Source organism: Macaca thibetana, chromosome 6 (assembly GCF_024542745.1).
Source record: "Macaca thibetana thibetana isolate TM-01 chromosome 6, ASM2454274v1, whole genome shotgun sequence".
In the NCBI taxonomy this organism is placed as follows: domain Eukaryota; kingdom Metazoa; phylum Chordata; class Mammalia; order Primates; family Cercopithecidae; genus Macaca; species Macaca thibetana.
In genome coordinates this window covers 23,929,197-24,073,375 of record NC_065583.1, presented here as the reverse complement: position 1 = coordinate 24,073,375, position 144,179 = coordinate 23,929,197, and the positions used below count along the sequence as shown (strand labels likewise).

The 144,179-nt window shown below is 42.6% G+C and overlaps 2 protein-coding genes, 1 long non-coding RNA gene and 1 pseudogene across 8 annotated transcripts; 2 read left to right on the top strand and 2 right to left on the bottom strand.

Moving 5' to 3' along the window:
• Positions 1 to 27,922: 27,922 nt before the first annotated feature.
• On the bottom strand, positions 27,923 to 54,110 carry LOC126956723 (transcription factor SOX-30). Of its 5 annotated transcripts, none has more exons than XM_050793917.1 (5): positions 52,779 to 54,110; positions 50,355 to 50,594; positions 48,339 to 48,518; positions 39,845 to 40,337; positions 27,923 to 28,964 (listed from the first exon to the last, which is right to left on the bottom strand). In XM_050793917.1, exons 1-5 carry the CDS (start codon positions 53,743 to 53,745, stop codon positions 28,583 to 28,585), a joined length of 2,262 nt encoding a protein of 753 aa, XP_050649874.1. In that variant the 5' UTR covers positions 53,746 to 54,110; the 3' UTR covers positions 27,923 to 28,582. The 5 variants fall into 5 exon arrangements, with proteins under 5 accessions (XP_050649874.1, XP_050649878.1, XP_050649875.1 ...); XM_050793921.1 differs by having other exon boundaries at positions 53,992 to 54,059; XM_050793918.1 differs by lacking the exon at positions 48,339 to 48,518 and having other exon boundaries at positions 52,779 to 53,885.
• Positions 54,111 to 55,278: 1,168 nt separating this feature from the next.
• LOC126956760 (uncharacterized) lies at positions 55,279 to 70,300 on the top strand. 2 transcript variants are annotated; one of them, XR_007726461.1, is made up of 3 exons: positions 55,279 to 57,347; positions 59,240 to 59,400; positions 70,184 to 70,300. It is a non-coding gene; the product is annotated as an uncharacterized LOC126956760 (long non-coding RNA). The 2 variants fall into 2 exon arrangements; XR_007726462.1 differs by lacking the exon at positions 55,279 to 57,347 and adding an exon at positions 57,673 to 59,081.
• A 21,317-nt stretch (positions 70,301 to 91,617) lies between these two features.
• C6H5orf52 (chromosome 6 C5orf52 homolog) lies at positions 91,618 to 102,812 on the top strand. Its single transcript, XM_050793968.1, has 3 exons — positions 91,618 to 92,024; positions 95,307 to 95,415; positions 102,502 to 102,812. The coding sequence occupies exons 1-3, from the start codon at positions 91,624 to 91,626 to the stop codon at positions 102,598 to 102,600; spliced, it is 609 nt and encodes a 202-aa protein (XP_050649925.1). The 5' UTR covers positions 91,618 to 91,623; the 3' UTR covers positions 102,601 to 102,812.
• Positions 102,813 to 112,191: 9,379 nt separating this feature from the next.
• Positions 112,192 to 113,609, bottom strand: LOC126956736 (transcription factor SOX-30-like; annotated as a pseudogene).
• Positions 113,610 to 144,179: the final 30,570 nt, after the last annotated feature.

Below are 144,179 nucleotides of genomic sequence, written 5' to 3'. Positions count from 1 at the left end.
GCATTTTGAGAGGCCCAGACGGGAGGATCATCTGAGGTCAGGAGTTCGAGATCAGCCTGGCCAACATGGCGAAACCCCATCTCTACTAAAAATACAAAAATGAGGCGAGTGTGGTGGTGCATACCTGTAATCTCAGTTACTCGGGAGGTTGAGACAGGAAAATTGCTTGAACCCAGGAGGTGGAGGTTGCAGTGAGCCGAGATCGCGCCACTGCCCTCCAGCCTGGGTGACAGAGCAAGATTCCGTCTCAAAAAAAAAAAAAAAAAAAGAGTGTACATATTACAGTAAACAGTTCAACTATTTTCACAGTCTGAACACACCCACATTATCAAAAAAGAGAAGAGAACATGCCCTGCACTCCAGAAGTCCCCTTTCGCCACCTTCTAGTCGCAGATCCCCCTTCAATCAAGGGTAACTACTAGCCTGACTTCTAATAATATAGATTAATTTTGCCTCTTTTTACTTTATATAAATAGAATCATCCAGTATGTAACTTGGGGGAAAGGGATATGGGAAGGTCTTGGCTTCTTTTGCTTAAGTTTTGTGTTTGTGAGATTTCACGATATTGTTAATGTAGTTATAGATTGTTTATTCTGCATAGTATTCCATCATCAGAATGTACCACAGTTTATTCATCTGTTCTACCATTTATAGACGTTTGGGTTGTCTCTAGACTGAGACTATTACAAACAGTGCTGTTGTGAGCATTCTTTTGGTTAACATATATCTGCATTTCTTTTGGGTATATACTTAGGACTGACGTTGCTGAGTCATAGTAATGATCAGCTTTAGAAGATATTGTTAAACAGTCTAAGAAAATGATTGCATCCATTTACACCTCAATCAACTTTGTGAGAGACTTCTGGTTTCTTCACATGGTTGATAACACTCGACATTTTCCATTTTTTAAAAAAAATTTAGCCATCTGGTGGGTATGTGTTGGTATTGACTTTTGGTTTCAACTTTCATTTCCCTGATGGTGAATAAGATGATTAGTGAAAACCTTGTCATCTGTTTATTGGCCATTAGATATTCCCTTTCCCGAGGAGCCTGTTCAAGTGTGTTTTCCATTTTTTAAGTGAGTGAGCTGTTTTTTTCTGTTGGTTTGCAGGAGTTCCTTAAATATCCTGGCTACAAGCCTTTGGTCCATCATATATATGAAACTATATTCTTCCACTTCACAGGGTATCTCTTTACTCTCCTTTGATACAAAGCAATTCTTAATATTAATATCTTAGAATTCATCATTTTTATGAGTACTACTTTTTGTATCCTATTTAAGAAATTGTTGGCCAGGCGCTGTGGCTCACACCTGTAATACCAGCACTTCAGAGGCCAAAGCAAACAGATGTCTTGAGCCCAGGAGCTCCAGACCAGCCTGGGCAACGTGGCAAAACCCTGTCTCTACAAAAAAATACAAAAATTAGTTGGCTGTGGTGGCCCAGGAGGATCACTTGAGCCCAAGAGGCAGAGGTTGTAGTGAGCCAAGATCACACCACTGCACTCCAGCCTAGATGACAGAGCGAGAACTTGTCTCAAAAAAAAAAAAGAAAAAAGAAAAAGAAAAAGAAATTGTTTCCCACCCCAGGAGCAGAAAAACATTCTCCTATGTTTTTCTCAAAAAACTTTACTACATTCATTTTACGTTTAGATCTATAACCTATCTGAAATTTATCTTTATGATGTGAGGTAGAGATCAAGATAATTTTTTCCATAGGCCCGTGTTTCCCAAACTGCGCACCAAGTCACCCTTGGGCACTGCAGTCAACTTAGAGAGGGGGCATGGGACATTTTACCTTTTTGAGGGAAGCACAGTGAGAACTGTTGGATACCATATAAAACTGTTAGCTGGAAATAGTTCACAATTTCAATGTTAAATCATACTCCATTCCTTTCAATGACATGATATTTTTGCAAAGCGGGGTTTTTTGAGGTTGCTATGATAAAAAGTAAATACCATGTGAAATCAGGAAATGAAAATGATGATGTTGTCTGATTCCAAGACCTGAGAAGCTGTGCAGTGCTCAACAGGAGCATGATCTACAGTCTGTTGGTCAATATTGTGGTTACTTAAAAACAAAATATTTCCTTCTTTCAATTTACAAGTATTTTTTTTTCCCAAACGATTACTACATTGTTAAGATACAATTATTCATTGAGTTGTTTGGATCTAACTACTTAATAAATAGAACTGTTAGGTATTTCTTTCTCTTTCTTTTTTTTTTTTTTTTTTTTTTTTTTTTTTTTTTTTTTTTTTTTGAGACAGTCTTGTTCTGTCACCCAGGCTGAAATGCAGGGGCACGATCTCAGCTCACTGCAACCTCCACCTCCTGGGTTCAAGTGATCCTCCTGCCTCAGCCACCCAAGTAGCTGGGATTACAGGCACATGCGATTATACCCAGCTAATTTTTGTATTTTTAGTAGAGACGGGGTTTCACCATGTTGGCCAGGCTGGTCTCGAACTCCTGACCTCAGATGGCCCACCTGCCTTGGTCTCCCAAAGTGCTGGGATTAAGAACTTTTAGGTATTTCTTTTGACTGAGGGTTGCCATGAAAAAAATTACTGAGACATTAAAGGTACCATATATGGAGAAAGTGTGGGAACCTCACTGAGACAGACAGACTCCAGGGCAGTCCCCACAGTTCCCACCCTCATGTTTGTGTTCTTCTGTGATCCCTGCTCTTGAGTGTGGATGGGATCCCTAACTTACTTCTAAGTCATAGAATACAGCAAAGGTGACTGATGTATGTGATTGTATGTACAGTACATGATTGTGTTATATTAGATTGTAACACCCAACTTGGAAGGAGACTGCCTCCCTTGTTGGCTTTTAAGAAGCAGGTTGCCTTGTTTCAAGCTACTCTGTGGAGAGGGCCATGTGTCAAGGAGGTGAGGGCAGCCTTAAGCCAATGGCCAGCAATGAACTGAGGCCCTCAATTTCCATCCTGTAAGGAACTGAATTCTGCCAATAACCAGGCAAGTTTGAAGCAGATCCTTCCCTGGTCCAGCCTCAGAAAAGACTGCAATGCTGGCCACCACTTTCTTATTTTTTGAGATGAGGTCTTCCCCTTTGCCCAGGCTGGAGTACAGGGGCACAATCATAGCTCACTGCAGCCTCCAATTCCTGGATGCAAGTAATCCTCCTGCCTCAGCCTCCTGAGTAACTGGGACTACAGGTGCACACTACCACTCCAAGTTTTTTTTTTTTTTTAATCCAGAGACAGGAGCTTGCTATCTTGTCCACTCTGGTCTTGAACTCCTAGCCTCAAGTGATCCTCCCACCTTGGCCTCCCAAAGTGCTGGGATTATAAGCATGAACCACTGCACCCGGCTGCTGGCCAACACTTTGACTGCAGCTTTGTGAGATCCTGAGGCAGAGGGCCTGGGTAAGCCATGCCCAAACTCTTGTCTACAGAAACTGTAAGGTAATAAGTGTGTGTTGTGTTAAGGAGCAAGTTTGTGGTAATATTGTTACACAGCAATAGATAACAAATGCACTCACCATATAGATATCTTACTGATCCAGCATCATTTAGTAAAGAGACCATTCTTTGTAGTATCAAGTCTTTTTCATAATAGAAGTAGAAACTACCAAAATTTCTTTTTTAAATAATGTGTTTTATTAGGCCGGGCACAGTGGCTCATGTCTGTAATCCCAGCACTTTGGGAGGCCAAGGCAGGTGGATCACCTGAGGCCGGGAGTTCAAGACCAGCCTGGCCAACATGGAGAAACCCCATCTCTACTAAAAATACAAAATTAGCCGGGCATGGGGTGCATGCCTGTAATCCCAGCTAGTCAGGAGGCTGAGGCAGGAGAATCACTTGAACCTGAGAGGCGGAGGTTGTGGTGAGCTGAGATCGCGTCACTGCACTCCAGCCTGGGCAACAAGAGTAAAACTCCATCTCAAAAAAAAAAAAGTGTTTTATTTCCTTCTTTTTTTGTTCTCCTAGGCTCTTAAAAACCACCAAAATTTCTGATAAAAGTTGATTAATAGACCATGATACATTTTGTCCACATGACAGAATAATAGACAACCCATAAAAATTATATGGAAAATATCTAGTAACATGAAAACGTTTTCATAGTAGATTACTAAGAGAAAAATATGAATTTAAAATCACATGTTCAATTATATGCTAATTGTGTAAAATGTGAGTACTATGTGTATCTGCATTGTAAAAAGACTGTTTTAAAATACGTTTGGGAGAGAGAGGATTACAGGTGTTCAACAACTTTTTTGTGTGTTTTCAAAATTTTCTACAGAGAAATTGCCAACAAATATCCTGTAAAGAGAACATATTAGTTTATACACTTACAGATTCATACACTTTTTTTTTTTTTAAAATAGAGATGAAGGTTTGCTCTGTTGCCCAGGCAGGCCTCAAACTCCTGGCCTCAAGTGATCCTTCTGCCTCAGCCTCCCAAAGTTCTAGGATTACACATATAAGCCTCCATACCTGGTAAACATACTTTTTAAATAAAAAAGAACAGTCCCTGTGTTGAAGGAATTTATAGTGTGGAAGAAGGAGACAGGGTGGAGACAAATAAGAGTGCTGTAACATTAGAGACTATACATTGAGGACACTTTTGAGACCCAGTGGAAACCATCTCAACACAGAAGGGAAGATATTGGCTCATGGACTTTGATTGGCCTTGCTTGGGTTATATGTCATCCTTGGATCAATTACAATAAGCAGAATATGGCATTCTAGGCCAAAATCAAGAGCCTGTGCTACGAGCCCTGCCTGTTGTTAGCACCATGTGGCAAAGGGTGGGAGGTGGCAAGATCTTTCCCCTTTCCCCAAGAAAGGGTGCCAGAAGAAGGGGGGTGAGAAAGGTAATTGTGGGAGATCAAGCATGAAGCAGTTAGTTTTGCTTGGAGGAGAGGGACAAAGGCACAGAGGAAGTGATACTCACGCTGAGTGTTCAAAGACGGAGAGGTGTTTCCAGGCAGCTAGTGTCAGGAGGGCATCTGTAGAGGAAGAGGGGGAGTGTTATGAGAATGGGGAAGGGAGCCGGAGAGATAGTCAGAAGTGAGAACTAGATGTGGCTTCTGGGTCAGGTGAGGGTGTTGAGCCTTCATTCTGAGGGTCATGGGGGAGCCCTCAAAAATAAAGATGAGGACATGTGTGTTTGATCGCCTTTGCTTCTGCAGCAAAATACAGTGCCTGGCAAAAACCTTTACAAGCAATGATAGTAATAATATGGCTGCCTCCTGCACTAGACTCTACAGCTCTCCGATGGCCATGAGGAGGTTGGATTTGGGGGCTTTTGACAATAGCCTCCACTGAATTTGAATCAGTGTGTTTCCAATGTTTTTTACTGTGATCCTCAGTAGGAAACACATTTTACATTACAATTCACCTAAATTTCACTGAATTATGTTAAAAAAAAAAAAAAAAAAAGCCCCGCCCTAGACTACCAACTCCATCTTGGCAGTGACCATGACTTATAACTCTTGATAATTACCATAGGTTTGATGTCTGGCGAACTGTCCCTTGGTGGGCCCATAATATTACTGTTACTACTAAGTGCAGATTTACTGAATGAATAGGTGCAGATGTCGATAAATTATTCAAATTATTTGCAAACTACAAAGAGTTATACAGGTGCAAACAATTGATGTTAGCAACCAACTCAGACCGATATTGATGAGCCTGTATGTTAGACCAATTGCCAGAGCAGACAGTGGGAGGTGATGCTGAGGGCAGAGGAAGCGGGTAGAGGGAATTTACTGTCCGTGGTGGGTGGTTCTCCATGCACCACATTTCAATGATTCATGCTACTGCCCGGGCCACGGTTCTCCTCCATAACCACACATCCTTTTTCACACACTGTGAGTGATTTCAATAGTATATGAAAACCATGACTCAGAGGCTGGAAATCAGAGGGTTTTCTTTGAAAGTCCTAAAAATTTCATCTGAAAGAGAGTGCAACAAATGCACAAGGTAGTCTTTTCCTCTGAATAGAGACATGGGTTTAAAACTAGGAACAGTAAATGACACAGGCACAGAGAGGGGAAAAAGCCACTTCGTAGATATCTTGAAAGTGCATTTGGCTCACAGAGGGTCTCCAAGGACCACTTAAGCCCATCATTTCCATCCCACCTCTTGAAGCTTATTGATCAGTACAGTTGCAAAACCCTTCCCATGTGTTCTCTGTAACCAAAGTTCTCTGAGTAAAAAGCCAAACCAAGGAAACAGCTTTAAAAGGAGAAGTTTATACTAACCGGGGCTGAGCAGTGGCTTCCTCCCAACATCAATATTCCTCCAAGGCTTAAGGATTGGGATCCCATTTGAAGAAGCACTTGTCGGAAGAAATAATGATTTTCTGTCTTTTTTCAAAGAGTTGGAAACCTTTGTGATGAACGAAGTCATCATTAAAGATTTTTAGTTCAGGATTGCACTCACAGTTTGATAGTTACAGATGACTGAGGAGAAATTTCCAATACCAATTACATGGACCCTTTTTCTTTCTTTCTTTCCTTTTTTTTTTTTTTTTTTTTTTTTTTTTTTTGAGACGGAGTTTCACTTTTGTTGTCCAGGCTGGAGTGCGGTGGGGCGATCTCGGCTCACTGCAACCTCTGCCTCCTGGGTTCAAGCGATTCTTCTGCCTCAGCCTCCCGGGTAGCTGGAATTACAGGCATCTGTCACCAGGCCTGGCTAATTTTTTGTATTTTCAGTAGAGACGGGGTTTCACCATGTTGGCCAGGCTGATCAAGAGCTCCTGACCTGAGTTGATCCACCTGCCTTGGCCTCCCAAAAGTGCTGAGATTACAGGCGTGGGGCCTACGTGGAACCTTTTTCATTCAACAAACAAGCAGAGAGTTAAGATAATATTCTAAAAAGGCCTTAGAGTTCCAGATTAAGGGACCCTGGGACCAGGCTGACTTAGGCTAAATTCCACTCTCTCCCCCATGTCACAGGTAAGATCCATGCCTTGGAAGTTAGTCAGGTAGTTTTTGCCCTGAACATCTTCAGTAATCAGCTTGAATTTTCTAAATGCAACTTCATCATTCTGCAAATCAGCAAGACTCACTTCAAACACACGACCCTTAAGACTACCAGGTGCAATTTTGGTTCCCTGGGTCCTGGTGACTAGTGTCTTTCCAATATTTCTTGCACTGAACATAGCATGTGCTTTCACATCATACCAGTCTTTCTTAGAAAATGGATCAACCAGCCAAGGGTGGTGGCTCACGCCTGTAATCCTAGCACTTTGGGAGGCGGAGGCAGGTGGATCACCTGAGGTCAGCAGTTCAAGAGCAGCCTGGCCAAGATGGTGAAACCCCATCTCTACTAAAAATACAAAAATTAGACTGGGCGCAGTGACTCACGCCTGTAATCCCAGCATTTTGGGAGGCCATGGAGGGTGAATCACCTGAGGTCAGGAATTTGAGACCAGGCTGGCCAACATGGTGAAACCCCATCTCTACTAAAAATACAAAAACTTAGCCATGCGTGGTGGCACATGCCTGTAATCTCAGCTACGTGGAAGGCAGAGGCAGGAGAATTGCTTGAACCTGGGGGGCAGAGGTTGCAGTGAGCCAAGATCGTGCCGTTGCACTCTAACCTGGGCAACAGAGCGAGAGTCTATCTCAAAAAAAAAAAAAAAAAAAAAAAAAAAAAAAAAAAATTAGCCAGGCGTGGTAGCAGGCACCTGCAAGCCCAGCTACTGGGGAGGCTGAGGCATGAGAATCGCTTGAACCCAGGAGGCAGAGGTTGCAGTGAGCTGAGATTACGCCATTGCATTCCAGCCTGGGGATAGGGCCAGACTGTCTCAAAAAAAAAAAAAAAAAAGAAAAAAAAATGGATCAGCCACTTCTTGGCTCCCTTTTTGCTCTCTTTCATAAGGTGCTTGTTCTTGCCAACCACCATGTTGCTGCTCAGAGTGATCTTTTCAATAAATGTTACTGAAACAACTGGACATCCATATGAAAAAAATGAACTTTGACCTTTAGCTCACATCATACAGAAAACTTAAATTGAAATAAATAATAGAGATAAAAGTTGTGAAAATAAATACATTCAAAAGCTGCTGGAATCCCCAAAGCACTTTTTTTCTGAGGCAGAGTCCCACCTTAGCCTCGAGTAGCCGGGACTACAGGTGCGCACCACCACGCCTGGCTAATTTTTGTATTTTTTTTTTGTAGAGACAGGGTTTCGCCATGTTGCCCAGGCTTGTCTTGAACTCCTGAGCACAAGCAATCAGCCCACTTTGGCTTTTCAACTTGCTGGGATTATAGGCATGTGCCACTGCACCTGGCTTCCAAAAAGACTTTAAACCTTGAGAGAGAACTGACTGTGATTGGAGTCACTTAGCATGTAGTTGCAACTTCTGCTTCTTAGATTATAGATCAACTCTCTTTTCTCATTGTTCTTGTGCTATAAATGACTGGGAGAGACCAGAGACCAGATGTCCTCCCCTTCTAATCACTGACCTTTGTTATAGATTGTCTCCTTCATTATTCTGTACCTAACTCAAACCAGATGACACAAAAGACCTCATGACTGTTTCATCTTCAGTGTGGAATGTTAAGTGTATCTTTCCTGAAAGAAAAAGATGACCTTCACCAATCAGACCATTGCAATTATGTATTAAGCCTTACATAAGGCCGGACATGGTGGCTCACAGCTGGAATCCTAGCATTTTGGGAAACCAAGGTGAGAGAATCACTGGAGCCCGGGAGTTCAAGGTCAGCCTGGGTAACATAGTGAAACCCTGTATCTATAAAACATTGACTGGGCATGATGGCACACACCTGTAGTCCCAGCTACTCAGGAGACTGAGGTGGGAGGATCACCTGAGCTCAGGAGGTAGAGCATGCAGTGAACCCTGATAGTGCCACTGCATTCCAGCCTAGGTGGCAGAGTGAAACTCTGTCTCAGGAAAAAAAAAAAAAAAAAGTCTCATATTTTTAAAAAAGTTAAAATTCTGGTTTTTTCCCCCTAAACTTTGTCTATATAAACAGCCCCAAACTTGTGCACTTCAGAACACATCAGTACAATTCCATCTTTGGAATTTGTGCTCCCTGGGTGGCTGTCCTCAAGCTTTGTGCTCAAAAAAACTCTACGTTTAATCATATTTTCTAACTTGTATTATTTTAGGTTGACAAAGTAAAAGCTAAAACTATAAAACTTCTAGAAAAAAATAGAGGAGAAAATATTCACAAGCTACGGTCTTGAGGTAGACAAAGATTTCCTGGACAGGACACAAAAGTATAAACCGTAAGAGAGAGAGAGAGAGAAAAAAAAAAAAGATAAACTAGACTTCATTAAAATTTAAAAATTGCCTGTACTTTGAAAGATACTATTAAGAAACTGAAAAGGCAGGCCACAGTCTGGAAGAAAAGATTTGCAATGCAAATATTAAATAAAGGACTTGTACCCAACACACATAAAAGAACTCTTAAAATTCAATGAAAGAAGGCAACTCACACACACACAAAAAGATTTGAACAAACCCTTCAAAAAAAATGATACATGAATGGCCAGCAAATACATGAAAAGATGTTTAACATTATTAGTTATCAGGGAATTGCAAAGTAAGGCCACTGTGAGATAACACTTAGAAGAATACTCAGCTTTAGAAAACAGTTTGGCAGTTTATGTATCCCTTACCCTATGACCCAGCAACTCAACTCCTAAGTATATTTATTGGCTTGAGAGAAATGAATCACCTAGGCCCTTTATTTAGCTTCCCACAAATTCACTGATTCACTTTGTGACACTGGCCAGGTTCTTCCCGTCTCTGGCCCTGTTTTCCATCTGTGGAAAGCAGATGCATGGGTTGGGCTAGGTCAGGGATGGCAAACGACTTTTATCTTGAGTACGAACCCCTTATCACTGCCAGGGACTGCCCAGACCACCTCTGTGATGAGAAGGAATGTCTGATAGAAGGTGAGAGCTCTGTGAGCCACTAACAATGTCTGCTAGAAACAAGAGAATGACCCAGAAAGGCCACGTACTTCCTATGTGCTGTATGCCCACAAAAAGATTTGTGCATGAATGTGCATAGCAACTGTATTCATAGCAATTGAAAACTGGCAATAACTCAAATTCCAGATACATTGTGGTACATCCACACAACAGTTTATTACTCAGCAATATGAAAGCTATTAATATATGCAATAACATTGATGATTCCTTTCTTCATATTGAGTGAAGGAAGCCAGAAACGACTCTATAAGTCAATGCATATGAAACTTCTAGAAAAGGCAAAACTAAGCTATACTGACAGGAAGATCAGTGGTTGCCTGGGATTGGGGTGAGAGAGGGGACTGGATGGAGGTGGCAGGAGACTTCTGAGGGAATGGAAATGTTCTAAATTTTGATTGGGGCAGGTGCACACATTTGTTAAGATTTATCAAGTTGTGGCGGGGGGCAGTGGCTCATGCCTGTAATCCCAGCACTTTGGGAGGCTGAGATGGGCAAATGACTTCAGATCAGGAGTTTGAGACCAGCCTGGCCAGTATGGTGAGACCCCATCTCTACTAAAAATACAAAAATTAGCTGAGTCGGTGGTGGGCACTTGTAGTCCCAGCTACTTGGGAGGCTGGGGCAGGAGAATCTCTTGAACCCTGGAAGCAGAGGTTGCAGTGAGCCGAGATTGAGCCACTGCACTCCAGCCTGGGTGACAGAGTGAGACTCCGTCTCAAAAAAAAAGGATTTATCAAGCTGTATGTGCACTTAAAATGAATGTATATTAATATATGTCAATTATACCTCAAAAAATGATTTTTACAAAAGTAGCCTTGAAATGTAATGAACTATTCCTTGAGCATGTGGCAGGAAGAGGGAGACATACTGCCAGACATACTGTGGGAGAAACATGGAAGTGAGAAAGGACAGGGCACCCTCAGAAACACATTAGTTGGTAAAATCGCTCTCAGCTTTGCCAAGACCTTTCAGGTGCGCTCAGAGAGGCTGGCCAGTTGCTTCTCAGATACCCTGTTAGAAATTTGACCATGGGCCTAACAGGACCAGGGCTGCCACGGAGCATGGAGAGAGGGCCTGGAGCCCAGGATAGATCATCTGACTTGGTTCTGAGTTCTCCATAAAAATCCTCATGGCCTCTCTCCTCCTCCAGCCTCACGTGCCCCACCTCACCTCCTTAAGAATCTAGGCACACAGCACTCAGGCAGGCAGCTGTCAACTCCGAGCCCCTTCCCCTTCTCCTTCGGGTAGAGTCCCAGTGTTCAGACATTGTCATAAGTACTGTTCTTTTAAAAAGCTGGAAAGTTGGGTTGAGGAGTTTGGGGCTATTATTAGTGCCAAACACTATAAAAAGGAAATGCCACTGATAATCTTAGATGGCTGTATTTTCATACAGGAATAATTCAAGCTTCCTTCTTAGAGTTCTTAGTCATAAGAAACCCTTCATAAAAATACTCCCTCGGGTCATAGCCTCAAACCTAGCATTGCTCAAATCCTTTGGGACTATTCAAGTTAGGACTGACTGGGAGAGCTGGCATTTTTTAGCCCATTTTTATGGCTGCCTCCTTCTGAGTTGCTCGTGTTGTTCTACTGGAGGAAAATAACGAATGATTCAACCTATGCACAAATATTTATTTGCACTGCTTATATGGAGGTGGCATAGCAAAGGGCCTTAGGGGGCAGGCGCCTGTCAGATTTAGCTGAGCTCTGTCCCTGTGTGGTGTCAGGTAAGTTGTTCATCCTTTCTGAGCTTCTCCTAAAAAATGAGCTGTCAACCCTAGGAGCTAATGCCTGGTGGCTGCCACTTAGTAAACTCTACGTGAATATTAATTTGTTATTATTATCACTGTTATGCATTCAGTTATACCATCCACCATGGGTACAGCAAAAATTCTGTTTCACCTTTGAGAATCCTACATTCTACCTTGCTACACAAAGCGTACAGACAGGAGAATAAGAGAACAACAGAAGTGATGACACCCTACCCTGTGATGGAGAAGCTGCTAAAAAAAAATCTCCTTTCATCTTTCATACACTGCTAGTCCCCTGCTCTGAGTGTTATTGAGAAACAATGTGTCACTATGTGTCAGAAGTTTTAAAATGTGTTTGCCCTTTCACCCAGATTCCCTCTAGAAATTTTCATAAGAAAACAATTAAATCCGTGAGCAGAGATTTCTCCTGGATATTACTGAGAGTAGCAAAAATTTGCTAACAGTCTATCTGAATGATTAACAACAGAAGTTAAATGCATATTTAGAAATTGTGATTGATCAACATTTATGCAAAGCAGGTCACAAAACAATACGTGCAGTGTGGGTCCATTTCGAGGATATGACCTGAAGTAGGATTTTTAAAAATCGATACATAATAATTGTGCATATTTGTGGGGTACATATGATTTGATACAGGCTTATAATGTGTGATGATCAAATCTGGGTAATTAGAATATCCATCACCTCAAACGTTTATCATTTCTTTGTGTTGGGAACATTTCAAATTTTCTTTTAGCTATTTTGAATTATGCAATAAATTATTGTTAACTGCCATCACCTTACTGTACTATTGAACACTAGAACTTATTACCTTCTATCTAACTGTATGTTCGGACCCATTAGACAACCTCTGTTCATCCTCCCCTTCCCCAGAAATAGTGGCTTGTTTTTTCGTTTTGTTTTTTGAGAAGGAATCTTGCTCTGTCATCCAGGCTGAAGTGCAGTGGCGCAATCTCGGCTCACTGCAACCTCCGCCTTCTGGATTTAAACAATTCTCCTGCTTCAGCCTCCCAAGTAGCTGGGATTACAGGCATACCACGCCTGGCTAATTTTTGGGTTTTTTTGTTGTTTGTTTGTTTTGTTTTGTTTTTGTTTTTGTTTTTGTATTTTCAGTGGAGATGGGGTTTTGCCATGTTGGCCAGGCTGGTCTCGAACTCCTGACCTCAAGTGATTTGCCTGCCTCAGCCTCCCAAAGTGCTGGGATTACAGTCATAGGCCACTGTGTCTGGCCTGAAATCATGTTTTTATTAACCAGAAACTCTAAGAAGGAAGCTTGAATTGTTTCCATATTACAGATAATATCTATATACATATAAGAGAGAGAAAAGCTATATAGACCTTACTCACCAATGGTTTTATTATGTGTGAGTATATGAGTGGATTTTTTTCATTTCATTTATTTGTACTTCTATAGAGTATTGCTTTTACATAAGAAAAAAAAAACAGAAAATTAGGAAAAACCAATTCAAATAATCTAGAAAACCGAAAGAGAGGACAAATACAGCACAATAGGCAAAGTAAGCAGTAATGTGATTTTTCCTTGACATTTGTAAGAATTCTAGGCCTTTTATTTAGCTTCCCACAAATTCACTGATTCACTCGGTGACATTGGCCAGGTTCTTTCCATCTCTGGCCCCGTTTTCCATCTGTGCAAAGCAGATGCATGGGCTGGGCTAGGTCAGGGATGGCAAACGACTTTTATCTTGAGTACGAACCCCTTATCACTGCCTGGGACTGCCCAGACCACCTCTGTGATGAGAAGGAATGTCTGATAGAAGGTGAGAGCTCTGTGAGCCACTAACAATGTCTGCGAGAGACCTGAGAATGACGAATGACCTAGAAAGGCTATCCACTTCCTGTATACTCCATAATGTAAAGGGCTTGTACAACTTGATGAGTCTGGCATATCTTTAAGCAAAAATATGAACCTGAATTTGAAAAGTCATAGGGTTGGGGGTACCTAACTACATGTTTTCGTTTTTGATTAGGTTACACTGAATCACTAGTTTTCCATCTTCACAGACCCTGAGACATAACTTAGGATTTACTAAAGCAGAAAATGGCCATGGTGGTGGCGTCTCAATTGTATTTGCACCCATTATGTCCCATCCCAAGGACAAGGAATAGATCTGCAGCTGTTGTTTCAGCCTCTTCAACCTGAAACAATCTGAAAGTCCCAGCTGTTGCAGGCATAAACCTGATCCTGGCTTTGTCCTTGGTTTATGTCTCATGTTTTGGGGAACTCCGAAAGCCACTCTTCTGGGGTTGATTCAGAGAAGGCCACCTTTAATCATTACCCTCCTGGAAAGTGGAAGTGCTAAACGCACATTTGTTAGTGAACTTTCCAGCATGGAGTGGGACCCATTCCTCTCTTGACTCAAGGCCTGCAGAGGAGAGATGACATTCCTAAAATCACGCATGAAGTTCAATCTACACCCAGCTCTGCCTGCAGGCAAGCAAACATGGATTCTTTGGTAAAAACCCACATCAGGCTGTCAGCGGCTTGCTATTTGGAGGAAGGGGCAGTCTGGAGGGCTTGACTGCATCTCAGCTGAACCACACTAATCTACCATAGCTTCCACAGAGAACAGCAGGCTGTATTCAGGGATCTCAGCAACAGCTGTGCCTTCCAAACCAAGACACTTCAGAAAAATGATCCGAAAGTGGGCCGGGTGTTTCAGCAGGATTTGGTGGGACTTTCCTACTCAAATGGCCCTTTGTGTGCTTTTAAAAGACAGGGCATTAACCTCGCACGTGGCTAAAGCATGATGGATGACTTGGAGTTCTCTATTTACATTTGGCTGGTGGCCACAGCGGAACCGTCAAAATGCCTGGGTATCCGATGGACAGTACCCGGCTTGTTCAGACTTGTTTCTGATGGAGTGAGTGGATCCCAGGGCTTTTGCTCTGCCTAGGTTTGATAAACTAAACATGGCCAGGCTGTTAAAAAGCTGACTCCAGTGTTCCTCTCACGGCAGCAAAATTCAGTGTCCTGAATCCATAGCCTCTTTAATCATCTTTGTTTATATTCAGCATCTTTATCTACTTCGGGGTTGCTCTGATCTCTGCCCATTTGTTGCAAGATGTGTGTGGTCCTGCCCAAGACTTGGGCATCAGGAGCACAGGGCCTGTGCTCATGTCGCTTCTACCCAGCTCCATGAAGTCACCTGCTTGATCCTTTTACCGTCTCAGTAATACGCTTGGCAAGTGAGAGTGAATTTGGATTCGTCAGTTCTCCAGACAATCTTGTCAGGCCAGAGGGAGCCAGAAGTTGACCCACTGCACCATGTTGGCACCACTACGTGAGAGTATGCAGCACTCGCAGGCAGGAGCTAGCTAGGGTAAATTATTAGGCTCTTTTCTGGCAGACTTGGGTCCTGCTCTTCCATTAAAGAGGAGCTGTTTAAGTCAATTGCTCCTCACTGGGCCTCAGTTTGTTCACCTTTCCCTTGTGTTTTTCATGAAGCTCAAAGGAGAAAGCAAAGTGTTCTGAATGACTTTATATAAACATGAGAAGGTGGTAGTGGCCGGTACCCTCCTAACAATAGTCCCATCACATCTTGAGGAGAGAGAGAAGCTAAACACTAGCGCAAGTGGACACTTAAGTAAGATAAACTTATTTCCCTTCTAATCATTTTCGCAAGCTTGGCCTTGTTGTAGCAGCTTGGAGGATTTCAACTGGGTGTCCCAGAGACATATAAAATAGAGCAGAGAGGGGATGCACTGATCTATTGCTAACAACACGAGAGGGAAATACTGGGACGTAACTACTGCTAATCATAATGACAAACACGTTAGTATTTATTATCACCCAACACTGTGTATAATCATTAACCTTCCACAGCAATCCTGTGAGGTATGTATAATCATTATTCTTATTGTATGGAAAACTGAAGTTCAGAGAGGCGAAGTTACTTACACAGTATCACACAGCCCTAAAAGTGATGGAGCCAGGAGTCTTCTCAGATATGCCTGATCCCAAAGCTGATAGGTGAAAAATGTGCAGTATGAAAAGCATTCTCTGGGCTTCAAGATGTTGACTGGCTTCTTTTTCTTCTTTTTTTTTTTTTTTTTGGTTTTTTGTTTTTAATCATTATTGGGCAGTCTCTCACCCGGAGTAGGCTCAGAGACTTCCTTGACTGACTTCTTGCATCACATGAGGGGCCTGTTTATATGTCCCGGTGTTTGTCCAGACAAATTCGCAATAAATCAAAACCCACTATCACCACAACCAAAAAAACAACCTCGAACTAGCTAACTGTTCAAGAACCAGTGAGGATGAGCCCTGCAGGAAATGGAACCAAAGACTCCAACAGTGTCGGGCTCTATGTCTTCCTGTCTCTGCTTTTGTGTTGCGACGATTTGCTCCTCCCAAAGATGGGCTTTACCCAAACCCCAGAGAACACGGCCACAAGTAGATCCAAACTCACATTCTTAGAGAATCATTTTCCATGAGGAAAGCAAAGTTGCCTGCCCCGGAATGTTCACTTAGAAAAATCCTTGTGAAGGCTCTGACTGGCCTGCTGGGTAGGACACCCAGCCCTGGGCCAGTCGCTGTGACCGGGTGTACTATTGTGATCAGCCGCACCAAAACTGAGGATCTCTCAAAGTAACAGGCAGGAATGGGGGTGGTTATCACAAGCAGGCAGGCAAGGTAGCAGGGATCCGTTGTGCTCTGGCAGGTGGCAATGGAATAAGGGATGTGTTGGTGGCCCCTTTATTCTTGCAGCTACCTTTCATGTTTTCTTCCAACCTAAGCTAGCTCAGGATCTGGACAGGGTGTTCCTATCTATGGAAGGAAGGACTTAGCCTGAGAGTTCTGCTTGACGTGGATCTTACCCCGGGATTGTTTGTCGGCAAGGTTAACGTGGCAGAGCAGAAAGACTGCTGAGTTTGGAGGCAGACAGACTGGAGTTCAGGTCTTAACTCTTCCATTACTTGCGGGGTGGTGTTGGATAATTCGCTTCACCTCTATGAGTCTTCAATTTTTTTCATTGGCTAAATAAAGATGATAACACCTATTTACAAGCTTGTTATAAGAACTAAGTGAGATAATCACATAAACCATCAGATACAGTGGCATATACTAGGTGCTCAATAAAGTGTACCTTCTACTAATTAATTCAACAAATATTTAATGAGCATGTAATACATTGCAGGCACAGTGGTAGGTGTTAGGGATAATACATCAAGCAAGAGATATAATGTTCCCATTCTTTTGGAGCTTCTAGTAGTGGGGGTTGGTGGGGAAAAAATAAGTGAGAAAGTAAGACAATTACAGGTAATAATGAGTGCTTTGAAAAAAAGAATTTTTTTTTTTTTTTTTTTTGAGACAAGGTCTCACTCTTCTGCCCAGGTTGGAGTGCAGTGGCACAGTCTCAGCTCACTGAAGCCAAGGCCTCCTACACTCAAGCAATCCTCCCACCTCAGCCCGCTGAGTAGCTGGAACTACAGGCGTGCGCCACCATGCCTGCTAATTTTTGTAGTTTTTGTGTAGAGGTGGGGTTTCACCACATTGCCCAGGCTGGTCTCAAACTCCTGGACTCAAGTGATCCACCTGCCTCAGCCTCCCAAAGTACTAGGATTACAGGCATGAGCCACCACTCCTGGTCAGAAAAAATGAAATTATTTTTGTGCTTATATTTATTATTAGTGCGAAAACCCTCCTGCGACGATGTTTGAACCTCCCTGTTTAGTCTCTCACCACCCATTTATCTATGTGTTGGAAATCATTCTCAGAGTGCAACAATTGCTTGGAGCTTGACTTTGGAAAGGGACTGAACTATTAGCTCTTAAAGTGACATGGAAGAAAGGAAAGAAAAATGGGATGTTGATAGGAGGAAAATCCCGATGTTATCCCTTAGCTCCCAAATTCCTTTTTTTTTTTTTTTAGATGGAGTCTTGCTCTGTCACCCAGGCTGGAGTGCAGTGGCATGATCTCCGCTCACTGCAACCTCCACCTCCCAGGTTCAAGCAATTCTCCTGCCTCAGCCTCCTGAGTGGCTGGGATTACAGGTGTGTGCCATCATATCTGGCTAATTTTTATATTTTTAGTAGAGATGGAGTTTCACCATGTTGGCCAGGCTGGTCTCAAACTCCTGACCTTTCAATCTGCCCACCTCAGCCTCCCAAAGTGCTGGGATTACAGGCGTGAGCCACTGTTCCTGGCCCCAAATTCCATTTTGTAAATCATTACCTGGTGGGTTTCAAGATCACCTCGGAAGCCTTTAAAAGATACAGATTCTTAGGTTGCATCCTCAAATATTCAAATGCCAGCGGTTCAGGGAATTTCTTTTTTTCCTCTTTCTTTTATTTTTAAGCTTCATGGTAATTTATATGGGCAATCAGACATAAGAAGCACTGCTTGCCAGCCAGCCTATGAATTCCATTAGTCAGGTTTAGAATACAGGGATGCATTTGTTATTCTGCTAGTCAATGTATACTTCTTTTTTCTAGTTTCTAGGAGAAGACATGGGTCATGGTTGGCCCCCAAGGAGCTTAGAATCTAGGGGGAGATATAAACAAAGTTGCTATGGGAACACAAAGCAGGAACAATTAGTCTTTGAAAATGAGAGAATGCTTTCCGGAGGGAAGAATTCTGAATGAGTTAGAATTTGGTTCAGCTGCATGTGACACAGAACACAAAATTATAGTGGATTAAACTAGGTAGAAATACATTTTTCTCTCATATAAAAGTCCTGAGGAAAGTAATCCATTGCTGGTATGATGCTCCCATCTTGTTTTTTTACCTTCCTCAGCATGAGTCCTATGTGGTCCAAAAGGGTTGTTCACATTCCAACCATCCCTCCCATATTCCTCACAGTAGGAAGGACAAAAGGGCAGAGAAGGGTATAATCTCTTCCTTTAAAAATATTTTCTGGAAGGTGCACATGAAACTTCCATTGTAATGTTATAGTCCAGAACTTGGGTACTTGGTCACACCTTGCTTGAGGAGATGAAACAAAGTCTTTATTCAGAATGGCCATGTACATAACTAAAAACTCAGGTTCTGTTACTAAAAAAGAAAAGGAAAGCAGCCATTGGGAAACAACTGGTGGACCTCTACACTGAGATATGAAGAATGAGTAGCAATTAGGCAGGGGAAGTCACATAGCAAAGACTGTCCAACAAGGAGAACTAATGCATATCATGTCCCCCTTGGCAGGAGGGACACCAGGAAGCACCCTTCTTTCCACATCTTCGTTGTCATCCTTCATGTTGTGATCTAAAGCCCTCCTGGATAGTGAAACTCCGTCTCTACTAAAAATAGAAAAATTAGCTAAGCATAGTGGTGGGAGCCTGTAATCCCGGCTACTTGGGAGGTTGAGGCAGAAGATTACTTGAACCTGGGAGGGAGAGGCTGCAGAGAACTGAGATCGCTCAACTGCACTCCAGCCTGGGCAACAGAGGGAGACTCTGTCTCAAAAATAAATAAATAAATAAAAAACAAAGTCCTCCTGAGATGAGTCTGCTGGCCCTAGCTATTCAGTGCTTGGATTTACAATGACCTCAGCACAATTCTGACCTTAAAGCCCTTCATGTCACTGGAATGATGGCTGCTTCAAGAAAATCCCTCCTTTTCATTTGTCAGTAAGAGAACTCACTCTAAGATCTCATCATTGACATTTACCAGGACAAATTTCTGAAATCTCTTTAGAAGAAACTACAATCCCAAGTCTTTGATATGATTAGTTATGGCACATCTGCCTGAAGCAATATTATACAAACATGGAAGGTGATCATTTATGAAAGCATAGAGTATGAGAAACAGCTCATGACAAAATATTGAGAAAATGCGAGACTGTGTATGTGCTGTGATTATAATCGTGTGAAAGATGTGTGTGTATATAAACAAATATTAGAAAGAGCATCATAAAAAAATGATTATTGGATGGTTAAAGGCTTGTTTCTCCTTGGAAAATTCCCTTTAGTGTGGTTATGTTGTTTTCATACATAAAATTTGAAAATAAGTCTTGCAAACATTACATGTTGTCAAAAAAATGTTATGGTGTCAATGGTAAATATACATAAGAATCACCTGAAAAGCTTACTAAAAATGCATATTCACAGGCTGTAGCCCAATATATTCTGATTCTATAGGTCTGAGGAATGGCTGCATTTTTAACAAGCATTCAGAGTCATTTTGTTGGAAGTGGTGCATCGACAACATTTGAAAACCACTGCCATAGATGGTGTCTCAGAGACACCTAAAAATAGAGTTGGGACATTATCTGTGCCAAAACAGCCTAGCTTTGTGTTGCACCAAAGACTCTAGGCCAGGCCAGGAGCAGTGGCTCATGCCTGTAAGCCTAGCACTTCAGGAGGCCGAGGTGGGTCGATCTCCTGAGGTCAGGAGCTCGATACCAGCCTGGACAACATGGCGAAACCCCATCTCTACTAAAAACACAAAAATTAGCCAGGCATGGTGGTGGGCGCCTATAATCCCAGCTACTTGGGAGACTGAGGCAGGAGAATCACTTGAACCCAGGTGTCAGGGGACAGAGGTTGCAGTGAGCCGAGATTGTGCCACTTTACTCTAACCTGGGCAAAAGAATGAAACTGTGTCTCAAAAGAAAGAAAAGAAAAGAAAAAGACTCTAGGCCAATATTCCTCTATCATTGTTGGGGAAACAGTACAAAAGTTTAAAACAAAAACTCTGTGTTAAGAAAAATGCACTCTGTCCCTGGTTTGTAAAGTGAAATATCACTAAAAGGTACAGCTTTGATGATTTTTCTGTGAGTCTTCCAAGTAAACTTAAAGGTGTCTGATAAAAGCAACCCAATTTTGAACAGTTACATTTCTCCAGTTCCCTTAGAGTCCCACACTTCCTATATCTTATTCCATGCCTTCCTAACAGGCCCCACACAAATTCAGCTGTAATCTGCCTTCAAGTGTAAGGCATGGTAATTTCAAGTCCTACAGCTGAATAACGTACTCTGCATAAGCCAGCTTTCTGAATACTTCAATATTCATTTTCTTTATTAGTGATGTAGGATTTTTCTTCTCGGTCACTTTGCAAGCTGGGGACCCCTGGCTGATGACGCCCCGCCCAGATGTCGCTCAGCCACGCTGGCATGCCCCAGCTCATCTGTGTGATAGTTTGTACCTGCATTGGGCCTTCTTGAGCTCTTGTACCACGCCCAAGAAGAATGAAGATAGGCAAGACATTGAAGAGTGAGGAGGGCAGAGAAGAATTTTATTGAGTGATGACACAGCTTTTAGCAGAGAGGGGACATGGGGCTGGTCCCCCTACCTCAAGACGGGAAAGTTCTTCGTGTGGCTGGGTCTGCCTTTTAGGGACTCAGAATAGGGCTTATGTGCTGATTGGTTTGTTAGTACGCAAAAATGTTTAAAGCAAAGATACCACTCAAAGGTGGGCATGATAGTGTAGAAAGCCAATTAGGAAAGGGTAGGTATATATAAAATAGGTGAAGGGTAAGGACCAATCAGAGGAAAGCAGGCCAAACGGGAAGACAATTTCTCAATCCAGTCCGATGATTTAACTTGTAGCTTGGCTTTCAGGCTTTAAACTGTCTCCGGCTTGGAGTGGGGTTTCACCACAGGCCCACCCCTATCTGCCTAGGCATTTGGCAGCCGCCTGCCGCTCTCATTAGGGTGACCAACTCATCACAGTTTGCCCAGGAGTTTCCTGATGTTAGCACTGAAAGTCTTATGTTCAGGAACCCCCTGCTCCTCAGTCCTGTGCAAACCAAGACCGGGACAGTTGGTCACCCTATACCTTCCATACGGCTTAAAAGAAGACATTCTCCAGGAGGATTACTCAGCCTCCACAGTGTGCCCAGAGAGCACAGGCAAAAACTTAGCTTTCTAAATAAAAAAAAAAAAAAATACAGGTAAGGTGCTGAGATATACATACGTGTGTGTGTGTGTGTGTGTGTGTGTGTGTGTATATAATTTTTTTTTTTTTTTATTTTTTTGAGATGGAGTCTCACTCTGTTGCCAGGCTGGAGTGCAGTGGTGTGATCTTGGCTCACTGCAACCTCCAACTCCCTTGTTCAAGCGATTCTTCTGCCTCAGCCTCCTGAGTAGCTGGGATTACAGGTATGCATCACCATGCCTGGCTAATTTTTGTACTTTTAGTAGAGATGGGGTTTCACCATGTTGGCCAGAATGGACTCGATCTCCTGACCTCGTGGTCTGCCTGCCTTGGCCTCCCAAAGTGCTGGGATTATAGGCGTGAGCTACAGGGCCGGACATGCTAATCATTATTTTAAGAAATAGGACATTTCGGACCAGGTGTGGTGGCTCACGCCTGTAATCCCAGCATTTTGGGAGGCAGAGACAGATGGATCACTTGAGGTCAGGAGTTCGAGACCAGCCTGGCCAACATGGTGAAACCCCATCTCTACTAAAAAAATACAAAAATTGGCTGGGAGTGGTGCCACGTGCCTGTAATCCCAGCTACTTGGGAGGCTGAGGCAGGAGAATCACTTGAACCGGGGAGGTGGAGGTTGCAGTGAGCCGAGATCATGCCACTGCACTCCAGGCTAGGCGACAGAGTAAGACTCCATCAAAAAAAAAAAAAGAGAGAAGAAGGGGAGGGGAGGGGAGGGGAGGAGAGGAGAGGGAAGGGAAGGGAAGGGAAGGGAAGGGAAGGGAAGGGGACATTTCGGACGGGTGTAGTGGCTCACACCTGTAATCCCGCCTGTAATCCCAGCACTTTGTGTAGCCAAGGTGGGCAGATCACCTGAGGTCAGGTATTTGAGACCAGCCTGGTCAACATGGTGAAACCCTGTCTCTACTAAAAATACAAACATTTAGCCGGGCATGGTGGCGCGCACCTGTAATCCCTCCCAGCTACTCGGGAGGCTGAGGCAGGAGAATCGCTTGAACCCAGAAGCAAAGGTTGCAATGAGCTGAGATCATACCGTTGCACTCCAGCCTGGGCAACAAGAGCAAAACTCTGCCTCAAAAAATAAAAAATAAAAATAAAAATAAAAATAAAAGAACATTACCCTTAAGTGGTTTCAGAGAAAGAGCCAGAGATGTAAAGGTGTTGCAAGCAGCCCTTTCCCATTCCCCACCTTTTCTTACAAATATTCATTACTTTGAGAAAATTTTACTAAGATTTGTGCATGTTAAACTCATCATCACAAAGGAGAGATTTGTAAAGTTGAGTCGGGTGGTCTGAAAGCAGAATTCAGAGATAAAGGGTAAATTTGTCAAGAGGATGTGAAATTTTTCATTAAGTAGAATGTGATAAAAAGCAACTCCTACACTTGTTTTTAGATAAGTAGTTTTATTGTGATGCCTTTGAAAATTCTCTTAAATCCTAAAAAGTTAAGAAGACCCAGAAAGCTAAAAAAATGTGTCCCAGCAAAATCGGTTCCAAAATGTAAGACAAAAAATTTTCAGAACTACTCCGCCCTCATCAAAATCATACTACTTTAAAATATTGCAAGCAGTTCATAGAATCTCCAGAAGTTCATTTCAAAATCAGTTCCAAACTACAATTTTCAAAAGCAGTTCATATTTTTTGCCTCAGGAGTAATCCTACCAACAGCTGGTTGACACAGTGAAAAACATACTTGTGTATCTATTTAGCACATTTGCCTGCTTGAATTCTTGGGTGCAATATCAACTTTCCTTAAAAAACCAGTTTAAATAGAAACAGAGGGACTCCTCCCTAACTCATTTTATGAGGCCAGAATCATCGTGATAACAAAACCTGGCAGAGACACAACAAGAAAAAGAAAATTTCAGGCCAATATCCCTGATGAACATCAATGCAAAAATCCTCAATAAAATACTGGCAAAATGCATCCAGCAGCACATCAAAAGGGCTATCCACCACAATCAAGTGGGCTTCATCCATGGGATGCAAGGCAGGTTCAACATATGCAAATCGATAAACATAATCCATCACATAAACAGAAACAATAACGAAAACCACATGATTATCTCAATAGATGCAGAAAAGGTCTTCAAAAAAATTCAACACCCCTTCATGCTAAAAACTCTCAATAAACTAGGTATTGATGGAATGATTCTCAAAATAATAAGAGCTATTTATGACAAATCCACAGTCAATATATTGCATACTGAATGGGCGAAAGCTAGAAGCAGTCCATTTGAAAACCGGCGCAAGACAAGGATGTCGTTTCTCCCCACTCCTATTCAACACAGTATTGGAAGTTCTGGCCAGGGCAATCAGGCAAGAGGAAGAAATTAAGGGTATTCAAATGGGAAGAGAGGAAGTCAAATTGTCTCTGTTTGCAGATGACATGATTGTATGTTTAGAAAACCCCATCGTCTCAGCCCAAAATCTCCTTAAGCTGATAAGCAACTTCAGCAAAGTCTCAGGATACAAAATCAATGTGCAAAAATCACAAGCATTCCTATACACCAATAATAGAGAAACAGAGAGCCAAATCTTGAGTGAGCTCCCATTCACAATTGCTATGAAGAGAATAAAATACCTAGGAATACAACTTATAAGGGATGTTAACGACCTCTTCAAGAACTACAAACCACTGCTCAAGGAAATAAGAAAGGACACACACAAATGGAAAAACGTTCCATGCTCATGGATAGGAAGAATCAATATTGTGAAAATGGCCATACTGCTCAAAGTAATTTACAGATTCAGTGCTATCCCCATCAAGCTACCATTGACTTTCTTCACAGAATTAGGAACAACCACTTTAAAGTTCATATGGAACCAAAGAAGAGTCCATATAGCCAAGACAATCCTAAGCAAAAAGAACGAAGCTGGAGGCATCATGCTACCTGACTTCAAACTATACTACAAGGCTACAGTAACCAAAACAGCATGGTACTGGTACCAAAACAGATATATAGACCAATGGAACAGAACAGAGGCCTCAGAAATAATGCCACACATCTACAACCATCTGATCTTTGACAAAGCTGACAAAAACAAGCAATGGGAAAAGATTCCTTATTTAATAAATGGTGTTAGGAAAACTGGCTAGCCATAGGCAGAAAACTGAAACTGGACTCCCTCCTTACACCTTATACAAAAATTAACTCAAGATGGATTAAACACTTAAACGTAAGACCTAAAACCATAAAAACCCTACGAGAAAACCTAGGCAATACCATTCAGGACATAGGCATGGGCAAAGACTTCATGACTAAAACACCAAAAGCAATGGCAACAAAAGCCAAAATTGACAAATGGAATCTAATTAAACTAAAGAGCTTCTGCACAGCAAAAGAAACTATCATCCCAGTGAATAGGCAACCTACAGAATGGGAGAAAATTTTTGCAATTTATCCATCTAACAAAGAGTTAATATCCAGAATCTATAAGGAACTTAAACAAATTTACAAGAAAAAGAAACAACCCCATCCAAAAGTGGGCAAAGGATATGAACTTCTCAAAAGAAGACATGTATGCAGCCAACAAACATATCAAAAAAATTTCATCATCACTGGTCATTAGAGAAATGCAAATCAAAACCACAGTGAGAAACCATCTCATGCCAGTTAGAATGGCAATCATTAAAAAGTCAGAAAACAGATGCTGGAGAGGATGTGGAGAAACAGGAACGCTTTTACACTGTTGGTGGGAGTGTAAATTAGTCAACCATTGTAGAAGACAGTGTGGCGATTCCTCAAGGATCTAGAGACAGGAATACCATTTGACCCAGCAATCCCATTACTGGGTATATACCCAAAGGATTATAAATCATTCTACTATAAAGATACATGCACACATATGTTTATTGCAGCACTATTCACAATAGCAAAGACTTGGAACCAACCCAAATGCCCATCAGCGATAGACTGGATAAAGAAAATGTGGCACATATACACTATGGAATAGTATGCAGCCATAAAAAAGTATGAGTTTACGTTCTTTGCAAGGACATGGATGAAGCTGAAAACCATCATTCTCAGCAAACTAACACAAGAACAGAAAACCAAACATGGCATCTTCTCACTTATAAGTGGGAGCTGAACAATGAGGACACGTGGACACAGGGAAGGAAACATTACACATCGGGGCTTGTCAGGGGGTGGGGGGCTAGGGGAGGGATAGCGTTACAAGAAATACCTAATGTAGATGATGGGTTGATGGGTGCAGCGAACCACCATGGCACACGTATACCTATGTAACAAAACTGCACGTTCTACACATAAATCCCAGAACTTAAAGTATCATTTAAAAAGCCGGTTTAGTAGCCGGTAAATTAACAATTATAAGTTTCAGTTTTTCAATCTTTTAAGACCATTAAGATACAATGAAGAAAACTTTATTCAGCCAGTGCTTTCACTAAGGAGTTTGAACTACCCAATGCAGAAAACCATATGCGAAGTCAACAATTTTTAAACCAAAGCCATCAGCTATTATTGTTTTCTGAAGTGTGCTCTGTGAGATGTTAGTAGGTGATATGTTAACACAAAAAGTTGGGGGAGTTCACCCTAAATAAGATTGGGAAATGCCGAAATAGAGTTTAACATGTTTCTTTACTGTAAGAGTTTTGAGACATAACGATAATAATGGACATTGACACTCTTTAAGGTGGGGTGTGACATGTTTTTTCCAAACTTATGTGACCAAATTTTGTCAGAATATCTAAAAGGCTTGGATCTCACCGACAAATGTAAAGAAATACTGTTCTTGTCCTCCTAAATTTGGTAACTCAGCTCCTTGAAAGTTCAGACTAACTCTATTTTCAGTCAATTTGCAGTGAAACTAGTTTTCATTTGCAAATAGCCAGAGCAGTTTTGCCCAAAGCATAGAACAGCTGAGTGACATTCTAAACATATTGAGATTTCAACATATTTTGAGACTATTCTTGTAACAAATGTCATTACCTAACAAACAAGGCAGTGAGACCTATTAGAAAGTACTTGTGGCTTTGAACTTGGAGAATTTCACTTGATGACTTAGAAAGGCAGATGAATTACTGCCAGTGGGGCAGGGCTTTGTTTGGTCTGTAGATCTCTAGTCGGTGGTTTGAAAAGCTGTAAATGATCAGATATGGGCATTTGTAGTTGGGAATGCTTATCTGCAATTAGGTACTTTCTAAATGAAATACTCATATTTCCCAGCCCAAATCGTACTGTGGATCTAAACAATCTAAACTCCTGGCTTCTGATCCCAGCACTGAGGAAGAGGAAGAGTAAAAGAATTGCCCAGCGTTAGCCATTAAAAGAAAAGTTTAAGGAAAGAATTGGAGAGGGGCAGGGCTACCCTACAGACAGGCAGTTAGGATATACTGACCTATGCTTTATCTCATTCACTGCTTTATACAGTGATTCCACCAACCAATTTGTCTATAATAAGGTCTATGGTAAAAATCCAGTTAGTCACAAAGGTGCTATTAAATGAGATGAGGTAAAATAGATCAAATTGTTGCATCCATTTCTCCTTAATGGTATAGATATCAAATGTGTAGACAATCAAATGTTACTTTAGTTCAGATGTGAGGTGACATAATGTTTGCTTTCTATCACCAAGAAATTCTAGTTTTGCTCTTTAACGACATCAAAATGGCATTGAGCATAGTAATAAAGAAAACCATGAAAACAAAATTTGTATTGGGAAATGTCGTACAATAAACGTTGTCTGATGAAATGTATTACATTAAGAAATTTTGTTTAAGAAACAAATACAGGTTTAGTAAAGAAAGAACGTGGAAGCTTAGAAGAGATTTCCACACACAATTTCCACACTGTTTTAAGTAGCAGGATCTCAATTTGCATAAATTATATGGTAATTGAAGAAAAAGTGTATTGGTTGGTGACTATTTCCCATCATCAATTCACTTTGTACCTTAGAGATCTTTTACCATGATCTCAACCCTGGCCGTCCTGATACTGTTCTAAAAAGGCCTTCTCAATCCCTAACTGGGTACTTACCAGGAGGTTATGTCACAGTTAGAGTTTTTTTTTTGTTGATCGTGAATTAAATAAATTCCACATGCTCTTAAACTTCACAGTTTTCAAGACAGCTGCTTGAGCCAAATCTGGAAGAGCTCTTCCATTCTGGGACATGCTTAAGTCACGTGTACATATGTGTAGAGTTTGGAAATGGCATCAGAATGTGTGCACATCTTTGTTGATACATGTTTAAGTCTCATATGAGCTAATAGAATCTATGCAATTCTGGAGACTATTAGGTAAAAATGAGTATCTGTATATGGTATAGAAAATAATCTTCTATGAATAATATTCTGTTTGCTTATTTCTATCCCCCAAACAGAAAACATTCAACAAGAACAATTTTATCTATGTTTATTTAATTACAACAAAGAACAATGTATGCCAAATGGAAAAAAATACTTTAAAATGATAAAATATTTAGAAACAGAAATGACTAAATTTAGCTGAAGGAATCACCCAGGTGCCATTAAAACACATTTGGAACTTATAATTTGTTATTAGTGTAAGTTAAATTTAGCAACCGAGTCCAAGTTCACTAAGAGTTGTCAAAATACTTTCAAAATGTTACATCAAAAATTGACAACATCCATAAGTATTACATAAACAGCAAACAAAAAATCATTAAAAAAATGTATCCTGAGATAAAATAAAAATCACACTATGCTAGATTTATACCCCTTTTCCCCTCACATACAATTGTGAGGCTTCAGTATTTTGCATGTTCCAGGATAAAGTAATAATAATATAGGTTGATGCAAATTTCAGCCATTAAAAATAAACTACTTAATAACTTAAATATTCCTACAATGAAACATCCAGACTCTAGTTTCACTAATGAAAATTTTATGAAGACATAAATTGCATTTGGTTTTAACTCCTCAAATCATGACTGAAAAACTTTCAACAAAGAATTCTAGGCTTTTTTTTTCTCATACCAACTGACCCAGAATATATTTTAAGAAATGTTTATTTTCTGTGCATATTTGTTTTAAAATTATAAATCCCTGAGCACTTTTTCTTCTTCCTCCTCATCACTGTCAGTGACATTGACTTGCTGGATGCTAGAAGGAGTTGATGTCGGGGCTGTGAAGACATTCTCCAAGGCTCCAATGTCCAGTTGAGGCACAGGGTTTAAGTATTCTTCCCCACTGTGGCTATGACTGTTATAGAAAGAAGTTCCATTCATGTTCTCACAACTCCGAGAATTTTCGCTGTGTGTGCGTTCACTTGAGTAGTCTCTAAAAGAATAGTCTCTATTTAAAGCTGAAAATATAGCCTCATGTTTTTGGTACCTGTCTTCATAATAACCAAGGCATTCTGGCATTGAACTCGGAAAATTTCCATAGCCAAAGGGAGGCCGACTGTAAGGGCATGTACTGCAGCAGAAAAACACAAACAAGGAATTAGATCTTGCCCACATACTGCCTTGCATACAGACTAACACAGCAAGTTAACGCATCCTCTTCGGGGCTTGGAAAGTTCCTTTCTGCAACCACTTCATGTATTCCTCTGCTCTTTTCCCACTGCCCAGTCCCCATCCACAAGAAACCAGCACTGTTATCCATCATTAGCCTCAGGCTTCTTACCTTTTGACAACCATGATAACAAAATTGCTTATTCTGGTCTTTCTCTCATGATGCCTCATACCACATAAGGTTTTGGAAATGCAGATGTGTGTGGACCTATGCTAAGAATTGACACTTAGTGGCTTGGCGTGGAGGCTCACGCCTGTAATCCCAACACTTTGGGAGGCCGAGGTGTGCAGAACATGAGGTCAAGAGATTGAGACCATCCTGGCCAACATAGTGAAACCCCATCTCTACTAAAAACACAAAAAATTAGCTGGGCATGGTGGTGTGTGCCTATAGTCCCAGCTACTCAGGAGGCTGAGGCAGGAGGATCGCTTGAACCCAGGAGGTAGAGGTTGCAGTGAGCTGAGATTGCGCCACTGCACTCCAGTCTGGTGACAGAGTAAGACTCCGTCTCAAAAACAAAACAAAAACAAACAGAATTGACACTTAGTAAACAACGCAATGGTGCAATAGTTGTTTTTCCTGTTTTTTTTTTTTTTTTTGAAAAGGAAGCTCATGGTGGGGCGGGGGGAAATGTATAACTACATTGAAATCTAGAGATCCGGAATATTGAGGCACTGAAACAGAAGACAACTTAAATTTTTTCATTGACATTCAATAGTAAAGTAAATTTAAAACACTGTTACTACTAGAAAGATTTAAAACTGGTAGTAAACTATGATCTTAAAGGTCTTTTCCAAAACATTTTTTGGAGGGCAAGAATGTGAAGAATCAAAAAGACATTTTGCAGTTTTACAAATTATGGTTTTTTGGCTGGGTGCAGTGGCTCATGCCTGTAATCCCAGCACTCTGGGAGGCCAAGGCGGGCGGATCACAGGGTTAGGAGATCGAGACCATCCTGGCTAACATGGTGAAACCCCATCTCTACTAAAAATATAAAAAATTAGCTGGGCATGGTGGCGGGCGCCTGTAGTCCCAGCTACTCGGGAGGCTGAGACAGGAGAATGGCGTGAATCCAGGAGGCGGAGGTTGCAGTGAGTGGAGATTGTGCCACTGCACTCCAGCCTGGGCAACAGAGCAAGACTTCATCTAAAAAAAAAAAAATGGCAAATCCAAAATTTCTGCCACTTGCTGGGCACAGTAGTGCATGCCTGTAGTCCCAGCTACTCAGGAGGCTGAGGCTGACGATCACTTGAGCCCAGGAGTTTGAAGCCAGCCTGGGTAATATAATGAGACTTCGTCTAAAAAATAATAATTTTTAAAAAACATTACACCTCAAAAATTCTGCTACTCAGACCCATTTGTCAATTTTTTTAAAGTATTATTCTCTTTCAAAGGCATAGAACAGGAATTATAGGAAGAGGTAGAGTCCATCCATCTAGTGACAGATAATCATAAACATAATGACCATACTCATCAGCAAAACCCATGGCAAGTTAAGTGTTTCATTTCTTGCCTTCACACACACACACACCCCAATTTTGTTTCCATACTTTTAAAAACCGAAGTATGACAGACTAGACTTTATCTCAAATTCTGAAACTATGCCCTACCCCTAAATCTTCAAGTACTAGGTACCTTGCTGGTGTTAATTATAACAAATGAGGTAAAGTTTCTAAAATTTTTCAGGTTTCCATGCCTACTGCCACTCTTAGTTCAGGCATTTTAAATTTAATACACATGTCCTGAATATACTGTGCTTCTTTTTTTTTTTTTTTTTCAGACAGAGTCTTGCTCTGTCACCCAGGCTGGAGTGCAGTGGCATGAAATTGGCTCACTGCAATCTCTGCCTCCCAGGTTCAAGCAGTTCTCCTGTCCCAGTCTCCCAAGTAGCTGGGATTACAGGTGCCCACCACCATGCCCAGCTACTTTTTATATTTTAGTAGAGATAGGGTTTCACGATGTTGGCCAGTCTGGTCTCGAACTCCTGACCTCAGGTGATCCATCTGCTTCGGCCTCCCAAAGTGTTGGGATTATGGGTGTGAGCCACCGCGCACGGCCAAATACACTGTGCTTCTGGCTAGCACAACTTCGCTCATATAGCAGGTCTCTCCATCCATTGAATTCCACAGATAATTCAAGGATGATAAGAGGCTGACTAATGGGTACAAACATACAATTAGAAGATATAAGTTCTAATGCTCAGTAGCACTGTAGGGTGACTGTAGTTAGCAATAATGTCTTGTGTATTTCAAAGTAGCTATAAGAGAGGACTAAAAATGTTCCCAATATAAAGAAATGATAAATAATGAAGGTGACAGATAACCCAAATACCCTGACTTGATCATTACACATTTTATACATATTTATGACATGTACCCCGTAAATATGTAAAATGTTATGTATCAATAAAACAAAAATCTCTCCCTTCCACAAAGCCTTCACTTCAGCTAGAAATAATTCACCTAATAACTATCTTTTTCAGGACTCAGTGTAGGCAAGATGCTATGTTAAGGTTTGGTAGATAATTTTTTAAAAAACATAAAATCTAGGTATATATTAGACATGTGCTAAAGTCTATAATGCCAGCATTATAGTGACTATTTTGGTTTGGTAAAGACGAGTTAGTGTTATGTTCAGAGAACAAAAAGATCAATTAAGACAAAGGCAATCCTAGAAGGTTACATGAGTGAAAGTAAAAAACTATAAAAGCATCATGGTGTAGGGAGAAAAACATTACTTAGAATAGTCCAAATAATAATATTATCCAATAGGTAAGCACTTACTATTTTTCAGGCATTGGCCAAGGAGTGTATATGTTATTTCAATATAACACTGAACGACACTCAGAATGACCCTAACGGATAGATACTATAAATATCACCACTGTACAGATGAGGAAATGGAGCTTTAAAAAGGTTAAATAACTTGCTCAAAATGATAGAATTAGTAAGTGGTAGACAGAATCAGCCAATTTGATTTCAGAACTTGTTCTCCTAACTACCATGCCACCCTACCCAGGCTCTAGTTCTAGCTATGCCACATAAGAACCTGGTAAACTTAAGTAAATCTTACTTTATCTGATCCTTGTATCCTTCTTATATAAAATAGGGATAGCAATGCCTGTTCTGTCAACCTAAAAGGTCTGTCATAAGGAACAGGAAAATATCAGTAATGGAAACTAGAAACACTATTTCAATGTATGACTGGTAAGTCTTATAAGAAATTATTGCAATCTTTAGCTTGAGGATTTGACTTTGGTTCTTTTTTTTATTTCTATCTCCTTATTGATATGATCTATTTGGTAAGACATTGTTCTCCCGGTTTCCTTTAGTTCCTTGAGCATATTTAAAACAGCTGATTTAAACTGTCTAGTAAATCCAATGTCTCACCTTCCTTGGGGATAGTTACTACTACTATCTTTTCCTTGTGAATGCCCTACTTTCTTGTTTCTTTGCATATCTTGTAACTTTTTGTTGAAAACTGGATGTTTTGAATATTATAGTGTGATGCCACTAGAAATCAAATTATTTCCCTTATCCAAGGTCTGTTGTTGTTGCTTGTTTGGGATTGTAGTTGTTTATTTGGTTTTCTAGAGTATTTTTGTAAAGACTGTATTCTTTGTTATGCATGGTCATTGAAATCTCTGTTCAATTAGCTTAGCGGTCACAAATTTGAAAGAGATTTCCTTAAAAACCTAGAAACAAAAACAAAACAAAAAATATTATCCTGGTCTTTGCAGATTGGCTTTGAGTTGGGGCACTCCTTACATACTTAGCCAGGCTGTTTTCAATTCAGCCTTAGTCTTTACTTCCTGCTTACACAGAGCCTACAGATCAGTCAGAGTTAAAAGCTTGGGGTCTTTTCGTGTGTTTTCTGAACATGGGTCTAGTTCTGGATATGTGTGTGGCCTTCTGGATTTCATATATATATATATATATATATAAATATTATCATTACTTATATATATATTTTATCTATATAATTTAAGAGATGGGATTTTGCTCTGTCACATACGCCAGAATGCAGTGGCATGATCATAGCTCACTGCAGTCTCAAATTGCTGGGCTCAAGCAATCTTCCTGCCTCAGCCTCCCAAGTAGCTGAGACTACAGGTACACCACCACACCCAGTAACTTCCAGAGACTTGAATGGTTGGTTTTAAAAAATAGTTTTCACCAGTTACACTTGTTTGCTAGAGACTAGGTCCATGGAGCTCCCTGTGCTGCCATCTCAAAAATGAACTGTATTCTCACTTACCTTTTTAATCATTTGATTCTATTTCTGTTCTTAAACTTTGCTCTTGGATGCAGTTAAATAACTTAGAAAGAAGTTGGTCCTTTCAGGTCTTGCTTTTAAGAGTTTTGAGCTGAGCATGGTGGCTCACGCCTGTAATCCCAGCACCTTGGAAGGCCAAGGCGGGTGGATTACCTGAGGTTAGGAGTTTGAGACCAGCCTGGTCAACATGGTGAAACCCCATCTCTACTAAAAATACAAAAATTAGCTGAGCGTGGTGGTGTGGCCTGTAGTCCCAGGTATTCCGGAGGCTGAGGCAGGAGAATTGCTTGCTCGAACCTGGGAGGCTGAGGTTGCAGTGAGCCAAGATTGTGCCACCACACTCCAGCCTGGGCGACAGAGTGAGAATCCGTCTCAAAAAAAAAAAAAAAAATTAGAGCGCAATGGCTCATGCCTGTAATTCCAGCACTTTGGGAGGCCAGGAGCTTGAAACCAGCCTGGGCAACAAAGTGAGGCCCTGTCTCTACAAAAAAATAAAAATATTAGCTGGACATGGTGGTGCACACTTGTAGTCCCAGTTATTCAGGAGGCTTAGGAAGAAGGATTGCTTAGGCCCAGGAGTTCAGGGCTGCAGTGAGCTATGATCATGCCACTGCACTGCAGCCTGGGTGACATAGTAAGACCCACCCCGTAAAAAAAAAAAAAAAATTTTTAGTTGTGACCATAGCTACATTTAGGCTAAGGTTATCTGAAGCAAGACCCTTCTGAGTACCAAATGTTCTGTGCCCCACAGAAGTTTTCCAATCTAGTTGGTGGGACTATTCCCAGCACTGTGTTAGTGCATGATTGTCAGATACTGTTTTCTCTAATCCTTTCAGGTGGTTCTTTCACCGCCTTGGGTTGTTTCTTCACAAGCATTCACTAATTAGTACTTCACTGAATATTCAAGAGGGGCCCTACACAGTCATTTGGAGTTCCCTCTGTGTGTAGCTCTTTTCTCTGGTACTCTATCCTGAAAAGTCTAGCTAACTAGGTCTCACTGGACTTGCAGTAGAGACGGGTGAAACCCCGTCTCTACTAAAAATATAAAATTAGCTGGACATGGTAGTGGGCACCTATAATCCCAGATACTCAGGAGGCTGAGGCAGGAGAATCACTTGAACCCAGGAGGCAATGCAGTGAGCCGAGATCGTGGCATTACACTCCAGCCTGGGCAAAAAGAGCGAAACTCCACCTCAAAAGAAAAAGAAATGTCTGCATCCAGTGGATAGGATGATTTTAGACTCTGAACCAATGTGTGAAACACCTTGGGAATTTTATTTCTAATGAAAGTCACATAGAGCCCTGGGTAAAAACAAGATTCTTCTGTGCTTTACCTGGATCAATGACAAAAACTTTCTATTCCTTTTATCAAGGTTAAAAAGTCCTTCCAGCCCGGTGTGGTGGCTCATGCCTGTAATCCCAACACTCTAGGAGGCCAAGGTGGGCAGATCACTTATGGCCAGGAGTTCAAGACCAGCCTGACTAACATGACAAAACTCAGTCTCTAATAAAAATACAAAAATTAACCAGGCACGGTAGCTTGTACTTGTAATCCTAGCTACTCGGGAGGCTGAGGAACAAGAATTGCTTGAACCCTGGAGGCAGAGGCTGCAGTGAGTTGAGATCACACCACTGCACTCCAGTCTGGCAGGCAGAGCAAGACTGTCAAAAAAAAAAGAGAAAGAAAGAAAAAAATTCCTTCCAGGGTCTTGGCTTTATAGAGAGGTTTTAGTTTCAGTACCTATCACCACCTTGAACAGGGGAGCAGAGCAGGGTCAAGACCTCATCTCTATTCGCTTCGCAGACATTAAAACTCAAGTTTATGTTTTTTTCTGTTTTTGTTTTTGTTTTAGAGACAGGATCACAATTTGTTGCCAAGGCTGGCCTTGAACTCCACCTCAGCCTCCCAAGTGGCTGGGACTACAGGCGCGTGACAGCATATCCAGCTTAAAACCCAAGTTTATAACCAATGTAACTATTTCTGAATCTGAAAATCATCTCCAGGAACATTATAACTAGTTTTCAACTTGTTGATCATTTTGGCACATGGTGAGTTCCTTGCTGGTGAGTTCAAGTAGGTATTAAATTATTCATATTTAAATTCAACATTTCTAGCTAGTTACAGCAGAAGGTATTCTATGTTAACGAAGTCTATCATGTTTTAGGACTGTAAGTTTCCCTCCTCCATAAAAGTTTAGGCAAAAGTTTGTATATGTATGTAGATATGCATTTTTATGGAAGGAGTCTATAACTTCCATCAAATTCTCAAATGGGTCTCTGACCCAAACAAAGGTTAAAGAGAATTGGGTTTAACCTTTTATTCATTTGCCTAAAATTTTACAATTTCGATGCTATTTTACAAATCCAGGAATTCTTTGAACTTCCCCACCATATATCTGAGTGTATTTTCCATATATTTCAAGCTAGTAAATCCCCATTTGTCTTCATATCTTTTCTTTATCCCTAATCACAATAGATTTTAAACACATATTTTTTACTCAATGGCCAACAGAATGAAGATCCTATGTATCGCCCTTGAATATGAAAGCCCAATATACTGCAAGAAGAAGAAAGAGGAAGGGGTAGGGAGAAAAGAACTAGTCTGAAGAACTAATGCAGTACACAGAAAGAGAGCATTTTGATAAACACAGTATGATGATGGTTAAGATCTGAAGGCAGGAATAAGATGTTAGCCCCAGAGATGGGGAGCAGCACTTCTGAGTGTCCATCTGTTTTGTAAAGTGACTCCTTGATTAAACCACCTAGCCTACTTGATTTTTACTCTACATACACAGGGCAAAATGAACTGTTTGGTGAAAAAAAATTTTTTTTGGTTTTTTGAGACATGGTCTCACTCTGGTGCCCAGGCTGGAGTACAGTGGTGTGATCTTGATTCACTGCAACCTCTGCCTCCCGGGTTCAAGCGGTTCTCTGCCTCAACCTCCCAAGTAGCTGGGATTACAGGTGCCCCCCACCACACCTGGCTAATTTTTGTATTTTTAGGAGAGACGGGGTTTCATCATGTTCACCAGGCTGATCTAAAACACCCGAACTCAGGTCATCTGGCCGCCTCGGCCTCCCAAAGTGCTGAGATTACAGGCATGAGCCACTGCACCCACTCAGAAATATTCTTTACAGGAGATTCCATTATCAATTGGGAGAAGAGAAAAACTGAAAGAGAATCAATTAATTTTGGCATTTAGAGTTTACTGAAATATACTATCTAGACAGTCATAAATAATCTATTTCCTTGGAAAAATTATCATCAGACACATACAGGTATAAGTCAGAAAAACAACTGAAAAATACTATAATTCATAAGGCTAGTGTTCTTTTCTAAAAAACTATGCATAGCTTAATGTTTATAATTGACATACTGCTCTGACATTCTTAAATGAAATAAAATTCAGTATAATAACTACTTAGTCACTTCATTTGGTTCTTCCAATAGCATTATTATTAATTAGCAATAATAGTATTAATGAAAAAGGTAGTTTTTGTCTTCTAAGAACTTACTTTTGGGCAGGCATGGTGGCTCACGCCCATAATCCCAGCACTTTGGGAGACTGAGGCGGGTGGATCACCTGAGGTCAGGAGTTCGAGACCAGCCTGACCAATATGGTAAAACCCCATCTCTACTAAAAATACAAAAATTAGCTGTGCATGATGACAGGCACCTGTAGTCCCAGCTACTCGGGAGGCTCAAATAGGAGAACTGCTTGAACCCGGAAGGCAGAGGTTGCAGTGAGCCAAGATCACGCCACTGCACTCCAGCCTGGGTGACAGAGCAAGACTCTATCTCAAAAACAAATAAACAAACAAGCAAACAAAAACAAAGAACTTACTTTCAAGAGCTTCCTTTTAAAATGTTCCTTAAAGTGTCAGATAATTTGTACATTAACAGCCAAATCTTACAAGCCTTGTCGTGAATGAGTAAGATAGACTTCTAGGATTTAATCTATGTAATATGTAAGGAAACATTACCTGCCCCAACGTCCACTTGACTATGTGAGTTTTTTATTCAAAAGTATATTTTTTTCCATATGATTCTCTGCTAGCAACTAACAGCTGTCAATCAAGAGGAACCATCATAAAAGAAGTCTTACCGATATAGTAAAAAAGACAAATATGAAATTCAAAATCAATCAAACCTGAATTTGACTATTGGCTCTGCCACTGTATAATCTTGATGAGGTTATTTATTAATCCATTTACTAATCCCATTAACTGAAAAAGTAGAGGAATATTATACCCAAGTCACAGGATTGTTATAAAAACGACATGTAAAAATTCTTAGCTCTCAAAACACTAAAACGAAGAAAAATACAACAAAGAAAAAACTAGTAACAGCTAGAGTGAGATTGTGGTACACAGCCCATTGTAATTGACTCTTATTCGCCTATCCTGTGAGTAAATAGGGTCCAAGCATTTCCCATATTACAAAATTAATTATGTAACAAATATAATTTCCACAATTTTTGTTATAGGCCTCAAGGCTCTAACTAAGGCCAAGTGTTCCCAAATTTATTCATTTATTAAATTCAATCTACATCCTTCATATTATTCTTATATCTAGGAAAAATTTTGTAAAATTCTCCAAAATTCCTGTAAAATCCTAGATCCTAGAAGATAGCAATGAAAACAGATTATCAACCCCCCAGCCTTAAATTAAAAGTCTCTTGAGGTTTGATCCCTTGAACTAAAATACTTAAGGCCGCAAAAGATAAAAAGATTCTACATAAAACAAAACAACCCTAGATAACAAAATTCTCCCTTTCTCCCTATCTAATCCTCTGGTTCCACTTTCTTCCAGTCCTGAGCTAAGGACCCAAAAGCAGGCAATCCCATTATAAACTGAAACAACATAATATATACCTCAAAAGTTGTTTCTATTGAGGTGTAGGTATACCCTAGTGGGAAGCAGATTTACTTGTTAAGTAAGAAACAAAAAAAGATTGGTGTTAGACACTTTAATACTCCCGTCTCAACAGAAACCATCTCTGTCTACACATTTAACAGTAATTGAAAAGTAAAGGCTAGGCCAGGCATGGTGGTTCATGCCTGTAATCCCAGCACTTTGGGAGGCTGAGGTGGGCGGATTATCTGAGGTTGGGAGTTCGAGATCAGCCTGACCAACATTGAGAAACCCCGTCTTTATTAAAAATACAAAAAAAAAAAAAAAAAATTAGCCAGGCGTGGTGACGCATGCCTGTAATCCCAACTACTTAGGAGGCTGAGGCAGGCGAATTGCTTGAACTCGGGAGGCGGAGGTTGTGGTGAGCCGAGATCGTGCCATTGCACTCCAGCCTGGGCAACAAGAGCAAACCCCCATCTCAAAAAAAAAAAAAAAAAAAAAAAAGGAAAGTACAGGCTAATACCATTCTATCAGAATACTTTGAAGGGAGTTAAATTTCTATCATTCCAAAATGAAGTTACACATTTGTTTTCCCTAGATATTTCCCTATGAAAATGAATTCCTTTATTGGTAATTTACATGGGAAATTTTCTAGTTTGGTAAAAAGGGCACAAAGAGGTAGTATAACTTTGGTCTTGTCATTTAACCTAGGTAAATAAACAATTTTTCACTTAGACCAAGCGCCCTCCTCTATACCCTTGCTCTTCAAAGTGTGGTCCATAAACCAGCAGAATTGGCAATTACTTGGGAGCTTGCTAGAAATGCAAAATATCAGGCATACTATACCCCCATATAGGATACTACTATACCCCAGACCCAATGAATCAGAATCTGCATTTTAACAAAATACCATGATTTATATACACATTAAAGTTTGAGAAGCATACCCTCTATACAATAAGCACACCTCTATACATTTGACTAAACAATCTTAAGGTCTCATAGTTATTTTGCATGAAAAATTCTATCTGACAACGTTAAAGCCTATATTCTTTTTCTTATAGTTATTTTGCATGAAAAATTCTATCTGACAACATTAAAGCCTATATTCTTTTTCTTTTCTTTTTTTTTTTTTTTTTTGAGATGGTCACCCAGGCTGGAGTGCAGTGGTGTGATCTCAGCTCACCGCAACCTCTGCCTCCCGGGTTCAAGTGATTCTCCTGCTTCAGCCTCCTGAGTAGCTGGGATCACAGGCACATGCCACCATGCCTGGCTAATTTTTGTATTTTTAGTAGAGACAAGGTTTCACCATGTTGGCCAGGCTGGTCTCAAACTCCTGACCTCAAGTTACCCACCCACCTTGGCCTCCCAAAGTGCTGGAATTACAGGCACGAGCCACTGCACCCAGCCTGAAGCCTATATTCTTACATAACAAGAGTCAGCTGGAGCTGAGTTAGAGCATGCACTCTCTCTAGCTCCCCCAGTCCTCACCTGGCCCTCTCCATCTATTTATGTTAACTGCTTGTCTCCTATTCAGCAGAACTGAAGAAGTCCCCTTTTAAGTATTTAAAAACAAACAAAAAATGTTGTCACAGGTAAAAACTCATCAGTTGAATGTTTAGGTAAAAGGAAAAAAAAAATGTTAATTTACCTTGATGGGAAGTAGTGAGGTCCGGGTAGGAAGTAAGGGTGATGAAAAGAGAATCTTGGTGGTGTCCCGAAGAGTGTGGCTGGATGGCCAAGGGGAGGGGGCTGGTAGACATGTGGGTGTGGAATGGGAGAAGCCTGGGGGATTGGAGCACTTCTGGGACAAGGGGAAACGCTGGAATACTCCTTAGGAGGCTGGATGGTCGAAGTTGCAAATCTGGCATGGGCAGTACTTGCACTATTTGAAATCCTGTTGGTGCTCTCTAGAGAGACAGGGGTGGGTTGCTTCACAGTGTGAGTGCCTTCAGAATGCAGCTGATGAGTGTCTGTCTGGGAAGGCCCAGCAAAGCGTTGGGGCGGGAGTGCTGGATAGAGCGGCAGACTTGGATCCTGGACAGCCACCTGAGCAGCACTGGAGACGCTGGGCTGGAAAAGTGTGACAGGGCTTGGGCGCTGGACTGCAGGTGTGGGCAGCTGGATGGCAGGTGAGGTTTCACCTTTAGAAATAAAAATAGCATAAATCAAGAATCAACTGAGTCATTCCACGTTTTTCTTCTTTCAGTGAAGTTTAATAAATTGTATAAGCAGAGGCCTTCATCAACCACCTTACCTAACTGCATCATCACATCAAACCACTCTGTTTCATTTGCAGTATTTTGAACAAACTGAAGTTATCTTATTTTCTTGTTTATTTACATTTTTTGTCTCTCTCTCCCAACTAGACTCTAAGTGCCATGAGAAGAGCAACCTTTTCTGTTTTGTTTGCTGCTGTATCCCCAGGGTGAAACATTCTGTCTGGCACAGAAGAGGCCCTTAACAAATATTTTTTAGATGAATAAACAAATGAGCAAAATTATTGATAGATATACCCAAAGACTGAAAACACATAAATGTTGGTATGCATATACACATTTAAAAATAATATGAAGCTACTGACACTAGGTACCTTTAAGGAGCCATGATCTAAGACAGGGGACAGGGCAGTGGGGCAGGAGGAAAGCTAGACTTTCATTTTATACCTACTGGTACTATTTGAATGTTCTGTTTACCTAAATATATTAATCTTATTTTTAATATTACTAGGGGTTTCAGAGTAGCAGTATGGGTCATTTTTCTTTTCTTTTATAAACTTCTCTATATTAAACTAAATTACAAATGACACTTAATTTTTTTAGCCAAAAAAACTTAAACAACAAAATTATTTCCCTCTATTGTATTCAATATGAATACAAAAGGAAATTTCCAAGTGAGAACAGGACTTGCCACATGTCAACCACTGGTGACAGATATAAAAGGAATACTATTGCAGCAGAGCATGAAAGATATGGCAGAATTTTTAAAGGTAGGTGAAACAATTATGTTTTAGCTTTCTGTTCCTGAAGAAGACAGGACTACTGATTGAGCTGCTAAGTGACCCAAATGACACACCTAGCCTAAATTTAATTCAACTTTCCTGATGAAAGACAGATGGATGCCACAGCAAGAGAGTCATGATCTAGTGTATTGCAATACAGTTCCGAATCCATTAATAAAGAAGATGCAGTTCAAGAAATTCTGTGGTTGGACATGTCTCTGTCAGAGACTGAAAGAAATGTGGATCTTTTTCCAGCCTCATCCAGGTGACTTCCCTCTCCTTCCTTTTCTCCAGATAAAGCAGATAATACCCCTCTTAAAGCAGGAAGTAGGGAATTAAAGGACATAGCCACCTGTTTGAAGATGGCCTCTGACCCAGTGAAGTAGAGAAACAGGATGTAATGATGCTGCCCTGATTCTCACCTGATGAGGTTATATGGACTAGCCCTCCTATCTATGAGGCACAGGCCCTACTCAGGCCCTTCCTGATTTATCGAGCACAGCTTAATTTCCCTTGTCCACGTTCCCTCCAAACCTCGTAAATCTATCACTTATCAGGAAATAGTGTAAATCTTTGTGATTATTTGCATGTCTGCCACCTCAACCATGATTACTGAACTGGGAGATTGAGAGCAGGAACTCTCAATTCCTATTTGTATCCCAGTATCTAGCCAGAACCTGGTTAATAAAAAATAGTTAAGAAAAGTATGAATGGATACAGCTTTGATAAAAGTTCCAAAGCCTTTAAATGAATAGGAATACTCATATAAAAGGAGAATGCTAGCATAACTGGCATCAAAGACATGTAATCAAAGATCTGAAGAGAATTCCAGACTACCATGCTATAAGCGAGACACGGTAGTGGGATGGGGTGGGGGGACTCATCTCACCTTCACTTACGTATTTTTCTATACATGCCCACTGACCACCAGACCTTGCAGCACCACCCCCACTGACACCATACCCATTGACCAGAGAGCTTGCAAGCTGTCTGAAAAAACTAAGATAAGCAGCATTCCGCCATAAATCTTACTCAAGGTAGTTAACTCTATCGCCTGCATGTGAGAATGGCCTCCTGGCGAATTCTAGAATGACAATCTAGAATTAGAATGACAATCCTAACCCCTAGGATTGTAATAGTAAAATTTCTAGGATTGAAATACTAAAATCTCCGCCCAGGGAGATTTTCTGATCATGATCAACATATGAGTTAGCATGATTCCTTACTTGTCTGCGCACCCTGCACTCCACCCTGCATATGTAATGACACTCACCTGCCTCATGAATTACGCATATCACCCTCCTTAAGACACCACAGTGCACTCCCTTGGAGAGCCAGCCAGAGAACCCTTTCTCCTGCGCTGTCTCTCTTAATGCCCAATCTTTCCAGGCATAAGCCCTAACAACCCCTGTCTAGGAAAAATTTGCCTGGTCTCTTGTTAATTTCTGTTACACTGAGAGCCAAGAACCTTGTGCCAGTAACATAAGCACTTTCAGAAACTAGAAACAGGTTGGGTGCCATGGCTCACATTTGTAATCTCAACACTTTGGAAGGCCAAGATGGGAGAATCACTTGAGTCCGGAGTTTGAGACTAGACTGGGCAACCTAGCAAGACCCCATCTCTACAGAAAAAAAAAGAACTAGAAAGAGAAGAGGAGCTTGGGAGATGGTACTAAATGTGAGTGACAGAGTAAACAATGTACCAGACACAAAAATAATACCAGACAAGGGCTGGGCGTGGTGGCTCACGCCTGTAATCCCAACAGATAGATGGAGGGAGGCCGAGACAGGTAGATTGCCTAAGGTCAGAGGTTCAAGACCAGCCCGGCCAACATGGTAAAACCCCATCTCTACTAAAAATACAAAAATCAGCCGGGCATGGTGGCATGCACCTGTAATCCCAGCTACTCGGGAGACTGAGGCAGGAAAATTGCTTAAACCTGGTAGGTGGAGGCTGCAGTGAGCTGAGATCACACCACTGCACTCCCACCTGGGTAACAGAGCACAACTCTATCTCAAAAAATAATCATAATAATACCAGACAAGACAGATTCTATCAAAGAAATAGTAAAAGTAGTTATATTTATATCTATAATTGCTACGACTACCTTATTAACTCTTTGACAGCAGAGACTATAAAAAAACTTTATATATTTTCCTAGCAGAGTTTGCCCCATAATAGGATTTAATAAACCTTAGTAGTGAAGGTGGCAGGCAAGCAGGCATACAAACGTGCCACTGGAATTCACTCAGAAGATATCTGAGATAAAACTCACTGTCACAGGGGAGATTAAACTGCCACAATTCACATATATTTACTGAATATCTTAATGGGATAAAAGTGTACTGGGAAGATCTAGTACAGGACAAGTGATTGATTAGAACAAAAAGGTTTGGTAGAATACCCAGTAAAATGTAATCAGCTTGAGGGCCGGGTGCAGTGGCTCATGACTGTAATCCCTGCACTTTGGGAGGCTGAGATGGGCAAATTACTTGAGTCCAGGAGTTCGAGACCAGCCTGGCCAATGTGGCGAAACCCCATCTCTACTAAAAATACAAAAATTAGCCAGGCGTGGTGGCGCTTGCCTGTAGTCCCACCTATTTAGGAGGCTGAGGCAGGAGAATCACTTGAACCTGAGAGGCAGAGGTTGCAAGGAACAGAGATCACGCCACTGCACTCCAGCCTGGGAGACAGAGTAAGACTCCCTCTCAAAAAAAAAAAAAGCAGCAGCAGCTTGATTGAGAGCCAAATAATGGAGAAATATTACTAGAAAATCCATTAATTCAGTGTGTGAAATATTATGCAGTAGTAATCACAACATATATAAATTTATGATCCTGGCTAAAGAGAAAGTCAAAAAAATCTACCCTGGGGTTATTCAATTTTTGGAATATTGATACTGGCTAGGGAAAAGGCTGATAGAGATTAAAATAAAAAGTTCATAGAAAAATGGAGATTATTTTACACAACAATGCTAAAAATACAGAAGAAAGAAATGTGCCTCAAAGTCACAGTTACTATGGCTAACTGGCAAAAAATAAAAAATGATAACAAAAATAACAACAAAAACAACAAAAAACCTTCAAAAGCTTGTCCAAATGTACAAATAAGCCCAACTGCGGTGAGGCAAATGCAAAAACGTTAGGCAGTCCAAAGGAAAACAGAAGGAGCCACATCTGAGAGACCTCAAAGTCAATACTAATTGACTCTAAATATTTTTACAAAAAGGAAAGAATCAGTGGAATTATTTAGTCATTACGGTATAAACAGCAACTGAAAGAGAATAGACAGACTCAATAAATTCTTTCTACTAAAGAAGACCTTAAGAAGATTTCTGAACCCTAACTAATTTTCAAAGCAAATAGGTTAAAAATATTAGATCAACTACCATATAATGACAAGTTCAAAGAATGTTCTAATTCAATTGACAAAAAGAATATAAATAGATCTTAGATGGCATTCACCTAAGACTTTTTTTTTTTTTTTTTTTAAAGGAAGAAAAAGAAAAAGAAAAAAAAAAAGACAAACCTCTGTCCAGGCATGGGGGCTCACAGCCTGTAATCTCAGCACTTTGGGAGGCAGAGGTGGACAGATCACCTGAGGTCAGGAGTTTGAAAAACCAGCCTGGCTATCATGGTGAAACCCTACTAAAAATACAAAAATTAGCCGGGCATGGTGGTACATGCCTGTAATCCCAGCTACTAGGGAGGCTGAGGCAGGAAAATCACTTGAACCCAGGAGGCAGAGGTTGCAGTGAGCTGAGATTGCGCCACTGCACTCCAGCATGGGCAACAGAGTGAGACTTCATCTCAAATATATATATAAATATAAATATTTAAAAATGTTTTTAAAAACCTCAAGGTAGAACTGAGAAAATTTTAGACAAAGTAGGTACAAATGGCTTCTGCCAGAGATTTTTAGAAAGTTAATATGACTTCCAGCTATTGAAACTGGTGACCTTGAGAACTCTAGCTTGGTGAGTCTATTAGCTACACCTGAAATGGTGGTGAAATCTATACAGTATGATATTAATGCGCAAAGCTTGCTACAGAAAAAGAGCAAATTGTTTCTATATGAGAAAAATCACATACCTCACTATCTTGGTATCTTTCTTCCATGGAAATAAAGCAAACATGCTTGAAAAACAAAATTATCATAACTTCATATTTAGAATATGAAATTACTTGAAACAAATAAAAAAGTATATAAATTAACATCTGCACATGACAAGATATTAAAATTATGATTCCCCAAGATTATAGCACACAAGAGATGTGCTATAATCTGTTCTAAAAGCTTCACAAATGATTTAGAATATTAAATATACAGTGAAATTTCCAAATTTGCAAGTGATACTGACTTCTCTAAGTAATATAACACCAAGTTGATGAGAACAATCTATAAGAATATATTTCAAAGCTATATGATTGGGGAATAAAATAGCAGATAAATTTCATGATTTATTATTAAGGTGTATATCTTAATAATTCCCAAATTATGCTTATAAGATAATGTTCTCTGTTTATCTTTTAAGATGCAAGAAATAATTTTGTTTGTTTTTAGAGACAGGGTCTTGCTATGTTGCCCAGGCTGGTCTCGAACTCCTAGGCTCCCAAAGCACCAGGATTAAAGGCATGAGTCACCACAGCTGGCCCAAGAAATGAATCTTTACTGACACTATATATCACCAGAAATAAGGGATACTGTAAAAAACAAAACAAAAAACTAAGCACAAACAAAAAAATAATTGTTGTCTTAGATTTGATTACTGTTGTGCATAGCTCTGAAATGCTTCCTATAATTCTACCTACCATACTTAAATACAACATCATGGAGAAAGAACCCTGCCAACATTAGAAAAAATTTTCCAGTTTCTACTCAACCCTTATCTTTGCTCAGAATGGCATAAAATTAATATATCAAATGTCAGCTGCTTCAAATAAGAACACTGTTAATTCTGTTTCTGGGAAGAGAAAATATACAGCATTTAACAGTGGGTAGAAGCAGATGTAAGTGAGGTCTTGGAAAAAGGGATAAAAAGAAGAAACTTATATTATGAAAACAGAAATCATAACATAACACAGGCTGGGCATGGTGGCTCACACCTGTAATCCCAGCACTTTGGGAAGCCGAAATGGGTGGATCACTTGAGGCCAGGATAACATGGTGAAACCCCATCTCTACTAAAAATGCAAAAATTAGATGGGCATGGTGGTGTGCACCTGTAGTCTCAGCTACTCGGGAGGCTGAGGTGGGAGAATTGCTTGAACCCAGGAGGCAGAGGCTGCAGTGAGCCGAGATCGGGCCACTACACTCCATCTTGGGTAATAGAGCAAGACTCTGTCTCAAAAAATAAATAAATAATGTAACAGAAAAACAAGGTAAGCGGAAAAAGTCATAATTAAGCCTGGGTTGAAATACAAGATTAAAGAAGTCACTACCAAATAGTGAAGACTGACAGTGCCTGACTGTGCTAGGAGAGAATAGGGCTATAGGATCAGCTTTCTGCATCTCTCTCTTGAGTCTAGACATCTGGAATGTAGCTTGTTGCTATCAATTGCTAAAATGATACATTAAAAACAACAACAACACTGAAAATGTCTAAAATTCTAGTAAGTCAGTTTCCAAGGTATCTAAAACTCTCAGCTCATATGGGTGGCTTTATTACCAGAAGGATTTAAACAGGTTAAAAAAAAAAATAGAAAAAGCAGGTTTAAGCAGTCTTAGTAGTTTCAAGAATGTGGGCCAGGTGTGGTGGCTCACACTTATAATCCTGGCACTTTGAGAGGGCAAGGTGGGTGGATCACTTGAGCCCAGGATTCGATACCAGCCTGGGCAACATGACAAAACTCCATCTCTAAAAAAATACAAAAATTAGCCGGGCATGGTGGTGTGCACCTGTAGTCCCAGCTACTAGGGAGCCTGAGGTGGGAGAATCGTTTGAGCCCAGGAGGACAAGGCTGCAGTGACCTGTGATCCTGCTACTGCACTGCAGCCTGGGCAACAGTGTGAGACCCTGTCTCAAAAAAAAAAAAAAAAAAAAAAGTGACAGCAAGTAGTGAATTTATAAAGCTCTCCTTTAAAAATGGTTAAAACATGTTCTGGGGGCCAGGCATGGTGGCTCATGCCTGTAATCCCAGCACTTCGGGAGGCTGGGGCGGACAAATCACCTGAGGTCAGGAGTTCCAGACCAGCCTGACCAACATGGAGAAACCCCATCTCTACAAAAAATACAAAATTAGCCGGGTGTGGTGGTACATGCCTATAATCCCAGCACTTGGGAAGGCTGGGGCGGGTGGATCACCTGAGGTCGGGAGTTCCAGACCAGCCTGACCAACATGGAGAAACCCCATCTCCAGAAAAAATACAAAATTAGCCAGGTGTGGTGATACATGCCTATAATACCAGCTACTCAGGAGGCTGAGGCAGGAGAATTGCTTGAACCCGGGAGGCGGAGGTTGTGGTGAGCTGAGATTGCACCATTGCACTCCGGCCTGGTCAACAAGAGTGAAAACTCTGTCTCAAGAAAGAAAAAAAAAATGTTCTGGAAAAACAAACCAATGATGAATAGCCCTATAACAAGTTATTAAGATATTAGCTTCTCAATTTTTGGTTCTTAAAATCAATAACAGGAATGTAAAGAACTCAGAGGAGACATTTAGAAAGATTAATATAATGAACCAAACAAATATTTGGTAGAAAATAGATTACTTCCACTGCTTTTCTAGAGCAGTGAGAGAATGGTCTCAACAAATCAGCATCATTACTAAGTTCCAGGACAGGATGCCTCATACCCCATTATCAAGACATTCTTTCATGCTGTTAGTAAAAAGACTCTCCTTTTTCTATTGAATTACCTCAGTCATTTCCTGCATTATCTGCCTAATCTATGGGCCCATCCTGATTTGCTTAAAAGGTCTGAGGTTTTACACATGGATTATTTGCTACTCTGGCAGACTCTGGTTTTGATGTCTACTGAAATTTTTCCTTCTCCAATTTAATGTTCTCACTTTCCCTCTTCTTTTTTTTCCTTAATATTGTTGTTCCAAATTCTTAAGACTAACAGAAAGAAAACTTCAAACTTGAGGTAAAATTTTCTTGCAGATATTTAAAAAATAGTAATCTACAATAAAACTAACTCACCAACTGGATGAGTGATGGGATTCTGTAGGCTGGGAATTACCACAGAGTATGTAGGTGAGCGATAAGGATAAACTGTTGTAGGATTTGTAGAGATGATATTCTGTGTGGTACCAGAAAATACATTGGAAACACTTAGAGGGAATCGTTTTCGCTTCCCTGGACGAGGCTGATAAACCCAACCTATAGAAGACAAAATATGTTTAAATGTGTAGCCTCTATTTAGCCTTTAAATAATTTTTTCATACTAAAATGCAAAGCACTTTAAAGTGTTTTTAAAACAAATTATTGTCTAAAGTATCTTTTCCAGCTCCGGGATATTATTTCAGTGAATGACTTCTCCACTGTGTATTTTAACATACATATCCAAATAGCTCCTGACTAGTGGCCAATGTTACAACTCATAATTGAAAGGAAGAGGGTCAATTTTTTTTTTTTTTTTTTTTTTTTTTTGAGACGGAGTCTTGCACTGTTGCCTGGACTGTAGTGCAATGGCGCAATCTTGGCTCACTGCAACCTCTGCCTCCCAGGTTCACGGGATTCTCTTGCCTCAGCCTCCTGAGCAGCTGGGATTACAGGTGCACACCACCACATCCGACTAATTTTTTGTATTTTTAGTTGGCCAGACTGGTCTCGAACTCCTGACCTCGTGATCCGCGCGCCTCGGCCTCCCAAAGGGCTGGGATTACAGGCGTGAGCCACTGCACCCGGCCAAGGGTCAAATGTTTTATAACCAATGACACAGAATGAATCTGTAGTAGAGTCAACATCAAAACCCCTGTACTTGAATCCCAAAGCCTTTCCTCCACCTTATCAAACAATGCCTCACTATGACATTATTCATCTCCTCATTTCCTCACTTTCTGTAAGATACAATTGTCTATATCTTACAATGCAATAGTCACTAATAATCAGTCACTTTTTTTTTTTTTTTTTTTTGAGACAGAGTCTTGCTCTGTCACTCAGACTGGAGTGCAGTGGCAAGATCTCAGCTCACTGCAAGCTCTGCCTCCTGGGTTCACGCCATTCTCCTGCCTCAGCCTCCCAAGTAGGTGGGACACAGATGCCCACCACCACGACTGGCTAATTTTTTTTTTAAATGTATTTTTAGTAGAGATGGGGTTTCACTGTATTAGCCAGGATGGTCTCGATCTCCTGACCTCGTGACCCACCCGCCTCGGCCTCCCAAAGTGCTGGGATTACAGGTGTGAGCCACGGCACCCGGCCGATCAGTCACTATTTTTATGCCTAGTTCAAGAAAAGTCACTCTCCTAAACTCAGCAATCTCCAAGTCCACAAATAACTCAATTTCTTCCAAAGTCAGACCAGTGGAACTATGGCATTTGCAGCCACTGTGTAATCAGAACAATCACTGGTTCCCTACAGCTGCTGCCTCTGACCTTCATTCCTAGAACCTCTCTCCCAATATTTCAGAAAATAGTAAGTTTTGTCCCACCTTGCACAGACATGCTGGCCATACTTGCATTTTCCCAAGCTTAATCCCTATATTCTCACTGCTAGGGAGAAATCGGATTTATTTCACACTATATCATGACAGGGCTAAATCTGTCAATCAGAAGGCAGGACTTTGTTCTGACAATCATATGTTAAAACGGAATATGGTGACAATCCCTGCATTCTCATTAAGTGTAGACTGCATTTTTTTCTGTTGCTATCATTTTAACACTTCTATAGTTTACTTGCAAAATCATAGCCCAAAGCTTTCGAGATGTACTTTCATTAAATTTATATCTATCTAAATCAAAATCACAATGAAACTGAGTGTCCTCTGATTTGTATGGGTTGGTGAATATGAAATCAGATATCCCTTTGCTTGGTTCCACTTAAGGAAACTCATGCCCAGTGTCATGTCAATTGTTGTTATATTAGTCATTATTCTCTTTTTTGTACATACCAGAAAAAAATTATACATTTTTGTCTTTCAAACTCAACCTACCCTAATCTTTAACTAAATAAATTCATTTAAAAGAAGTAAGAGGCATTATTTCATTTGATTACCAGGAAATTCCTCTCTGTGCTTTTCTTTAATCTTTTGTGCTTCATCGTAATAGGGTTTCTTTTGTTCTTCACTAAGTTTGTTCCACTCTAACCCAAGCTGGACACTGATTTCTGCATTGTTGGCTGCTGGGTTAGCTTTGGCTAGTGCTGGTCGGTGGATCCTTGCCCAAACCATAAATGCGTTCATGGGTCGCTTCACATGACCATTTCTGTCCTTACTGAAGGGAGTGTCTGGTATGCCTACATGACAAAAATTAAGAGGCTAAATTAATGTGCCACACACACACACAATTTTAAGGTAAAGTGCACCTCCATCTATACTTATTTTTGAAATATGTGGAGGAAATACACACTTCAGTATAACCAAAAAAACCTGCCAGTATTCCACAATTCCTTACATCCCCTGAACTCGCCATTCTGAACTGTAGTTTAGAATGACTCCTTTTCCTCAAAGAGAATAATACTGTTGAAGATACTGTGGAAATAATCATGTTGAAGAGAGTAAATTGTTGGCTTATTACTTCTTTGATCTGTATTATTAGTACCTCTAACAATAATTAACATTTAGTTTATTTACCAATAAAAATATTCTATCATTAAGGGACAGGAACCATGCATGACTTACTCATGACTATAATCTTAGCTAGGTAGAGGTTCTCTAAACATTCACAGGAACTCATCTACATGCTGCTCTTGTGTCCTTTCAAGCAAAAATATTTATCAAACTATAATACTATATTAGTTGTATTTCACTATGAAGATGAAGTTCCTACCAAGTGGAATCATCAACACTAGTCCCGTGTACTGGGAGAAAAATGAGAGAAAAAATAAAAATAATTTTTTGGGTCAGGCAAGGTGGCTCACGCCTGTAATCCCAGCACTTTGGGAGGCCCAGGCAGGTGGATCATGTGAGGTCAGGAGTTTGAGACCAGCCTGGCCAACATGGTGAAACCCCATCTCTACTGAAACTACAAAAATTAGCTGGGCGTGGTGGCTCATGCCTGTAGTCCCAGCTACCTGGGAGGCTGAGGCAGGAGAATCGCTTGAACCCAGGAGGTGGAAGTTGCAGCGAGCTGAGATCACGCCACAGTACTCCAGACTGGGCAACAGAGTGAGACTCGGTCTCAAAAAAAGTTTTTTGGAAGTCACAGAAGGCAGGTGCAATGGCTCACATTTGCTTCTGACCTTCGTTCCTAGAACCTCTCTGCCAATATTTCAGAAAAAAAATGAGAGAAAATAATAAAAGTAATTTTTTTGAAAGTCAGAGAAGGCAGGCACAATGGCTCACACCTGTAATCCCATTACTTTGGGAGGCCGAGGCGGAGGATTGCTTCAGCTCAGGAGTTCAAGACGAGCATCTCTTTTTCATAAAATAAAATTTAAAAGAAGAAAGTCACAGAGCCAGTTGAAATTTCAACAAAGGAAGCTATCAAATTCACATCTCTCATGTATTTCATCAAAAATAACTGTCCATAAATTTATATTTTAGGATTGCCTGATATATTAAAAATTTCTTTAAAACACTAAGGATGAAATAAGTAGTATAAAGAAAGCTTTCCCTTTCTTTCCTTTAGAAAACAAAAATCTAAAAAATACTAAAGAGAAAAGCAACAGAGTGGAGTGGAGAGGAAGAATCAACACAGAAAATTTAAAAAATAAATAAAGAAAATATGAACCAAAGATTAATATGACTTTCCAAGATGTTCATTGGCAAAGTGTTCTGTGTGAACTAAATCGTAAAATAAGAATTTGCTAACTTTATATCTGGAAATACTGGATAGAAATAAAAACATCTATTTGTACTTGTTACCGCTACAACTAGTCATTTCTTTAAAAACAATATTTATGGCTCATTCTACCGTATTCTTTTCAGTATTTCTATAAGTCCTTACCTTTCAGAGGAATAAACACTAAAATATTACATCGAATCACGTACTGTTTTCTGCTAGAAGAATGTTTACTGTTCATTTTTAAAGATAGCCTCTATAATGGATATAAACTTTCCTATTTAACTATAATCCCTTTTTTCATTAAACACCATAATTTCCTCTATATCTTGACACATATAAAAGTACTGAGCTATTATAATACAATATTTTTAATCTTGATTATTTGTAGCATATAAACTGAGGGCTCTGTGCTGTCTAGAAAATACCTCTATTTTTGTGTACAAAAATTAGTCCTATCTAAATACTGGGCCTTAAAATCGATTTTTTAAAAAATACTTGAGAATCTTGAAGGCATTCGTGTATTTTACTGCTACATATACAAGTCGATCAGAAGTGATACCTGTGCAGACTCTGCCCTGAAAATAATCGGTTCCATGACTTTACTTTTGTAGTTTAGACTTGGGAACTGCTGACAAAACAGCTATGGGCAACACAGGTGCAGTTTTGAAAACCCGACTCCCCTGCTGTCTAATACCTGCATCTGAGGGCAACACGGTGAGCGGGACATCTTTGGTTTCGATTTTTACAGAAGGCTCCAGTAGGGACTGCATTTTAATAGGCACTGGTGTAAGGGGGACTTTGGTCAATCTTATCAGCTCTGAAGGCGGAGCTCCCTGAAACTGGATCCGGGCCCCAGGGGGGACCGTGTGGAGAGTCAAAGGGATCCTGAGGTCTTGCTGGTGCGGCCCAAAGGCACCGGACGTTGGGGCCAAGATGACCTCCGCGCTGCCATGAACTAGGCCATTGGACGCGGGCTCCGCGTCGAGCCTGCAGTCCTCGAGGAGTCTCTCGGGTTCCTCCGTTTTGATCACACCTTCTCGGATGGCCGCCGGGCTTTTGCCATCCCCGCCTTTCATCGCGTCTCTCATGACCTCCTCGGCCTCCAGCTTGCCCTTCTCGTTCCCTCGGAAGTAGCCGAGGGCCGGTCCCGGACCTTCCAACTTGACCACCCTGGAGGCTCTAGGACCGGTCTCGACGCCCCCACGAGGACCCACTGACGGGTCCAGGCCGGGCCCCAGCTCCTGCTTCTTGGCCTTGAAGTGCAGCGCCCGGGGCTGCACCGGGTGCAACTCCGGCCTGGAGGGGGCGCCCTCGGACGCTGACGGCGGCGGCAGGAGCCGAAGGTCGGGCCTGAACTGCAACAGCCGCGCCTGCGCGGGCGAGGCAGCGGCTTCCTCGTCCCGGGCCTGAGGCTGTGGTAGCAGCAACACCTGCTCTGGCTTCACCTGCAGCAGCCGCCGCACCGCGGGCGGTAAGCCGGACGCCACGGCCTCCCCGCACGACGAGGCCAAGGTCGCACTGGCGGCCGCGCTTAGTGTGGGAGGCGACGGAGGGCGCTCCACGGCCGCTGCCCAAAAGGTGGTGCCCTCGACCGGCAGCAGGGGCGGAGCGGGACGCAACGGGCGCTGTTGAGGCTGAGGCTCCGGTCTGGCTCTCTCCATGGGGGAGGGGGACGCCCCGGCCTGGATTGTGAGCTCAGCCGTTTGTTGGCGACCTTCCCCCTCCCCCTTTCGGTTAAGACCCTTGCAAGGTCTTTGCTACCCAGAACCCTACGCGGTTCAAAACGCAGCTGTCTGTTTGGGCCTCACCAATCACAAGCGACCGATACCCCTGGACGGCCAATCACAGGCGGGTTTTCCGGCTCTTCCCGGTCCCTACTCTCGCCTCGTGCTGAGTCCTCGAATCACCTGCCATGGCGGAAGCCGCCGCACTTGTTGCCCATTTTCTCTGACTCTCCCTCTCTTGTGGAGTTCTCTCCCCGGCCGTTGTCTTTAGTTATCCCTACCCCGCCCGGAGCTGCGACAATGGCGTTGCCCAGGAAACGCTGCGCTTCCAGGCCACTGACGTCCAAGGAATAAAGTCTTGCGTCACAAGGCGGGCGACGACTTGTGGGCCCGCTCTGTGCGGAATGAGTAATCTGTCGGCCCTGAGTATCACCAGGGCTTTTGTATCACCAGGGCTTTTGAATCTTTGTCAAGGGAGAATGGTGAAGATTTTGCAAATTATCAATAACCCATTAGCTGATCTTGCTGGGGAGGCTTTTCGACTTTGTGTGATTATTGTGCTAAAGTTTCAGTTAATCACCAGGCCCTGTGGTCCTACTTCCAAAATATTATACATCCCAAATTCGTCCACTGTTTTGTGTTTCTACCTGCCATTATCCTGTTGCAGGCTCCCACCGTCTTTCACTGGGATACTGCCTTAACCCTGTACATAGTCTCCCTGTTTGTCACTCTTGCCCCACTACACTCCAGCTGCCAGTGATCTTTCGAAAACGCAAATCTGAGGTTGTCACACTTTTCCTAAAGCTTTCCGTGGTTCCCCACTGATCATGTGATGAAAGTCTAAAATTCTTAGCAAAGCCTTAAAAATCCCCCCAATGGCTTGGGATCTAACCTACTACTACTACTACTATTAGATTGGTGCAAAAGTAATTGTGGCTTTTGCTCTTAAATAGTTACTGAGTCTTTGGGTTTCAGCCACATTGGCCCCCTCATCATTCTCTTTACTGTGGGCTTTGTAAACATGCTCAGCGTGCTACTCTTTCCTTTGTGTCTCCTTAATTCCTCCTTCCCATTTTTCAAATTTCAGCTTAACTGGGACTTCTTCAAAGAAGCTTTTACTGACTCTGAAAATCAGAGCAAATCTTGGTCTACTTATACCTCTATCACTTCATTTGCTTACCACGATTTGTAATTAGAATTTTTATGTGATGATTCTACTTCCTCTCTCACTTGACTATAAAGTCCTTGAAGGCAGAACTGTTTGTGTTTTGCCCATCACTGAATCCCCAATGCAGATCATTGAGCCTGGCATATAGTACTCAATAAATACTTGTTGAATAAATAACTGAATAGCAACTGTGGTAGGGTAATAATAAAATAGTAATAATCACTACCTGTGTTAAGGGCTTACTCTTATGCTAGACACTCTTACAAATCCTTTCCGTGTTTATGCTTCTCCTTTTATTAGGATTGTGTTTATTTCCATTACACATCACCAAGAAAAACAAAAAGAAATCCTGTATTAACATTTGTTGCATTTCTAAATGACATTCTGGCCAAAAGCTATAGTTTATCTTGACGTAGATGATTTTTGCAATCAAGACAAGTTATCACTCAAAGAAAACCACTCCAATTCTTTGTCTAATCCTCTGGTAACAAATGTGGTCAATAGGAGTACTTACACCTGGCAGATAGACAAGGGCAATGGTTTTCAAACTTTTATCTCAAGAACTCATTATACCCATAAAAACTATTGAAGATCAAAAAAAGATTTTGTTCACGTGGATTTTATCTATCAATATTTACCGTGTTGTAAATAAAAACAAATGTTAAAGATCATTACCAACTCATTTAAAACATCAACAATAAAACTGTTATGTGGTAACACGTTTTCATAGGAAAAAAATATATTTTACCCACATTATGCTCACAAGAGAACGAAGTGAAAAGAGCAAATATTACATTAGGATTATTATGAAACTAGTTTTAACCTAGCCGACTCTGAAAGTATCCATCCCCATACCACATTTTGAGAACCACTGTACTAAGGTTTAAATGGGAGAGGCAACTGTATGCATGAGCAAAAGCTGATAAAAGAGGCAAATAAATTAAGTTGTCAGAGGTGTGTGAACCAGAGCAACTCCATCTTGAGTAGGTGCTGGGTAAAATGAGGCTGAAACATACTGGGTTGCATTCCCAGAGAGTTAAGGCATTATAAGTCACAGGATGAGATAGGAGGCTGGCACAAAATACAGGTCATAAAGACCTTGCTGATAAAACAGGTTGCAGTAAAGAAGCTGGCTAAAACCCACAAAAACTAAGATGGTGACGAGAATGACCTCTTGTCGTCCTCACTGCTACACTCACACTGGCAGCATGACAGTTTACAGATGTCACTGCAATGTCAGGAAGTTACCCTATATGGTCTAAAAAGGGGAGGCATGAATAATCCACCCCTTATTTAGCTTATCATCAAGAAACAACCATAAAAATGGGCAACCAGCAGCCCTTGGGGTTGCTAGGTCTATGGAGTAGCCATTATTTTATTCCTTTACTTAATAAACTTGCTTTCACTTTACTCTATGGACTCGCTCTGAATTCTTCTTTGTGCGAGATCCAAGAACCCTCTCTAGGGGTCTGGATCTGGAACCCTTTCCTGTAACATCTTTCTGGTGACCCAGATGGGATTATACTGCGTAAGCCCCCAGTAAGTGGCAAGGTCCTATAACGTCTTTCTGGCAACTATGGAATGGACTATAGTATGGAAACCCTGACCCAAAGGCTAACTTTGGGTAAGTGTTGGGGTCTGGTAACGTCTTTCTGGTGAACCCTAAGGGGACGATACTGACGAGACTTCTGACTCAAAGGAAATAGACTACAGCACTGATTGGACAACTTTGGGTAAGTGGTGGGGTACCCAGATAAAGAATGGGATTGGGTTAGAGGCCCAACTTAGGAGGGTTAGAGTCCCTTCTAAGATTTAGGGGGCTAGAAGACCCTCTCGGTAAAGTCCCTTTTGGCTAAGAACAGATTCGGCACTACAGGATGTTAACTTCTATTCTCCTTGGAATAATTTGCCTTGTACTCTTTGCTGACGGATGTGGGTGACAGGGTTAGGCAGGTACAGGATCATGGGACATGAGATTTTTCCTCCCATAAAGGGAAAACTTGAGAGCCGATGGGACTGCTGGAAAACATCCCTTCACTACTGAGAAGTGACCACCTGAACTCTTCACTGTCGCTGCAATGGGTGGGTCTTTGTATGGCTTCCCTGAACACCTGGCCTTCCCCACCTTGCCTCAGGCAATGCTATCGTCTCTCTCTGTGCAAACTGGTTGTAGGAATGGTAAAAATCACTATTTCTTACAAAGTTTTGATTAATGGAAGAAAGGATTTGTGAGGCTAGTCTTAAGCTGTAGCCAATCTGGTGTGTTTCCTGTGTCATTCTGTATTATTCTGTCATAAAGAGGGGTACCTTAGGATAGAACATGGACTTAGGACATCTTTAAGCCTGCTGTTCAAGGTGGCCCAGCAAACTGGTCAGTTACAAACTTTGGTGCAGGTCCCCCAAAAAAACTGGATGAGGTTTCCCTCTTGTCTTGTATGTCCTTGGGAGCTTGACCTTATAACGATGTGGCTGTGCTTCTCTTTCACAGTGGTGGCCCGGGTTCAGGGTTCAATTACCATCTTAGGAGATGAGTCCTTTATCTTCTGTCAGTTTGTGTATTTATGTGTATAATGGGTGTGGTGTTTGTATATAAAAGAGCTTTGATTAATTGATTAAAAATAATAAGTGCTTAAGTCATATTTTTGTAAGAAAAACTAAATGTATAATGCCTTTTATTTAGTTCATGTAACTTAAGTAATCTTTGAGAAATGAAGACAGTTTTAAAGATTACTGGTAAAATGAAAATATCTTAAAAATGTAAACATTTGGTCTAAATTATGCAGGTCAGATATTGGGTTTGCTAAATGCTTTAAGGTCATAAGCTGCTGCTTTCATTTTGAAAATTGTTCAATTTACCTACTTTGATGACATTAGAGTCTAGATAAGACCTGGAGACATGTGATGTTAGCCATACCCCCGGCAATGAGAGAAAAAGTCAGACCTTATCTGCACTTGTGTCTGTGTCTTAGGCTCCACACCTAGTACATAATTAAAATGCTTACTAACCAGGGATTTCACCAAAAGTAAAAATCGCTGAGAGTTAACATTGTAACATGTAATTGAGACTACTGAAGAATAGTTCTACACATAAGGTGTGTAAGGAAAGTGAAATGTGCTTTTGGTAAAAGATTATTAGAAGTCATGGGAATGTAAATTTTCTTCCTTAGATTAAATGGTTAAATTATTGTTTTAAGTTAGATAGAATGAAGCTGAAGGTTTAAGCAAGTTTTGGAAAGTTGTGAAAAATTAACTGTAAGACATTCTGTGTGTGAATATATTGACTAAAGTTAAAGGGGTATTCAGTTTTTCTATAAATTAAGCATTGGAATAAAAGCACAAGTTTTTTAGAGCAAAAACCTGCTATAATTTGCTCCTTAACAAAAAAAAAAAAAATGAAGGGTTATAAAAGGTTTGTGAAAATCTTACCTAAAAGTCAAACTCATTAAGATTGAATACATTTGTCTATAACGTTTTATAAAGAATGGGGTTTGTCATCAATAATGCACTAATGCAACAGTCATGTTTGGCTTATTTGGTACAAAAATCATACAGGAAGCATTATCAAATGTAAAATGGTGTTTAGATTTTGGGGGGCTGTAATTATATAAATGTATTATTGGTATATATCCAAAATTATTTTTAAAAGTCTTATAATTCTGATATGACTTAGTGTATATTATGAATAATTATAATTGTTACATAAAATCATTGTATACCACAGAAGGAAGCAAATTTCCTTATCAATTGTGACTTTAATAGTGGCTGTCCTAAGATTTTTTGTCATCCACACACAATTGTTGTCTTGTTTTAATCCTCTTCAAAAGTTGGTTTATAATCAACTATAGAACTCTAACAAGTGTTCTTCAATGCAGGTTTCTGATAACTTTGGAAATTGTGATATTAAAATAAAGGAAAACACTTTCAGAATACTCATGGAGAGCTGAAATGTTCAGGCATATCAAGCAGAACAGAAGTTAACTGAATTGACTGAACCAATAGAAGACTAAAGTAATCATTTTAGCTTTGCTTAAAATGCTGCTGATCCTTTGTTTTGTTTTTCAGAGTCAAGGAAACTTATCTTTTGAGCTATTTGCAGCTCTTAGCAGTTGAGTAAAGTATATTGCTGTGAATAACATTTGAAGTGTATTTGGTTCCCTCAACCTAATTTCTCCAGAATTTGGAAACTGTTTGTGAGTATTCTTATGTTATGGCAATATAGTTATTTGCATAACTGAAATAAGAACCTGTTTTCTTTTGCAACAGGACACAATTGGAAACACTGGATATTTTACCAAGGCTTTGACTGGAATGGCATGTTTTCTTTTAAGGAATCAAACTTATCTTGTAAAGCCAATAAAAGCCCCTTGGGGAATTGGCCTCAGACCTTGTCTACAACAGCCACTGTACAGGGTTTCTGGCCTGTGGTAAGTAAAGAATGTCACTTTCTAACAGGTCCAGGATCCCCAGGTTATCTTGGGACCCTGAGCAGGGGAATTTACTCACCTCATAGGTATTTGAGGTACAAACCTATGGCAGGGCTGGGCTCTAAAAAAGTCTTAGATTCCTTCTATGGAATAAAGTTCCATCAAAGCCAATTTAAAAAGAGTTTATGTAAAAAATAATTATTCTTATTGCACTTTATACAAATAATCAGGCCATGTATAATAAAGCAAATCAGACTTACCATGATTTGTCTTTAGTAAAAATGGGACACTGGAGAGAAATTATGTTTCAAAAACTGTGGTACACTTGTTATTAAATTCTAGTCTCATCAGTTGTTTTTAAGTTTGTTTCTGCAATTTAGACTAACCCTGCTTATTCCTGTGAACCAACTAGTGACATCTGACTGTTGCTCAGAGGAAACAAGAGGGATGGGTAATGTAAAATCTAAATCAGCATTCTAATTCTGAGCACATATTGGAATCAGATAACAACCCCATGTCAGCTTGGTTCCAACAGGTGCCCAGTTCATGGAAAGCCCTCTAACTTAGTTTACTTGGAATAATTTTATTTCTTTTGCTTTACTGTTGTGGAATATATTGCTGTTGTGCTATTTGTGTTAGGATAAGCTTACTCATTTTCTTAAGTTAAACACTTATGAATCTTCCAGATATCACCTTTTGTCAAAACTCAGAGTCATGAATTGCCCTTACCATACTGATGCTTTCCGACTGAGCTCCTCTCTACCCTGAATACAAGAGACTCTCATAGTTAGGCAGGAATATCATTGCTCCTATTCATCATGAAGAAGTTACAGAAGATGAATTTTCAACTCTCTGCAACCCTTAGGATTAAAATTATACAAACCCTTAGGATTAAAAAAGGGAGGGGTAATGTCAGGCGTGTGAACCAGAGCAACTCCATTTTGAGTAGAAGCGGTGTAAAATGAGGCTGAAACCTACTAGCCTGCGTTCCCAGACAGTTAAGGCATTCTAAGTCACAGGATGAGATAGGAGGCTGGCATAAAATACAGGTCATAAACAGCTTGCAGATAAAACAGTTTGCAGTAAAGAAACTGGCTAACACCCACCAAAAACTAGGTGGCGACAAAAGTAACTTCTTACCATCCTCACTGCTACACTCCCACCAGTGCCATGATAGATTACAGATGCCATGGCAACACCAGGACATTACCCTATATGGTCTAAAAAGGGGATGCATGAATAATTCATCCCTTGTTTAGCATATCATCAAGTACTAACCATAAAAATGGGCAACCAGCGCTCTGTCTATGGCATAGCCATTCTTTTATTCCTTTACTTTCTTAAACTTGCTTTCACTTTACTCTATGGACTCACCCTGAATTCTTTCTTGTGTGAGACCCAAGAACCTTCTCTTGGGTTCTGGATCTGGACCCCTTTCCTATAACATCTTTCTGGCAACCGAGATGGGCCTATAGATATTCCCAGTAAGTGCTAGGATCCTGTAACATCTTTCTGGTGACCATGGAATGGTCCCACTATCCTGTGGAAACCCCCAACCCAAAGGCTAACTTTGGGTAAGTGGTGGTGTCCAATAAGAAAGTTGGTGTTAATTTTGTGCAAGATTTCAGTTCATATTCTGATTTCAATTATCAAAATGTAATTGACAGTAGATGCATGGGTTTCTTTCTGAACTCTCTGTTCTGTTCCTTCCATTCCTTCCATCTATGTACTGTAAACCAAAAGTATCTGCCTCAATCAATTTGGAAGTTTATTTTGCCAAGGTTAAGGACATGCCCATGACACAGCCTCAAGAAATCCTGACAACATGTACCCAAGGTGGTTGGGCTACAGCTTGCTTTTATACATTTTAGGGAGATGTAGGACATCATTCAATACTGTAAAATGTACATAGCTTCAGTCCAGAGAGCGGTGACAGCTCAAATCAGGGCTTCCAGATCACAGGTGGATTCAAAGATTTTCTGATTGGCAGTTGGTTGAAAGATTTATCTAAAGACCTAGAATCAACAGAAGGGAGTGTCTGGGTTAAGATATGGGGTTGTGGATACAAAGGTTCTTATTGTGCAGATAAAGCCTCCAGATAGCAGGTTTCAGAGCATATCAGACCTAAAAAGTCTATTCTGTCAGTCTGAAGGTCGCTGTTTCTATGTTAATGCCGGTCAGCTGTGCCTGAATTCCAAAGGGAGGAATGTTTAATGAGGCATGTCTGACCACCCATTCCCATGGTAGCCTGATCTAGTGTTTTAGGTTTACTTTAAAATGCTCTAGCCCGGTACAGTTGTTCATGCCTGTATTCCCAGCATTTTGGAAGGCTGAGGCAAAAGTATTGCTTGAGTCCAAGCGTTTTAGACCAGGCTGGACAACGTGGCAAACTCTCGTCTCTACAAAAAAATACAAAAATTAGCCAGGCGTGATGGCCTGTGCCTGTAGTCCTAGCTACTCGGGAGGCTGAGGCTGGAGAATTGCTTGAGTTCAGGAAGCAGAGGTTGCAGGTTGAGACTGCATCAGTGCACTCCAGCCTGGGTGACAGAGTGAGACCCTGTCTCAAAAAAATAAAATAAAATAAAATAAAATACCCTTGGCCAAAAGGAGGGGTCCATTCCATTGGTTGGGGAACTTAGAATATTATTTTTGGTTTACAGTATCTATTTTTTTTCTTTTGTTAAAAATGGGGTCTTACTCTCTTACCCAGGCTGGATTATAGGCATGAGTCACCATGCCAAGCTATATACATATATGCCAAATATGTATACCACCATGCCAAAATACATTAATGTATTTTTTTATTTTTTTGAGACAGAGTCTCACTCTGTTGCCCAAGCTGGATTGCAGTGGCACGATCTCGGCTCACTGCAACCTTTGCAGTTGGTTGTATGTTGATTTTTGTATTTTTATTTTCTTACCTTAATGCCTTCCGTGTTCAAGTGATTCTTGTGCTTCAGCCTCCCAAGTACCTGGGACTACAGGCACATGCCACCATGCCCAGATAATTTTTTGTATTTTTAGTAGAGACGGGTTTTCACCATGTTAGCCAGGATGGTCTCAATCTCCTGACCTCGTGATCCACCGGCCTCTGCCTCCCAAAGTACTGGGATTACAGGCGTGAGCCAGCACACCCAGCCTTATATATGTATTTTTATGCCAATACCACAGTCTTGATTACTCTAGCTTTATGGTAAATTTTGAAATTTTGAAATCATGTAAGTCCTTGAACTTTGTTCTTTCATAAAATCATATTGGCTTATCTTGGTCCTTTGGATTTAAAAGACAAATGTTAGGTTCATCTTATCAATGTCTTTTACAGCAAACGCTAATGGTATTTAGATAGAAATTGTATTGAATCTATGGATCAATTTTGGGAAAACTGACACCTTGACAATACTGTATTTTCCTATTTGCAAACATGGGACATATCTCCATTTGTTTCGGTCTTAATTTCCTTTGACAAATTTTTGTAATTTTCAGTGTACTGTCCTGTACTTCTTTCATTATTTCTGAATACTTTATTCTTTTTATGCTATTGCGAATGTAATTTTTTTAAAATTTCCTTTGCAGTTGGTTGTATGTTGATTTTTGCGTTTTTATTTTCTTACCTTATTGCACTGGCTGGAACCTTCAGTCCAAGGTTAAATAGAAGTGGTGAGAGTGTACATCCTTTTGCCTTGTACCCAATCTTAGGAAGAAAGCATTCATTCACCTTTAAGCATGTTGTTAGTCATAGGTTTATGTAGCTGCCTTTTATTAAAGTAAGAAAGTTTCCTTCTATTCCTAGTTTATTGAGAATTCTACCATGAATGGTAGTTCAATTTTATCAAATGCTTTGTCTGTGTCTCTTGAGATGATTATATGGCATTTTCCTTTAAGGGTCAGCAGAATTTTCCAGAAAAGGCTATATAGTAAATATTTTTGGTTTTGTGAGCCACATGAGCTCTGTTGCAACCAATCAGCTCTGCTTTTGTAGCAGAAAGCAATCATAGATAATATGTAAATGAATGGGCTTGGCTTTGTTTCAGTAAACTTTATTTGCAAAAACAAATGTCATGCCAGATTTGGCCCAGGGGCTATAGTTTGCTGACCACTGATTTATTTTATTAACGTATGTATTAAACGAATTGATATTCAGATGTTAAGCTAAAGAACATTCCTGTAATAAACCGACCACACTTGGTAATAGTATATAATCCTTTTTGTACATTACTGGATCTAATTTGTTGTTATTTAAACAATTTTAGCATTTACATTCATGAGGAGTGTTGTTCTATAGTTTTCTTGTGATATCTTTGTGGCTTTTAGTATCAGGGTAAAATGAACTGTAAAGTGTCCCCTTTTCTTCTATTTTTGAAAAGATTTCCATTGGATTGGTATTATTAATTATTTAAATGTCAATAGAGTTCCCAGTAAAACCATGCAGGCCTGGACTTCCCTTTGAAGAAGATTTTAAAATAATTTAATTAAATACTTTAATATTTTTCACTGATATATATATGCAAATTTTATAATTTCTTTTTGAGTCTACTTTGATCATTTCTGTTAATGAATTTGCCCATTTCATCTAAGTTGACAAATTGTTGGCATAAGATTGTTCAAAATATTCCTTTATAAGCCTTTTAATTTCCATAGGGTTCAGAATACTTCCTCTTTTAATCCCAGTTTTGGTAATTTCTATCTTCTCTCTTTTTTTCTTGGTCATTTGACTAAAATGTTATCAATTTTGTAGATCTTTTCAAGGAATCAATTGTAAGTTTCACTAATTTCCTCTATTGTTTCACTGTTTTATTTGTATTGATTTCCGCTGTGGTCTTTAGTCGTTCATCCTACTTTGGCTCTTCTTTTTGTAGTTTCTTAAGGTGGAAGCTTAATTAATTTTTCTAGGTTATTAAAGTCTTCCTTTCTAATTTTTAAAGCTATAAATTTCTCTTTAAATATTGCTTTACCTGCATTAATGTTGATATGTTCTGATCTTATATTCATTCAGTAGAAAATATTTTATAATTTCCCTGGAGATTTTTTCTTTGACGTGTAAACCAAAAATAAAATTCAAAAGTCTCCCCCACAAAAATCTGATTGGACTTTCTTCTCAGCCAGGGCACTCTAAAATTTAACCTGAAAGACTGGTTCAGGCCATGAAAGGAAGTAGGGGTTTGACATGCCTCATTATACTCCTCCAGCATTAATCAACACAAACCTTATATCTGATAAGAAACATTTACAGTCTTCTCTCTAATGCCTGCTGGAGGCTTTGTCTGCATGATAAAACCTAGGTCTTCACAATCCTTTATCATAACCTAGACATTCCTTTCTACTGATAATAACTTTTTCTATCAATTGCCATCAGAATATGTTTAAAGAAATATTGACATACCCGCCAGGCATGGTGGCTCACACCTGTAATCCTAGCTCTTTGGGGGGCCGAGGAGGGTAGATCACGAGGTCAGGAGTTCAAGACCAGCCTGGCCAACATGGTGAAACTCATCTCTACTAAAAATACAAAAATTAGATGGGCATGGTGGTGCGTGCCTGTAATCCCAGCTACTCGGGAGGCTGAGGGAGGAGAATTGCTTGAACTGGGACCTGGGAGGCAGAGGTTGCAGTGAGCCGAGATCACACCACTGCACTCCAGCCTGGGCGACAGAACGAGACTTCATCTAAAATAAAACGAAATGAAATGAAATGAAATGAAATGAAATGAAATGAAATGAAATGAAATAACTGAAAATAAATACTGACAAACCCAAATATAATTAGTGGATAATGTTTCTTTTTTTTTTATTCTGTCCATTTTTCCTCCACATATTTTGGGGCTCTCTAGTTAGGTGCAATTATATTTATAATGCTGTATCTTTTTGATTAATTAACCCTTTTTATCATTATGAAATGTTCTCCTCAGTCTCTAGGATGGTTCTTGTATTAAAATATATTTAAATATAGTCTCTCCAGATCTCTTGTGTCTACTGTTTGCTTCATGTATCTTTTACCATTGTATTACTTTCTTTCTATTGTATTTTAAATATAAAGTTTTTTTTCTATGAAAAAAATATACTCTTAATATTATATTACTGCCTCTACCTATGAGTGGATTTTCTAGTCCAGTAAAATTTAATGTAAAAAATTATTGGTATACTTAGAGTTATGTTTGTCATTTTAGAACTTTTCTACATGCTTGTTTGTTCCTATGGTTCTCTTATATCACTTTTCTTTGGTTATACAAATATGTTTTAGCTTACCATTTCAATTCCTGTGTTAGCTTTTTTTAAAGCAAGTTTTTGAGGTTTAGTGTGTGCAAGTGTGTTTGCATGCATCCTTAACCCATCACAGTCCTCTCCAGGTTAATACTAACTTAATTCTGGTCCAATATAGCTACATTTCACCTGTAGGTCTCCATTTCCTCCTCCTCCCTGTATGCTATTATTGACGTTGATATGGTGCCTATATATATTATAAACCAAGTAATACAATAATACATTTATTGCTTTAAACAGATTGTTTAGAGAAATTAAGAGAGAGAAATTATATTATTTTTTAAATCTAGTGTTAATGAAAAGAGTCAAACTCTGTAAAATATTTGAAGAGATTTATTCTGAGCCAAATATGAGAGACAATGACCCATGACACAGCCCTCAGGAGGGCCTGAGAACATGTGCCCAAGGTGGTTGGGGCGCAGCTTGGTTTTATACATTTTAGGCAGGCATGAGACATCAATCAAATACATTTAAGAAATACATTGGTTTGGTCCAGAAAGGCAGGACAACTCAAAGTCAGGGCTCCAGGTTATAAGTAAATTTAAGCATTTTCTGGTTGACAATTTGTTGAGTTTATCTAAAGACCTGGGATCATAGAAAGGAAATGTTCCGGTTAAGATGAAAGAGTGGAGATCAAGGTTCTTTTGAAGTCTTATAGTGGCTGCCCTTAGAGACCATAGATGACAAATGTTTCCTATTCAGATCTTTAAAACGTGCAAGACTTTTAGTTAACCTCTTTAGGATTGGGAGGGCCTAGAAGAAAAAGATATAGCTATGTTACTAGAGATTCTTTACAGATGCAACTTTTCCCCCACAAAAGACAGCTTTGCAGGGCCATTTCAAGATATGGAAAAGAAACATGTTTTGGGGTAAAATATTTTGATTTTCTTCTTTGTCTTGTAATGTTATGCCAGAGTCAGACTGGAAAGTAAGTCACAATATATAGGGTTAAATAAAACCCATCTGATGAGAATTTATGATTTGTAAGGCACGACTCCTCAGACCTCCCAGATAGGAATTTGGGCAAGATTAAAAAATCAGAGTTTAGTCCTCATTAGCCACATATTTACCATTTCCCACATTGTTCTTTCCTTCATGCATATCCAAGTTATTGTCCACTGTCTTTCCTTTAATATTTCTTGGAAGACAGTTCTCCTAGCAGCAAATTCTCTCAATTTTTGTTTACCTGTAAATATCTTTATTTACCTTCATTCTTGAAAGGTTAGCTAACGATATGAAATTCATGGTTGGCTTGTTTTTCTTTTTTTTTTTTTATTATACTTTAAGTGCTAGGGTACATGTGCACAACGTGCAGGTTTGTTACAAATGTATACATGTGCCATGTTGGTGTGCTGCACTCATTAACTCATCATTTACATTAGGTATATCTCCTAATGCTATCCCTCCCCCCTCCCCCGACCCCACGACAGGCCACGGTGTGTGATGTTCCCCATCCTGTATCCAGGTGTTCTCGTTGTTCAGTTACCACCTATGAGTGAGAACATGCAGTGTTTGGGTTTCTGTCCTTGCAATAGTTTGCTCAGAATGATGGTTTCCAGCTTCATCCATTACCTACAAAGGACATGAACTCATCCTTTTTTATGGCGGCATAGTATTTCATGGTGTATATGTGCCACATTTGCTTAATCCAGTCTATCGTTGATGGACATTTGGGTTGGTTCCAAGTCTTTGCTATTGTGAATAGTGCCTCAATAAACATGTGTGCATGTATCTTTATAGCAGCATGATTTATAATCCTTTGGGTATATACCCAGTAATGGGATGGCTGGGTCAGATAGTATTTCTAGTTCTAGATCCTTAAGGAATTGCCTCACTGTCTTCCACAATGGTTGAACTACTTTACAGCTCCAACAACAGTGTAAAAGTGTTCCTATTTCTCCACATCCTCTCCAGCATCTGTTGTTTCCTGACATTTTAATGATCACCATTCTAACTGGTGTGAGATGGTATCTCATTGTGGTTTGATTTGTATTTCTCTGATGACCAGTGATGATGAGAATTTTTTCATGTATCTGTTGGCTGCATAAATGTCTTCTTTTGAGAAGTGTCTGTTCATACACTTTGCCCACTTTTTGATGGGATTGTTTGATTTTTTCTTCTAAATTTGTTTAACCTCTTTGTAGATTCTAGATATTAGCCCTTTGTCAGATGGGTAGATTGCAAAAATTTTTCTCCCATTCTGTAGGTTGCCTGTTCACTCTGATGATAGTTTCTTTTGCTGTGCAGAAGTTCTTTAGTTTAATTAGACCCATTTGTCAATTTTGGCTTTCGTTGCCATTGCTTTTGGTGTTTTAGACATGAAGTCCTTGCCCCTGCCTATGTCCTGAATGGTACTGCCTCGGTTTTCTTCTAGGGTTTTTATGGTTTTTGGTCTAACCTTTAAGTCTTTAATCCATCTTGAATTAAATTAATTTTTGTACAAGGTGTGAGGAAGGGATCCAGTTTCAGCTTTCTACATATGCCTAACCAGTTTCCCAGCACCATTTATTAAATAGGGAATCCTTTCCCCATTTCTTGTTTTTGGTCAAGTTTGTCAAAGATCAGATGGTTGTAGATGTGTGGTATTATTTCTGAGGGCTCCGTTCTGTTCCATTGATCTATATATCTGTTTTGGTACCAGTACCATGCTGTTTTGGTTACTGTAGCCTTGTAGTGTAGTTTGAAGTCAGGTAGTGTGATGCCTCCAGCTTTGTTCTTTTGGCTTAGGATTGTCTTGACAATGCAGGCTCTTTTTTTGTTCCATATGAACTTTAAAGTAGTTTTTTCCAATTCTGTGAAGAAAGTCATTGGTAGCTTGATGGGGATGGCATTGAATCTATAAATTACCTTGAGCAGTATGGCCATTTTCATGATACTGATTCTTCCTATCCACGAGCATGGAATGTTCTTCCATTTGTTTGTGTCTTCTTTTATTTTGTTGAGCAGTAATTTGTAGTTCTCCTTGAAGAGGTCCTTCACATCCCTTGTAAGTTGGATTCCTAGGTATTTTATTCTCTTTGAAGCTATTGTGAATGGAAGTTCATTCATGGTAGAATTTGTCAGGGAAACAAACTCTCTGTCTGTTACTGGTGTATAAGAATGCTTGTGATTTTTGCACATTGATTTTGTATCCTGAGACCTTGCTGAAGTTGCTTCCAGTTTTTGCCCATTCAGTATGATATTGGCTGTGGGTTTGTCATAAATAGCTCTTACTATTTTGAGATACGTCCCATCAGTATCTAATTTATTGAGAGTTTTTAGCATGAAGTGCTGTTGAATTTTGTCAAAGGCCTTTTCTGCATTTATTGAAATAATCATGTGGTTTTTGTCTTTGGTTCTGTTTATATGATGGATTACGTTTATTAATTTGTGTATGTTGAACCAGCCTTGCATCCCAGGGATGAAGCCCACTTGATCATACTGGATAAGTTTTTTGATGTGCTGCTAGATTCGGTTTGCCAGTATTTTATTGAGGATTTTTGCATGGATGTTCATCAGGGATATTGGTCTAAAATTCTCTTTTTTTGTTGTGTCTCTGCCAGGCTTTGGTATCAGGATGATGCTGGCCTCATAAAATGAGTTAGGGAGGATTCCCTTTTTTTCTATTGATTGGAATAGTTTCAGAAGGAATGGTACCAACTCCTCTTTGTACCTCTGGTAGAATTCAGCTGTGAATCCATCTGGTCCTGGACTTTTTTCGGTTGATAGGCTATCAAGTATTGCCTCAACTTCAGAGCCTGCTATTGGTCTATTCAGGTATTCAACTTCTTCCTGGTTTAGTCTTGGGAGAGTGTACATGTCCAGGAATTTATTCATTTCTTCTAGATTTCCTAGTTTATTTGCATAGAGGTGTTTATAGTATTCTCTGATGATAGCTTGTATTTCTGTGGGATCAGTGGTGATATCCCCTTTATCATTTTTTATTGCGTCTATTTGATTCTTCTCTCTTTTCTTCTTTATTAGTCTTACTAGCAGTCTACCAATTTTGTGAATCTTTTCAAAAAACCAGCTCCTGGATTCATTGATTTTCTGAAGGGTTTTTTGTGTCTCTATCTCCTTCAGTTCTGTTCTGAGCTTAGTTACTTCTTGCCTTCTGCTAACTTTTTAATGCATTTGCTCTTGCTTCTCTAGTTCTTTTAATTGTGATGTTAGGGTGTCAGTTTTAGATCTTTCCTGCTTTCCCTTGTGGGCATTTAGTGCTATAAATTTCCCTCTACACACTGCTTTAAATGTGTCCCAGAGATTCTGGTATGTTGTGTCTTTGGATTATATCCAAAATGAGTCAAATCCAATAGGGCAGGAGTCGCTGAGATTTTGCCTAAAAATGTGTCCTCAGGTAGTAATCTTCAAAAACAAAATATCATAGATAGAAAAGATTTGTTTTTCAACCTAAGAAAGCACATTGAAAACAGGAAAAAGAAAAAGGTTTACTTAAATGGTGTAAATGTGTGCAGTGTCAGTGACGTGATGTAGTTCAGTCTTTGATATCCTTTGAATTCTCTTCCTAATTTAATGTTTCTTTACAGACTACTATGCAGCAGAAGAAAACTATGCCTGAAATATCTACAGGGAAAATTCTGTGTATTCATGTTTAAGGAACCACTTTTGTTCCTCAAGTAACCAGAATGAGTAATAAAAATCAAGCATGAGTAGTAGTGTTGGTCATGCACTTTTTTTCTGATTGCTAAAATGAAAGCTTTCGCCAGGTGCGGTGACTCACGCCTATAATCCCAGCACTTTGGGAGGCTGAGGCAGGTGGATCACCTGAGGTCAGGAGTTTAAGACCAGCCTGGTCAACCTGGGGAAACCCTGTATCTTCTAAAAATACAAAAATTAGCCAGGCATGGTGGCGGGCACCTGTAATCCCACCTACCTGGGAGGCTGAGGCAGGAGAATCACTTGAACCCAAGAAGTGGAGGTTGCAGTGATCAGAGATTGCGCCACCGCACTCCACCCTGGGCAACAGGGTGAGGCTCCATCTCAAAAAAAAATTAAAATTAAAATTAAAATTAGAAATACAATGAAAGATGTCATTGAACTCAGATTAGGAAATAATTCTTCCCAAGCAAAAAACTCATGAATTATTTATTGGACTTTCTTCTACCTTTAATTTCTAATACATGGGAATGAGTAATAGTATAAGCCAAACTGGAAAGTCAATTCACATTCCAGATTCCATTTTTACATGGGCATGAAGATTTCAAATTCTTTTAATCGATAAGCCAGCCTAGTCACTGGAAAAGATTAAATTGAAATATCTGCGTGTGTCAATCTCTCTACCAACATATAACCTCCCCACCCTGCATTGATAGAAGAATAAATAGGACTGAGAGGGAGAAAGACACTTGTATTGGGGGTGCACAGTACTTGTAACCAATCTTTTTGTTGTTGTTGTTGTTTTGAGATGGAGTCTCGGGCTGGAGTGCAGTGGTGCGATCTTGGCTCACTGCAGCCTCCACTTCCCAGGTTCAAGCAATTCTGTGCCTCAGCCTTATGATTAGTTGGGATTACAGGTGCCCACCACACCCGGCTAACTTGTGTATTTTTAGTAGAGACAGAGTTTCGCCATGTTGGCCAGTCTGGTCTTGAACTCCTGACCTCAAGTGAGTGGGGCCTCAGCCTCCCAAAGTGCTAAGATTACAGACATGAGCCACCATGCCCGGCTAGCCAATCTTGAAAACGAATACTAGAACATTTTTCTACCTGGGAAGTTGTGGGATCTGCTCGAGATTCTGGTTGTTTGCTTGTTTGTTTGTTTGTTTTGGTAGAAATGGGATTTCGCCACATTTGTCTAGGCTGGTCTAGAACTCTTGGGTTCAAGCAATCTGTCCACCTCAGCCTCCCAAAGTGTTGGGATTACAGGTGTGAGCCACTGCACCCAGCCATGCTCCAAGGAAATTGCTAACCAGTAAGAAAGGAGAACATGAGAGAACAGTTACTGGGAAAAATAAAGTTACCTTTTATTTATACTCCCCAGTGAATTGAGACTTCTAACAAACCAGTTACATATACAAAAAAACAAAAACAAAAAAAAAGAATTTATCAGCTCAATCGTTCAACAAATATTTGCTGATTGCTTCCCTTGTGCCAGGTACTGTTCTAGGCTTTGAAAAATATTAAGCAAAGTCCTCCCCTTCAGGAACGTATGAGTCCAGGGGTAGCACTGGCTCCAAGCATGGTGCTCAATGTTATCACAATTTTTTTCTCCATCTGTCATATTTTCTTTCCTTTCTGTAAACTGAAATCTCGGGTGATCTCTTCCCTCTTGAAGGCAAATGGCCACCAGTGTAACAATTCTAATGGGAAGAGAGCCTGTCTTTCCTGATCATCCTAGCAAAAGTTCAGACTAATTTATCTGGCTTGGGTCACATCCACATCTCAGAACCTGACTGGCTAGATCTCAGTCATCAGTAAGGCCACAAATATTGGTGCAGGTTGTTCACTGCAAAAAGGACAAGCAGGGGCTGAAATCCAGCGAGGGCCGCTGGATTCAGCAAGGCTTTATCCTGGTGCAGGACTGTGTGTGGCAGGAGAGAGGGATCTTTAGCCAGTTCACACTAGGACTTGACAGTGGTCTTGGCCGTGTGCTCACCCTGGAGCAAGAGGTGAGGAGGGATTATCTCCACCTGGACTACATGGCCTGAAGGTGGGGAAAGGACAGTTGGGCTTCCCTGGTTCAAAGTCAGAAAACTTAAATGCTGGGCAGGCAAAGACAACAGCTATCTACTTCATTCCTTAGAAGCATGGAAAGGCAAGGTGGCAGAGTGGAGGGGACCTTGGACTTGGTGTCAAAAGGCCTGAGTTCTAATCCTAGTTTGGGAAGTTTTTGGACATTAGGCAAATCACTTAACTAATTCCCACAACATTTGTTTCCTTTCTTATGAAATGGAGAACACTATTGTCCTACCTCCCCTACAGATTCACTGAGAGAGGAAAAAATTAATAACGTATGAGAATATGGTTTGGAATGTTTCTTATATCCAAAAGGTATTATTATTATCAATTATATCCTCCTAGTCAGTACCTATGGACACAAAGTTCTTTTTTTTTTTTTTCTTTTGTCTATCTCTTCCATTCAATCAGTCCTGGATATCTGAAAAATCAGAATAGATTCTCAGTTGGCCCAGACACTTCACACATTGTCCAGTGCCCTTACACATTGAAGGGGCTCAATCAGTGTTTATTAATTGGCTGACCCATGATATAGAAATTCACACGACTCAGGGTTCCTTTCCAAAGTCTTACACAAGCAAAATGTTGTGTCAAAACGTTCACCCAACATTAAAATTCAAGGATTCCAGAAATCTGTAAGCCAGCTGTCTGGTGATCTCATTACTGGGTCTCAATGTAAGTACTGCTTCCTCAGGGGAAACTTCATGGACTATCCCCAGCCACACCCACCCCCTACCCCAGGTCTCCTGCCTGATTCACAACACTTCACTCAATTGTCTGTCCTCAGGTCTGTCTTTCCCAACTGACGGCGAACCCCACAGCGCAGGTAGCATGGCTGTCTGGTTTGCTGTTGCGTGATAGCCTTGGTGCGTGGTACATAGAAATAAATCAAGAAATACTTGTTAAATGAATGAGTACATTTGTTGAATTAAAGGGAACGAGGTTAAGTGTGAATAGGCAACATACATTTAATTTCCTCTTTCTCTTTTCCTAACGTCTTTTTCTAAGCCCTCCATCAACCACTTCCTCATGACTTCTGGAACCCCTGTTAAGTAGAGAAAGAATGAGTAGTTAACTTGAATGCGTCCTTTTAAGGACACACAATCAATGACTCTTTAGAAATAAAATCCATTCCCCCAGACCTATGTAAGCAATGCCTCAAAAATGCAGGACAAATATACTAATTATAACTCTCAGTAATCATAAATTTATTCTGGAATAATAGTTCTAAATTTTATACCCTTGTATATCCTGGTATGTCCTAATGCTTGTATATGCCTCAAAACCAAGACAGACCTAGGCAGTCATTCCTGGAAGCATATACATTACTCCAAGCCAGAAATTAGATTAGAGTGGTTCAGAGGAGAAAGGAGATTTTAGACACAAATTATTCCTTCTTCTTTCCCCTCCCCACCATCCATTCTGCAAATTTCATTTACATAATGCAGCTTTTAGCACAAATGAAATGAGTCAGCATCAGGGAAGACAAACTGAAATATGACTTTCATGCCAAAGGCAATTATTTTTCTTTGTGTCAGCCTGCAGTGAGCAAGTGGTCTTCTAAGTAACAGAAAATTTAAGACATAATAATAGAAGCCAGTGTCCAGTTAGGTCATAAATACCTGTTGTGTGCAGAATTTTTAATTTATTTTTAACTATGCTAAGATACACAGAATATAAAATTTACCATCTTAACCATTTTAAGTATACAATCCAGTAATGTTAACTACATTCACGTTGTTATGAACCAATCTGCAGAACCCTTTTCACCTTATAAAATGGAAACTCTGTACACATCAAGTAACAACTCCCTCTTCCCTTCTCCCCATACCCCTGGCAACCATCCCTGTACTTTCTGCCTCTATGAATTTGACTACTGTAGGCACCTCATATGAGTGCAATCACACAGCATTTGTCTTTTTGTGACTGGCTCATTTCACGGAGCATAATGTCCTCAAGATTCATTCATGTTGTAGCATGTGTCAGAATTTCATCCCTTGTTAAGGCTGAATAATATTCCACTGTGTAGACATGCCATATCTTGTTTATCCGCTCATTCATTAATGGACTCTTAGGCTGCTTCCTCACTTTAGCTATTGTGGATAAAGCTGCTATGAACATGGCTGTCCAAATATCTCTTTGAGACTCTGTTTTCAATTCTTTTGGCTCTGTACCCAGAAGTGAAATTGCAGGATCAATGGTAATTCGATTTTCATTTTTTAATTTTTTTGTAAAGATAGGGTCTTGCTGTGTTGCCCAGACTGGTCTCGAATTCCTGGGCTCAAGCAATCCTCCACACTCAGCCTCTCAAAGCACTGGAATTACAGGTGTGAGCCATCATGCTTAGCCCTGTGTTTAATTTTTTGAGGAGCTGCTATACTGTTTTCCATAGCAGCTACACCCTTTTACATTCCCTGTGTACAGAATTTCACAAAACAGTTTGTGAGGTTCAAAGAAATTTAGGGTTTACTTTCCATCCTCAGTAACATTCTTCTTGGAGATTCTCATGGTGCTTTCTCTGTGGGAACTCTATGACACCCACCGTGTTTTCCCTTGCAGTATAGTCATCTTATCTTCCCCACATGTCAGGACCCTGAAAGTAGGTAGGATCTAGGTAGAATTCATCTCTAAAGACAGTGACCTGGATGAGTCTCCCAGCTTCCCTGGTTCCCCGTATGTAGTATTGCAGGAAGTTATTGTATCTCTTGTAGGTTATCTGATAAGTAAGGAGAATAATGCCTCTCAACAAGACGGCTGAGAGGATGGGTCTAGATAATGTATCCTGAGTGCTTAGCACAGCACCAGGGACATGGTATGTGCTAACTATTTTATGAAGCAGGAGAGTACGGACTTTTAATCCCTATAAGCCTCTGTTTGTTTTCTCATTTGTAAAATGGATTGTTCTGAAGATGAAAAGGGATGACTTGTAAGAGGTTTACACAGTGTCACAAAGCAATTTGTGAGTGCTCAAAAAAGTAGCAGTTAGTTTTATTATTTATTTATTTACTTACTTATTTGAGACAGAGTCTCGCTCTGTTGCCCAGGCTGGAGTGCAGTTGCACAATCTCGACTCACTGCAACCTCCACCCCCTGGGTTCAAGCAATTCTTCTGCTTCAGCCTCTGAAGTAGATGGGACTACAGGCACACACCACCATGCCTGGCTAATTTTTGCATTTTTAGTAGATACAGGGTTTCACCATATTGGGCAGGCTGGTCTCGAACTCCTGACCTCATGATCTGCCCACCTGGGCCTCCCAAAGTGCTGGGATTACAGGCGTGAGCCACCGTGGCCAGCAGTTATTTTTATTATAACCAGTTTCTTGATTTATCTTAGTTCAATATTGATCTATTATGTTTCTTCTATCTCTACATTTAAATATGCCTTGTCAAATCATTCTGGTTCATCCCTTACCAACATTTTGGGCAGATTTCCTAATCTTCTTCACTTTGATTACTTAAAGCTCAGTTTCTGCAGTCCAAATCTGTGATTTCAATTTTTTTTTTTTTTTTTTTTCTGTCTGAGTCTTGCCCTGCCACCCAGTCTGGAGTGCAGTGGCAGTATCTCCGCTCACTGCAACCTCCGCCTCCCAGGCTGAAGCGATTCTCGTGCCTCAGCCTCCAGAGTAGCTGGGATTACAAGTGTTCGCCACCACACCCAGCTAATTTTATTTATTTATTTATTTATTTATTTTGAGACAGAGTCTTCCTCTGTCACCCAGTTTGGAGTGCAGTGGCGTGATCTCGGCTCACTACAGCCTCTGCCTCCCAGATTAAAGTGATTCCTGTGCCTCAGCCTCCCAAGTAGCCAGGACTATAGCCATGCACCACCACACCCAGATAAGTTTTGTATTTTTTAGTAGAGACAGGGTTTCACCGTGTTGCCCAGGCTGGTCTCGAAATCCTGACCACAGATGATCTGCCCACTTCTGCCTCCCAAAATGCTGGGATTACAGGCGTGAGCCACCGCGCCCGGCCCTGTGATCTGAATTCTATGTAAGCCCTATTTCTTCCTCCCTTTCCCCCTACTCAAGCCTGGTACAGGCCAGGCCTGTTACTGAAGGGGCTTAAAGTGGGAGACCCTGAGTCTGTTCATTCACTCGGCTCCCATTCAACAGCCGGGATGCAGGTGGGAGGCATGGTCTGGTTCTGAGTTCTTCTGTACCATAGGCCTCTCTTCAAGGCTTCATTCATGTTGAGGGCTGGGCTGGAATGTAGGGAGGGCAGAGGGTCCTCATGTGAGTGACCTTCAGCCTGGTGCTGGGAAGTGCTCTGTCTTCCTGCTTCACATGGTGCCTGGTGCTCCTGAGCCATCTTTACACCATCCTGATCCTCCATTGTTCCTGATGATCCCTTGCAGAGGAGCACCTTTAGCTCCCTTTGGCCCAACTGGCTTTCTCTTTCTTCAAGCCCTCTCTAGCAGGGATGACTTTACTTGTGCAGTGACCTTATGCAAAACTCCAAGCTCCTCCCGCTGTAACCTCTGAGCTCCTATTTGTAAGGCCTGTGATGATTTTTTTCCAGGCACCAAAGGCTGAAAGGGACTCGGGTATCCCCATCTTTTGTCAAGCACACCTCATCACTGTTCCTTGTCATCTATTGGCCCAGGCCACTCCAGAAACCTCCAAGTGTGATGCAGTCACTGATCTCTGCATTCACATACATTCCTTGGGAGGGTGCGAGGTGTGGCAGAGTGACAGCTGTCAGGATTTGGGATCTCCCAGTGACCCTCCTGGTACCTTTCTATACTGGCAGCTACAGGAAAACTGCAGGTCCCCAGCTTCCTAGAACCCCTGGACAGGGAGGAAGCAGTCCTCCTTTTTCCTGCCCTAGAAGCCCCCCTTCCCGCCCCCTCCCACTACTTTTTTTGCACTGGGAGCTGGGGGGTGAGGCAGATGGTGGTGAAGACAAGTATGGAGAGGGAAGGGAGTAACATCTCACTAAGAATTTCCAGCCAATCTTCCTATCCCTTCCTTTCCCTCTTTATCTTCTGCTTCTATAGACTGTCTGTTGTGAGACTGGGAGAGTTCAGGGGTGATGGCTCAGGCTAACAGGGTTTGTTTGACTGCTCCTTTAAAACTCCTGTTGGCTTCTGTGGCAGAAGCTTCCAGTCACCCATCCAATATCATTTTTCCATCTTCCTTTAAAAAAAAAAAAATAGCCAGCTGGGCACGGTGGCTCATGCCTGTAATCCCAGCACTTTGGGAGGCCGAGGCGGGCAGATCCAAGGTCAGGAGATCGAGACCATCCTGGCTAACACGGTGAAACTCTGTCTCTACTAAAAATACAAAAAATTAGCTGGGCGTGGTGGCGGGCACCTGTAGTCCCAGCTACTTGGGAGGCTGAGGCAGGAGAATGGCATGAACCCAGGAAGCAGAGCTTGCAATGAGAGCCGAGATTGTGCCACTGCACTCCAGCCTGGGGGACAGAGAGAGACTCCATCTCAAAAAAAAAAAAAAAAAAAAAAAAAGCCTATGTTGTTGGAGGTAGCCAAGCACCCAGCTAAAAGAACTACATTTCCCAGCTTCCCTTTTAGATAAGAAAGACCAAAAATATGTAAGCAGAACTTGGGCAGCTAATGTCAGTAAAAACCCCACAGAGATGGTTCAGGCAGGAGATATGACCCTCTGCTCCCTTCCTCTTTCTTCTTCTTGCCTGGAATATAGACGCAATGGCTGGAGCTCCGGCCATCAAACATAGAAGCCACACACCAAAGTTGCAGAACCCAACCTCTAAGGGCAGTGTGCAAAACAAATGAGATAGCCTAGGTAATGTGACTAGTACAGTGTCTGGCACACAGCACATGCTTAACAAATGCCCTCTGGTATTAATGCTAACCCTAAGGGAGAGCTCAAGAGAGTTCTGTCTGGCTTTTAATCTGTGCCTCCTCTCCAACATTTTCATAAGTCACTGAAAGAGGGAAGGAATTCTGAGCCACATCTCGTTCTGCTGCTGACTTCTTACATGAGTTTGAATGTGTCTGGTAATGTTAAGAGCTTCCTTTCCTTGTTGGCAAAGTGAAAAAAAACAAAAACTCTCCTACCACAAAGAATGAGCATACTGGAATTTCATTTATTTTAATAGTCACTCTATTTTTGGCATGTGATACTGATTTTCCATATATAGTAATGACAAAGTTTTTCTTTCACATAAATTCAAGTGTAAAAAACAAGTTGAAAAAAATGGACAAGGGATTTGAACACGTTCTTCAATAAAGGCTATCCAGCTGGCAAAAAGAATAAGAAAAGATGGCCAAGCGCAGTGGCTGCTGTAATCCCAACACTTTGGGAGGCCAAGGCAGGCAGATCATTTGAGCCCAGGAGTTCAAAACCAGTGTGGGCAACAACATGGCAAAAACCCATCTCTACAAACAAATACAAAAATTATCCTGTTGTGGTGGTGCAAGCCTGTAGTCCCAGCTACTCGGGAGGCTGAGTAGTGAGGATCAATTGAGCTCAGGAGGTTGAGGCTGCAGTGAGCCATGATCACATCACTACACTCTAGCCTCGGTGACAGAGCAAGATCCTGTCTCAATAAAATAAGAAATTTAAGAAGTTCAGTATTACTCATCATCATGAAAATGTATACCACAAAAGATCCATTACATGCAGGCCAGAATGATGCAGCACAGTGTTTTAAAGGACTAATAGTACCAGTTGCTGGTGAGGATGTGGAGCAACAAGAACACTAATACACTGTTGTTGGGAATGTAAACTGGCAAAAAACACTTTGGAGAAAGTATGAAATTATCTATTAAAAGTGAACAAATGCGGCTGGGCACAGTGGCTCATGCCTGTAATCCCAGCACTTTGGGAGGCTGAGGCGGATGGATCACCTGAGGTCAGGAGTTCAAGACCAGCCTGACCAACATGGTAAAACCCTGTCTTTACTAAAAGTACAAAAAAGTAGCCAGGTGTAGTGGCGGGTGCCTGTAATCCCAGCTACTCCAGAGGCTGAGGGAGAAGTGGAGGTTGCAGTGAGCCGAGATCACGCCATTGCACTCCAGCTTGGGGGACAAGAGCGAAACTCCATCTCAAAAAATAAAAATAAAAAAATAAAAGTGAACAAATGCATTTTCCCATGACCCAGAAATTCCAGTCAGGTACACATCCAGCGTAACTGCAGGCATGTGTACACTACACATGCACAAAAATGTTGACAGCAGCATTACTCATAACCACCCCAAACTGGAAACAACCCAAATGTCTATTCAACAATGTGATGCATTAACTGTGGTATAGTCAGACAACGGGACACTGTACACTTTTCTGTATACATATGTTTCTTTTCAATGAAAAGATTTAAAAAGAGAGTTGACAAATATAATAATATTAATTTAAAAAGTAGTACAAGGACATGACAAAATTCGTAATGGCTACACATGAATAAACTATGTTTGGGAATTGAAGAATTGGATGAGTTAAAGGATTGGATGACACATCCCTCTTTGGATTCAGGGTGCTAAAATGATTAGCACAGACAGAAACTATTGTAGAGCTGGTGAATAAAAACATGGAGAGAAGAGGAGGTGGTGCCAGGCAGTGGCTAAGAGTTCAAGCTCTGAGTTGAAATTCGTGGATTGGAATCTTTGCACCACCACCTGCTGGCTCTGTGACCTTCGGCAAGTCACTTAACCCCTCTCCACTCAGTTTCCACAACTGTAAAATGAGAGTAGTGATGGCATCGATTTCCATGCCTCTCTCCTAGCTTCTGATGATGGGTGACAATCCTTGACCTTTCTTGGCTTGTAGATGCATCACTCCAATCTCTGCTTCCTTCTTCAGGTGCCATTCTTCCTGTCTGTGTGTCTCTGTCTTCTTATAAGAAAACCAGTCATACTGGACTAAAGGCCCACCCTAATGACCCCATTTTAATTGCTTACAGTAGCCAAGAGGGCAAAGACCCTACTTCCACGTAAACTGACATCCACAGGTATATGGGTTAGGACTTCAACATATTTTAGGGGAGGCACAATTCCACCCAAAACATGTAGAAAAGTTAAAAAATTATGATAAATACCCGTAAAACCACCACTAGATTCAGCAGTTGTTAACATTTTGCCACTTTTGCTTTTACTGTCAATCTATTTTTTTACTATCTCATCCCTAAAATACTTCTTCACGTATCTCCTAAGATTAGTCTTTTACACATCACATTAACATTACCATACCTGTAAAATTAACAATTCCCTAGTATCCACTCATAAATAGTTGCAGTAGATTGTATTATTACTCAAAATTATTGATTTTCCTCTTCCCTATAGGAAGATGACACAGTCCTGCCCTGTAATCTTAGCGCTTGGCCATATTGCTTCGGCAAACATACTGTGAGCAGCAAGATGCACGCTGCACAGTACAGAAGCTTTTCTACTCATTTCCTGGGTTTTTGAATAAGACACAGGGATCAAGACAGCTATCAGGAATATACCCATAGTCAACTGATAGTACAAGTGACTTGGACAGGAAATAAACTTTTGTTTTACAAACCACTAAAACCTAGGGTTGTTTGTAATTGCAGATTTCCACAGCGAATTTAGAGCTGTTTTTAATGGTTTTTAGGCCAGTATCCAGTCAAGAGTTTTGCATTGTATTTAGTTATCATGTCTCTTAAATCTCTTATTCTGGAACAGTCCCCACTTACCTTTTCTTTCCTTGTTTCTCCTCCTTTTTCATTTTCTTTGTTTTTTCTCCTAGTACACATGTTCAAAGATACTGTTCTTCTTGAAAAAATTTACTTTTTGAAGAAGCCAAGTCAGTAATCTTAAATAATATCCCATATTCTGAATATGTCTGATTATGTTCTTTTGGTGTGTTTTAACATCTTCCTCTAAGCCAGTACTTCTCGATCTTGGTTGAACCTTGACATCACTTTGGGAGCTGGAACAAAACACTAATGCCTAGATCCCACCTGCAGAGGTTCTAATATAATTAGCTTGGGTGCAGACTGGGAATGGGGAGCTTTAAAATGCCCTGAGTTGATTTTAACGTATGGGGAAGGTTGTGACTCATTGATCTAATGGTTAGATCAGTCTTCATCCATGATTCTGTACATGCCACACTGCAGGACATCAGGTGCTCTGTAGATTTAGGTTACATCACTGTTCGTGATGCTAAATTTGATGACTAGTTGAAAGTGGTGACAAAGATCTCCTTGTAACTGTATGTTTTTCTCTCTGTAAATTAACAAATAATCTGTGGGGCAATGTCATAACATTTTGGGACTATCCTGGTTCCCAAAAATCTTATAAATACTGCTTTTGGCATCCATTAGTGATCCTTGCTTGAATTGATTATTTCATAAATATTTACAAAAAGCTGACTTTCTAAGTCTATCATTCTGCCTTTTAAACTAGCCAGCATTCTTATGTAAAGACTTCCCTTCATCAACTGAGGGTTAACTGCAGTTCCCCATAAGAAGGCAAGGTAGGGCTAGGCGTGGTGGCTCACGCCTGTAATCCCAGCACTTTGGGAGGCCAAGATGGGCGCATCATGAGGTCAAGAGATTGAGACCATACTGGCCAACATGGTGAAACCCTGTCTCTACTAAAAATACAAAGATTAGCTGTTGGCATGCACCTGCAGTCCCAGTTACTCAGGAGGCTGAGGCAGGAGAATCGCTTGAACGTGGGAGGCAGAGGTTGCAGTGAGCTGAGATCGTGCCACTGCACTCCAGCCTGGTGACAGAGCAAGACTCTGTCTCAAAAGAAAAAAAAAAAAAAAAAAGAAGGGAAGGTGGGTCAAGCACGCTGGCCAGCAGGGCACAGTGGCTCATGCCTGCAATCCCATCACTTTGGGAGGCTGAGGTGGGTGGATCGCCTGAGCTCAGGAGTTCGAGACCAGCCTGGGCAACATGGCAAAACCCCATCTTTACCAAAAAAACAGAGAATTAGCCAGGCATGGTGGTTCACCTGTGGCCCCAGCTACTCAAGAGGCTGAGATGGGAGGGTGGCTTGAGCCTGGGAGGTGGAGGTTGCAGTGAGCCGAGATTGCACTATTGCACACTCCAGCCTGGACCACAAGAGCAAAAGTCTATCTCAAAAAAAAAAAAAAAGACTACTTCTGAGGATGGTTCTGAGTTCCTGATAGCCCTTCTCTTGTGGACTGCACTGGGCCCTTTTACAACCTCAGAATGGCTTTTCTTCTGGGTATCCATGAAATACCCCTTTAGCGTACCTTTTCCACAGCAAGAAACTGTGGTTACTCCCTTGTTCCTCTGAAAATTATGACAGAGCTGCACTTGTCCTAAGAAACCTGGGGAAGCCTCAGCCACTTCCCTAGGACCCCATCAACTCTGCTCTGGCCCTGGCCCCGGCCCCGGCCCCAGCCATCTGTAACCTGTATCACCTTTCCCTCCCCGCTCCAGCTTAATGAATTCCAGTGAAGCAGCAGTGAAAAAATGTTTACCCAGCTGGGCGTGGTGGCTCATGCCTGTAATCCCAGCACTTTGGGAGGCCGAGGCAGGTGGATGATGATGTCTGGAGATTGAGACCATCCTGACCAATATGGTGAAACCCTGTCTCTGCTAAAATACAAAAAATTAGCCAGGCGTGGTGGCACGTGCCTGTAGTTCCAGCTACTTGGGAGGCTGAGGCAGGGGAATTGCTTGAACCAGGAGGCGGAGGTTGCAGTGAGCGGAGATCGCACCAGCCTGGGCGACACAGCAAGACTCTGTCTCAAAAAAAAAAAAAAAAAAAAAAAAAATTTTCCCAAGAGCATTTTATTTATTCATGATAACTGCATTGCACAATGAATCTATGAGATGGAGGTAAAGTAGCCACAAGCTTTTGCATTAGAGGGCGTTACGGGCTAGACCCATATTCACTTCATTCTCCCTATATGCTGGGGGATCATAAAGGTGATAGGGAGTCATCAAGGTGCTCTAAGGCAGGACCCATTTACAGAGAAGGCAATTAACACTCAGGGTTACTGACTTGCCCAAGGTGTCTGAGAAAGCCAGAGAGGAAGACTCCATGTCTCTTGGGTCTTTTTTCTGAAAGCACATTATCTATTTAGGGAATCCATGAATGGATTCTTATTTTCTCCCATACAAAGTCTTGGGTCTTAGGCCGGGCACAGTGGCTCACACCTTTAATCCCAGCACTTTTGGAGGCCGATGCAGATGGATTACTTGAGGCCAGGAGTTTAAGACCAGCCTGGCCAACATGGCAAAACCCCGTCTCTATTAAAAACACAAAAATTAGCCAGGTATGGAGGTGTGCGCCTGTAATCTCAGCTACATGAGAGGCTGAGGCACGAGAATTGCATGAAGCTAAGTGGTAGAGATTGCAGTGAGCCAAGATCATGCCACTGTCCTCCAGTCTGGGCAACACAGCAAGACTCTGTCGCAAAAACAAACAAACAAACAAAAACAACCAAACCAAAGTCTTGGGTCCTAGAGTTTGAATTGGCATCAACACAGTCCTGTCAGTTTTTTCCTTCCAGGAGTATCCCCATTTTCCAGATGAGAACTGAGGCTCTTCTCCCACTTTTTGCTTGGGACAGGTACCGTGTCGGGCACTAGGAAGAGACAAGTGAACAAGATGGACTCCAAGAACATATACATTGTTTCAAGCAGAGCAGGAGCCCAGGGTTGAGCCCAAGTTGAAAACAGCTGGAGGCCGGGTGTGGTGGCTCACGCCTGTAATCTCAGTGCTTTGGAAGGCTGATGTGGGCTGATCACTTGAGGTCAGGAGTTCGAGACCAGCCTGGGTGATGGAGTGAGACTCCATTAAAAGAAAAAGAAAACAGTTGGAGTTCTTTAAGAGATGGTGCCAGATCCTCTTGAAGATCACAAACACCAAAAGAAGAGTAAGGACCTGCGCATTTCTCTGCTACACTTCCATGGGTGTGGTGCAGTGGAAATAGATGGGAAGGCCAGCTTTGTGTGACCCTGGGTGAATCACACTTCCTCCAGACCCTCCTTTCTCATTTGTAAAATAGCATCTATTAAGATCCTCTCAGTTAATGTAATATTAACTGAATTTGAACTAGTTCAAGCAAAATAGAAAAGCTGGGTTTACACAATCAAGGATGGACAGGGCAGAGTCGCCAACATTTTGGGGGAAAGTAGCCAGGGGCTGTACTACCACGAGGTATGTCTTCCATTCTCTCTCATTGTTTTTGTATCCTTCTCTTTTTTTGCCTTTTTGTTGCTGTTGTTGTTGTTGTTGTTGTTTTTAAGACAGGGTCTCACTTTGTTGCTCTGGCTGGAGGGCAGTGATCACAGCTTACTGTAGCCTCAACCTCCTGGGTTCAAGCAATCCTCCCACCTCAGCTTCCCAGGTAGCTGGTACTACAGGCATGTACCACCATCCCCAGGTAATTTTTGTATTTTTAATAGAAATGGGGTTTCACCATATTGCACAGTCTGGTCTCAAACTCCTGGGCTCAAGTGATCTGCCAAAGTGCTGTTTCTCAAAGTGCTGGCATTACAGGCATGAACCACCATGCCCAGCCCTCTGTGGCTTTCTGAACACTGATATCATTATCAGACTGGCTGACCCTGGGGAGCAAAGCCACAGGAAACCCTGGCCTGTAGACCACAAGGAGTGCTTCCACTGCTGCTCCGGTTAGACAAATCCTGGAGAAGGAATCCAACTGGCCCCACCCACTTGGTTCATGGACCCATCCCTGTTTCAATCATTGTGGCCAGGTGGTATGGAGTATTCTGAGCAGCCCAGGATAGACTGGGGGCCAACTCAGTGAGTGGGGAATGTTTACACCTTAGTTGGGGTGAGGAACTCTGAAATACTCTTAACTGGAAGCTCCTGAGGTGGCTTTATACCTGAGGGCTGTGCCATCTTTCAGCTGTCCAGAAGTTTCCTGTTAAAGCTGTATGAAGGACCAGGCATGGCGATGCACACCTGAAATCCCAGCACTTTGAGAGGCTGAGGTGGGCGGACCACCTGAGGTCAGGAGTTCGAGACCAGACTGGCCAACATATAGTGAAACCTCGTCTCTACTACAAAATACAAAACTTAGCTGGGTGTGGTGATGCACGCCTGTATTCCCAGCTACTTGGGAAGACGAGGCAGAAAAATCCCTTGAACCCAGGAGGTGGAGGTTGTAGTAAGCCGAGATTGTGCCACTCTACTCCAGGCTGTGACACAGAGCAAAACTCTGTCTCTCGCTCTGAGTCTCCTTGAATCTCAGTTTCCTGAAATATTAAATGGGGGTAATAATACATAATAGATGTCAAGTGCCTAAAACACCTAAGGGCTCCATGTAGCTTTATTTTTATATATTTATTTTAAGTAAATATGTATTTCAAATAAATATTTTAAATATATATATTAGATATATTTCAAATAAATATATATTTTAAATATATTATTTATCTTAAATAAATATATATTATTTATCTTAAATATATATTATTTTAAATAAATATATATTTAAATAAACATAAATAATTATAACTCATTTATGAATTTATCTATCTATAATAAATAAAAATTTATTTATCTATCACAAATAAATAAAAATAAAGTTATATGGCGCCCTTAGGTGTTTTAGGTACCTGACGTCTATTATGTATTATTTCCCCCATTTAATAGTTCAGGAAACTGAGACTCAAAGAGATGAAGAACTTCACTAAGATCACACAATGAGTCACTGCAGAGCTGCAAACCCTGGTCTGACTGACCATCTTGCAGGATAGTCCCTTTTTTTTTTTTTTCTTAGATGGAGTCTCACTCTTTCACACAGGCTGGAGTGCAGTGGTGCGATCTCGGTTCAAATTTCAAAGCAATGAAATTCTTGAAAGCCACTTAGTTATTGGGAGAGAAGAAGATTAAAAGAAAGACAAATTAGTGAGTGAAGAATGGAGAGGTATTGAACGGGAAGACATTGTGGGAGAAATGGAATCTTGAAGCTAAGGAGATGGGCCCAAGGTTGTTTTTTTTGTTTGATTTTTGTTTTTTTGAGACAGGGTCTCACTCTATCACTCAGGCTAGAGTGCAGTGGAACAATCATGGCTTACTGTAGTCTTGACTTCCTGGGCACAAGCAATCCTCCCACCTCCACCTCAGCCTCCAGAGTAGCTGGGACCACAGGCACATGCCACCATGCCTGACTAGTTTTTGTATTTTTGTAGAGACAGGGTCTCGCTATGTTGCCCAAGCTGGTCTCAAACTCCTGGGCTCAACTGATCCTCCCATCTCAGCCTCCCAAAGTGCTGGGATTGGTGTGAGCCACTATGCCCAGCTGAAAGATTCTTTAGTCCAGTAGACACACACACACACCTCAGTTCAAATGAAATCTCACCTGGGATCCCATTCAGGTCATCAAAACTATTAGCAGATTAACATATTATTGAGCACTCATGTGCTAGGTATAAGGCCCAGCTCTTTTCAAACATGATCTCACCGAATCCTCCCAACAGCAGAATAGGTCATTTTATTAGCCCTATATTATGGATGAGGTGTTTTTTTTGTTGTTGTTGTTTGGCTATTTTTTTTTTTTTTTTTTTTTTTTTTTTTTTTTTTGAGATGAAGTCTGGCTCTGGCACCCAGACTGGAGTGCAGTGGCACAATCTCAGCTAACTGTAACCTCCGCCTCCTGGGTTCAGGCGATTCTCGTGCCTCAGCCTCCTAAACAGTTGGGATTACAGGCATGCACCACCACACCCGGCTAATTTTTGTGTTTTCAGTAGAGACAGGGTTTCATCATGCTGGCCAGGCTGGTCTCCACCTCCTGACCTCAGGTAATCCACCTGCCTTGGCCTCCCAAAGTGCTGGGATTACAGGTGTGAGCCACCATGCCCGGCCAAGGTCAGCTCTTTAACATCAAAGCTGGACTCCAGCCCAGGTGCCTCTTCCACCAGGTACCTGAAGAACTTGTCACCCACTCTGGGATGGATGGACCATTAGGGAGAGTTAGGCTGGGTTAGGGAGATGTGGATGAGGGAGAGGCTCACCCAAGAAGCGGAGGGATGGGACATAGGAGTCCTGACTGCTGCCCCAGACTCCTATGAAATAAAGAGATGAGTTCGGCTTGTCGCTGGAAGATCTCTGTGGAGTATTCCTTGTGCCTGAAGTTCTGTGATGATGGCAGTGGACAGATGTATGGTACTATCGCTTAAAGAGATTAAGTATGTTTGAACACAACTTCATTTCTTGTTGAAAATACATTTCATTTCCCCTCCCTTCATTCCCCCACCAAATGCATTTCACCGCTTTGGAGTACTTGGAAAAACTTACCAGTTTAAAAACCTTGAGGCTGGGTGCAGTGATTCACGCCTGTAATCCCAGTACTTTGGGAGGCCAACGTGGGTGGAATCACCTGAGGTGAGGAGTTTGAGAACAGCCTGGCCAACATGGCGAAACCCTGTCTCTTTTAAAATACAAAAATTAGCCGGGTTTGGTGGCAGGCCCCTGTTATCCCAGCTACTCTACTCGGGAGGCTGAGGCAGGAGAATCACTTGAACCCAGGTCGCAGAGGCTGCAGTGACCTGATATCGTGCCACTGCCCTCCAGACTGGGTGACAGAGTGAGACTCCATCTCAGAATAAATAAATACATACGTACATACGTACATACATACAAACCTTGCTGGATGCACAGTAGACTTTGTTCCTTTCCTCTACAGCATTTCTCCATGATCTGGAACAAAAAGAAGGGAACTTCTGTTTACTGAGCACCTATGACCTGCGAGGCATTTTATCTTACCTCATTCATTCCCCACAACAACACTTGTCAGGCATCACGCCCATCTTACAGGCAAGAAAGCCAAGGCACAGGGAGGTGGAGGAACTTAATGTCAGATGTGAACCAGGCCATACGATGCACAGGGCATGCTCTTCCCATGCCAGGCGGCCGCCCCAGTGATCCTCAGCTGCATTATGAGCGCAGAGCTTATTTCAGCCATTATTGGCAAAAAGGAACTGCTCTGTGAGGGATGCCCATGGTTGGAAGCTTCATTTATGGCCCCTGGCCACTGACTCTCCTCCCACGGCTGTAGCTGTTGAGCACAGTGGTTGATAACATGTCAAGAAGGAAGCCTGGGATGAAGACTTATTCCCCACACTGCAGGTCCTAGCTCTAGGCTGTCAGGCAGGAGGAGTGATTTCAGAATGTGAAGAATTCAGAATTTAGTGGATCCAGAGGATCCTGCCAAAGGGCTACCCGGCTGGAATCAGAGAGGTAACTTGTCAGGGAGCAGGGGGAGGTAGCTAGCTGCTGAAGTTGCTGCTAAGAGTGAGTGCTAAAGTTGTGACATATCTGTCTCATCTATCCATCCATTCATCCACTCACTCACCAATCCATCCATCCATCCATCCATCCATCCATCCATCCATCCACCCACCCACCCACCCACCTATCCATCCCTCCACTCATCTATCCGACCACTCATCTATCCGACCACTCATCCATCCAACCACTCATACATCCATACATCCATCCACCCACCCACCCACCCACTCACCTATGTGGCCCTTGAACACACGATCAGAACATAAAGGTGGAAGAACAGGTTTTCTTCTTTGCTGAGACACCTCTGGCTTTTCTTGATCAGTGATGGGAACCTGCAGACTGGGAGTGCTTCAGCTCTGGTTCACTCTGATCTTGGGCAAGTCACCTTTCCACTATGAGAGGCTGGGGAGTTGGAAGAGACCATATAGCTGTCTTGTGCAGATCGCCTCTCCTATTTCATCAATGGGTGACGGAACCTAGGAGTAGGAAGGCAACCTGTCAAGGTCAGGTAAGGAATTAGTGGTAGATTTGGTCCTGGATCCCAGGATCCTGCTGCTCATTTGTAAAGTGAGAATGGGAATCCCGGCTCTCCTCACTTCCCAGGATTGTAGGAAGGACCCCATGAGATAAGTGGTGGGAAAGCATTTTGACAGGTGACGTCACCAGGCCAGAAGGTGCCAAATGTGCACCTGGGGCTCTGGCTGCTGGGCTAGGGCAGATCCCACAGAGACCAAAAGGGGTCAGCAGAGGCTTGTGCTTAGATGCTCAGCTAGGATGTGCTACAAGGCACAATGCCCGGGTGCTGAAATTGGGGAGTGAGGCAAAGTCATTAATTTATTTTTATTAATGAATGTATTTTTTGAGACAGAGTCTTGCTCTGTAGTCCAGGCTGGAGTGCAGTGGCACAATCTCGGCTCACTGGAACCTCTGCCTCCTGGGTTCAAGCAATTCTCCTGCCTCAGCCTCCCGAGTAGCTGGGATTATAGGCAGGCACCACCACACCCGGCTAATTTTTGTAGAGATGGGGTTTCACCATTTTGACCAGGCTGGTCTTGAACTCCTGACCTCTAGTGATCTGCTCTCCGTGACCTTCCAAAGTGTTGGGATTACAGGTGTAAGCCACCGCGCCCAGCAATTTTATCTATCTATCTATCTATCTATCTATCTATCTATCTATCTGGGACAAAGTATTTCTCTGTCGCCCAGGCTGGAAGTGCATGGCACGATCTTGGCTCACTGCAACCTCCTCCTCCCGGATTCAACTGATTCTCGTACCTCAGCTTCCCGAGTGGCTGGCATTACAGGGGGGCGCTACCACGTCCGACTAATTTTTTTTATTTTTAGTATGAACAGGGTTTCATTATGCTGGCCAGGTTGGTCTCTAAAACTCCTGACCCCAAGTGATCCGCCTGTCTTAGCCTCACAAAGTGCAGAGATTACAGGCATGAGCCATAGCCCCCAGCCTGGCCATTTTTCTCTAGAATTCCAGGAACAGGCTGAGTGGGGATGGGGGTGATTCTGAGGCTACTAAAAAGAACAGCCAAAGCTTGCATAGGCAAATCCTACCTGCCAATGCCCTGGACTCAAATGCATCAGGCTCACCCCAGGAAGGGCAGCGAGGGCTGCCTTGTTCTAGAGACGATATGACAGGCAAGGAAAAAGCCTCCTGAACCAAGGTGGAAGCCTAAATGCTAAGAGACGTTCTGGATCCTCATCATCAGATAATCCAGAGAGAAGTGAACTGATGGCCCCTCAAACCAGTGCCCAGTGAGTGATGGGAATAAAGGAAAGTGCTGTTCATCACAGCAACTAAAAGTCTGCAGGAGAGACAATGCTCTTGAGGGTGAGGGTAGTGATGGGAGGAGGGTCAGTCATTTTCATGCTAGTTAGGAAATATTTATCAGGCACCATATTAGGGGTTGGAGATACTGAAATGTACAAGACAGTCATGGCCCCTTTTCTCAGAGCTCAAAGTCTAGTGGGGGAACAGACATTAAATAGGCAATTACAGGCAGACAGAGCTTGAAAAGAGGATAACAGTGGCTACCTTAAAAGGATGTTGTGAAATTAAATGAGATAATCCAGGTAAAGAGTTTTATCAGGACTTGGCACAGAGTAAGCCCTCTGAAAATGATAACTATTTTTCTTGCTTTGGATAGGGAAGTTAAAATGCAGGGCTCTGTGGAAGTGAAGTGTAAAGAGAGATTTATTCCAGGTCGGAGGCTAGGAAGTCACAAAGACCGCCTGAAGAAATCACAAGAGATCTGAAGAACGTTTAGCTTGAGGCAGAGGGAGGGGAGAAAAAAATAGCAACTCAGTAGCAGCTCAGTTTCACCACTTTACAGCCTATAAAGTCTTTGGCTTCCCTCATCTGGTTCGATCTTCAAACCTAATCAGACCGGCATCTAGAGTTAATATTTCCATTTTACACAAGAGGAAAGAGAGACCCAGCGGGAAAAAATGACTTGTTCAGAGTCATAAAGCAAAGTCCCGAAGCAAGTCTTTCTGGCCCATTATGTGTGGGAAAAGCGAACAAACACCCCGGGGCGTTAGCGAAACACTAGGTTACAAACGTGGAACGAAGTCGAAGAGTTAACGAGAGCCAGGCACCACTTATAGGGGTTGGCCAGGTAGGTTTCCTGGGGGCGCTGGCATTGGAATAGGCTTCTTCGCCTGCTAGGTGTCAAGACCCCTCAGGAGAGTGGCGGATTCGTTCCGTAAGCGGCCGCCCAGCGAAGCCTCGGGCAAGGGTCTTCCGGAAAGAGACCAGTCTTGATGCTGGAGCCTCAATCCCCGTTGGCCTAGCACTTTGGTTTCCATAGCAATTGTCTCTCGCCGCAGAAAGGAATCGCCTGTGCCGGGTCTTCAGAGAAATCCAGGCCTCAGCTCCACGCCCCTGAGCAGCCCCACCCTGGCTCAACCCGTTACCCGCCCCGACAGCAAGACCGGGTCACCGCCGTCCCCGCGTCGAAGCGGATAGGATCTGCTCAGCTCACCGCACCCCACTTCTTCCGGACCCGTCCGTCTCCACGGCAACGCGCCAGGTCTCACCACGGCGGCCGCCGAGGGACAATATTACTTCGTCCGTAGCCGCCGGGCTCTGCATGCAGGTCCAACAGCACCTATCCCTTTCCCCGCCGCCAGTATGTGTCTCCCAGGCAACGCGCGGCGCTCGGCTCAGGGCTCCGCCGAGGCACTCACTCCGCGTCAGCGCGCGGCCACCTAGCTGCGCTGGCAACCAGCCTCCGGTTTCCAACTTTTTCTCCAATAGGGAAGCCGCAATGACACAGCCGACTAAGCCCTTGGTCACCTGGGACCTGGGATCCTCCACGATCTATGGGACCGCCCCCCAGGCGACCACCAGTTCTGCCGCAACCTCGAACTACCAGCTGGGCTCGAACTACCAGCGCGATAGACTCGGCCGCCGCCAAGACATCGGCGTAGGGGGTCAGCCGCAGGTCTGCTTCCCGCGGCCGCGGACCGCGCAGCAGCCGGTGCTCTTCAGGTGCGGCCCGCATGCCCAGAGCGTTCGTCAGACCCTCGGACCCGCGAGGGAACCCGAACTCTTTGAGACTGGCGCTTCCCTCAGCCGGACCCCGGCCCTTTTTCCCACCCCCGGACAGTCGATTCCTCGTAGCCCCGGGCCCCAGCTCCTTCCCAGTCTAAATCTTCGGATTCCCTGGAGCCCGAACTCCGTCGCCCCGGAATCCCGGGAGAACCTGGAATCCCCATTTCCAGTCCACATTTTCTCAGAATCGGTCCCGGCCCGTTAGTCCTTTAGGCATGACATCTGGTGGCCGCAGCACCCTAGGGGGTGAGCCCTGACTCTTAGAGCCTGGCGAGGCCCGGGTCCTCCCAAGTTAGAATCCGTCTCATATGCCCCTTCTCAGCCTCTCTGTTCCCCAGTGGTCCTGGAAAAAAACCCAGTTCCCTCTGCCTGGCCCGGATCCTCACAAACCCTAATTACCCGTGCTCCTTTCCATTCCACAAACACCCCTCTCTGCATCCTTCAGGCTGCTGTCCATGGAGAACTTGAGGTAGAAAGCAATTTGGTTCAAAATGACCTTTATTACTTGAAAGGGACTATTTCCAGTCGTTGCCACCCTTTTCCCCTTCTAGTATTGGTAAATTTGGTGCACCCACTAAGTGGGTGAAGAGTTTTATGTGTCCTTAAATGTTTTAGGGATTTCTTTTTTCAGCAACAACAACAACAACAACAAATCAGGATTTGGGGGACTTTTGTGTTTGAGCATCTTGATCTCTAAACCAGCCTTTTCCATCACCTCATACCTAGGCTGTGCATAGAGGTCAGAAAAATGTAAATGGGAGACTAGGAAATTGGATTGTTCATACTAGTTTGTAAATCTAAAAACATACACGACACTCCGGTTCCAAATTGGCTGAAAATGAATTGCGATTCTCCTGCCTCAGCCTCCTGAGTAGCTGGGATTACAGACGTGCGCCACCATGCTTGGCTAATTTTTGTATTATTAGTAGAGACGGGGTTTCACCATATTGGCCAGGCTGGTCTGGAACTCCTGACCTCAGGTGATCTGCCTGCCTCTGCCTCCCAAAGCGTTGGGATTACAGGTGTGAGCCACTGCACCCGGCATCAGTTAGAAAAAAATTCTAGTCCTTCAAAATGTTTTACCCTTCCACAGTTGTCTTTTTTGTCCTAATTACAAAAGTAGCGTACACTTATGGATAAATAAGTCCAGGTGCAGTGACTCATGCCTGTAATCCCACCACTTTGAGAGGCTGAGGAGGGTGGATCACCTGAGCTCAGGAGTTCAAGACCAGCCAGGTCAACATGGCGAAACCCTGTGTCTACCAAAAATACAAAAAATTAGCCAGGCATGGTGGCTGGCCTGTGGTCCTAGTTACTTGGGAGGCTGAGGTGTGAGGATTGCTTGAGCCTGGGAGGCAGAGGTTGCAGTGAGCCGAGACTGTGCCACTGCACTCCAGCCTGGGCAACAGAGTGAGACCCCGTCTCAAAGAAATAAAAATAAAATAAAATAAGAAAAATAAGACAGACTAGCAGCATGATTGGCTAGGGACAATCACTGTTAACATTTTGGTGCATTTTGTTTGGGATCCATTCATATATTTATATATTTTTATATATATATATATATATATATATATATGATAACATGCTTACACTTACAAAACAATACATCACAAAAAGTTCACTTTCTAGTAACCTGCTTTCTTCTCCCATCTAATACACCACCCGTGTCTATGTTTCATACACAATTACATGTATTTTATTTTATGACATACCAAAATTTATTCAATATTGTACATCTTGTTTCCACATTTTAGAAAGAAAATATGAACTTTTTTTTTTTTTTTTTTTTGAGACGGAGTCTCACTTTGTTGCCCATGCTGGAGTACAGTGGTACGATAGTTCACTGCAACCTCCGCCTCGTGGGTTCATGTGATTCTCCTGCATCAGCCTCCCGAGTAGCTGGGATTACAGGTGCTCACCACCACACCCAGCTAATTTTTGTATTTTTAGCAGAGACGGGGTTTCACCATGTTTGCCAAGCTGTTCTGGAACTCTTGACTTCCACGTGATTCGCCTGCTTCAGCCTCCCAAAGTGCTGGAACTACAGGTGTGAGCCAACACATCCGGTCCTGAACAATTATTTTTAAATGGACAAAACCATTTAAAGGTATATGTTCATAAAACTACTTCGTGGTGTAACCAAATTATCAAAAAGTGAAAACTCAGTGCCTGGAAGTGTTTCCACTTTTCACCGTTTTCTCATTTTGACCAAATTGTTGTATTTTCACCTGGAGTACTTGGCTCCATTCTAGCCCACCCCACCCCATCTTTCACCTCTCACCTTTCAGAGTCTCCTAAAACCCTTGGCCACCCCATACCTCCCTCACTTTTCTAAACTCCCCAAACTTTCTTCCAGAATTTCCCTGTTAACCAGCCTAACACCTGTCCAAGCTTTTCATTTTCATTTCTCCCTGCTCTAATTTATACTCCCCCAACCCCCCACCTCCCAGATCCCTTTGAGGCATACACTCTAGAGCAAGTGCCCCCCAAGCTAAACACCTCTCAGATTCATCCTTCTAAATCCTACCCTACAACTTTACTCCTCTCCTCTAAGACTCCTCTCACCATTTCATCCTTAAGAAGGATCATCAAGATGACTGCTTTTGGCTGGGTGGGCGTAGTGGCACTTGCCTGTAATCCCAGCACTTTGGGAGGCTGAGGTGGGTGTATCTCTTGAGGTCAGGAGTTCAGAACCAGCCTGTCCAACACGGTGAAATCCTGTCCCTACTAAGCATACAAAAATTAGCCAGGCATGGTGGCAAGTACCTGTAGTCCCAGCTACTCAGGAGGCTGAGGCAGGAGAATTGCTTGAACCGGAGGCGGAGGTTGCAGTAAGCCAAGATTGCACCACTGCATGCCAGCCTGGGAGACAGAGTGAAACTCCGTCTCAAAAAAAACAAAAAACAAAAAAAGGATGACTGCTTCTGAGGATGGTTCTGAGTTCCTGATTACCCTTCTCTTGTGGACTGCACTGGGCCCTTTTATATCCTCAGAATGGCTTTTCTTCTAGGTATCCATGAAATACCCCTTTAGCGTACCTTTTCCACAACAAGAAACTGTGGTTACTCCCTTGTTCTTCTGAAAATTATGGCCGAGCTGCACTTGTCCTAAGAAACCTGGGGAAGCCTCAGCCACTCCCTCAGGACCCCATCAAATGTGCTCTGGCCCTGGCTCCAGCCATCTGTAACCTGTACCACCTTTCCCTCCCTGCTCCAGCGTAATGAATTCCAGTGAAGCAGCAATGAAAAAAACTTTACCCAAGAGCCATTTATCTCGGGTGATTATTCATGATAACCGCATCGCACAACGAATCTATGAGATGGAGGTAAAGTAGCCACAAGCTTTTGCATTAGAGGGTGTTAGTGGCTTGACCCATATTTATTTCATTCTCCCTGTATCCTGGGGGATCATAGAGGTGATAGAGAGTCATCAAGGTGCCCTAAGGCAGGCCCCATTTTACGGAGGAGGCAATTTGATACTCAGGGTTACTGACTTGCACAAGGTTCCTGGGCTAAGGGAGCCAGAGGAAAAGACTCCTTATCTCTTGGGTCTTTTTTTCTGAAAACATATTATCTATTTAGGGAATCCATGAATGGATTCTTATTTTCTCCTATACAAAGTCTGGGGTCCTAGGCCGCAAGCAGTGGCTCATACCTCTAATCCCAGCACTTTGGGAGGCTGAGGCAGGAGGATCACTTGAGGTCAGGAGTTCGAGACCAGCCTGGCCAACATGGTGAAATCCTGTGTCTACTAAAAATACAAAGATTAGCCTGGTGTGGTGGCACCTGCCTGTAATCTCAGCTACATGGGAGGCTGAGGCATGAGAACTGCTTGAACCTGGGTGGTGGAGGTTGCAGTGAGCTGAGATTGTGCCACTGCACTCCAACCTGGGCAACAGAGCAAGACGCCATCTCAAACAAACAAACAAACAAACAAACAAAAAAACAGAAAACCAAAGTCTTGGGTCCTAGAGTTTGAATGGGCCTCAACACCATCTTGTCGATATTTTCCTTTAGGGATTATCCCCATTTTCCAGATGAGAACTGAGGCTCTTCTCCCACTTTTTGCTATGGACAGGTAGAGTTTGACCTGCTTACTTGAAATGCTGAGTGCTGTCACTGCACTGTTCCCATAGACCCTGATTGATGCATTCATTAAACCTGTCCTTTGGGCCTACTTGGGATAGGTACTGTGTTGGGCACTAGGAAGAGACAAGTGAACAAGATGGACTCCAGGAACACACTCATTTTTTCAAGCGGAGCAGGGTGCCCAGGGTTGAGCTGCTGCCACCACCTTTTCTTTTTTGAGACAGAGTTTCACTCTTCTTGCCCAGGCTGGAATGGAGTGGCACTCTCTCAACTCACTGCAACCTCTACCTCCTGGGTTAAGCAATTCTCCTGCCTCACCTTCCCAAGTAGCTGGGATTACAGGCATGCACCACTACGCCTGGCTAATTTTTGTTTTATTAGTAGAGACGGGGTTTCACCATGTTGGCCAGGCTGGTCTCGAACTCCTGACCTCAGGTGATCCACCCACCTCAGACTCCCAAAGTGCTGGGATTACAGGAGTGAGCCACCATGTCCAGCCACTGCCCCCTTCTTGACTCTTTTGAGCTTCCCTCCATGTTCCAGGGGCAAGTCTGGATGGGCCCACAGGATTCTAACATTAAAAACAATTGGAGATCCTTAAGAGATGGTGCCAGATCCTCTTGAAGGTCACAAACACCAAAAGAAGAGTAGGGACCTGGGCATTTCTCCTTCTGCTACACTTCCATGGGTGTGGTACAGTGGAAATAGATGGGAAAGTCAGCTTTGTGTGACCCTGGGTGAATCACACTTCCTCCAGACTCTGCTTTCTCATTTGTAACATAGGATCTATTAAGATCCTCTCAGTTGCAGGTAATATAAACTGAACTTGAACTAGTTCAAGCAAAAGAGAGAAGCTGGGTTTACATAATCAAGGATGGACAGGGCAGAGTCACCAATGTTTTTGGGGAAAGCCAGGAGCTGTACTACCACCAGGTATGTCTTCCATTTTCTCTCATCGTCTTTGTATCCTTTTTTTTTTTTTTTTTCTTTCCTTTCTATTTTTCTTTTTTCTTCCTTTTTTTTTTTTTTTTTTTTTTTTTTTTTTGAAACATGGTCTCACTCCTTTGCTCAGGCCGGAGGGCAGTGGCATGATCATAGCTCACTGTAGCCTCAACCTTCTGGGTTCAAGCAATCCTCCCACCTCTGCCTCCCAGGTTGCTAGGATTACAGGCATGCGCCATCATGCCCAGCTAATGTTTTGTACTTTTAATAGAAATGAGGTTTCACCATATTGCCCAGGCTAGCTTCAAACTCCTGGGCTCAAGTGATCTGCCCATCCCTGCTTCCCAAAGTGCTGGGATTACAGGCATGCTCCACTGTGCCCAGCCCTCTGTGGCTTTCGGAACACTGGTATCATTATCAGACTGGCTGACCCTGGGGAGCAAAGCCACAGGAAACCCTGGCCTGTAGACCACAAGGAGTGCTTCCACTGCTGCTCCGGTTAGACAAATCCCGGAGAAGGAATCCAGCTGGCCCCACTTGGTTCATGGACCCATCCTGTTCCAATCATTGTGGCCAGGTGGTGTGGAGTATTTTGAGAGGCCTAGGATAAGTTGGGGGTCAACTCAGTGAGTAGGGAATGTTGTGCACCTTAGGTGAGGGGAGGAACTCTGAAATACTCTTAACTGGAAGCTCCTGAGTTGGCTTTATGTATACCTGAGGGCTGTGCCAACTTTCAGCTGCCCAGAAGCTTCCTTTTTTTATTATTTTTATTTATTTATATTTTTGAGACGGAGTTTCACTCTTGTTGCTCAGGCTGGAATGCAGTAGCTCCATCTCAGCTCACTGCAACCTCCACCTTCCAGTTTCAAGCAATTCTTCAGCCTCAGTCTCCCAAGTAGTTGGGATTGCAGCCACCACACCTAGCTAATTTTTGTATGTTTAGTAGAGATAGGGTTTCACCATGTTGGCTAGGCTGGTCTCGAACTCCCGACCTCATGATCCACCTGCCTCGGCCTCCCCAAAGTGCTGAGCCACCGTGCCCGGCCCTTTTTTTTTTTTGAGATGGAGTCACCCAGGCTGGAGTGCAGTGGCACCATCTCAGCTTACTGCAACCTCCACCTCCTGGGTTCAAGCGATTGTCCCGCCTCAGCCTCCCAAGTAGCTGGGACTACAGGCATGTGCCAGCACACCTAATTTTTGTATTTTTAGTAGAGACAGGATTTCACCATGTTAGCCAGGCTGGTCTCCAACTCCTGACCTCGGGTCATCTGCCAGCCTCAGCCTCCCAGAGTTCTAGGATTACAGGCATGAGCCACTGCACTTGGTCTCAGAAGCTTCCTTTTAAAGCTATACGGAGACCTTATATGTTTTAGGTACCTGACACCTATTATGCATTATTACCTCCATTTAATAGTTCAAAAACTGAGACTCAAAGGAAATGGAGGAACTTCACTAGGATCACACTGTGAGTCACTGCAGAGTTACAAACCCCAGTCTGACTAACCGTCATGCAGGACATTCTCCCTAAGGACAGACACTGGTTTCTCCAGTTTATAGACCCAGTGACTAGCGGAGATGCCAGCTTGTAGGAACTCAGAGGATTTGAAGGCTTCTGTGACAATGTTGCAGTGTTTCTGCCTCTCTAAAAATGTGATCACATTAGGGGAAGAGGCGTCCTTGGCTAGCCACGGATTTCAAGGACAGCTAGGTTCTAGCATCTTAGGCATCCCCTGAGTATGCTCTAAGAACAGTGAATGATGGCTGCTACTGCTTCATCTATGGCTGCGGTCCTCAAGAGGTTTTGCCCCTCAGGGGATATTGGCAATGTCTGGAGACATTTTGATTATTACATTTTTGATATTACAATGATAGTGGTGCTACTATCATTTAATAGGTAGAGGCCAGGAATGCTGCTGAATATCCCACAGTGTATGAGACAGCCTACCACCACACAGAACTACCTCGCTCAAAATGTCAGTAATGTCAAGGTTGAGAAACCCTGATTGGTAAGAGTCATGCTCAAGGTAAAATCACTAGTTGAGAGAGGCCAAAAAGCCTGCTGTCATGGAGTGGACTAGAAAATGGTGGTAAGCCAGGCACGGTGGCTCACGCACTTTGGAAGGACGAGGCGGGCGGATCACCTGAGGTTGGGAGTTCGAGACCAGCCTGACCAACATGGAGAAACCCTTCTCTACTAAAAATACAAAATTAGCTGGGTGTGGTGGCACATGCCTGTAATCCCAGCTACTCAGGAGGCTGAGGCAGGAGAATTGTTTGAACCCGGGAGGCAGAGGTTGTGATGAGCCAAAATCGCATCATTGCACTCCAGCCTGGGCAACAAGAGCAAAACTCTCAAAGAAAAGAAAAGAAAATGGTGGTAATAAGGTCAGGCACGGTGGCTCACACCTGTAAGCCCAGCACTTTGGGAGGCCGAGGCAGGTGGCTCACTTGAGGTCAGGAGTTTGAAACTAGCCTGGCCAACATGGTGAAACCCTGTCTCTACTAAAAATACAAAAATTAACTTGGTGTGGTGGCTTGAGCCTGTAATCTCAGATACTTGGAAGGCTGAGGCATGAGAATCGCTTGAACCCAGGATGTGGAGGTTGCAGTGAACCAAGACTGTGCCACTGCACTCTCTCTAGCCTGGGCGATAGAGTGAGACCCTGTCTCAAAAAAAAAAAAAAAAAAAAAAAAAAAAAGAAAATGGTGGTAATGGCACCCAGTTGGTAATGGCTGGATCAGAATCATCTCAGGTACATGACAAAAGTGGAGATTGCTGGCCCCCATCCAAACCCTATTAAGCAAGAATCCTTGGGGCTGACGTTTGTATCAAGTAACTGAAACACTTCTGATGCTCAGCCAGGTTTGGAGAACACGGACTTGAACTATGTCATTTAGTACCCACCCTCCCTCTTTAATTGCTCATGTCAAGTAATCATGTCCACATTGGCCTTTATGAAGAAGTCCTTTGCTTAACCTTGTGCTGGGTCTGCAGATAATGTTAGTGCTTATCAGAAACCCCTGGAGGGCTTGTTAAAAACATACATTCACAGGATCACCACCCACCACATTGTTTCGACATGCCCGAAACCTCCCCATCCTTCAAAACCTAGTCTCAGTTTATATGCTAACTTCTCTGTATAGCTTTTCTTTTCTTTTCCAAGGCAGAGTCTCGCTCTGTCACCCAGGCTGGAGCGCAGTGGCACAATCTCGGCTCAATGCAACTTCCGTCTCCTGGGTTCAAGCGATTCTTGTGCCTTAGCCTCCTGAGTAGCTGGGATTGCAGGCATATGCCACCACACCCAGCTAGGTTTCTTTGTATTTTGAGTAGAGATGGGGTTTCACCATGTTGGCCAGGCTGATCTCAGACTCCTGGCCTCAAGTGAGCCACCTGCCTCGGCCCCACAAAGTGCTGGGATTATGGGCATAAGCCACCGCGCCCAGCCAAGTGAAACTTGTCTCGATATCCCCCTTCCTTGAACACTGCGCTTCTTTTGGAGGTGGATCATTTTCTTTCTTAGAAATACTTGGTCATGTGGGCCGGGCATGGTGGCTCACACCTGTAATCCCAGCACTTTGGGAGGCCAAAGCGGGCAGATCACGAGGTCAGGAGATCGAGACCATCTGGGCTAACACAGTGAAACTCCATCTCTACTAAAAATACAAAAAAATTAGCCGGGCGTGGTGGTGGGCGCATGTAGTCCCAACTACTAGGGAGGCTGAAGCATGAGAATGGCACAAACCTGGGAGGTGGAGGTTGTGGTGAGCCGAGATTGCACCACACTGTACTCCAGCCTGGGCGACAGTGGGAGACTCCGTCTAAAAAAAGAAAAAGAAATATTTGGGCATGTGTCTTACCTACTGACTACATTGTAGTTACTGTGAAGACCTGTGGCAGTTTTTCTTAGTATCCTCTCCTGTAGCTAGCTCATTGGAGTAAATAAATAAGACATAGGATGTGGCTTCCCAGACCTTACCGTCTTTTGGGGGACATAAGTTACACAATAGAAGAAATCAGTAGAATTCAGTGTGATATAGGGGATGTCACAGACAACATGCGGGAAGCACCAAATGATTAATAGTGACAGGGTAATAGAAGTTATGGAGAGACAAGATGTAACCCTCCTAAACCGCCCCCACCCCCGCCATCTTTTTTCTGACCAGTCTTCAGATAGGGATTTTTTTTTTTTTTTTTTTTTTTTTTTTAAGACAGAGTCTTGCTCTGTCGCCGGGCTGGAATGCAGTGGCGCAATCTCGGCTCACTGCAACCTCTGCCTCCCGGGTTCAAGCGATTCTCCTGCCTGCAACCTCCGCCTCCCGGGTTCAAGCGATTCTCCTGCCCCAGCCTCCCCGAGTACCTGGGACTACGGGCGCGCACCACCACGCCCAGCTAATTTTTGTGTTTTTAGTAGAGAGGGGGTTTAACCATGTTGGTCAGGATGGTCTCGATCTTTTGACCTCTGCCTTCCTTGGCCTCTCATAGTGCTGGGATTACAGGCGTGAGCCACGACGCCTGGCCAAATAGAGATTGTTTTGTTTTGTTTTGGTTTTTGAGACGGAGTCTCACTCTGTCGCCCAGGCTGGAGTGCAGTGGCGAGATCTCGGCTCACTGCAAGCTCCGCCTCCTGGGTTCACTCCATTCTCCTGCCTCAGCCTCCCGAGTAGCTGGGACTACAGGCGCCCGCCATCGCGCCTGGCTAATTTTTTGTATTTTTTAGTAGAGACGGGGTTTCACCATGTTAACCAGGATGGTCTGATCTCCTGACCTCGTGGTCCGCCCGCCTCGGCCTCCCAAAGTGCTGGGATTACAAGGGTGAGCCACCGCGCCCTGCCTAGAGATGTTTTTAAGGTCAAAATCAGGCTCCTAGGCTGCAGACCGTCAGAAGGTATCATAGAAGTTACCTAGCTTTTTTTTTTTTTTTTGACACGGAGCCTCACTCTGTTGTCCAGGCTATAGTGCTGTGGTGCGGTCTCAGCTTACTGCAGCCTCCACCACCTGGGTTCAAGCAAATCTCCTGCCTCAGCCGCCTGAGTAGCTGGGATTACAGGTATGGGCCACCATGCCTGGATAATTGTTGTATTTTCAGTAGAGACGGGGTTTCACCATGTTGGCCAGGCTGCTCTCAAACTTCTGACTTCAAGTGATCCACCCTCCTTGGCCTCCCAGAGTGTTGGGATTACAGGCGTGAGCCACTGCTCCCCGCCTTGGAGTTATCTAGCTTAATACCCACTTTTTACAACTAGAGAAATAGGCTCCCTGTGAGTCAAAGTATATGGAATGTACGTAGGGTCCAGCTGGCACTCTTCCCACTCCCACATCAGCAGCACAGATGCCTGCCCCGCTGTGAAGTGACCCTAACCTCACCTCTGTTTTTTGTAAGGTGAACGCTTTAGAGAAGACCAAGAAAAAGATGAACCACTACTATGAACACCTGAAAAAAAAGTTCATGACAGAGCAGCTCAGAAAGCTGGGGCGATAGAGAGATGAATCCATGAACAACCAGTACTTAACCTTTGGGGTACCATGACCAGTTTAAACTCCAGTCTCCCAAGAAAGACCAACCACCCTACTTCTGGCAAAGGGATCTGCCCCAGAGTCATGATGACACCAGTGTGACCAGAGGAGAACTAGTAACTACAACCTACACAACTACAGAACAATAAACAGAAACCAGTAGACAGCGGAGCATAACAAATCCTCAGCAATCCTCATATTCCTTGCCCATGCATGCCCTCTATTCTGGTGAAGGAGGTCCTGATAGTCTCATAGATGCTCAACTCAAAAAGGTGGGATCAAGCTAGCTTCCATGCTTAAGGCAAAGATTGACCTCTTGTTGCCCACATGTCTGAGGTGACATGCCAGGCCAAGTGTGCTGGGACAGTGGTACCTTAGATGGGAAGGCCTCAGTAATGCCACTGCCTGGCATCCCAGTGGTAAGGAGGTCGGGGGGAGGCATCAGAAGGACCTGGCTTAAGTGCTATTTCTACCACCAGTCAGCCTTGTGACTTTGTCACCTCCTTGAACCTCCGTTTCCTTATCTGAAAGAATGCAGTAGTAGTAAGGGAGCCTACCTCCAAGGTCTAGCATGAGGATGTAAAGCGCTAAGCCCAGGGCTCATCATTTCCAGTGGTTCTCACCATGATGGCTCCAGTAGCCTTCCAGTAGTGCCCACTCCCTGTTCTGCCTGCTCTCCAGACTACACCCGGATAGTCCCCACACTGTAGCTTTATTTGTGAAGATCCTTCATCTGAAATGCCCCTTTAGCTCTCTCTTCATCCTTCAAGGCTTATCTATATGTCATTTCCTACATGGCATTTTCTTTTTCTTTTTTTTTTTTTTTTTGAGATGGAGTCTCACTCTATCGCCTAGGCTGGAGTGCAATGGCGCAATCTCGGCTCACTGCAACCTCCACCTTCCAGGTTCAAGTGACTTTCGTGCCTCAGCTTCCTGAGTAGCTGGGATTAAAGGCAGGTGCCTCCACACCTGGCTAACTTTTGTATTTTTGGTAGACAAGGGGTTTCGCCATGTTGGTCAGGCTGGTCTCGAACTCCTGACCTCAGGTGATCCTCCCTTCTTGACCTTCCAAAGTGCTGGGATTACAGGCATGAGCCACCGTGCATGGCCACCAAAGTCATTTAATTCCTGGAGACCCTTAGCAGGAACACTTTCCAGCTCAGCCCTTTGTTAAGTCAGGAAGTGTTACTCTGCCTATTAGAATTCTGGGCCTGGTCCAGCTGCTGACTTTGAAAGTCTGCAGACCTATGAGGGCCGAGGGGACAGAGCCAGGGGCAGGCCTTGGACTGGGACCTCCTGCCTCCCTCGGTAACCTCTCTCTGGGTTTCAGCTCTCCCACTTGCTCTTCAGGAATGGTGGGGCTGGTGGGTGGTTTCTGCACTTCCTTCCATTTCTCAGATCTGAGATGTGGCACTGAGCTTTGCACACATAATGCTTCACGAAGGTCTGCTGAGTGGAAGGGAACAAATCCTGCTCTGAGCAAAGCAAGAAAGTCCAGGCTTATCCACAATGATCACTCAGGGAGAGTTTAACTTGACTAATGTGTTTATCACTTTCCAAAGTGATTCCCAGTGGTATTCCTTATCCAGTGGGCTCATCCAGGAGCATTTTCAAATCTTCTGTCACCAAGCCACTGTCATTCAAGTTGGGTCTCCCAGCTAATGGAAGTACCCCTATACAGGAGCTTTGCGCGATAGTCTAAGTTTGGCCAGGCGCAGTGGTTCATGCCTATAATCCAAGCACTTTGGGAGGTCTAGGTGGGAGGATCACTTGAGGCCAGGAGTTTGGGACCAGCCTGGGCAACATAGTGAGACCCTGTCTGTACAAAAAAAAAAAAAAAAAAAAAAAAAACCAAAAATAAGCCTGGTGTGGTGGCACATGCCTGTACTCCCAGCTACTCGGGAAGCTGAAGTGGGAGGATTACTTGAGCCCAGGAGGTCAAAGCTGCAGTAAGCCAAGATCGCACCACTGCACTTCAACCTGGATGAGAGAGTGGAAACCCTATGTCAAAAAACAAACAAACAAAAACTCCCTGTAGCTAAAAAACATTCACCTTCCACATCATCCAACACGTTTATTTATTAATAGCTCCTTATATGTACCAGGCACTCTTGTAGGTGCTGGAAATTAGTGAACAAAACTGACTGAAATCCTCTGCTTTCATGAAGGCACGATCCTCAGCTCACTGCAACCTCCGCCTCCTGGGTTCAAGCGATTCTCCTGCCTCAGCCTCCCAAGTAGCTGGGATTACGGGTACCCACTATCATGCCTATCTATCTATCTATTTATCTACACACACACACACACACACATATATATATAGGCTTGTTCTGAGAACCCAGTTAGCTTGACAAGAACCTAGCCCAAGGCCTAGCATATAAATAAATATATATTTATTTATTTTTGTATTTGTGTAGAGACAGGGTTTCGCCATGTTGGCCAGGCTGGTCTTGAACTCCTGACCTCAGGTGATCTGCCCACCTCAGCCTCCCAAAGTACTGGGATTACAGGTGTGAACCACTGCACCCAGCCAAAGCTTATATTTGAATAGTCTTGGGGTGGTGGAGAGGGGAGTAGGAAGAACAGAAATCAGATGAAACAGGAATCAGCTGTTGGAGTCTGGTGCCTCTGGCTCTGGCTGAAGGCAGGATGCCTCCTTTGGGCTTTACGGGGAGAATCTGGTTTGCACAGTGTTTTCTCTGTGCAATCCTTTGACCTCTGGAAATGCTGTTCACAAGCCTGGAAGGCTGTCTGTGTCCCTCCCTGCTTCGGTGAGGTTTCCTTTATCTGATGTGCACGATCTTTGCAGTCAAATGGCTCTGATTTGGAATCTTGGCTCTGCCTTGCAGAAGAATGTCATTTTGCCCCTTGGAGCTTCACCTTCCTCATCTGGAAACTGGGAATAATTGTAGTACCTACCTTATAGGCTTGTTCTGAGAACCCAGTTAGCTTGACAAGAACCTAGCCCAAGGCCTAGCATCTTGTGAGTGAATGGGAAGGGGGTTTTATTGAGAATGGTGATTGTTGTGTTGTACCTGGAGTTGACACATACACTTCAAGAGGCAGCCTGGAGCTGGGGAGTGAGCCTTGGAATAAGAATCTAGAGGTGGGAGTTCAGCCTCTATGATTCCTCAATTTGCTCTGAGACCCTGAGCGACATACATTCCCTTTCCGAGCATTGATCTGCTCGCTCTCTTCCCTCATATTCAGTTCATCCCCTAGGAGGAGGAAATTGGGTTGAGATAGATCCATATCCTCCAGGTGGCCTTGGAGCATCCCAAGCCAGCACGTGCCTGTTGGGAACCTGGTCGGGAGCAATGGTTGGTCACTGGGGTTCCAACCAAGTCCTCCACAGTTACTTCTGGGGGGCTGAGTGCACTCACTACACAAGAATGAAATGGTCACCAGGAAGAATTCTTCCTCAGCTTTGTCATATTAGAAGGCTGGGGGGGCCTGATTCCCTGGAACCTGCCTTTTCAACCTGATTTCCCATACTTCTTCCCCTGACCAGATCCCATGAATTCTCTCTCTTCTCCAAACAGGCCCCTTGATTTTCCACCTTGGGACTCACTTTCTTCCTCTCTTCCTCCCTCCCTCCCTTCCTTCTTTTCTTCCTTTTGTTCTTCCTTTCTTCCATTTTTCTTCCCTCCTTTCTTTCCCCCCACACTTCCCTCCTCCTCTCCCCTTCTCACTTCCACCCCCTTCCCTCCCTTCCCCTCCTCTTCCTCTCATCGCCCAGGCTGGAGTACAGTGGCATGATCATAGCTCACCACAGTCTTGAACTCTTGGCCTCAAGTGATCCTCCCACCTCAGCCTCTTGAGTAACTAGGACTATAGGCATGTGCCACCATGCCCCGATAATTTTTTTTACTTCTTGTAGAGACAGGGGTCTCACTGTGTTGCCCAGGCTGGTCTTGAACTCCTGGCCTCAAGTGATCCTCCTGCCTGGGCCTCCCAAAGTGCTGGGAATACAGGTGTGAGCTACAATGCCTGGCCCACCTCAGAACTTTTGATTCTACTGTTCACCCTGAAAGGAATATAGATTTCCCCTCATTTCTACCTGAGGAAATTCAGCTCAGACCCTTTAGGGCCTGCCATGACATGAACTCTGCCTTCCAAGACTAGACTCTGTCCATCTCCCATCAGACTAGGAGTTTCCACCAGGCAGGGGCTGGACACGTCAGAAAACAGAGGCCTGGATGGATAACGCTTTCTGTGTAAAAATTGCATTATGCAGAAGCAGCCATATTCTCTGGAGCTCTCAGGTAATTTCCATGGTGGTCCCCCCAACCCCTCACTGCTTTAGAGATTCTGCATCCTTCACTAAGGAATCATTGACTCCTCTGAAAGGTTTTCAGATAAAACCTGTCACTATCACTCTAAGCAGAGGTCGCTAATTGATAGTGCTCCTGGGACCAATAGTGGGACATTGATTTGATCAAACACTATGCTTCTCATGGTATTGAATTTAAGCACCTTGGGTGTGGTATGGAAGCTGCAGTTAGCTGCCGCTCCACCACTGCCATCTCCTTAAACCCAAGTACACTGAGTCTCCCTGGCCCCTGAAGGGATGCGAGTTTGTGATCACTGCAACGTGTTAGAACAGCAATTCCTTTAAAATAACTAACAAGTTTAAAAACTTTAAAATCATAATACATGCACTATAGATTAAAGGGTATTCAATAAAGGAAAATTCCCCTCCTGCACTCCAGGGCCACAGCAATAACCATTTCTGCGTATCCTTCCAGAAATGTTCTAAGAGCATAGACCTTTAAGATGCCCTTTATGGGCTTCATAAAATATGTGCAAAACTTTATTTATTTATTTATTTTTGAGACAGAGTTTCGCTCTTGTCACTTAAAAAAAAAAATTAGCCGAGTGTGGTGGCACACGCTTGTAGTCTCAGCTACTTGGGAGGCTGAGGTGGCAACTGTGACTGCACCACTGCACTCCAGTCTAGGTAACAGAGTGAGACCCTATCTCAAAAAAAAAAAAAAAAAAGAAAAAAACAGAAACAGAAAAAAGGAAGCCACCAGCCTGGCATTGCCCAGCTCAGTCAACAAAACATCCTTTTTTTTTTTTCCTTTGGGAACAGTCATTACAAATGTTTGGCCAAGGGCAAGTCTATCATGTCTCCCAGAAATGGGCCTGCCTTAGTATCCCTTCTCTGCCCAGGAACTAGCTAGAAAAAGCTTGAAGGAAATCTGGTCTCAGCATAAACATGATGATGGATTTCACAATGCAACAGCTGGGAGCCCATAGTCAATTTTGCTTTCTGTAATTAGAGGTCTGTGGGGTGCATTCCTATGCACAGATGGCACTGTGATTCCCATTTTACAGAGTAGGCAGAATTTCAGAAAAATTCCAGGGTCTGCCTGAAGTCAAAGTCAAGTGGTGGAAGAGTCAGGATGAGAATCCACACCTCTCAATATTCATCCCGAGCTCCTTCCTAGGTGATATTGGGCTACAATTCAGAGGTGGAGGTTAATGGATTCTTAGGACTTTTTTTTTTCCCTGTTTTTATTTATTTATTGAGGCACCACTGCACTGTGTCCTTGGCAACAGAGTGAGACCCTGTTGCCCAGGATGCAGTGCAGTGGTGCCATCATAGCTTACTGCAGCTTCAACCTCCTTGGGTTCAAGTGATCTTCCCACCTCAGCCTCCCAAATAGCTGGGACTACAGGTGTGCACCACCATGCTGGGCTTTTTTTTTTTTTTTTTTTTTTTTTTTTTAACTTTTTGTAGAGAAGCAGTCTCCCTATGTTGCCCAGGTGAATGGGGCCAGCCTCTCTACACCTGTGGGTATTTCTCGTCAGGTGGAATGAGAGACTGAGAAAAGAAATAAGACACAGAGACAAAGTATAGAGAAAGAACAGTGGGCCCAGGGGACCGGCGCTCAGCACATGGAGGACCCACACTAGCACAGGTCTCCGAGTTCCCTCAGTATTTATTGATTACTATTTTCACTATCTTGGCAAAGGGAATGAGGCAGGAGAACAGGGTGATAGTGGGGAGAAGGTCAGCAGGAAAACATGAGCAAAGGAATCTGTGTCACAAATAAGTTCAAGGGAAGGTACTATGCCTGGATGTGCACCTAAGCCAGATTTATGCTTCTCTCCACCCAAACATCTCAGTATAACAAAGAGTAACAGAGCAGCATTGCCGCCAGCATATCTTGCCTCCAGCCACAGGGCGGTTTTCTCCTATCTCAGAATAGAATGAATGTACGATCAGGTTTCACACCATTCCGTTCCCAGGGACGTGCAGGAGATGGAGGCCTTCATCTTATACTAATCCTCTTCAGCACAGACCCTTTACGGGTGTCGGACTGGGGGACGGTCAGGTCTTTCCCTTCCCATGAGGCCGTATCTCAGGCTGTCTCAGTGGAGGGAAACCCTGGACAATACTCAGGCTTTCTTGGGCAGAGGTCCCTGCGGCTTTCCGCAGTGCATTGTGCCCCTGGTTAATGGAGAATGGAGAATGGCGATGACTTCTACCAAGCATATGGCCTGTAAACATATTGTTAACCAGGCACATCCTTCACAGCCCTAGATCCCTTAAACCTTGATTCCATACAGCGTATGTTTCTATGAGCACAGGGTTGGGGCTAAAGTTACAGATTAACAGCATCTCAAGGCAAAACAACGTTCTTAGTACAGATCAAAGTGGAGTTTCTTATGTCTTCCTTTACTACATAGACACAGTAACAGTCTGATCTCTCTTTCTTTTCCCTACACCCAGGCTGGTCTCAAATTCCTAGGCTCAAGTGATCCTCCCACCTCAGCCACCCAAAGTGCTGGGATTACAGAAATGAGCCACTGCGCTTGGCCTCTAAGGGAATTTGGATTTAACATTCCAGGATAGGAAAGCAGGGCTGCGTGCTTCAAGATCAAGAGTTACCTGCCCCTGGGATTTGTAATGACATCACCATTTCAACAGAGGTCATTCTGAGAAATCCTCAGGGCCAACAGCATGTCCCTGTTTATCTGACAGGGTATTATAAACTTCACAGAAACTTCTCAAACCATTGACTTTGGAAAGAAAGTGATTCCTCACTTTTGGAGTGGAAAAGTTAAAGATTCATGAAATCAAGTAGAGGCCTAGAATCCCTGTTCCAAGCCAGGCTGTTAGGCCATGGGGCTATTTCATTCTCCCCTACTATAGGACTGCATTTAAGCCTCCACAGACCTTCTTTCTGGGTTGTCCGAGTAAAAGGCCACTCTACTCTGAGTCCAAAAGAACAGAGTGAACTGTTTGGGAAAAGGCCATGGACCCTCTCAAGAGCCCTCAACCTTAACCTCTCCCACTTAGGATATGAAATCCTGGTCACACCATGTCCAATTCTGAATATTTAAAAAGAGATTTAGGCTGGGCACGGTGGCTCATGCCTGTAATCCCAGCACTTTGGGAGGCTGAGGTGGGCGGATCACGAGGTCAGGAGATCGAGACCATCCTGGCTAACACGGTGAAACCCTGTCTCTACTAAAAATACAAAAAAATTAGCTGGGCATGGTGGCGGGCGCCTGTAGTCCCAGCTACTCAGGAGGCTGAGGCAGGAGAATGGTGTGAACCCAGGAGGCAGAGCTTGCAGTGAGCCGAGATTGCACCACTGCACTCCAGCCCGGGGGAAAGATGGAGACTCCATCTCAAAAAAAAAAAAAAAAGAAGAGAGAGATTTAAAAAGGAGCAAAGAGCAATGGCTGGGCCCAGTGGCTCGGGCCTGTAATCCCAGCACATTCGGAGGCCGAGGCAAAAGGATCACTTGAGCCCAGGAGTTCAAGACAAGCCTGGCCAACATAGCAAAACCCCATCTCTATTTTGTATAAAAATCTTTTTAAAAAGTAATTAAAACTTTGAAAAGGAGGAATGAAAATTATGTTTTCTCAACTGTGAAAAAAATGCTCAGGGGGAAGGAAATGTATCACAGTACTAAGATGTTGACTAGGTTAGGAGGATGGGGATATTGCGGCTGGACTATATTTGTTTTCCCTTTTCTAAACATCAGCATGTAAAATAAATTTCTGACCAGGTGTGGTGGGTCACACCTATAATCCCAGCACTTTCGGAGGCCAAGGCAGGCAGATCACTTGAGCCCAGGAATTTGAGACCAGCCTGGGCAACACGGTGAGACCCTATCTCTACAAAAAATATGTAAAAAGATATAAAAAATAATAATCAGCTGAGCAGGGTGGCCAGTGCCTTTAAGTTCCAGCTACTCAGTAGGCCAAGGTGGAAGGGTCACTTGAGCCTGGGAGGTTGAGGCTGCAGCAGGCAGTGATCATACTACATGATTCTAGCCAGGACAAGACAGTGAGACCATCTCTAAATAAACAAATAAATTTCAGCCGGGCGTGGTGACTTGTGCCTGTAATCCTAGCACTTTGGGAGGCAGAGGTGGGCGGATCACCCGATGTCAGGAGTTCAAGACTAGCCTGGTGAACATGGTGAAACCCCGTCTCTACTAAAAATACAAAATTAGCCAGGCATGGTGGCATATGCCTGTAATCCCAGCCACACAGGAGGCTGAGGCAGGAGAATCGCTTGAACCCAGAGGGCAGAGGTTGCTGTAAGCCGAGACTACGCCATTGCACTCCAGCCTGGGCAAAAAAGAGAGAAAATCCGTCTCAAAAAATAAATGAATAAATAAATAAATTTCTTGGGGCTCCGGTTCTAACTAAGATAGAGTCAGCATAGTCTGTCTCTCCCACTGGCTGAAACTGAAAGCCCTGGACAGGCTGCATGAAGCAGCCAGCTGAGGACTCTGAAAAAGAAATATTAACAAGGCTGGTGCAGTTGCTCATGTCTGTAATCCCAGCACTTCGGGAGGCTGAAGCAGGAGGATCACTTGAGGCCAGAGGTTTGAGACCAGCCTGAGGAACAAAGTGAGACTCGGCCTCTAGAAAAAATAATTTTTTTTTGGCCAGGCACAGAGGCTCACACCTGTAATCCCAGCACTTTGGGAGGCCGAGGTGGGCAGATCAGGAGGTCAGGAGATTGAGACCATCCTGGCCAACACGGTGAAACTCAGTCTCTACTAAAAATACAAACATTAGCTGGGCTTGGAGGCATGTGCCTGTAATCCCAGCTACTCGGGAGGCTGAACCAGGAGAATCGCTTGAACCAGGGAGTCGGAGGTTGCAGTGAGCCAAGATCGCACCACTCCAGCCTGGCGACAGAGTGAGACTCCGTCTCAACAAAAAAAAAAAAAAAAAAAAAAAAAAAGAAAAAATAATGGTTTTTTTGGTAGCAGCATTATCAGTAGTAGCCAGAAAAGCACTTAAAAACTCTGACACAGCAGAATCCTTTTATCTGACCAAAGGATCTGCGTTCTGAAAAGTGGAAGAGGAAAATCTTGATTGCCTTTTTTCTCTCTTCATCCTGTCACTTGGCCCAAGGGTACACCTCGCCATGGAAGCGACTTAACAGAGCAGGGAAACTAAAGGCCCCAATTTCTAGCTAGAGGACCAGGCAAATGTCTATCAAGAATACTTCTCTTTTTGTGCACAAAAATTAGTCCTATCTAAACACTAGGCCTTAAATTCGACTTTTAAAAAAAATACTTCAGAATTTTGAAGGCGTTGGTGTATTTTACTGCTATATATACAAGTCGATCAGAAGTGATACCTGTGCAGACTCTGTCCTGAAAAGAATCAGTTCCATGACTTTACTTTTGTAGTTTAGACTTGGGAACTGCTGACACGCCCTATAGGGCAACACAGGTGCAGTTTCGAAAACCCGACTCCCCTGCTGTCTAATACCTGCATCTGAGGGCAACACGGTGAGCGGGACATCTTTGGTTTCGATTTTTACAGAAGGCTCCAGTAGGGACTGCATTTTAATAGGCACTGGTGTAAGGGGGACTTTGGTCAATCTTATCAGCTCTGAAGGCGGAGCTCCCTGAAACTGGATCCGGGCCCCAGGGGGGACCGTGTGGAGAGTCAAAGGGATCCTGAGGTCTTGCTGGTGCGGCCCAAAGGCACCGGACGTTGGGGCCAAGATGACCCCCCGCACTGCCACGAAACCGGCCATTGGACGCGAGCTCCGCGCCAAGCCTGCAGTCCTCGAGGAGTCTCTCAGGTTCCTCCATTTTGATCACACCTTCTCGCATGGCCGCCGGGCTTTTGCCTTCCCCACCTTGCATCCTCCTCCTCCAGCTTGCCCTTCTCGTTCCCTCGGAATAGTCGACGGCCAGCCTGAGGCCTTCCAACTTGACCGCAATGGAGGCTCTAGGACCGGTGTCGACGGCCCCCCGAGGCCCCACCGACCGGTCCAGGCAAGGCCCTAGCTCCTGCTTCTTGGCCTTGACGTGCAGCGCCCGGGGCTGCACCGGGCAACTTGGGCCTGCAGGGGGCGCCCTCGGACGCGGCCGGCGGGCGGCAGGGGCCGCAGGACAGGCCTGAACTGCAGCTGGGAGAGAAAGTGGCGCCCTTGTCTAGAGCGTGGGGCCGTGGTAGCAGCAACACCTTCTCCAGCTTCACCTCCAGCAGCCGCTGGGCAGCACAGGGTACCAAAGCCTCCCTACACTAGGAGGCCACAGTAGCAATGGCGGCCACGCATGGCGTGGGCAGTGACGGAGGGGTCTCCACGGCCACTGCCCAAAAGGAAGTGCCCTCAACCGGCAACAGGGACGGAGCCGGACTCAAGGGGAGCGGCTGAGGCAGCGGCTCCTGCCTAGTTCTCTCCATGGGGGTTGGGGGATGCCCCGGCCTGGATTGTGAGCTCCGCCGTTTGTTGGCGACCTTCCCCCTCCCTGTTTCGGTTAAGACCCTTGCAAGGCCTTTGCTACCCAGAACCCTATGCGGTTCAAAACACAGCTCTATGTCTCAGCCTCACCCAATCACAAGCGACCAGTACTCCTGTCCAGCCAATCACAGGTGGGTTTTGTGGCTCTTCCCAGCCCATACTCTCGCCTCGTGCTGTGTCCTCAAATCACCCGTGATGGCTGGAACCTCAGGGCGAGTTGCCCATTTTAGCTCACTCTCCCTGTCTTGCGGAGTTCTCTCCCAGCAGTGTCTTTAGTCATCTTTCCCCTGCCTGGAGCTGCGACAATGGCGTTGCCCAGGAAACGTTGTGCTTCCAGTCCGCTGACCTCCAGGGAATAAAGTCTTTGATGTTAAGACACGCGATGGCCTTGTGCACTGGCTTTGTGCTGCCTAAGTAATCTGTCGGCCCTGAGTATCACCAGGACTTTTGAATCTTTGCCAAGGGAGAATGGGGGAGATTTTGCAACTTACCAATAACCCATTAGCTAATCTTGCTGGGAAAAGCCTTTGACTTTGTGCAGTTCTTGTTCTAGTTAAGCTTTCAATTAATCACCAGGTCCTGTGGCCCTACTTCCAAAATATTATACATCCCAAATTCATCCACTCCTTTGGGTCTTTACTGCCATTACTCTGGTCCAGGCTCCCACCATCCTTCACCTGGATACTGCCAAAGCCCTGTAAATAATCTCCCTGTTTGTCAGCCTTGCCTCACTACACTCCAGCTATCTTTTGAAAATACAAATCTAAGGTTGTCACACTTTTCCTAAAGCTTTCCATGGCTGCCCACTGATATGTGATATGTGTGTAAAATCCTTGACAAAGCCTTAAAATCCCCAAATGACTTGGGATCTAACCTACTACCACTACTATTACTACTACTACTACTATTACTAGGTTGGTGCAAGCATAATTGTGGTTTTTGCCATTAAACAGTTACCACTCTAGCCCTGAGTCTTTGGGTTTCAGCCACATCGGCCCCCTCATCATTCTCTTTCTACTGAAGGGTCTTTAAACATGCTGAGTGTGCTACTCTTTATGTCTCCTTAATTCCTCCTACCCAGTTTTCAGTGCAGCTCAACTGGGACTTCTTCAGAGAAGCTTTTACTGACTCTGAAAATCAGATCTAATCTTGGTCTACTTATACCTCTATGACTTCGTTTGCTTACCACGATTTGTAATTAGAATTTTTATGTGATGATTCCACTGCCTCTCCCACTTGACTATAAAGTCTTTGAAGGCAGAACTGTTTGTGTTTTGCCCATCACTGAATCCCCAATGCAGATCATTAAGCCTGGCATATAGTACTCAATAAATACTTGTTGAATAAATAACTGAATAGCAACTGTAATAGGGTAATAATAAAATAGTAATAATCACTACCTGTGTTAAGGGCTTACTCTTATGCTAGACACTCTTCCAAATCCTTTCCGTGTTTATGCTTCTCCTTTTATTAGGATTGTGTTTATTTCCATTACACATCACCAAGAAAAACAAAAAGAAATCCTGTATTAACATTTGTTGCATTTCTAAATGACATTCTGGCCAAAAGCTATAGTTTATCTTGATGTAGATGATTTTTGCAATCAAGACAATTTATCACTCAAAGAAGACCAACTCCAATTCATTGTCTAATCCTCTGGTATCAAATGTGGTCAACAGGAGTTCTTATGCCCAGCAGATAGACAAGAGCAATGATTTTCAAGCTTTTTTTGATTTCAAAAACTCTTTATACCATTAAAAACTACTGAAGATCCCCAAAGAGCTTTTTTCGTTTGGATTTTATCTCTCAATATTTACTAAGTTATAAACAAAAACTGAAATTTTAAAAATAGCTATTAACTCATTTAAAACAATAATGAAACCATTATGTGGTAACACATTTTCATGAGGAACAAACGGTATTTTCCCCCACATTACACTCACAAGAGAATGAAGCGAAAAGAGCAAATATTGCATTAGGATTATTATGAAAATAGTTTTAACCTAACTGACTCTCTGAGAGTGTCAGTCCCCATACCCCACTTTGAGAACTACAGTACTAAGGTTTAAATGGGAGAGTCAACTGTGTGCATGAACAAAAGCTAATAAAAGAGGCAAACAAATAAATCAAGTTGTCAGATATCAGGGGAAACCCCAACCCCAATATTCAGCATGGGTTCTTTTCTATTCCCTAAGCATTGGCTCGTCTGAGAAATAAAGGGAAAGAGTACAAAAGAGAGAAATTTTAAAGCTGGGTTTCCATGGGAGACATCACATGTCAGCAGGTTCCATGATGCTCCCTGAGCCGTAAAACCAGCAAGTTTTTATTAGTGATTTTCAAAAGGGGAGGGAGTGCATGAATAGGGCGTGGGTCACAGAGATCACATACTTCACAAGGTAATAGAATATCACAAAGCAAATGGAGGCAGGCAAGATCACAGGACCACAGGATGGGGTGAAATTAAAATTGCTAATGAAGTTTCAGGCATGCATTGTCATTGATAACATCTTATCAGGAGACAGGGTTTGACAGCAGACAAAGGGTCTGACCAAAATTTATTAGGCGGGAATTTCCTTGTCCTAATAAGCCTGGGAGCACTATGGGAGACCGGGGCTTATTTCATCCCTTCATAAAAGACAGCTGCCCCCAAAGCAGCCATTTCAGAGGCCTACCCTGAGGGGCGCATTCTCTTTCTCATTGATGTTCCTTGCTGAGAAAAATAATTCAGCAATATTTCTCCTATTTGCTTTTGAAAGAAGAGAAATATGGCTCTGTTCCACCTGGCTCACCAGCAGTCAGAGTTTAAGGTTATCTCCCTTGTTCCCTGAATATTGCTGTTATTTTTTCAAGGTGCCCAGATTTCATATTGTTCAAGCACACATGCTCGACAAACAATTTGTGCAGTTAACGCAATCATCACAGGGTCCTGAGGTGACATACATCCTCCTCAGCTTACGAAAATGACAGGATTAAGAGATTAAAGTAAAGACAGGCATAAGAAATCACAAGGGTATTGATTGGGGAAGTGATAAGTGTCCATGAAATCTTCACAATTTATGTTCAGAGATTGCAATAAAGACAGGCGTAAGAAATTATAAAAGAATTAATTTGGGGAACTAATAAGTGTCCATGAAATCTTCACAATTTATGTTCTTCTTCCATGGCTTCAACCAGTCCCTCTGTTCGGGGTCCCTGACTTCCCACAGCAGTCAGAGCTGTGTGAACCAGAGCAACTCCATCTTGAGTAGGTTTTGGGTAAAATGAGGCTGAAACTTACTGGTTTGCACACTCAGATGGTTAAGGTATTCTAAGTCACAGGATGAGATGGGAGGCTGGCACAAAATACAGGTCATAAAGACCTTGCTTATAAAACGGGTTGCAATAAAGAAGCCAGCTAAAACCCACCAAAACCAAGATGGCAACCAGAATGACCTATTGTCACCCTCACTGCTACACTCTCACCAGTTCCATGACAGTTTACAGATGCCATAGCAACATCAGAAAGTTACCCTATATGGTCTAAAAAGGAAATAACCATTAAAATGGGCAACCAGCAGGCCTTGGAGCTGCTCTGTCTATGGAATAGCCATTATTTTATTCCTTTACTTTCTTAACAAACTTGCTTTCACTTTATGGACTCACCCTGAATTCTTTCTTGTGCGAGATCCAAGAACCCTCTCTTGGGGTCTGGATCTGGACCCCTTTCCTGTAACATCTTTCTGGTGACCCAGATGGGAATTTAGTGCAGAAACCCGCGGTAAGTGGTGGGGTCCTGTAACATATTTCTGTTGACCACAGAATCGACTATACTGTGGAAACCCCCAGCCCAAAGGCTAACTTCAGGTATGTGGTAAGGTCTAGTAACGTCTTTCCAGTGAACCCTGAAGGCATGATACTGAGGGGACCCCCGTCCCAAAGGACATAGACTACAGCACTGATTGGACGACTTTGGGCAAGTGGTGGAGTATCCATGTAAAGAATGGGATTGGGTTAGAGGCCCAACTTAGAAGAATTAGAGCCTCGCCTAAGACAGTGTGGGTTAGAGGCCCCTCTTAATAAAAGGCAGGAATGCTTGACCATCCTTGGGTTAGAGGCCTGACTTAGGAGGGTTAGAGTCCCTTCTAAGATTTAGGGTGTTAGAGGTCCCTTTCGTTAAAGTACCTTTTGGCTAAGAACAGGTTTGGCACTACGGGATGTTAACTGCTATTCTCTTTGAAATACTCTGCCCTGGCCGGGCGCGGTGGCTCAAGCCTGTAATCCCAGCACTTTGGGAGGCCGAGACGGGCGGATCACGAGGTCAGGAGATCGAGACCATCCTGGCTAACACGGTGAAACCCCGTCTCTACTAAAAAATACAAAAAACTAGCCGGGCGAGGTGGCGGGCGCCTGTAGTCCCAGCTACTCGGGAGGCTGAGGCAGGAGAATGCCGTAGACCCGGGAGGCGGAGCTTGCAGTGAGCTGAGATCCGGCCACTGCACTCCAGCCTGGGCGACAGAGCGAGACTCCGTCTCCAAAAAAAAAAAAAAAGAAATACTCTGCCTTGTAATCTTTGCTGACAGCTGTGGGTGACAGGGTTAGGCATGTACAGGATCACGGGACACAGGGAGCTTTTTCCTCCCCTAAAGGGGACACTTGAGAGCTGATGGGACTGCTGGAAAAGATCCCTTCAGTACCGAGAAGAGGCCACCTGAACTTTTCAGTTGCTGCAATGGGTGGGTCTTTCTCTGGCTTCCCTGAGTGCCTCACCTTCCCCACCCTGCCTTAGGCAATGCTTTCCTCTCTCTGTATGTGCAAACTGGTTGTAGGAATGGTAAAAATCACTATTTCTTGCAAAGTTTTGATTAATGGAAGAAAGGGTTTGTGAAGCTAGTCTTAAACTGTAGTCAGTCTGGTACATTTTGTGTGTCGTTCTGTATTTTTCTGTCATAAACAGGGGTACCTTAGGATAGAACATGGGCTTAGGACACCTATAAGCCTGCTGTTCAAGATGGCCCAGCAACCTGATCAGTCACGAACTTTGCTGCAGGTCCCTGAAAAAAACTGGGTGAGGTTTCCCTCTTCTCTTGTACATCCTTAGACACTTGACCTTGTAGCCTAACCATGTGGCTGTGCTTTCTCTTTTCACAGTGGTGGCCCAGGTTCAGGGTTCAATTCATGGCTTAGGGAAAGAGTCATTTATCATCTACCTATTTTTTTTTTTTTTAATTGAGATGGAATTTCACTCTTGTCACCCAGGCTGGAGTGCAATGGTGCAATCTCGGCTCGCTGCAACCTCTGCCTCCCGAGTTCAAGTGATTCTCCTGCCTCAGCCTCCCAAGTAGCTGGGATTACAGGCGTCCACTACCACTCCCAGCTCGTTTTTGGATTTTTAGTACAGATGGGATTTCACCGTGTTGGCCTGGCTGGTCTCGAACTCCTGACTGCAGGTGACCCGCCTCGGCCTCCCAAAGTGCTGGGATTACAGGCATGGGCCACCGTGCCCAGACTTGTCTATGTATTTATATGTATTATGTGTGTGATGTTTACCTATAAAAGAGCTTTGATTAATTGATTTAAAAACAATTAAGTGTGCCAGGCACGGTAGCTAACACCTGTAATCCCAGCACTTGGGGAGGCTGAGGTGGGTGGATCACGAGGTCAGGAGTTCGAGACCAGGCCGGGCAACATGGTGAAACCCCATCTCTACTAAAAATACAAAAAATTAGCCAGGAGTGGTGGCATGCACCTGTAATCTCAGCTACTCAGAAGGCTGAGGCAGGAGAATCGCTTGAACCCAGGCGGCGGAGGTTGCAATGAGCACAGATTCTGCCATTGCACTCCAGCATGGGTGACAGAGCAAGACTCCATCTCAAAAATAATAATAATAATAATAATTAAGTGCTTAAATCAAATATTTTGTGAGAAAAGTAAAAAGTATAATGCGCTTTATTTAGTTCAGGTGACTTAAGTAACCTTAGGGAAATAAATAAAGATTATTAGTAAAATAAAAACATCTTTTAAAATGTAAACATTTGTTCTAAATTATGCAGGCCAGATACTAGGTTTGCTAAATGCTTTAAGGTCATAAACTACTTCTTTGACTTTTGAAAATTGTTCAATTTACCTACCTTGAAGACATTAAATTCCAGATAAGGTCTAGGGATATGTGGTGTTAGCCATACCCCCTAGCAATGCTAGAAAAAGTCAGACCTCTGCACTTCTGTTGAGGCCCTAGGCTCCACACCTAGTACATAGTTAAAATTGCTTACTAACCAGGGTTTTCACCAAAAGTCAAAATTGCTGAAAGTTATCATTGTAACACGTAATTGAGACTACTGAAGAAGTAGTTCTACATGTAAGGTGTGTAGGGAAAGTGAAATGTGTTTTCTGGTAAAAGATTATAAGAAGTCATATGACTAAATTTTCTTGCCTAAAAGGTTAAAGGATTGTTTTAAGTTAGGCAGAATAAAGTTGAAGGTTTAAGGAAGTTATGGAAAGTTGTGGAAAATTCATTGTAAGAAATTCTGTGTGTGAACATATTGGCTAAAGTTAAAGGGGTATTCAATTTTTCTGCAAATTAAACATTGGAATAAAAACACAGTAAAATTAGGTGTGTCCGTATTTCACTATCAGAAAGGTGAATTACTAGTATATACCTCACACAAATTAAAAATTACTTGGGAAAAATTTATAGTACTTAATTTTTATTTTATTTTATTGTTATTATTTTGAGACGGAGCCTTACTCTGCCATCCAGGCTGGAGTGCAGTGGCATGATCTCAGCTCACTGCAACCTCTGCCTCCTGGGTTCAAGTAATTCTCCCGCCTCAGCCTCCGGAGTCGCTGGGATTATAGGAGCCCTCTACCAGGCCCAGCTAATTTTTTTATATTTTTAGTAGAGACTGGGTTTTGCCATGTTGGCCAGGTTGGTTTCAAACTCCTGACCTCAGGTGATCCACCCACCTCGGCCTCCCAAAGTGCTGGGATTACACACGTAAGCCACCACAGCAGGCCTAGTTTTTTTTTTTAATTGTACTATTTAGCGGTTTTTTGTATGTTCACAGCATTGTAAAACAATCACCACTATCTGATTCCAGACCATTTCATGATCCCAAGAAGAAACCTCAAATCCATTAGTAGTCCTCATTCCTCCTTACTCCTCACACCACCCGTGTCCCTAGAAATCACTAACCTGCTTTCCGTCTATTTTTATTTTTATTTTTTTGATACAGATTCTCACTCTGTCACACAGGCTGGAGTGCAGTGGCACAATCTCAGCTCACTGCAACCTTCACCTCCCGGGCTCAAGCGATTCTCCTGCCTCAGCCTCCCGAGTAGTACTTTCTGTCTTTATGAAGCTCAGTTTTTACTTCTCCATTCCTCTAATAATGGATTCCTAGGGTGCCTCCAGTGAGCTCTTACTAGAAGCAGCATTGTCATGGACATGTCCCCTATAAACTTGTTTGACAGTTTCTCAGGAGATCTACCCACTAGTGGGAATGCTGTGTCATGGGCATGCACAGACACTTTCACTAAAGGACAGATTCACTCCCACATGGCTGTTCCTCTTCAGACTCCTAATAGCAGCACAGGAGGATTTGCCTTTTCCCACTCCCATACCAACACTTGGTTTAACTCAGTAAGTTTTGCCAATCTTATTGGTACATAGAAGTGTATCTGGTGTTTTTTTTTTTAAATAATTTGTGCTTCTCTGATGATTGGATAGGTTGAGCACCTCTTCATAAACTTAGTCTTTTAGGCTGGGTGCTGCTGCCCATGCGTGTAATCCCAGCACTTTCAGAGGCCATGGTGGGTGGATCCCTTGAAGTTGGAATTTAAGACCAGGCTGGACAAGATGGTGAAATCCCAGCTATACAAGAAATACCAAAAATAAATGAAAGAAAGAAAGAAAGAAAAGAAAAGAAAGGAAAGGAAAGGAAAGGAAAGGAAAGGAAAGGAAAGGAAAGGAAAGGAAAGGAAAGGAAAGGAAAGGGAGGGGAGGGGAGGGGAGGGGGGGGGGGGGGGGGGGGGGGGGGGAGGGGGAGGGGAGGGGGGGGGAGGGGGAGGGGAGGGGGAGGGGGGGGCAGGGGGAGGGAAGGGGGGGGGGGGGGGGGGGGGGGGGGGAGGGGAGGGGAGGGGGAAGGGAGGGGAGGGGGAGGGAAGGGAGGGGAAGGGAAGGGAGGGGAAGGGAGGGGAGAGGAGGGGAGGGGAGGGAAGCTAGGCATGGTGGCGAGCCTGTAGTCCCAGCTACTTGGGAGGCTGAGGTGGGAGGATCCCTTGAGCCCAGGAGGTGGAAGTTGCAGTGAGCCAAAATCAAGTCACTGCACTACAGCCTGGGTAACAGTGAGACCCTGTCTCAAAACAAAAATAATAAAATAAAGCAAACTTAGTCTTTTAGCTGTCCCTATCTGTGATGTTTACTTACATTCAAATTACTTACAATTTAATTTTTGCGTTTCCTGCTTTTTATATGTTGATTTGCAAGAGTCCCTTATTTATTGCAGATATTCAAACATTGCAGATATCTTCTTGTCTGTGACTCATCTGTTAACGTGTTTCTGATATCCTCTGTTGTACAGAAATTCTTAATGTGGTCAAATTCATCATTTTTTCACTTTATATTTTGTGCTTTTAGGATCTTGTTTAAGAAATCCTTTCCCACACCAAGTTTTCAAAGACACTCTTTTATATTTTTTCTATTACTTCCATAATTTTACCTTTTATATTTAGATCTTTAATCTATATGCTGTTTTCCTTTATATATGATACAAAATTGGGATCCAAGTTCATTTTATCTGGCAATCTAGTTATCGTATCAGCCTCTAACAATCCATGTTTTCTCTGCTGCGTTAACCTGCCTGTTTAGCATATCTCAGGTACTCTATAAAGAGGTCACATGGAGAGGATGTCAGCCTCTGGCAACAGACATGAGAGTGATCATATTGGACGCAGATCCTCTAGCCCCAGTCATGCCTGCAGGTCACGGAAGCCCCAGCGGACATCTTAATCTTATGAGAGACCTTGAGCCAAAGCCACCCAGCTAAGCTACTCCTGAATTCCTTAATTACAGAAACTGTATGAGATGACAAATTTATTTTATTGTCATTCTTTTTTATTTATTTTTTGAGACAGTGTCATGCTCTGTTGCCCAGGTTGGAGTGCAATGGTGTGATCTTGGTTCACTGCAACCTCCACCTCCCAGGTTCAAGTGATTCTCCTGCCTCAGCCTCCCAAGTAGCTGGGATTACAGGCACCCACTACCACACATGGCTAATTTTTGTATTTTTAATGGAGACAGAATTTCACCATGTTGGCCAGACTGGTCTTGAACTCCTGATCTCAGATGATCCGCCCACTTTGGACTCCCAAAGTGCTGAGATTACAGGTGTGAGCCACACGCCCAGCTATTCTATTCTATTTTATTTTATTTTATTTTATTTTATTTTATTTTATTTTATTTTATTTTATTTTATATTACTGAGTCGGAGTCACGCTCTGTCACCCAGGCTGGAGTGCAGTGGTGCAATCTCAGCTCACTGCAACCTCTGCCTCCTGGGTTCAAGCAATTCTCCTGCCTCAGCCTCCCAAGTAGGTGGGATTACAGGCCTACACCACAACACCTGGCTAATTTTTGTATTTCTAGAAGAGACAGGTTTCACCATGTTGGCCAGGCTGGTCTTGAACTCCTGACCTCAGGTGATCCACCCACCTTGGCCTCCCCAAGTGCCGGGATTGCTGATATGAGTTACCGTGCCCAGCCAATAAATGCTTATTTGGATTTTTTTTTTTTTTGAGACGGAGTCTCAGCTCGCTGCAACCTCCACCTCCCAGGTTCAAGCAATTCTCCTGCCTCAGTCTCCAGAGTAACTGGGACTACAGGCACGTGCCACCACACCCGGCTAATTTTTGTATTTTTAGTAGAGACAGGGTTTTACCATGTTGGGCAGGCTGGTCTTGAACTCCTGACCTCAGGTGATCCGCCAGCCTCGGCCTCTCAAAATGCTGGGATTACAGGCGTGAGCCACCATGCCCGGCCTATTTTTGTTTTAAGGTACCAAGTTTTGGGATAATTTGTTACAGAAAAAAGAATAATGAATACAGTTTTAACACTGAATAAAGAGCAAATGGAGCTCTTGTCTCTATCGCATGGTGTCCTAAAATTTTATGACAGTGCTACCAGAAAAATCAAAGTAAGTTGTAGTTTTTCAGTGTTGGCATTCCCTAAAATAAGAGAGTAACATAGTTAATAAAAGAGAAGGATGAGAAGAGGGAGAAAGGTATCTAGAAAAGGAAAAGATATTTGAGGCCCCATACAGTGTTTCTATTATGTCTTTTGTTATCTCTTTCCATCAAAAGAGCATTTAATCAGCTAGCAACAATGTGGTTCTTATATTTATATTATCTTGGATCTCCTAAGCATGTCTAATCACTGTTGGCCAAAGTGAGGAGACTAGGCATTAAATGGCTCTGAGTTGGCTGGAGGCCATAGAAAGGAATATGTCAGATTTGGAAATGACTATGAAGGAAATGCAAGTGTTTAATGAAATTTGTACTAAACGCTTTTTAAGGTCCACTCAGTCCTGATTTCTGAGATATTTGTCTTTTGCCTGGTAAACTCTTACCTACCCTTTAAGGCCCCAGCTTAAATGTCACCTTCTCTAAAATACTATCTCTAGTTATCCTAGGCAGAGTATAACATTTCTTTATGCTTTCACAGCACTTTCTATATACCTCTATTTTGGCACTCATATTGGAAGAGGGGTAAGGCCATTGTTGCCTACCTGCTAGCCATCCTTCCATGCTTTTCATTGCTAACAGAACTCTGATTTTGTTTAGAAGGCATTGTGCCAAGTACTGTTCTCTTTTGTCAGAAATTGCTATGGAGTTGGGGATGTGACCCCAAGTTTTGTCCACTGAGACATAAGGAGCAGTCTGTTGGATGCTTCTGGTGAAAAAACAATTCCCTGATAAAAGAGAGAGCAGATATAAAAAGAGCACTCTTTTCTGTTTATCTCTTTCCTTTCTGTTTTAAATGCTGTGGTGTGAGAACTTGATGGTTGCTACCACAGCAGCCATTTTGTGAACATCAGGACAGATCTCTTGGATATGCTATGGATAGTGAAACAGAAGAACTAAAAGTATTCCAATTTTTAATGACATCAATGAGCCCCTGAAGAGGTCCTGAAATTAACAAACTAAATTTATCTATATGATATTAAATTTCCATAGTGTTTAAGATTTCATTAGTGAGGTTTCCAGTTATTTGCAGGTAAAAGCATGCAAATTTATGGAAAAAGGAACAGAAAAAACATTCCTAAAGCACTTATATCATGCTTTAATTTTTTGTTAATGTAATTGGCTACGTCAATTGTTAGGGCAAGGACCTTGTCTTAATCAATTTCTAGCACTCTCTACAGTCTCTGATTTGAAAATGATTGCTTAAGAAGTATTTGTGTCGGCCGGGCGCTGTGGCTCAAGCCTGTAATCCCAGCACTTTGGGAGGCCGAGACGGGCGGATCATGAGGTCAGGAGATCAAGACCATCCTGGCTAACACGGTGAAACCCCGTCTCTACTAAAAATACAAGAAAATTAGCCGGGTGAGGTGGCGGGTGCCTGTAGTCCCAGCTACTCGGGAGGCTGAGGCAGGAGAATGGCGTGAACCCGGGGGAGGGGAGCTTGCAGTGAGCCGAGATCGCGCCACTGCACTCCAGCCTGGGGCACAGAGCAAGACTCCGCGTCAAAAAAAAAAAGAAGTATTTGTGTCGAATGTGGATTTTGTTGCAATGGAAAGTAAAATTTTTTTAAAAAGTGTTTGTGGAATGAATGAATCCATTAACAGATGAATGAATAAATGAATCTATAGATCAACATGATGGTGTTATTGAGAGGTAGTATAGAAAAATGAGTTAAGCACATAAGCTCTTGCATTGCATTCCTGGCTTCCTATCCTGGCTCCACCACTAACTATGTGACCTTGGGTAAGTCACTTAACCCCATAAGACTGTTTCCCCAGTTATAAAATGTGAATAACAATACGTACTTAAAATAATTTTTGAGAGGATATAAAATATTTTATGTAAAGGCTTAACATATAATTTGGATCTGAATAAACACTCAATATGTTGACCACTATTTTTGGAGAATGAAGAACAGCCAGTAATTATTCTAAATTGTCAAGCCTGGTTGACTGGGAAAATTAAAATAAATCTGAGCAAAACTGAATGTGTAGATGGAAAAGATATTGTTCAACTTCAGACATGTAAAATACAGCCTAAATATAGTTAGAGAGTGAAGACATATGGGTTATGCTTATATAGATATATAGATAACATTACTGTATCTAGGTTCTGATTTATATTACATTTACTCATCCTGAGATTCTATATTTACAGAATTGTTCTTTACAAATATAGTAACTTAAAAACGAAGGTAACTTTTGGATTATATCCATAAGGAGTCAAATCCAATAGGCCAGGAGTTGCTGAGATTTTGCCCAAAAACGTGTGCACAGGCAGTAAATCTTCAAAAAAATATCATGGATAAAAATGATTTCTTTTTCAACCTAAAAAAGCAAGTTGAAAAAAGGAAGAAGAAAAAGGTTTCCTTAAATAGTGAAAATATATCAGTGACGTGGTATTGCTCAGTCTTTGATATTCTTTGAATTCTCTTCCTAATTTAACGTTTCTTCACAGACTACTATGCAACAGAAGAAAACTATGTCTGAAATATCTACAGGGGAAATTCTGTGTATGAGTGTTTAAGGAACCTCTTTTGTTACTCAAGTAACCAGAATGAGTAATAAAAATCAAGCATGAGTAATAGTATTTGTCATGCACTTTTTTCCCTGTTGCTAAAATGAAAGCTATCATTGAAGTCAGATTAGGAAATAATTCTTCCCAAGCAAAAAAATCGTGAATTATTTATTGGATTTTCTTCTACGTTTAATGTTTAATGCATGGGAATGACTAATAGTATAAGCCAAATCAGAAAGTCAATTCACATTCCAGATTCCATTTTTAGATGGGCATGAAGATTTCAAATTCTTTTATTCGATAAGCCAGCCCAGTCACTGGAAAAAATTAAATTGAAATATCTGCCTGCATCAATCTCTCTACCAACGTATGACCCTTTCAGGGCCAAATGATTATGGGCCACTCTATATGCAGCCCTATAACTCATAGCTATGTGGTGAAATTTACACTTCAGTGAATATGATTCTGCCTCTGTATCAATAATAATATCTTTGTATTATATCAAGATGTCTTAATGCCTTGCCTTTTCTAAAAAGTATTAAGAGTTCTTTGTGATTTAGGGCCTCAAAACATTTCATGGACACCAAATTCTATTCTATACTTTTCTTTCTTTCTTTCTTTCTTTTCTTTCTTTCTTTCTTTCTTTCTTTCTTTTCTTTCTTTCTTTCTTTCTTTCTTTCTTTCTTTCTTTCTTTCTTTCTTTCCTTCCTTCCTTCCTTCCTTCCTTCCTTCCTTCCTTCCTACATTCCTTCCTTCCTTCCTTCCTTCCTTCTTTCTTTCTTTCTTTGGTTTCTTTCTTTCTTTCTTCTCTTTCTTTTTTCTTCTTTATCCATCTCTTCCTTTTAATCAGCATTGCATCTGAAATATCAAAATAAATTCTCAGTACCCTAGCCACCTCCAGGTTTTCTTCACCTTTGTTTATCATTCTAACCACAGCCAGATTCTTTTGTTTTCTTTCTTTTTTTTTTTTTTTTTGACGGAGTTTTACTCTGTCGCCCAGGCTGGAGTGCAGTGGCGCAATCTCGGCTCACTGCAGCCTCCACCTCCCAGGTTCAAGCAATCCTCTGCCTCAGCCTCCCGAGTAGTTGGGATTACAGGCATGTGCCACCACACCCAGCTAACTTTTGTATTTTTAGTGGAGACAGTGTTTCATCATGTTGGCCAGGCTGGTCTTGAACTTCTGGCCTCAAGTGATCCACCTGTCTCTGCCTCCCAAAGCACTGAGATTACTGGCGTGAGCCACTGCGCCTGCTAACCAATCTTGAACACAAATAGCAGAACATTTTTCTACCTGGGAAGTTGTGGGATCTGCTCAATATTCTAGGTTTTTGTATTTGGGTTTTTTTGGGGGGGGCGGGGTGGGGGGCGGCAGGGAGAGACGGGATTCTCGCCACATTGTCCAGGCTGGTCTCAAACTCCTGAGTTCAAGCAATCTGTCCACCTCAGCCTCCCAAAGTGTTGGGATTACAGGTGTGAGCCACCGTGCCTAGCCATGCTCCAAGGAAATTGTTAAACAGTAAGAAAGGAGAACATGAGAGAACAGTTACTGGGAAAAATAAAGTTACTTTTTATTTATAGTCCCCAATGAATTGAGACTTCCAGCAAACCAGTTACATATACAAAAAACAAAACCAAAAAAGGAATTTATCAGCTCAGTTATCCAACAGATATTTATTGATTGCTTCCCCTGTGTCAGTCACTGTTCTAGGCATGAGGGATTCAGCTTTGAAAAATATTAAGCAAAGTTCCCCGTCTCCAGGAACTTGTGAGTCCAGGGGTAGCACTGGCTCCAAGTGTGGTGCTCAGTGTTATCACAGTTTTTGTCTCCATCTGTCCTATTTTCTTTCCTTTCTGTAAACTGAAATCTTGGGTGGTCCTTCTTGAAGGCAGCATGGCCACCAGTGTAACATTTCTAATGGGAAGAGAGCCTGTCTTTCCTGGTCATCCTAGCAAAGGGCCAGACTGTCTCACTGACCTGGCTTGGGTCACATCCACATCTCGTAACCTAACTGGCTAGGTCTCATTCATTAGTAAGGCCACAGATATTGGTGCAGGTTGTTCACTGCAAAAAGGACAAGCAGGGGCTGAAATCCAGCGAGGGCCGCATTCAGCAAGGCTTTATCCTGGTGCAGGACTGTGTGTGGCAGGAGAGAGGGATCTTTAGCCAGTTCACACTAGGACTTGACAGTGGTCTTGGCCGTGTGCTCACCCTGGAGCAAGAGGTGAGGAGGGATTATCTCCACCTGGACTACATGGCCTGAAGGTGGGGAAAGGACAGTTGGGCTTCCCTGATCCAAAGTCAGAAAAAAGAAATGCTGGGCAGGCAAAGACAACAGCTATCTACTTCATTCCTTACAAGCATGGAAAGGCAAGGTGGCAGAGAGGAGGGGACCTTGGACTTGGTGCCAGAAGGCCTGGGTTCTAATCCTAGTTTGGGAAGTTTTTGGACATTGGGCAAATCACTTAACTAATCCCCACAACATTTGTTTCCTTTGTTATAAAATGGAGAAAATTGTTGTCCTACCTCCCCTACAGACTCATTGAGAGAGAAAAACAATGAATAACGTGTGAGAATATGGTTTGGAATAATTTTATTACACCCAGAAGGTATTATTATTATCAATTATATCCTCCTAGTCAGTACCTATGGACACAAAGTTCTTTTTTGTTTTTTCTTTTGTCTATCTCTTCCATTCAATCAGTCCTGGATATCTGAAATATCAGAATAGATTCTCAGTTGGCCCAGACACCTCACACATTGTCCAGTGCCCTCACACATTGAAGGGGCTCAATCAGTGTTTATTAATTGGCTGACCCATGATATAGAAATTCACACGACTCAGGGTTCCTTTCCAAAGTCTTACACAAGCAAAATATTGTGGCAAAACGTTCACCCAACATTAAAATTCAAGGATTCCAGAAATCTGTAAGCCAGCTGTCTGGTGATCTCATTACTGGGTCTCAATGTAAGTACTGCTTCCTCACGGGAAACTTCATGGACTATCCCCAGCCACACCCACCCCCTGCCCCAGGTCTCCTGCCTGATTCACAACACTTCACTCAATTGTCTGTCCTCAGGTCTCTTTCCCAACTGACGGCGAACCCCACGGGGCAGGCAGCATGGCTGTCTGGTTTGCTGTTGCGTGATAGCCGTGGTGCGTGGTACATAGAAATAAATCAAGAAATACTTGTTAAATGAATGAGTACATTTGTGGAATTAAAGGGAACGAGGTTAAGTGTGAATAGGCAACATACATTTAATTTCCTCTTTCTCTTTTCCTAACGTCTTTTTCCAAGCCCTCCATCAAACACTTCCTCATGACTTCTGGAACCCCTGTTAAGTAGAGAAAGAATGAGTAGTTAACTTGAATGTGTCCTTTTAAGGACACACAATCAATGACTCTTTAGAAATAAAATCCATTCCCCCAGACCTATGTAAGCAATGCCTCAAAAATGCAGGACAAATATAAGAATTACAACTCCCTGTAATCATAAACTTATTTTGGAATAATAGTTCTAAATTTTGTATCCTTGTATATCTTGGTTATGTCCTAATGCTTATACCTGCCTCAAAACCAAGACAGACCTAGGCAGTCATTCCTGGAAGCATATACATTACTCCAAGCCAGAAATTAGATTAGAGTGGTTCAGAGGAGAAAGGAAATTTTAGAGACAAATTATTTCTTCTTCTTTCCCCTCCTCACCATCCATTATGTAAATTTCATTTACATAATGCAGCTTTTAGCACAAACCAAATGAGTCAGCATCAGGTCAAATGAAATATGACTTTCATGCCAAAGGCAATTATTTTTCTTTGTGTCAGCCTGCAGTGAGCAAGTGGTCTTCTAAGTAACAGAAAATTTAAGACATAATAATAGAAGCCAGTGTCCAGTTAGGTCATAAATACCTGTTGTGTGCAGAATTTTTAATTTATTTTTAACTTTGCTAAGATACACAGAATATAAAATTTACCATCTTAACCATTTTAAGTATACAATCCAGTAGTGTTAACTACATTCATGTTGTTATGAACCAATCTGCAGAACCCTTTTCACCTTATAAAATGGAAACTCTGTACACATCAAGTAACAACTCCCTCTTCCCTTCTCCCCATACCCCTGGCAACCACCCTCGTACTTTCTGCCTCTATGAATTTGACTACTGTAGGCACCTCATATGAGTGCAATCACACAGCATTTGTCTTTTTGTGACTGGCTCATTTCACGGAGCATAATGTCCTCAAGATTCATTCATGTTGTAGCATGTGTCAGAATTTCATCCCTTGTTAAGGCTGAATAATATTTCATTGTTTATGCATACCACATCTTGCTTATTTACTCATTCATTAATGGACACTTAGGCTCCTTCCTCATTTTAGCTATTGTGGATAAAGTTGCTATGAACATGGCTGTACAAATATCTCTTTGAGACTCTGTTTTCAATTCTTTTGACTGTCTACCCAGAAGTGAAATTGCAGGATCAATGGTAATTTGATTTTTTGTTTGTTTGTTTGTTTGAGACGGAGTCTTGCCCTGTCGCCCAGGCTGGAGTGCAGTAGGGCGATTTTGGTTCACTGCCACCTCTGCCTCCCGGGTTCGAGCGATTCTCCTGCCCCAGTCTCCCGAGTAGCTGGGATTACAGGCGGGAGCCACCGCACCCAGCTAATTTTTGTATTTTTAGTAGAGACGGGGTTTCACTATGTTCGTCAGGCTGGTCTCAACTCTAGACCTCGTGATCCGCCCACCTCGGACTCCCAAAGTGCTGGGATTATAGGCATGAGCCACCGCGCCCAGCGGTTTTGTTTTTGTTTTTTAGAGATGCGGTCTTGCTATGTTACCCAAGCTGGTCTTGAATTCCTGGGCTCAAGTAATCTTCCACACATGGCCTCCCATAGCACTGGAATTACAGGTGTGAGCCACCATGCTCAGCCCTATATTTAATTTTTTGAGGAGCTGCTAAACTCTTTTCCATAGCAGCTACACCCTTTTAAAATTCCTGTGTGCAGAATTTTACAAAACGGTTTTTGAGTTTCAAAGAAATTTAGGGTTTACTTTTCCCCTTCAGTAACATTCTTCCTGGGGATTCTCATGGTGCTTTGTCTGTGGGAACTCTATGACACCCAGCATGTTCTCCCTTGCAGTATAGTCATCTTATCTTTTCCACCTGTCAGGACCCTGAGAGTAGGTAGGATCTAGGTAGAATTCATCTCTAAAGACAGTGACCTGGATGAGTCTCCCAGCCTCCCTGATTCCCCATATATAGTATTGCAGGAAGTTATTGTATCTCTTGTAGGTTATCTGATAAGTAAGGAGAATAATGCCTCTCAACAAGACGGCTGAGAGGATGGGTCTAGATAATGTATCCTGAGTGCTTAGCACAGCACCAGGGACATGGTATGTGCTAACTATTTTATGAAGCAGGAGAGTGTTGTGGCTAAAAGTGCAGACTTACTCCCTATAAGCCTCTGTTTGTTTTCTCATTTGTAAAAAGGATTATTCTGAAGATGAAGAAGGATCACCTATACAAGGTTTATGCAGCATTACATGGCAATTTGTGAGTGCTCAAAAAAATGGCAGTTATCTTTATTGTAGCCAGTTTCTTGATTCATCTTAGTTCAGTATTGATCTACTATGTTTCTTCTATCAGTTCATTCAAATATGCCCTGTCAAATCATTCTGGTTCATCCCTTACCAACATTTGGCAGATTTCCTAATCTTCCTATCACTTTGATAATTTAAAGCTCAGTTTCTGTAGTCCAAATCTGTGATCTCAATTACTATTATTATTATTATTATTATTATTATTATTATTTTCAGACAGAGACTTACCCTATCACCCAGGCTGGAATGTGGTGGCACCATCTCGGCTCACTGCAACCTCCACCTCCCAAGCTCAAGTGATTCTCCTGCCTCAGCCTTGTCAAGGACAATCCTTGACCTTTCTTGGCTTGTAGATGCCTCACTCCAATCTCTGCTTCCTTCTTCAGGTGCTATTCTTCCTGTCTGTGTGTGTCTCTGTTTTCTTATAAGAAAACCAGTCATACTGGACTAAAGGCCCACCCTAATGACCCCATTTTAATTGCTTACAGTAGCCAAGAGGGCAAAGACCCTACTTCCACGTAAACTGACATCCACAGGTATATGGGTTAGGACTTCAACATATATTAGGGGAGTCACAATTCCACCCATAACGTGTAGGAAAGTTAAAAAAATATATAGGCCGGGTGCAGTGGCTCAAGCCTGTAATCCCAGCACTTTGGGAGGCCGAGACGGGCGGATCACGAAGTCAGGAGATCAAGACCCTCCTGGCTAACACGGTGAAACCCCGTCTCTGCTAAAAAAAGAAAAAAAATACAAAAAACTAGCCGGGCGAGGTGGCGGGCGCCTGTAGTCCCAGCTACTCGGGATGCTGAGGCAGGAGAATGGCGTAAACCCGGGAGGTGGAGCTTGCAGTGAGCTGAGATCCGGCCACTGCACTCCAGCCTGGGAGACAGAGCGAGACTCCGTCTCAAAAAAAAAAAAAAAAAAAAAAAAAAATATATATATATATATATATATATACACACACACACACACACACACACACAATGAATACCCATAAAACCACCACTAGATTCAGTAGTTGTTAACATTTTGCCACTTTTGCTTTTACTACCAATCTACTCTTTTACTGTTACTATCTCATCCCTAAATACTTCTTAATGTGTCTCCTAAGATTAGTCTTTTACACATTACATTATCATACCTGTAAAATTAACAATTCCCTAGTATCCACTAGTAAAGAGTGGCAATAGATCGTATTATTACTCAAAATTATTCACTTTCCTCTTCTCTTTGGGAAGATGACACACTCCTGCCCTGTAATCTTAGCGTTTGGCCATATTGCTTCAGCAAACATACTGTGAGCAGCAAGATGCACACTGTGCCGTGTAGAAGCTTTTCTAATCATTTCCTGGGTTTTGGGATAAGACACAGGGATAAAAACAGCTATCAGGAATATACCCATAGTCAACTGGCAGTACAAGTGACTTGAACAGGAAATAAACTTTTGTTTTACAAATCACTAAAACCTAGGGTTGTTTGTAATTGCAGATTTCTCCAGTGAATTTAGAGCTGTTTTTAATGGTTTTTAGGCCATTATCCAGTCAAGAGTTTTGCATTGTATTTGGTTGTTATGTCTCTTAAATCTCTTATGCTGGAACAGTCCCCACTTACCTTTTCTTTCTTTCTTTTTTTTTTTTGTGAGGGGAGACAGTCTTGCTCTCTTGGCCAGGCTGGAGTGCAGTGGCACAATCTTGGCTTGCTGCAAACTCTGCCTCCCAGGTTCAAGCAATTCTGCTCCCTCAGCCTCTTGAGTAGCTGGGATTACAGACATGAGCCACCATGCTGGCTAATTTTTATATTTTTAGTGGAGACAGGGTTTCCCCATGATAGCCAGGCTTGTCTCCAACTCCTGACCTCAAGTGATCCGCCCAACTTGGCCTCCCGAAGTGCTAGGATTACAGACGTGAGTCACCGCGCCAAGCCCTCCACTTACCTTTTCTTTCCTTCCTTGTTTCTCCTCCTCCTTCATTTTCATTCTTTTCTCCTAGGACACATGTTCAAATATATTGTTGTTCTTGATAAAATTTACTTTTTGAAGAAGCCAAGACAGTGATCTTACATAATATCCCGCATTCTGAATATGTCTGATTATGTTCTTTTGGTGTGTGTTTTTTGTTTTGTTTTGTTTTGTTTTTTTAAGACGGAGTTTCACTCTTGTCACCCAGGCTGGAGTGCAATGGCACCATCTTGGCTCACTGCAACCTCTGCCTCCCGGGTTCAAAAGATTCTCCTGCCTCAGCCTCCCGAGTAGCTAAGATTACAGGCACCTGCCACCACTCCCAGCTAATTTTCGTATTTTTAGTAGAGACGGGGTTTCACCACGTTGGCCAGGCTGGTCTCAAACTCCTGACCTCAGGTGATCCACCCGCCTTCACCTCCCAAAGTGCTGGGATTACAGGCATGAGACACTGTGCCTAGCCCTTTTGGTGTGTTTTAACATCTTCCTCTAAGCCAGTACTTCTTGATCTTGGTTGTATCTTGACATCACTTTGGGATCTTGAACAAAACACTAATGCCTAGATCCCACCTGCAGAGGTCCTAATTTAATTAGCTTGGGTGTAGCCTGGGAATGGGGAGCTTTAAAATGCCCTGAATTTATTTTAATGTGGGGAGAAGGTTGCGACTCATTGATCTAATGATGAGATCATTCTTAACCCATTGATTCTGTACATGCCACACAGCAGGACATGAGGTGCTCTGCAGACTTAGGTTATATCACTGTTTGTGATACTAAATTTGACAACCAGCTTAAAGTAGTGACAGACCTCTCCTTGTAACTGTATGTGTTTCTCTCTGTAAATTAGCAAATAATCTGTGGGACAATGTCATAACATTTTGGGAATGTCCTGTTTCCCATAAATTTTTTAAGTGCTGCTTTTGGTATCCATTAGTGATCCTTGCTTGAATCAATTATTTCATAATATTTACAAAAAGCTGACTTTCTATCATTCTGCATTTTAAACTAGCCAGCATTCTTTTTTGTTTTCTTTTGTTTTTTGTTTGTTTTTGAGATGGAGTTTCGCTCTTTCACCCAGGCTGGAGTGTAATGGCGGGATCTCAGCTCACTGCAATGTCCATCTCCCAGGTTCAAGTGATTCTTCTGCCTCAGCCTCCCAAGTAGCTGGGATTATAGGCGCCTGCCACCACAACTGGCTAATTTTTGTATTTTTAGTAGAGACGGGGTTTTGCCATGTTGGCCGGGCTGATCTTGAACTCCTGACCTCAGGTGATCCACCCGCCTCGGCCTCCCGCCATCACACCCAGCTGCCAGTATGCTTATGTACAGAGTTTCCTTAATCAATTGAGGATTAACTATAATTCTCCATAAAAAGGCAAGGTAGGCCAAGCATGCTGGCTGGCCAGGCTTGGTGGCTCATGCCTGTAATCCCAGCACTTTGGGAGGCCAAGGCGGTTGAATCACTTGATGTCAGGAGTTTGAGACCAGCCTCACCAAAATGGTAAAACCCTTGTCTTTATGAAAAACATACAAAAATTAGCCAGTTGTGGTGGAGAGGGCCTGTAATCCCAGCTACTCAGGAGGCTGAGGCAGGAGAATCACTTGAACCCAGGACACGGAGGTTGCAGTGAGCCGAGATTGTGCCACTACACTCCAGCCTGGGCAACTGAGGGAGACCCTGTCTGAAAAAGAAAAAAGGAAGGAAGGAAGGAAGGAAGGAAGGAAGGAAGGAAGGAAGGAAGGAAGGAAGGGAGGGAGGGAGGGAGGGAGGGAGGGAGGGAGGGAGGGAGGGAGGGAGGGAGGGAGGATATTGCCTAATTCTTTCCCCTTATTCACCAGTTTTTACAATAAGAACTTAGTGTAATAATCATCTCCAACGGTGGCAAATGAGATTTTTTTTCTGAGTATCGTTATGGACTTGGCGGATTTTTATTTATCTGATGTATTGCAGTCAATTGTAGTTACTATTTTTATCAATGCTCAAATTATCTCATATTTGGCCAGTGGGAACCCCTTCAAGCTGGCACATCTTTTTTGAGATACACTCATTAGTCTGAGCATTTCCTTCCTTTCTGGGACAACACAATGTCCCAGGCTCGCCCAGAATTTTCTCTGCCACAATATGGAGGCAGCAATTTCTTCAAAGAGTTCATTTTTATTTTCGTGGGGAATGGTAATTAGAAATTAAGATCTGGATGCTTATTGCTTCTGGAGTGTCATTTCATCTCCACCCAATGGACAGAGCTGGGAAATACACTTTATTTTTTTGAGACATTATCTGGATCCGTTGCCCAGGCTGGAATGCAGTGGTGAGATCTCAGCTCACTGCAACCTCCGCCTCCCTGGTTCAACTGATTCTCATGCCTCAGTCTCCCGAGCAGCTGGGATTTACAAGCATGCCCCACCATGCCAGGCTAATTTTTGTATTTTAAGCTGAGTCATAGTGTCACCACATTGGCCAGGGTGGTTTCAATTTCCTGGCCTCAAGCAATCTGCTGGCCTTGGCCTCCCAAAGTGCTGGGGTTACAGGTGTGAGCCACTGCACTGGACCTGGAAAATACATTTTTAAAAATCATGAATTCAGGGCCGGGCACAGTGGCTCACACCTGTAATTCCAGCACTTTGGCATGTGGATAGCTTGAGCCTACAAGTTGAAGACCAGCCTGGTTAACATGGGAAAACCCTGTTTTTTTCTTTTGCTTCTAAGGAGCAGAGAGTTTAATAGGCCAGAAGGAAGGGAGAAGACGGAAGAAAGAAGCTACCTCATGCAGAGACACAGTGAAGGGACTCCAAAGCCGAAAGAGGATGTCCCCACCTGGCAGGGATACCAGCCAGGTATACATGCAGAGGCTGGAGGAGGTGGTGTTTGATTTGCACAGGGCTCAGGGGATTGGTTTGACTAGGCATGACATTCACGTAGCTTGTGAAAACGTTGGCCCTCCCACACTAGCCTTTTAATATGCAAATGTAGGGCGCCATGATGGTCTACACTCCTGGGGATATGTGGGGCGGCCATGTTGCCAGGAACATGTGGGGAAAGGGCAGGAAGGCCACAGGAATCTCCATGTTTGGGTGGGCCCACTTCCTAATGGTCTGTATTTGCATATCAAAGGTTGCTTGGCTAGCTCTAAGAGGGGCTTTACAAGAAACTTTTTTGGAGATGCTTTAAAAAACAAAAACTTCCCAAGGACTTCTCTTCCTACAACATTCCCCCTGTGGAGATGCCACACTAACTGCTTAGAGGGTTTTGGGTGAACATTCTTTCTGGCTACTTCCTGCTGAAAAAGGGAGTCAAATGGGGAACAGCAGCTAGAGCTCCTCCTGGGGTGGATCTAAGGGGCCTCTGAAGGATGGTATCTCCATGTGTGTTTCAGTTTACAGCACCATTTTGAGTTTGATTGCTTCTAGGTGAGAAGAAACAATTTGAGTTACAGTGTTGAGTATATAGGCTCCAAATATCAATACACGACATACAAACAAGAGAGTGCTTAAAAAGGGGGTTAACCAATTCCATAAAGAAGACTGGAATTTATTAAAAAGGGATTGCAGCCACTCGGAACTGAAGCTGCCATTGTTCCTGAACCTGTCAACAATTATGATTTGATTTTTCTTTCTTTTTTTTTATGAGATGGAGTTTCACTCCTCTTACCCAGGCTGGAAGTACAATGGCGTGATCTCAGCTCACTGCAACCTCCACCTCCCGGGTTCAAGTGATTCTCCTGCCTCAACCTCCTGAGTAGCTGGGATTACAGGCGCGTGCCATAATGCCCAGCTAATTTTTTGTACTTTTAGTGGAGATGGGGTTTTGCCATGTTAGGCTGGTCTCGAACTCCTGACCTCAGGTCATCTGTTTGCCTCAGCCTCCCAAAGTACTGGGATTACAGGCATGAGCCGCCATGCCTGGCTGATTTGACTTTTAAGTACCTGTAGATTTTCCTCTACTTTATTAGAGGTGTTAATCCAAAAGCAGCATGTTTAATTTAAAACTGCATTACTAAACCCAATAAAAAGTCCTAGCAGACTCCGTGATGGTGAAACTTTCATGCTTCCTTTTTGTCAACTATTATCCCTGCTATAAAGATAATAATTAAGCAAAATACTACAACAATGGAAACTCCCTGTCCAATATTTCAGTTAAAAGGTGCTGGGAGGTCTGTTCCAAGATGGCTGAATAGGAGCAGCTCCGGTCTGCAGCTCCCAGCGTGATTGACATGGAAGACAGTTAATTTCTGCATTTCCAACTGAGGTACCTGGTTCATCTCTTTGGGACTGGGTGGACAGTGGGTGCAGCCCATGGAGGGTGAGCCAAAGCAGGGCGGGGCATCACCTCACCCAGGAAGCACAAGGGGTTGGGGGATTTCCCTTTCCTAGCCAAGGGAAGCCATAACAGACTGTACCTGGAAAAACAGGACACTCCCGCCCAAATACTGGGCTCTCCCCATGGTCTTAGCAGCTGGCAGACCAGGAGATTCTCTCCCATGCCTGCCTCAGTGGGTTCCATGCCCATGGAGCCTTGCTCACTGCTAGTGCAACAGTCTGAGATTGACCTGCCAGGCTGCAGCCTGGCAGAGGGAGGGACGTCTGCAATTGCTGAGGCTTGAATAGGTCAACAAAGTCACTGGGAAGCTCGAACTGCGTGGCGCCCACCACAGCTCAGCAAGGCCTACTGCCTCTATAGACTCCACCTCTGTGGGCAGGGCATAGCTGAAAAAAAGGCAGCAGAAACTTCTGCAGGCTTAAATGTTCCTGTCTGACAGCTCTAAAGAGAGCAGTAGCTCTCCCACTATGGTGTTTGAGCTCTGAGAACAGGCAGACTGCCTCCTTGAGTGGGTCCCTGACCCCCGTGTAGCCTAACTGGGAGACATCTCCCAGTAGGGGCCAACAGACTCCTCATACAGGCGGGTGACCCTCTGGGATGAAGCTTCCAGAGGAAGGATCAGGCAGCAATATTTGCTGTTCTGCAGCCTCTGCTGGTGATACCTAGGCAAACAGGTCTGGAGCGGACCTCCAGCAAAATCCAACAGACCTGCAGTTGAGTGACCTAACCATTAGAAGGAAAACTAACAAACAGAAAGGAATGGCATCAATGTCAACAAAAAGGACATCTACACCAAAACTTCATTTGTAGATCACCAACATCAAAGACGAAAGGTAGATAAAACCACAAAGATGCAGAGAAACCAGAGCAGAAAAGCTGAAAATTCTAAAAACCAGAGTGCCTCTTCTCCTCCAAAGGATTGCAGCTCCTCGCCAGCAACGGAACAAAGCTGGATAGAGAATGACTTTGATGAGCTGACAGAAGTAGGCTTCAGAAGGTCAGTAATAACAAACTTCTCTGAGCTAAAGGAGCATGTTCTAACCCATTGCAAGGAAGCTAAAAACCTTGAAAAAAGGTTAGACAAATGGCTAACTAGAATAAACAGTGTAAAGAAGACCTTAAATGAGCTGATGGAGCTGAAAACCATGGCACAAGAACTTTGTGATGCATGCACAAGCTTCAATAGCTGATTTGATCAATTGGAAGAAAACATATCAGTGATTGAAGATCAAATTAATGAAATAAAGTGAGCAGACAAGATTAGAGAAAGAGGAGTAAAAAGAAATGAACAAAGCCTCCAAGAAATGTGGGACTATGTGAAAAGACCAAATCTTCGTTTAATTGGTGTACCTGAAAGTGACAGGGAGAATGGAACCAAGTTGGAAAACACTCTTCAAGATATTATCCAGGATAACTTCCCCAACCTAGCAAAGGAGGCCAACATTCAAATTCAGGAAATACAGAGAACAGCACAAAGATACTCCTTGAGAAGAGCAACCCAAAGACACATAATTGTCAGATTCCCCAAGGTTGAAATGAAGGAAGAAATGTTAAAGGCAGCCAGAGAGAAAGGCTGGGTTACTCACAAAGGGAAGCCCAGCAGAGTAACAGTGGATCTCTTGGCAGAAACCCTACAAGCCAGAAAAGAATGGGGGCCAATATTCAACATTCTTAAAGAAAAGAATTTTCAACCCAGAATTTCATATCCAGCCAAACTAAGGCTTCATAAGTGAAGGAGAAATAAAATCCTTTATAGACAAGAAAATGCTGAAAGATTTTGTCACCACCAGGTCTGCTTTACAAGAGCTCCTGAAGGAAGCACTAAACATAGAAAAGAACAACCGGTACCAGCCACTGCAAAAACATGCCAAATTGTAAAGACCTTCGATGCTATGAACAAACTGCATCAATTAATGGGTAAAATAACCAGGTAACATCATAATGACAGGATCAAATTCACACATAACTATATATGTATATATATACACACACACACACACACACACACACACACATATATATATATTATTTTTTCTTTTAGAAGGAGTCTCGCTCTGTCACCCAGGCTGGAATGCAGTGGCACAATCTCGGCTCATGAAAGCTCTGCCTCCTGGGTGCACACCATGCTCCTGCCTCAGCCTCCTGAGTAGCTGGGAATACAGGCGTCCACCACCACACCTGGCTAATTTTTTTGTGTTTTTGGTAGAGACAGGGTTTCACCATTTTAGCCACGATGCTCTCGATCTCCTGACCTTGTGATCCGCCAGTCTTAGCCTCCCAAAGTGCTGGGATTACAGGCGTGAGCCAACATGCCCAGCCCACACATAACAATATTAACCTTAAATGTAAATGGGCTAAAGGCCCCAATTAAAAGACACAAACTGGCAAACTGAATGAAGAGTCAAGACCCATCAGTGTGCTGTATTCAAGAGACCCATCTCATGTGCAGAGACACAAAAAGGCTCAAAATAAAGGGATGGAGGATGATCTACCAAGCAAACGGAAAGTGAAAAAAAACAGCAGGGGTTGCAAAACTAGCCTCTGATAAAACAGACTTTAAACCAACAAAGATCAAAAGAGACAAAGAAGGCCATTACATAATGGTAAAGGGATCAATTCAACAAGAAAAGCTAACTATCCTAAATATATACGCACCCAATATAGGAGCACCCAGATTTATAAAGCAAGTCCTTAGAGATCTACAAAGAGACTTAGACTCCCACACAATAATAATGGGAGATTTTAACACCCCACTGCCAATATTAAACAGATCAACGAGACAAAAGGTTAACAATGATATCCAGGACTTGAACTCAACTCTGCACCAAGCCGACCTAATAGACATCTACAGAACTCTCCACCCCAAATCAACAGAATATACATTCTTCTCAACACCACATTACATTTATTCTAAAATTGACCACATAATTGGAAGTAAAGCACTCCTCAGCCAATGTAAAAGAACAGAAATCACAACAAACTGTCTCTCAGACCACAGTACAATCACATTAGAACTCAAGATTAAGAAACTCACTCAAAACCACTCAACTACATGGAAACTGAACAACTTGCTCCTGAATGACTACTGGGTAAATAACGAAATGAAGGCAGAAATAAAGATGTTCTTTGAGGCCAATGAGAATACAGACAAAACATACCAGAATCTCTGGGACACAAAGCAGTGTGTAGAGGGAAACTTATAGCACAAAATGCCCATAAGAGAAAGCAGGAAAGATCAAAAATCGACACCCTAAAATCATAATTAAAAGAACTAGAGAAGCAAGAGCAAACAAATTCAAAAGCTAGCAGAAGGCAAGAAATAACTAAGATCAGAGCAGAACTGAAGGAGATAGAGACACAAAAAACCCTTCAAAAAATCAATGAATCCAGGAGCTGGTTTTTTAAAAGATTCACAAAATTGATAGACCACTAGCAAGACTAATAAAGAAAAAAAGAGAGAAGAATCAAATAGATGCAATAAAAAGTGATAAAGGGGATATCACCACTGATCCCACAGAAATACAAGCTATCATCAGAGAATACTATTAACACCTCTACTCAAATAAACTAGAAAACCTAGAAGAAATGGATAAATTCCTGGACACATACACCCTCCCAAGACTAAACCAGGAAGAAGTTGAATACCTGAATAGACCAATAACAGGCTCTGAAATTGAGGCAATAATTAATAGCCTACCAACTAAAAAAAGTCCAGGACCAGACGGATTCAGAGCTGAATTCTACCAGAGGTAGAAAGAGGAGCTGCTACCTTCTGAAACTATTCTGATTAACAGAAAAAGAGGGAATCCTCCCTAACTCATTTTGTGAGGCCATCATCATCCTGATACCAAAGCCTGGCAGAGACACAACAAAAAAAGAGAATTTTAGGCCAATATACCTGATGAACATCAATGCAAAAATCCTCAATAAAATACTGGCAAACCAAATCCACCATGATCAAGTTGGCTTCATTCCTGGGATGCTAGGCTGGTTCAACATATGTAAATCAATAAACATAATCCATCACATAAACAGAACCAATGACAAAAACCACATGAATATCTCAATAGACACAGAAAAGGCCTTCAATAAAATTCAACAGCCCTCCATGCTAAAAAGCTCTCAATAAATTAGGTATTAATGGAACATATCCCAAAATAATAAGAGTTATTTATGACAAACCCACAGCCAATATCATACTGAGTGGGCAAAAACTGGAAGCATTCCCTTTGAAAACTGGTACAAGACAAGGATAACCTCTCTCACCACTCCTATTCAACATAGTGTTGGAAGTTTGGGCCAGGGCAATCAGACAAGAGAAAGAAATAAAGGTATTCAATTAGGAAAAGAGGAAGTCAAATTGTCCCTGTTTTCAGATGACATAACTGTATATTTAGAAAACCCCATTGTCTCAGCCCAAAATCTCCGTAAGCTGGGAAGCAACTTCAGCAAAGTCTCAGGATACAAAATCAATGTGTAAAAATCACAAGCATTCCTATACACCAATAACAAACAGAGAGCCAACTCATGAGTGAACTCTCATTCACAATTGCTACAAAGAGAATAAGATACCTAGGAATCTAGCTTCCAAGGGATGTGAAGGACCTCTTCAAGGAGAACAACAAATCACTGCTCAGCAAAATAAAAGAGGACACAAACAAATGGAAGAACATTCCATACTCCTGGATAGGAAGAATCAATATTGTGAAAATGGTCATACTGCCCAAGGTAATTTATAGATTCAATGCCATCCCCATCAAGGTACCAATGACTTTCTTCACAGAATTGGAAAAAACTACTTTAAAGTTCATATGGGCTGGGCGCGGTGGCTTACGCCTGTAATCCCAGCACTTTGGGAGGCCGAGACGGGCGGATCACGAGGTCAGGAGATCGAGACCATCCTGGCTAACACAGTGAAACCCCGTCTCTACTAAAAAAATACAAAAAACTAGCCGGGTGAGGTGGCTGGCGCCTATAGTCCCAGCTACTCAGGAGGCTGAGGCAGGAGAAACCCGGGAGGCAGAGCTTGCAGTGAGCTGAGATCCGGCCACTGCACTCCAGCCTGGGCGACAGAGCGAGACTCCGTCTCAAAAAAAAAAAAAATAAAATAAAGTTCATATGGAACCAAAAAAGAGCCCGCATAGCCAAGACAATCCTAAGCAAAAAGAACAAAGCTGGAGGCATCATGCTACCTGACTTCAAACTACACTACAAAGCTACAGTAACCAAAACAGCATGGTACTAGTACCAAAACAGATATATAGACCAATGGAACAGAACAGAGGCCTCAGAAATAACACCACACATCTACAACCATCTGATCTTTGACAAACCTGACCAGAAACAAGAAATGTGGAAAGGATTCCCTATTTAATGAATCATGCTGGGAAAACTGGTTAGCCATATGTAGAAAGCCAAAAGTGGATCCCTTCCTTACACTTTATAGAAAAATTAATTCAAGGTGGATTAAAGACTTAAATGTTAGACATAAAACCATAAAAACCCTAGAAGAAAACCTAGGCAATACCATTCAGGGCATAGTCATGGGCAAGGATTTCATGACTAAAACACCAAAAGCAATGGCAACAAAAGCCAAAATTGACAAATGGGATCTAATTAAACTAAAGAGCTTTTGCACGGCAAAAGAAACTGCCATCAGAGTGAACACACAATCTACAGAATACGAGAAAAATTTTGCAATCTCCCCATCTGACAAAGGGCTAATATCCAGAATCTACAAAGAACTTAAACAAACAACCTCATCAAAAAGTGGGCAAACGATATGAACAGACACTTCTCAAAAGAAGACATTCATGCAGCCAACAGACACATGAAAAAATGCTCATCATCACTGGTCATCAGAGAAACGTAAATCAAAACCACAATCAGATACATCTCACGCCAGTTAAAATGGCAATCATTAAAAAGTCAGGAAATAACAGATGCTGGAGAGAATGTGGAAAAACAGGAAGGCTTTTACACTGTTGGTGGGAGTGTAAATTAGTCCAACCATTGTGGAAGACAGTGTGGCGATTCCTCAAGGATCTAGAACTAGAAATACCATTTGACCCAGAGATCCCATTACTGGATATCCACCCAAAGGATTATAAATCATGCTACTATAAAGACACATGCACACGTATGTTTATTGTGGCACTATTCACAATAGCAAAGACTTGAAACCAACCCA

What these genes read in the sequence shown, in the direction of transcription:
- C6H5orf52 (XM_050793968.1), top strand. Translation starts at nt 91,624, where the DNA reads ATGCAGGTCCAACAGCACCTATCCCTTTCCCCGCCGCCAGTATGTGTC. An exon ending in CAGCAGCCGGTGCTCTTCAG is followed by an intron (nt 92,025 to 95,306) that starts GTGCGGCCCGCA and finishes TCCCTGCTCCAG; the next exon opens with CGTAATGAATTCCAGTGAAG. An exon ending in AACGAATCTATGAGATGGAG is followed by an intron (nt 95,416 to 102,501) that starts GTAAAGTAGCCA and finishes GTTTTTTGTAAG; the next exon opens with GTGAACGCTTTAGAGAAGAC.
- LOC126956723 (XM_050793917.1), bottom strand. Translation starts at nt 53,745, where the DNA reads ATGGAGAGAGCCAGACCGGAGCCTCAGCCTCAACAGCGCCCGTTGCGT. An exon ending in CGTGTTGCCCTCAGATGCAG is followed by an intron (nt 50,595 to 52,778) that starts GTATTAGACAGC and finishes TTTGTCATGTAG; the next exon opens with GCATACCAGACACTCCCTTC. An exon ending in TCCCATCACTCATCCAGTTG is followed by an intron (nt 40,338 to 48,338) that starts GTGAGTTAGTTT and finishes TTATTTCTAAAG; the next exon opens with GTGAAACCTCACCTGCCATC.